The sequence below is a fragment of the Oncorhynchus mykiss genome, chromosome 16 (genome assembly GCF_057628025.1).
Source record: "Oncorhynchus mykiss isolate SJ-2025 chromosome 16, ASM5762802v1, whole genome shotgun sequence".
Classification (NCBI taxonomy): domain Eukaryota; kingdom Metazoa; phylum Chordata; class Actinopteri; order Salmoniformes; family Salmonidae; genus Oncorhynchus; species Oncorhynchus mykiss.
Genome location: NC_143037.1, coordinates 52212129 through 52356307, shown reverse-complemented (window position 1 = coordinate 52356307; position 144179 = coordinate 52212129). Strand labels below are relative to the sequence as shown.

The window sequence follows — 144179 nt, the reverse complement described above, 5'->3', positions numbered from 1 at the left end:
TATCAAATCATTTGTTTCCATCCAACCTGTATTTTATTTAGCCTTTACAATAGTTTCAGTACAGGTCAGAGGAACTGATGATATTATCCTGCATAATCATTTATTTTAACAATCACTCAGTCTATCTGACATACAGTAACCAGGTGAACACTGACCCAGGGTGACCAGTTAACTAGAGCATGGCAGGTGTTGAAGTGTCAGTGCATACATCAAATCTTAAAGAGGTGTTAGTGCTGCTGAGCCAGAGAAAGCTTGCTTTCCAAATCCCCCACCACCTCCTCTATGCTCTGTGAGTGGCACACTGACAGAGAAAGTGGTAGTGGTAGGAACTGTGGGTAATTGAATGACAGTACGGCTGGCTGGGTAAAAAGCAGAGTACAGACATCTGGGAAACGTTGCGCTGCTCTCTTGCCTGTTAGAGACTCAACTCAGCACTGTCGTACATGCCGTCATGTGTCCTCTCTTGACATTGATCAACCACTACTGCTGGTACTACCAACATTGATACAGCTGCTACAGTAATAAGTAGGATGGTGGTAATAATAATATAATTTTTTGTAATCTTCATACAGCATGACCACCACTGTCTAGTGAGAGTTCCAGAACCCTGGTGGCAACCCTGTGTGTTGCATGGCCAGAGGTCACTGTCAAACAGCCCAGGCTGACCGCTAGTGAGAGGTGGAGGATCTGTGTGAATGGAGATCTGGCCTGACATACTGGCCCTGATGTATGGTGGGCATGAGGTGGCTGGGCTGTGTGGACATGGTGTGGACAGTGTCAGGCCTGGCAGGTCAGAGCCAGAGATGGGCCTCATCAATTAGATCCTATTATAATTATAGGGCCAGGGGCAGTGGTGCCAGATCCCTCTGTTATGACATGTGTGCTGTAGCAGAGGGCACACTGAACACCGCTGTACAGATAGACATCGTTAATCTGACCCAGTGTGCACAGAAAACAGCAACAGAGAGGGAGAAACATTGTAGTAAAATATGCTGTGATAATCCCTTGCTCCATGGACTTTTCAGCCCAGCAATGTTGAGACTATTTCTGTTGTCTGGCAAACTAAGCCATCCTCAGTCTGTAATCCATAATTCAGTGGATGGGCTTTCTCGTTACGTTATGTTTGTTTCCATGAATGATGGCAGTCTGGAAGATTGGCCTGAGAGGAAAACTGAATCAGAGTGGTGAGAGTCACAACACAGGGCACAGCACACATCACTGAGGTACATTTGGCCTCAGAGTGCCTTTCCATGGGCTTTGCGTCATTATTGTTTTATCTTGGCCTGCTGAAAAGGGACATCTTTGAACTTCCAAAAAGGGTCTGCTTTAGTCTCCCAAAATTCCCCAAGGGGTAACATCTAGTCTACAGGACAATGAATATGGTTCCAAAAAGGCCACAATGTTCACTTAAATTGTCAGCATCCAGAAATATATTAGTTTTGACTAGGGAGTGGACCATGTAAGGGCTGGTGGGTAAGACTCTCGCGTGACTGGGGACCAGGTAAGGGCTGGTGGGTTAGACTCCCATGTGACTGGGGACCATGTAAGGGCTGGTGGGGACCATGTAAGGGCTGGTGGGTAAGACTCTCACATGACTGGGGACCAGGTAAGGGCTGGTGGGTTAGACTCCCATGTGACTGGGGACCATGTAAGGGCTGGTGGGTTAGACTCCCACGTGACTGGGGACCATGTAAGGGCTGGTGGGTAAGACTCTCACGTGACTGGGGACCATGTAAGGGCTGGTGGGTTAGACTCCCGCGTGACTGGGGACCATGTAAGGGCTGGTGGGTTAGACTCTCACGTGACTGGGGACCATGTAAGGGCTGGTGGGTTAGACTCTCACATGACTGGGGACCATGTAAGGGCTGGTGGGTTAGTCTCTCACGTGACTGGGGACCATGTAAGGGCTGGTGGGTTAGATTCCCGCGTGACTGGGGACCATGTAAGGGCTGGTGGGTTAGACCCTCATGTGACTGGTGTTGTGTCTTTGGCTATGCCGGATTAAGTGATATGACATGCTATTCTATAAAATTGTTTCTCTGTAATTAATATTACCTGATTGAGCTAATCATGTAAATGTAATTAACTAGAAAGTCGGGGCATGTAACGCTCTGGGTGCGAAGTCAGGCGCAGGAAGCAGAGAGTACAGGGAAGTGCTTTTAATTGCACACACGGCGAACATAAGCCACCCCACGAAACACAGGGTGCACACAAAACAAATGCCCCAAACACGGGGACTCAAACAGTCCGGAGAAAAGCCCACGGACGAAAACACGTCAACCTCAAAGGTGCACAGTAGCAACACAAAACAATCCCGCACAAAGAGCAGACGGGCCTACTGGCTAACATAGCCCGACTAATCAGCCTACACACAAAAAGGGTGAAACCAATAAACAGAAAGGGGAAAAGGGATCAGTAGCAGCTAGTAGGCCGGTGACGACCACCGCCGAGCGCCACCCAAACAGGAAGGGGAGCCACCTTCGATAGGAGTCACCACAAAATAATATTAATAGAGCAGTTATCTTCCAAATAAACTCTTAAAGACCTAGTAATATTTTGCATCAATAGCAGTCAATATTAATCGTGACCTTATTTCAGTCTCATATGAAAGTTGTAAATTCTTCACGAACCTTAGCTAACAAGTTGAATCAGCAATACAAAATTGGGTTTAATTATTGATTTACTAAATACCTAACTAATCACACAGAATTACATATACACAGAATGAATCATACTTTGATTACAAATTACGTCATAAAGGAAAAGTTCCCTAGCGGGAGGAACAGATATGACAGCTGGTTACACAAAGAAAAGGGGATGGGTTTGAGCGAAAGAGCGGGAAGACTGTGGAACAATGGGAGAAGCGATGTCTCTATCGTAAATACAGTGTCTTATGCATTCTAAATTACTACCCATTTGGAAAAGGAAAATGCAATAAATATTTGCTCTGGGCTGCGCTTCGGTAGGTTGGTGGTAGATGGAAGGCCGTGTTGCCCAATCGAGTCCTTTGAAGAATGTCTCTGGTGGTAAATTGGATACGTTGTAGTAATGTCGTTGTGTGGTAGACAGGATACTCTGTCTGTTCTTTCCTAGCCCACGTTTGCAGCTGCTGTTGTTAACTCAACGGCTAGGAGGTATCACTTCTGTAGTGAATAAGAGTTCAAAGTTCAAACCATTCGCAACTAAAGCTCACGCTGAGGTTGGCTTCGTTCTGTAGTTATTATCTGAACCATTCTGACATCGGACCGTCGTCCTCACATCCTCGGAACAGGAGGTTACATTTTCGTCATGGCTTTATATAGTGGAGCGAGAAGGGTGTGTTTGAAAAGTTGTATAACCCATGTCTCTTCACAGGGGCGGGCCACTGATTGAGCAGAGCCCTAACCTTATGAAAACCCAAATCTCTTATTTGGAAGCTAAAATTACATTTAGTCTTTTCAACAATAATTTTATATTCAAACATTTAAATTGAACAACAATTCCATGTGAATCCGATAACTACAATGTGCAGACTTTCCACTGTAGAGTTTATGTCATCCTATCATTGATGAGAATGTCTCAGATGCCAACAGAACTGACATCATATTCATTAAGTACCACCTCATATGTTCAATTGGTCGGGTTACCAGAATATAGTTCATTTCCCCCCACCTTCTGATGTTCCCAGAATCTCTATGTTAACCAAAGGATTTTCAAATGTCACATCAGTAGGGTAGAGAGAGGAAAAAGGGGGGAGAGGTATTTATGACTGTCATAAACCAACGTCATGACACTGGGGACCATGTAAGGGCTGGTGGGGTAGTCTCCCACATTTTTGTGGGACTCATAGCAAAGATGACCTGCCTTCTTGAATGTTGTGAGTAAACAAACAACCCACCTGCTGGAATAATGGATGCATCAGTAACTCAGGACCATCAGTGTGATCATGGTGAATTAACACTGCAGAAACCAGCCCCAACATCTACTGGGTTGATGCATAGATACGGTAGGCAGGGAGGGAGCTGTGTTTCTGGGTAATTGGAGCTTTGAGGTTGAGATGTGTGTCCTGCAGTGTGAGTCGAATGCTCACAGGAGTGGAAGTCCTCCCTCCACTGTCTGTCTGGCTGACTCTTATATAGTTCTACTGTTTGGCCTGCCCCATCTGTCGCTTTGATGCTCAACCTGTTCTGCTCGTAAGCACGGAATCAAATGTCACTTCCCTTTAGATTTCTATCAATCTTAGAACATCCCACTTCGAGAGTTTCTAAGAGAAACACTAGCATTATACGGTGCCTTCGTAAACTATTCAGACCCGTTGACTTTTTCCACATTTTGTTACAATACAGCTTTATTCTAGAATTGATTAAATAGATTTTTTCCACTCATCAATCTACACACAGTACCCCATAATGACAAAGGAAAAAAAGGTTTTTAGAAATGTATGATCTTTTTTGTTTTATGTAAAAAAATGAAATATCACATTTACATAAGTATTCAGACCCTTTACTTAGTACTTTGTTGAAGCATCTTTGGCAGCAATTACAGCATAGAGTCTTTTTTTTATATGACGCTACAAGCTTGGCACACCTGTATTTGGAGAGTTTCTCCCAATCTTCTCTGCAGATCCTCTCAGGCTCTGTCAGCTTGGATGGGGAGCGTTGCTGCACAGTTATTTTCAGGTCTCTCCAGAGATGTGAGATCGGGTTCAAGTCTGGTCTTAGGTGCCTTTAGGCAAACTCCAAGCGGGCTGTCATGTGCCTTTTACTGAGGAGTGGCTTCCGTCTGGCCACTCTACCATAAAGGCCTGATTGGTGGAGTGCTGCAGAGATGGTTGTCCTTCTGGAAGGTTCTCCTATCTCCACAGAGGAACTCTGGAACTCTCTCAGAGTGACCATCGGGTTCTTGGTCACCTTCCTGACCAAGGCCCTTCTCCACCCAATTGCTCAGTTTGGCCGGGAGGCCAGCTCTAGTTGGAGTGGTTTTGGTTTGGTGGTTCCAAACTTCTTCCATTTAAGAATGATGGAGGCCACTGTGTTCTTGGGGCCCTTCAATGCTGCAGAAATGTTGTGGTACCCTTCCCAAGATCTGTGCCTAGACACAAACCTGTCTCGGAGCTCTGCAGTCAATTCCTTCGACCTCATGGCTTGGTTTTTGCTCTGACATTCACTGTCAACTGTGGGACCTTACATAGAGAGGTATGTGCCTTTCCAAATAATGTCCAATCAATTGAATTTACCACAGGTAGACTCCAATCAAGTTGTAGAAACATCTCAAGGATGATCAATGTTAATATCAATATTATTATTTTTTTTTAAATCCATTTTAGAATAACGCTGTAACGTAACAAAATGTTGAAAAAGTCAAGGGGTCAGAAAACTTTCCGAAGGCACTGTATGAAACAAAAACAGCTTAGGTATCTCTCTCAAATAGGTTCAAATTACAGTGGTAATGTCTTGTTTGTGTGGTTATTTCATACACCATAATCATATTAATTGATGACTTGCCTTGATGTTACAGTATCTTTGACAAACCAGTCAAAATGAACTGTTCAAACTGAACAGATGTAAATAATGGTTTCATTGAGGGTGGGTGACCATATAAATGACACTGCAACATGGGGGTCCAGAGATGAGAGGAGATACGGTGAGGAGGAAAGTAGATGTGATTAGATGTAATCACGTACAATGAGGAATGTGGAGATTGCAGCAGCAGTTTCATGTGGGGAAAATGTTTTCTGTCAGCTTTTGCCACACTTCTACGTGTTTGTTTGCATGCTACTGATGCTAGTGAGAGAGACGTGTTAGGATGATCTGCATGAGTAGAAATAAAGAGGGCTGCAACACACATTAACACTGCTACACACACACACATTAACACTGCTACACACACACACACATTACCACTGCTACACACACACACACATACATTAACACTGCTACACACACACACACACATATTAACACTGCCACACACACACACTGCCACACACACACACACACACACACACACACACATACACACACACACACACACACACACACACACACATTAACACTGCTACACACACACACACACATTAACACTGCTACACACACACACACACATTAACACTGCTACACACACACACGCATTAACACTGCTACACACACACACGCATTAACACTGCCACACACACACAAACACACACACACACATTAACACTGCTACACGCACACACACATTAACACTGCCACACACACACACACACACACATTAACACTGCTACACACATTAACACTGCTACACACACACACATTAACACTGCTACACATACACACACACACACACACATTAACACTGCTACACACACACACACACATTAACACTGCTACACACACGCACACACATTAACACTGCTACACACAAACACATTAACACTGCTACACACACACACATTAACACTGCTACACACACACACACACACACTTTAACACTGCTACACACACACACACACACACACACTAACACTGCTACACACACACACACACATTAACACTGCTACACACACACAAACATTACCACTGCTACACACACACACACACACACACACACATACACACACACACACACACACACACATCAACACTGCTACACACACATCAACACTGCTACACACACACACACACACACACATTAACACTGCTACACACACACATTAACACTGCTACACACACACACACAAACATTACCACTGCTACACACACACACAACTGAATTGGTCCACCCACACAGACAGCGTGGTGAAGAAGGTGCAGCAGCTTCTCTTCAAGCTCAGGAGGCTGAAGAAATTCGGCTTGTCACCAAAAACACTCAAACTTTTACAGATGTACAATCAAGAGCATCCTGTCGGGCTGTATCACCATCTGGTACGGCAACTGCTCTGCCCACAACCGTAAGTCTCTCCAGAGGGTAGTGAGGTCTGCACAACGTATCACCGGGGGCAAACTACCTGCCCTCCAGGACACCTACACCACCCGATGTCACAGGAAGGCCATAAAGATCATCAAGGACAACAACCACCCGAGCCACTGCCTTTTCACCCCGCTATCATCCAGAAGGCAAGGTCAGTACAGGTGCATCAAAGCGGGGACAGAGAGACTGAAAAACAGCTTCTATCTCAAGACCATCAGACTGTTAAACAGCCACCACTAACATTGAGTGGCTGCTGCCAACATACTGACTCAACTCCAGCCACTTTAATAATGTAAAAATGTATGTAAAAAATGTATCACTAGCCACTTTAAACAATGCCACTTCATATGTTTACATACCCTACATTACTCATCTCATATGTATATACTGTACTCTATACCATCTACTGCATCTTGCCTATGCCATTCTGTACCATCACTCATTCATATATTTTTATGTACATATTCTTCATCCCTTTACACTTGTGTGTGTATAAGGTAGTTTTTGTGAAATTGTTAGGTTAGATTACTCGTACACACACACACATTAACACTGCTACACACACACACACACACACGTTAACACTGCTACACACACACGATAACACTGCTACACACACACACACACACACACACACACACACATTAACACTGCTACACACACACTGCTACACACACACTGCTACACACACACACATTAACACTGCTACACACACACACATACACACACACACAGCTACACACACACACACACACATTAACACTGCTACACACACATTAACACTGCCACACACACACACACACACACAAATTAACACTGCTACACACACACACACACACACACAGCTACACACACACACACACACACATTAACACTGCTACACACACATTAACACTGCCACACACACACACAAATTAACACTGCTACACACACACACACACACACACACACACACATTAACACTGCTACACACACTGCTACAGACACACACACACACTGCTACACACACAAAGACACACAGCTACACAAACACAGCTACACAGCTACACACACAAACACAGCTACACACACACAGACACTGCTACACACACACATACACACATTAACACTGCTACACACACACACACACTGCTACACACACACACACACTGCTACACACACTGCTACAGACACACACACACACACTGCTACACACACAAAGACACACAGCTACACAAACACACACACACACAAACACAGCTACACAGCTACACACACACACACAAACACAGCTACACACACAGACACTGCTACACACACACATACACACATTAACACTGCTACACACACACACACACTGCTACACACACACACTGCTACACACACACACTGCTACACACACACACTGCTACACACACACACACACACACACACACACACACACACACTGCTACTCACTCATACATTCTTTCTTTCTTCCTATCTCTCTCGTTCGCTTTCCCTCGCTGCCTTTCTTTCTAAGTCAATCGCAAAATGAAAGAAATTGCTGACTGAGAAAGGGACATAGTGAGAAAAGCTGATCTATCTAAATTAAAAGTAGTCTTGTGTATCGTCTGAATAATTCATGAAGCGGGTAAATTGTAGCTCTGCTTGTTGCTGCTTAGGCAGGAATACAGCTCTCTGCATTTTGTACTACAGACAGCTTCATTTCACTTGCTAAGTTGTTCACTCATAACTACTGAAATATAGGCCACTCATAAACACATCTTAGATTGGATTAAATGTGATGTTGTGGTTACGTGAGACATAGGCTAATGTAAGCTTTGCCAAAAATATCACAGAATTAGACAAGATGTACGCATTGTGTCATATTTTGTTGTTGTTGCAAATGCCAGAAAATGAAGACCAAGACTTCAATATACAAGCAAGCTAGGACAGGTTACATTAAAGACATTATGTTAATACATTTTAGACAGCTTCTCCACAAATGGCATATGTCATATTCTGTTAATAGACTCCTTGAAATGGGTCACTGAACTTATATCCTCTCATACATTGTAGATGTAAAGGTTACATATTACAGAGGCACTGTGTCAGAAATCACATGCTTAAAGCTAGCAAGAACCTCCCTCTTTTTACGCTGCCGCTACTCTCTGTTTATCATATATGCATAGTCATTTTAACCATACATTCATGTACATACTACCTCAATTGGGCAGACCAACCAGTGCTCCCGCACATTGGCTAACCGGGCTGTATGCATTGTGTCCCACCCACCACCCGCCAACCCCTCTTTTACGCTACTGCTACTCTCTGTTCATCATATATGCATAGTCACTTTAACCATATCTACATGTACATACTACCTCAATCAGCCCGACTAACCGGTGTCTGTAAGTAGCCTCGCTACGTTTATAGCCGCACTACTCTATATAGCCTGTCTTTATACTGTTGTTTTATTTCTTTACCTACCTGTTCACCTAATACCTTTTTTTGCACTATTGGTTAGAGCCTGTAAGTAAGCATTTCACTGTAAGGTCTACTACACCTGTTGTATTCAGTGCACGTGACAAATAAACTCTGATTTGATTTGCATAAGTAGTGAGTGGCAAGAGAGAGAGAAGGAGAGCAGAGAGATACACTTCTGCTCCTGACACAATGATGCATTTCCTTCACCTCTGAGTTACAATGTGAAAGACTGAGTGATGTGCCGCAGTTTGAATGTGGGGGCCGTATTTTTATCAGTCCTCCTGCTGAGCCTCATCCACTTCATGAGAGTCACGTCTTCACTTAGATAATGAATTATGGATCCCAGCCTGCCTAGTGATATTCAATATTAGATGAACTGCACATTCCCATTTGGTGACAGCACTTCTGCTGCCATGAGGGACAATCCTCTTCCTCTTCTCAACAGTAGCCCATGTACCCAGTGATACAGAGGAAAAGCTCATTACCATCTATATTCATGGTGGGGACGTGTGTAGCGCATGTGGGTGTGTAGCGCATGTGGGTGTGTGTGTGTGTGTGTGTGTGTGTGTGTGTGTGTGTGTGTGAGTACTTAATGTGCTGTTTAGTGTGCATTAATAAGTCAGCCACTCTGCAGCGTGCATGTCTGCCATTAGATTTATTGATGTGTGCATGAATATGTGTATTTTCTTAAGCGTGCGTGTGTGTATGAGCTGTATGTGTGTAACATGAATGCATGTCTGTGTGTCTGCATTCATGATGAATTGTTGATTTGGCTCCTCTGTGGACAGGCCTGTTAATACTGCATAGTATTTATAAATGGAGAGAGAAGGATTAAAGTCACTACAGTACATAACGCACTAGGCTGGCGTTCCTTCTGCCTGAATACACTTGAGTGGCGAGACTGATCTTTCCCCTGATCTCCCTGCGGTGTAAGAAAAGACACACACGCTACACACAAACAAGCGTAAAGTAGTCCACTTAAAACAGCATGGACCGACAGACCATCTCAAAGTTCAGTGGTGCGTTACATTAGACAAGTACAGACAAATGCATAGTGACGGTCCAATCTCTTTAAACCAATGACAGTCTGGGAAAAAGCTCATCCTGTCAGTAGAGGCTGGTTGCTCTTTAAAAGTGCCGTCTTAAATAAGCACGTCCCATTCAAAAAATGTAGAACTAAGAACAGATTGGTTCACCCCAGGCTTGACTCCCGTACGGACTCGAGAGAGGCGAAGCTCGAGAGCTATGCGTACTCTGAAACACAACCCAACCAAGCCGCACTGCTTCTTGACACAACTCACATCCAACCCCGAAGCCAGCCGCACCAATGTGTCGGAGGAAACACCATACACCTAGCGACCTGGTCAGCGTGCACTGCGCCCAGCCCGCCACAGGAGTCGCTAGTTTGTGATGAGACATGGCCCGGCCAAACCCAAACGACACTGGGCCAATTGTGCACCACCCCATGGGCCTCCTGGTCACGGCCGGCTGCAGGCAGAGCCTGGGCTCGAACCCAGAATCTCTGGTGGCACAGCCAGACTTAGACCACTGCGCCACCCGGGAGGCCCCAAGGCTAACTGTTTCAAACAGAAATTTGCATCCTGTCAAGTCCATGAAGAATAAGAACACCTCCTCCCAGCTGCCCACTGCACTGAGGATAGGAAACATTGTCACCACCGTTAAACGATCATAAATAAACAATCATTTCAAAAAGCATTTTTCTACGGCTGGCCATGCTTTCTACCTGGCTACCCCTACCCCGGCCAACATCAGCACCCCCTGCAGCAACTTGCCCAAGCCCCCCCTGCTTCTCCTCCAACCAAATCCAGATAGCTTATGTTTTGTAAGAGCTGCAAAATCTGGATCTCTACAAATCAACTGGGCTAGACAATCTGGACCTTCTCTTTCTAAAATTATCTGCCAAAATTGTTGCAACCCCTATTACTAGCCTATTTAACCTCTCTTTCGTATTGTCTGAGATCCCTAAAGATTGGAAAGCCGCCGCGGTCATCCCCCTCTTCAAAGGGGGTGACACTCTAGACCCAAACTGTTACAGACCTACTGTATATCCATCCTGCCCTGCCTTTCTAAAGTCTTTGAAAGCCAAGTTAACAAACAGATCACCGACCAGTTCGAATCCCACCGTACCTTCTCCACTATGCAATCTGTTTTCCGAGCTGGTCATGGGTGCACCTCAGCCACGCTCAAGGTCCTAAACAATATCATAACCGCCATTGATAAAAGACAGTACTGTGCAGCCGTCTTCATCGATCTGACCAAGGCTTTCGACTCTGTCAATCACTGCATTCTTATCGGCAGACTCAATAGCCTTGGCTTCTCAAATGACTGCCTCGCCTGGCTCACCAACTACATCTCAGATAGAGTTCAGTGTGTCAAATTGGAGGGCCTGTTGTCCAGACGTCTGGCAGTCTCTACGGGGGTGCCACAGGGTTCAATTCTCGGGCCGACTCCGTTCTCTTTATATATCAATGATGTTGCTCTTGCTGCTGGTGATTCTCTGATCCAACTCTACGCAAACGACACCATTCTGTATACATCTGGCCATTCTTTGGAACCTGTGCTAACAAACCTCCAAGCGAGCTTCAATGTCATACAACACTCCTTCTGAGGCCTCCAACTGCTCTTAAATGCTAGTAAAACTAAGTGCATGCTCTTCAACTGATTGCTGCCCGCACCCTCCTGTCCGACTAGCATCACTACTCTGGACGGTTCTGACTTAGAATATGTGGACAACTACAAATACCTAGGTGACTGGTTAAACTGTAAACTCTCCTTCCAGACTCAGAGCCAAACATACCTTCGTAAAACTGACTATCCTACTGAACCTTGACTTTGGCGATGTCTTTTTCAAAATAGCCTCCAACACTCAAACTCCAACACGCAAACTGGATGTAGTCTATCACAGTGCCATCCATTTTGTCACCAAAGCCCCATATACTACCCACCACTGCAACCTGCATGCTCTCGTTGGCTGGCCCTCACTACATATTCGTGGCCGAACCCACTGGCTCCAGGTCATCTATAAGTCTATGCTAGGTAAAGCCCCGCCTTACCTCAGCTCACTGGTCACCATAGCAACACCCACCCATAGCACGCACTCCAGCAGGTATATTTCACTGGTCATCCCCAAAGCCAACACTTCCTTTGGCAGCCTTTCATTCCAGTTGTCTGCTGCCGATGACTGGAACAAATTGCAAAAATTGCTGAAGCTGGAGTCTTATATCTACCTCTCTAATTGTAAGCATCAGCTGTCAGAGCAGTTTACCGATTACTGTACCTGTACACAGACAATCTGTAAATAGCACACCCAACTACCTCATTTCCATATTGTTATTTATCCTCTTGCTCTTTTGTACCCCAGTATATCTACTTACACATCATCATCTGCACATCTATCACTACAGTGTTAATGCTAAATTGTAATTATTTCGCCTCTATGGCCTATTTATTGCCTTACCTCCCTACTCTTCTACATTTGCACACACTGTACATAGATGTTTCTATTGTGTTATTGACTGTACGTTTGTTTATGTGTAACTTTGTGTTGTTTTTGTCGCACTGCTTTGCTTTATCTTGGCCAGGTTGCAGTTGTAAATGAGAACTTGTTCTCAACCGGCCTACTTGGTTGGTGAAATAAATAAAAAAAAATAAAAAAAAATCTAAACTCAGGCAAATCATAATTTTAGCTAATAATGGTATTTTTCATTTTGTAGTTGAAAATACCAATGGTACCTTCCATAAGCAGCATCATTTGCTTGCTGAACTGTAAAATGTTGCTCTGAAAATAAAATTGTCAAATCTTGAAGATGCGACTAAAAAATATTCATATCAGGTGATCAAAGCTACACAAAATAAGCTTCATAATTCGCTTAGTAAGACGGGAACTTTGAAAACTCCAGTTGTACAAATCAGAGAAACTAGGGAGAAACTAACCTAACGTAACAGGTGTAAAAGAAACGCCTGAAACTAGGTCTCCTACATACTAGTCTTGCCGAGAAGAAAATAAAATGTTGGGTGAGGTTCTCTTCTGCACTGTTCAAGTAATCCAGTAAATGTTGAGGAGTTGTGGCTTTTGGTTTCTCTCCCTAAAAAAACAGAAATAAATTATTCTAAATAACAAACAGGCTTTATTTACAAATTAGTGAGAATGTCTCACCCCATGTTCAAGAATGGCCTTTTACTTGCTGACTCTGTGTTAAATGAAAACTACATATCCAAAATATTGTTTTTTTTTAACAAAGCAATTATTATTACTATTATTATTATAGAATTATATAAAAGCCCCTTAGATATTCTCACAGATCAGATTTGCCCTAACGAAACATTTTGAATCCTCCAATCCTCTTATGCTCTTAGTACTGTAGCTTACTGTCACTTTGTACAGTGCCATATTTTCCGTTCCATCCTAATGGAAACCCTGAGGGTTTAGTTTTTCTTGGAATAGAAACACCATAATAATAATAATCAGACTAACTAAACTAAAGTTCTTTAAAGCAATCCCGTATACTATGGTCTTACAAAAAAGCTTTTAAATTCTCTAGTAATGCCAATATTGAAGACTATCAAATGCTTCTCAAAGATGCCCTTCTGGGGGTCAAACTAGCACTAACTCGCATTAATGGTAAGAATGGCAGACAATTAAATAACGTGCCATAGAATTCTGCAGCAGCCCTCAAGGTGTGCTGCAGTATGACACAACTTTTAAAGGAGGAACCACTAAGATGGAGTGTCGCTTTGTTAATATCAGAAAGTGGACGTCATGTCACAGGCTCTTTCCATTTCCCCAGAAAACCGGAGCATCCGGTTATTGGGGACTCGGCAGAGGCTAGGGAAAAAAACAAACCCTGGCTTAGAGAAGAATGTGCAGTCATCTAGAAGTGAATTATTGCACTGCTTTGCATTTAATAATTAAAAGGCCCAGTGCAGTCAAAGACGTGATAAAAATATATATTTCCACATTATGAGGTTGGAATAATACTGTGAAATTAGGAATATTATGACAATGCCCTTTCAGTGTTAGCGCTATTTGAAAAGTAAAACTGTCTGCCTGTTGTGGTGGAAGGGAATTAATAGACCAATAAAAAAGTGAGTTCAAAACCTCTTTGTCCATAGCAGCTAGTTTTCCTCTCCTGTTAGGTGTGTATATGGGAGGCGAAGTCAAGTGCAGGAGAGCGGATTATAGTAAACAGGCACAATTTAATACCGGTCAACAACTACAGCACATAAAACATACTAGTGCCAAAAACACGGTACATAACAAAAGTACAGCGCCTGACAAAAATCCACATAACAATAAACAATTACACACAAAAACATGGAGGGGACCATAGGACTTAATACAAGCAGGTTGATTATGGAATGAAAACCAGGTGTGTATGAAACAAGACAAAACAAATGGATATATGAGAAATGGAGTGGCGATGGCTAGAAAGCCGGGGACGTCGATCGCCGAACAAGGAGAGGAGCGGAAGTTGTGACACCTCCCCACTCAGACCACTCCCAGACAGGCCTAATAAAATTATTGCTTGAGAAAAGACTGGAGACATTTTCCTGTCATTAGTCATGATTTTGTGTGTCCAGTTGTTCACTTATTAAGTTAATAGCATAAAAATAACATAATAAAGACAAAACGTCCCTCTAGTTGCTTCAAGGGGTATGGCATGGCAAAGCTTGATGTCCCAGGACTGAAAGTGTGGGTTGATAGTTTTGTTATGATCTTACAGTCTCGTTGGGCCTGAAAGATTTGATCAATATTATCAAATTCCTCTTGCGTGCTGCTTGTGCTTGAAGGACAGTAATGTGTCCTACAGTCAGAGAAAGAGAAACTGCTGAACTCCTATGTGGATTTAGTAGTTAAGGAATCAGGGTATGTACTGCTAAATGCCAAATGAAGATTTTGAACAACCAGCTATAACTATATGCATATTCACTTTAAACGTGATGGGAGGTCCAGATTAAGCACACTGTCTTTCCGTACACACCGTCTGAAAGAAATTCCTGAGGCTGAAGAGACTATCTTTGAGACCTACTTTTACAGTATATCTAAGGACTTCATATCACTATGTAATGCTGTACAGGCTCACAGTATAGATTCGATCCAGTGACAAAGCATTGCATGGTCAGGCAAACAGTACTTTGCCGCAATGGATTTCCAAAGAACAGCCTTGCTGTCATACTGCAGCGGCAAGGACTGCTCAGCTCGTTATCTTGTGTCATGTGGCAGCAGCAGCATCTCTGAATCATTTGGCCCTAGGAGCTGAACAGAGAGGGTGAGACACATAGCCAGGCACCACTAAACGCAGACGACAGGGAGAGGGAGATGAAAATGTCCTTGTCCTTTGTGGATTGCGCAAGAAATGTCACTGGTGTCAATCATGTAATAATAGACGATGGGGTTGAAACCCTGCCAATGTAATAACCTTAGAAATGTAAGTGCATTTGTTTGTTTGTACTCTTGGTGTGTGTGCGCGTGGGCGCCATTCATTAAGTCTCCATTTGAATTCAACTGTAGCACGGCAGAAGCACTGTCATGTTCTCTCTTTTGGCTGATAGCTCCAGTGAAATACTCTCAAAATGTAGGTTTTTCCAAAAGTATGAATCAGACAGAGTCTTGATGCGTCAGTATAGGGAGAGAATCTCAGCAAACTCTCTTGGCATGGACTACAGAAGCAACTACGCAGCTTGTGTCCACACACAAGTCTACCGCTCCTGAAGATAATGCTGGGTGATCAAACTAAGTTATACAAATCAATCCACTGGTAAAAATGTAAATTCTTGCAACAGTTCAATGACTTTTCATCTTTCTCTCTCCTTGACGTAGTAGTCAGCCTGAGGCAGGGCTGAGTCACAGATTGTGGTGTGGCATAGAGATCTGGGAGTCTCTCTGTGTCAGACAGCAGCCAGAGAAACAGGAGCACATGACAGCAGACTCCAGACAGCTTAGGAACATCAAGGCTCTTCACACATCTAATGCAGCATTCACGTCTGGACACTAATGCAAGGCTTGAACTTACAGCAAACCATGTTACAGACAGACAGAATCAGGAAACAATGACTACAGCTGCTGAATGTCTGGCATGAATTCATAATCTCAAATAATATATGTACTAGCAGGCTATACAGTGAATCAGCAAATACCATTACTTCAAAGAACACAAACTTAGTTACAGTCTGGGTTATTAGAGGTCATCATGACGCATGAGGGTTAGAAATACAGCCATTAGTCAAATTATATTTGAATTATTAATAACAACAAAAAGTTTTAAGTGAGAATAGGCATTGGTCTCAAGCCGAAAAATAAAGGAAATTCACAAACACCACAATGCAAATTACACCCATGCTTTCCCAAGGTTTTCCAGACCTACTACAGTAGCTATGTTGGTATAGTACTTCAAAGTACACAACAGTATGTGGAGACCCCTTCAAATTAGTGGATTCGGCTATTTCAGCCACACCCATTGTTGACAGGTGTATAAAATCAAGCACACAGCCATGTAATCTCCATAAACAAACATTGTCAGTAGAATGATCTTACTGAAGAGCTCAGTCACTTTCAACGTGGCACCGTCATAGGATGCCACCTTTCCAACAAGTCAGTTCGTTATATTTCTGCCCTGCTAGAGCTGCCCCGGTCAACTGTAAGTGCCTTTATTGTGAAGTGGAAACATCTAGGAGCAACAACTGCTCAGCCGTGAAGTGGTAGGCAACACAAGCTCACAGAACGGGATCGCGGGGTGCTGAGAAATTGTCTGTTCTAACAATCACTACCGAATACCAAACTGCCTCTGGAAGCAACATCAACACAATAACTGTTCGTTGGGAGCTTCATGAAATTGGTTTCCATGACCGAGCAAGCCTGAGATCACCATGCATAATGCCAAGTGGTGGCTGGAATGGTATAAAACTCGCCACCATTGGACTCTGGGGCAGTGGAAACACATTCTCTGGAGTGATGAATCACGCTTCCCCATCTGTCAGTCCAACAGAGAAATCTGGGTTTGGTGGATGCCAGGAGAAGGCTACCTGCACCAATGCATAGTGCCAACTGTAAAGTTTGGTGGAGGAGGAATAATGGTCTGGGGCTATTTTTCATGGTTCGGGCTAGGCACCTTAGTTTCAGTGAAGGGAAATCGTAACGCTACAGCAAATAATGGCATTCCAAAGGATTCTGTGCTTCCAACTTTGTGGCAACAGTTTGGAGAAGGCCCCTTCCTGTTTCAGCATGACAATGCCCCCATGCACAAAGCAAGGTCCATACAGAAATGGTCTGCACAGAATACTGACCTCTATGAATTAACACATATGGAATCATGTATTAACCAAAAAAGTGTTAAACAGAGATTCTTCAAAGTAGCCAGCCTTTGCCTTGATGACAGCTTTGCACACTTTTGGCATTCTCTCAACCAGCTTCATGAGGTGTGCCTTGTTAAAAAGGTTAAATTCTGGAATATCTTTTCTTCTAAATGCGTTTGAGCCAATCAGTTGTAGGTATGGTATACAGAAGATAGCCCTATTTGGTAAAAGACCAAGTCCATATTATGGCAAGAACAGCTCAAATAAGCAAAGAGAAACGACAGTCCATCATTACTTAAAGACATGAAGGTCAGTCAAGTCGGAAAACTTTCTAGAACTTTGAACGTTTCTTCAAGTGCTGCAAAAACCATCAAGAGTTATGATGAAACTGGCTCTCATGAGAACCGGCACAGGAAAGGAAGACCCAGAGTTACCTCTGCTGCAGAGGATAAGTTCATTAGAGTTACCAGCCTCAGTAATTGCAGCTCAAGTAAATGCTTTACAGAGTTCAAGTAACAGACAAGTCAACATCAACTGTTCAGAGGAGACTGCGTGAATCAGGCCTTCATGGTTGAATTGCTGCAAAGAAACCACAACTAAAGGACACCAATAAGAAGAAGAGACTTGCTTGGGCCAAGAAACAAAAGCAATGGACATTAGACCGGTGGAAATCTGTCCTTTGGTCTGATGAGTCCAAATTTGAGATTTGTGGTTCCAACTGCCGTGTTGTTGTGAGACGCAGAGTAGGTGAACGGATTATTTCTGCATGTGTAGTTCCCACCGTGATGCTTTGCTGGTGACACTGTCAGTGATTTATTTAGAATTCAAGACACACTTAACCAGCATGGCTACCACAGCATTCTGCAGCGATACGCCATCCCATCTGGTTTGCACTTAGTGGGACTATCATTTGTTTTTCATCAAGTCAATGACCCAACACGCCTCTAGGCTGTGGAAAAGGCAATTTGACTAAGAAGGAGAGTAATGAGTGCTGTATCAGGTGACCTGGCCTCCACAATCCCCTGATCTCAAACAAATGTAGATGGTTTGTGATGAGTTGGACCGCAGAGGGATGGAAAAACAGCCAACAAGTGCTCAGCATATGTGGGAACTCCTTCAAGACTGTTGGAAAAGCATTCCAGGTGAAGCTGGTTGAGAGAATGCAAAGAGTGTGCAGGGCCGTCATCAAGACAAAGGGTGGGTAATTTGAAGAACCTGAAATATATTTTGATTTGCTTAACAATTTTTTGGTTACTACATGATTACGTAAGTCTTTCATAGGTTTGATGTCTTCACTATTATTCTATAATGTAGAAAATAGTAAAAAAATAAAGAAAAACCCTTGAATGAGTAGGTGTGTCCAAAATCTTGACTAGTACTGTATGCTTTGGGTTTTAGTCTTGCTGGGATACCCAGTTGCAACCAAGTGGGGCGGCAGGTAGCCTAGTGGTTAGAGTGTTGGGCCAGTAACTGAAAGGTTGCTAGATCAAATCCCTGAGCTGACAAGGTAAAAATCTGTTGTTCTGCCCCTGAACAAGGCAGTTAACCACCTGTTCCTAGGCTGTCATTGTAAATAAGAATGTGTTCTTAGCTGACTTGCCAAGTAAAAATAAAAAATAAAATGCTTGCAGAGGCAACCAGGTTTTTAGCTAAAATGTCATGGTAGAGTTAATTATGCCATTGACCTTAAAAAAGGCCCCGGGACCAGTGGAAGCGAAATAGCCACATACTATAACATCAAAGATCCACAACCATATTTTACAGTAGGCATGGGGTTGTTTTCTACTTATCACATTCTTCTTTCAACGCCCCACCCACCACTGGTATGTGTGGCCAAAGAGCTATATTTTCATGTCATCTGATCATAGCACCGCTTCCAAGTGCCTATGCCATTTAGCAAACTCCAGGAGTTTACATTTGTTGGATGACCTGAAAATAGAGCTTTTTGGTCAAGCCCACCAGTGGTGAGTTTGACGTTGAAAGAAGAATGTTTGGCCAGGTCAAGTTGGCTACATGGCTGACGAGAAGGAACCATGTCAGAGGTAGGGTGGCACCTGACCCTGTTTTAGTGTTTGGAGGGATGGTCTCTGGTTTCAGGGAGGCTGTCTGTACAGCTGTGCAGGACAGGTGGAATGTACACATGGATTGTGTATTACATTGTACTGTGTTGTTGTGTACTGTGTAATGTGATTGTGTTGAGGTTGGGGTGTTTTTAGTAGAGTACGGATGTCTAATTAAAGTAAGACAACAAGTCGAAGCCTCTCTCACCTCTCTGTTGTCTTGAAGATAATCATTCCACACCATACTGAGATCTTTTGGCATTAAAGTCAGAGTGGCGATGGGGGCCTTTGTGGAGCTATTTATGAGGTGTTAATGACAGGATGTCCACGGTGACCAATAACCTCCATTTTTTGTATCAATGTCTGTTGGTTTGAAAACCATTAAACTGAAGAGTCATATGATCAATATATGGTACACTCTATATCTTACAGTACAGTATATCTTACAGTAAGAACCACAATAAACAGCCAAGCTTGTACTATACACTCTACTGTATATCGTATATATCGCTCTGGATAACAGTTGTGGAAGTATACAGATGTAGAATCTTACTTTGAGCCAGTTTGCTACAGCAGGAAAATTCACATTTCCTGCAGCAACAGGAAATGTGAATTATTATGTGGATTATAATTAATGGGCATTTTTGTAGGGGTTGATACATTTTTCGTAAGGGGAAAATAAAGTCTGAAATTTCAAAGTGGAAATTACAAACTTCAAAAGTATTTTTACATCTGAAATACACTGCACATTTAAAATGTCCTGCATTGCAAATTAAAATCCTGCATCTGTAGAAATACAACAAGAGGTGCTTACCATGCCAGTCATTTTATCTGGTGAACAATCATTTCAAGAGCTGCGCAAGGATTTATCACCGACCCCTAACTGTTGTTACAACAAATATGGCAATTCAGAGCACAAATCTCATCACAAGGAAAGCTTGTTGTTTATCACATAGAGTAGTATCATAAGGAGCGTGGCCCTCATTATTGAATGCCTTTTCTGTGCAGTATAGGGATCCCATTAGTTCATTAGCCAAATCAATAAACTTATTATGCATTAGTGAATCTATTTAAATAGATAATGGACTCTGAGTGGACACAATGTACTTCCCTTGTTGCTTCACAGACGGGATGAACTCTCCTTATTACTACTGACTTTATTCATACTGATTTTATTATCACAGATTTGATAGAACACTGATCTCTATAGGACGTCAGAGATTCACATTTGTAGCCAGGGGCATTAAGGGTAATGATATCCTATGTTTTGTTAGGTGTTTGGATGAGATTTAGCTCAGGCAGATTACCATATTTGCTTTTATTTCCATCAGTAAAAAAAGGTATTTTGTGTGAAGCGCTAACAGGAAGATCATGACCTTTGACCCACATTAAATAGATATAACAGTAAAGGATGTCACATTTATTCCATGCCAATGCTAAACCCAAAGTCCTCCTACTATGCTGATAATTGGACTAAATGACTGTAGAGTCCTCTGGATCTGATAGTCTAAGGCAGATTCAGATTGAGCAGTAGCCTATTCAGAGCACTGTCCAATAGACAGCTGCTCAATAGACAGCTGGGATCTCTTTGTTCTCTCTGTGCTGCTTACAGCCTGGTGTTATGGTTCTAGGTCAATGGCTCGGCTCGAACTACTTCTCTTTTTTGGGCTCAAAGTATTTCTGGAAATGAAAATTCATTTGAGGCGGGGGGTAAAGGAAAGGAAGAGCGAGTAAGTCATGGAAGAGGGGAGATGCTGTGCTACAGTACAGATAGAGAGGAGAGAATGGGAAAAGAGAGGGGAGGAGAAGAGAGGAGATCTCCTCCCTGGAGAGCAAGCAATCTATTAATCAGAAAGCCATTTGTGATGCTGCATTAAACCCGAGTATGTCTAAAACTTGATAAATTATGATTACCAGGGAAAAAAATCGATGACGATCGCCTCACTATTAATGGTCACACTGCAGCAGGAGCATCCGTTGACATACAGGTCTGGCAAGATAGCCTCACCGGTAGGATACTAGGGCTAATTTAGGGCTAACCTAGCGTCAGATGATTCACTTACAATTGAAGTCTAAAGTTTTTCACAATTCCTGACACTTAATCCTAGTAAAAGTTCCCTGTTTTAGGTCAGTTAGGATCACCACTTTATTATAAGAATGTGAAATGTCAGAATAATAGTAGAGAGAATGACTTAGTTCAGCTTTTTTTTCTTTCATCACATTCCCAGTAGGTCAGAAGTTTACATACACTCAATTTGTATTTAGTAACATTGCCTTTAAAATGTTTAACTTGGGTCAAACGTTTCAGGTAACCTTCCCACAATAAGTTGGGTGAATTTTGGCCCATTCCTCCTGACAGAGCTGGTGTACCTGAGTCAGGTTTGTAGGCCTCCTTGCTCTCACACGCTTTTTCAGTTCTGCTCACACATTTTCTAGAGGATTGAGGTCAGGGCTTTGTGATGGCCACTCTAATACCTTGACTTTGTTGTCCTTAAGCCATTTTGCCACAACTTTGGAAGTATGCTTGGGGTCATTGTCCATTTGGAAGACCCATTTGCGAGCCAAGCTTTAACTGATGTCTTGAGATGTTGCTTCAATATATCCACATAATTTTCCACCCTTATGATGCCATCTATTTTATGAAATGCACCAGTCCCTACTGCAGCAAAGCACCCCCACTACATGATGCTGCCACCCCGTGCTTCACGGTTGGGATGGTGTTCTTCGGCTTGCAAGCCTCCCCCTTTTTCCTCCAAACCTAACGATGGTCATTACGGCCAAACAGATTTCTTTTTGTTTCATCAGACCAGAGGATATTTCTCCAAAAAGTACAATATTTGTCCCCATGTGCAGTTGCAAACCGTAGTCTGGCTTTTTTTATGGCGGTTTTAGAGCATTGACATCTTCCTTGCTGAGCAGCCTTTCAGGTTACAGTGGGGTAAAAAAGTATTTAGTCAGCCACCAATTGTGCAAGTTCTCCCACTTAAAAAGATGAGAGGCCTGTAATTTTCATCATAGGTACACTTCAACTATGACAGACAAAATGAGAAAAAAAATCCAGAAAATCACATTGTAGGATTTTTAATGAATTTATTTGCAAATTATGGTGGAAAATAAGTATTTGGTCAATAACAAAAGTGTATCTCAATACTTTGTTATATACCCTTTGTTGGCAATGACAGAGGTCAAACATTTTCTGTAACTTTTTAAGGTTTTCACACACTGTTGCTGGTATTTTGGCCCATTCCTCCATTCAGATCTTCTCTAGAGCAGTGATGTTTTGGGGCTGTTGCTGGGCAACAAGGACTTTCAACTCCTTCCAAAGATTTTCTATGGGTTTGAGATCTGGAGACTGGCTAGGCCACTCCAGGACCTTGAAATGCTTCTTACGAAGCCACTCCTTCGTTGCCCGGGCGGTGTGTTTGGGATAATTGTCATGCTGAAAGACCTAGCCACGTTTCATCTTCAATGACAATGCTGATGGAAGGAGGTTTTCACTCAAAATCTCACGATACATGTCCCCATTCATTCTTTCCTTTACACGGATCAGTCGTCCTGGTCCCTTTGCAGAAAAACAGCCCCAAAGCATGATGTTTCCACCCCCATGCTTCACAGTAGGTATGGTGTTCTTTGGATGCAACTCAGCATTCTTTGTCCTCCAAACACGACGAGTTGAGTTTTTACCAAATGTTATATTTTGGTTTCATCTGATCATATGACATTCTACCAATCTTCTTCTGGATCATCCAAATGTTCTCTAGCAAACTTCAGACGGGCCTGGACATGTACTGGCTTAAGCAGGGGGACACGTCTGGCACTGCAGGATTTGAGTCCCTGGTGGCGTAGTGTGTTACTGATGGTAGGCTTTGTTACTTTGGTCCCAGGTCTCTGCAGGTCATTCACTAGGTCCCCCCATGTGGTTCTGGGATTTTTGCTCACCGTTCTTGTGATCATTTTGACCCCACGGGGTGAGATCTTGCGTGGAGCCCCAGATCGAGGGAGATTATCAGTGGTCTTGTATGTCTTCCATTTCCTAATAATTGCTCCCACAGTTGATTTCTTCAAACCAAGCTGCTTACCTATTGCAGATTCAGTCTTCCCAGCCTGGTGCAGGTCTACAATTTTGTTTCTGGTGTCCTTTGACAGCTCTTTGGTCTTGGCCATAGTGGAGTTTGGAGTGTGACGGTTTGAGGTTGTGGACAGGTGTCTTTTATACTGATAACAAGTTCAAACAGGTGCCATTAATACAGGTAACGAGTGGAGGACAGAGGAGCCTCTTAAAGAAGAAGTTACAGGTCTGTGAGAGCCAGAAATCTTGCTTGTTTGTAGGTGACCAAATACTTATTTTCCACCATAATTTGCAAATAAATTCATAAAAAATCCTACAATGTGATTTTCTGGATTTTTCCCCCTCATTTTGTCTGTCATAGTTGAAGTGTACCTATGATGAAAATTACAGGCCTCTCTCATATTTTTACGTGGGAGAACTTGCACAATTGGTGGCTGACTAATACTTTTTTGCCTCACTGTATGTTGATATAGGCCTCATTTTACTGTGGATATAGATACTTTTGTACCCATTTCCTCCAGAATCTTCACACGGTCCTTTGCTGTTGTTCTGGGATTGATTTGCACTTTTCGCACCAAAGTACGTTTATCTCTAGGAGACAGAACACGTCTCCTTCCTGAGCGGTATGACGGCTGCATGGTCCCATGGTGTTTATACTTGTGTACTATTGTTTGTACAGATAAATGTGGTACCTTCAGGCTTTTGGAAATTGCTCCCAAGGATGAACCAGACTTGTGGAGGTCTACAATTGTTTTTCTGAGATCTTGGCTGATCTCTTTAGATTTTCCCATGATGTCAATCAAAGAGGCACTGAGTTTGAAGGTAGGCCTTGGAATACATCCACAGGTACACCTCCAATTGACACAAATTATGTCAATTAGCATATCAGAAGCTTCTAAAGCCATGACATAATTTTCTGGAATTTTCCAAGCTGTTTAAAGGCACAGTCAACTTAGTGTATGTAAACTTCTGACCCACTGGAATTGTGATAGTGAATTATAAGTGAAATAATCTGTCTGTTGGAAAAAATGACTTGTGTCATGCACAAAGTAGATGGCCTAACCGACTTGCCAAAACTATAGTTTGTTAACAAGAAATTTGTGGAGTGGTTGAAAAAGTAGTTTTAATGACTCCAACCTAAGTGTATGTAAACTTACGACTTCAACTGTACATTTAATCACCAGGGAGGGGAAAAAGTTCAAAGCAGCCTTTTTATAATTGTTTATTTGGCATGACGCTCCTGTCTGTCCGTTTTGTATGTCAGACACGACAATACTGTAACTGACATTAACAAGCAGCTAGTCCAATCATACATTATTGCATCATACAGGGAATATGTGAGTGGTTGATGAGTCAACCTGCCCTACATACAGTGCTCTAGAGAGAGACCTACATATTACATTACATGTAATTATACTACATGGATACTGTATGAGACCCAGCCCATGAGGTCAACATTATATTCGTCTGTCACCTCTCACTCTTAGCCCTGACACCCCCAAAAGGTCGAGGCAATGAGCTCCATGGCATTGACTGCCAACTCACTGGCAGCCATGTGCTTTCTCGCCTCTCACCACTTACATCTCCTGGGGATTAAAAGCATATGTCACTGTCAATTTACTGTATGTTCAGTTGCTGGTGGCATTCCCACATGAATAAGTCATCGTGTGTGTGCACACTGCTTAGTGTGTGTGTGTGTGTGTGTGTGTGTGTGTGTGTGTGAGTGAGAGAGAGATCAGGTGCCGCAGCACAACACCCAGAAGGTGGTCTTTAATTATGCATGGGGTGACAAAATTCCAGCTGATCTCTGTTTTGATTTTCGCTGCAGAGAGCGTTCTCACTGCCTGATGAAAGGGCTGTTTGAATTGAAAACATTTGTATGCATGAATTTACAGTTGAAGTCGGAAGTTTACATACACTTAGGTTGAAGTCATTAAAACTCGTTTTTCAACCACTCCACACATTTCTTGTTAACAAACTATAGTTTTGGCAAGTCGGTTAGGACATCTACTTTGTGCATGACACAAGTAATGTTTCCAATAATTGTTCACAGACAGATTATTTCACTTATAATTCACTGCATCACAATTCCAGTGGGTCAGAAGTTTACATACACTAAGTTGACTGTGCCTTTAAAAAGCTTGGAAAATTACAGAAAATCCACAGGTGCACCTCCAATTGACTCAAATGGTGTCAATTGGCTTTAGAAGCTTCTGATAGGTAATGACATCATTTGAGTCAATTGGAGGTGCACCTGTGGATGTATCTCAAGGCCTACCTTCAAACTCACTGCCTCTTTGCTTGACATCATGGGAAAATCAAAAGATATCAGCCAAGACCTCAGAAAAACAATTGTAGACCTCCACAAGTCTGGTTCATCCTTGGGAGCAATTTCCAAACGCCTGAAGGTACCACATTCATCTGTACAAACAATAGTACACAAGTATAAACACCATGGGACCACGCAGCCATCATACCGCTCAGGAAGGAAATGTGTTCTCTCCTAGAGATGAATGTACTTTGGTGTGAAAAGTGCAAATCAATCCCAGAACAACAGCAAAGGACTTTGTGAAGATGCTGGAGGAAACAGGTACAAAATTATCTAGATCCACAGTCAAACGAGTCCTATATCGACATAACCTGAAAGGCCGCTCAGCAAGGAAGAAACCACAGCGACGCGAAGCTTTGGAACCTTGTTAGTTTTTCAATCATTTTTTCTTCATGACATGGTCAAATAGCTCAAGCATAGATTGTTTGGCACACAGAAACTAGAGGCCATGAGTAACTTGATCCCCCAAAAATTGCAACCATTAGCCTATAGGTGGCGTTGTTATAAGTATTCTCACTTAACCTCTAAAAGTCTACGCTAACATATGGAACTGTTTTTAGATGGTCATACTTGTCACGCCCTGACTTTAGAGCCTTTTTATGTCTCCATTTTGGTCTGGTCAGGGTGTGATTTGGGTGGGCATTCTATGTTCTTTATTTCTTTGTTTCTGGCCGAGTGTGGTTCCCAATCAGAGGCAGCTGTCTATCATTGTCTCTGATTGGGGATCATACTTAGGCAGCCCTTTCCCTCCTTCTGTGTGGGATCTTGTTCTTTGTTTGTGTGCAGGTAGTTTGCACAATGAAGCTGTTCGGTCGTTGTATTCTTTATTGTTTTGTCTTTTCTAAAGTTTCACTTCGTTAAATAAATTATGCGGAACTCAAAGAACGCTGTGCCCTGGTCTCATCCTTCCAACGACACCCGTTACAATACTATGGATCAGTTAGCTATTTGATTTAGAATTGTAGGACCCTTTTAGGTATACAAAAATATATATATATATATATATATATACACAAATTTATATACACATAATTTATCTGATTAAATATTGAATTTGGCCTTTACTACTATAGCCCATAGAAACACATTGAATAAAACATTCATAAATGGCAAAAAAAGAGAAAAGAAAGAAAGAAAAATTAATCATAAGGAATAAGGTTTTGAAGTGTCTGTCCTATATCTAGGAGATGCACTATATATACACACAAAGGTATTTGGACACCCCTTCAAATGAGTGGATTTAGCTATTTCAGGCACACCCATTGCGGACAGGTGTATAAAATCCAGCACACAGTCACGCAATCTCCATAGACAAACATTAGCAGTAGAATGGCCTTATTGAAGAGCACAGTGACTTTCAAAGTGGCACAGTCATAGGATGCCACCTTTCCAACGAGTCAGTTAGTCAAATTTCTCCCCTGCCAGAGCTGCCCCGGTCAACTGTAAGTTATGTTATTGTGAAGTGGAAATTGTCTGTCCTCAGTTGCAACACTCACTACTGAGTTCCAAACTGCCTCCGGAAGCAACCTCAGCACAATAACTATTAGTTGGGAGAGCAGCCACACCATCAAGGCTAAGATCACCATGCGTATTGCCAAGCGCCGGCTGGAGTGGTGTTAAGCTCGCCGCAATTGGACTCTGGAGCAGTGGAAACGCATTCTCTGGAGTGATTAATCATGCTTCACCTTCTGGCAGTCCGACGGACTAATCTGGGTTTGGCGGATGCCAGGAGAATGCTACTTGCCCGAATGCATAGTGCCAACTGTAAAGTTTTGTGGAGGAGGAATAATGGTCTGGGGCTGTTTTTCATTGTTTGGGCTAGGTTCCTTAGTTCTAGTGAAGGGAAATCTTAACGCTACAGCATACAGTGACATTCTAGACGATTCTGAGCTTCCAACTTTGTGGCAACAGTTTGGAGAAGGTCCTTTCCTGTTTCAGCATGACAATGCCCCGTGCACAAAGCGAGGTCCATACACAAATGGTTGGTCGAGATCGGTGTGGAAGAACTTGACTGGCCTGCACAGAGCCCTGACCTCAACTCCATCAAATACCTTTGGGATGAATTGGAACGCCGTCTGCTAGCCAGGCCTAATCACCCAACATCAGTGCACGACCTCACTAATGCTCTTCTGGCTGAATGGGGTCCCGCAGCAATCTAGTGGAAAGGCTCCCCAGAAGAGTGGAGGCTGTTATAGCATATTAATGGCTATGATTTTGGAATGAGATGTTCGACGAGCAGGTGTCCACATACTTTTGGTCATGTAGTATATCAAATTTTATTGGTCACAAACACATGCTTAGCAGATGTTAATGCGAGTGTAGCAAAATGTTTGTGCTTCTAGTTCCGACCATGCAGTAATATCTAACAAGTAATCTAACAATTTCACAACAACTACCTTATACACAAGTTTAAAGGAATAGATAAGAATATGTACATGTAAATATATGAATGAGCGATGGCCGTGCGGCTTAGGCAAGATGCAGTAGATGGTCTAGAGTACAGTATATACATATGAGATGAGTAATGTAGGGTATGTAAACATTATATAAAGTGGCACTGTTTAAAGTGACATTTATTACATCCATTTTTTTATTATTAAAGTGGCTAGAGATTGAGTCAGTATGTTGGCAGCAGCCACTCAATGTTAGTGATGGCTGTTTAACAGTCTGATGGAGATAGAAGCTGTTTTTGTCTCAGTCTCTGTCCCAGCTTTGATGCACCTGTACTGACCTCACCTTCTGGATGATAGCAGGGTGAACAGGCAGTGGCTCAGGTGGTTGTTGTCCTTGATGATCTTTTTGGCCTTCCTGTGACATCGGATGGTGTAGGTGTCGTGGAGAGCAGGTAGTTTGCCCCCGGTGATGTGTTGTGGAGACCTCACTACTCTCTGGAGAGCCTTACGGTTGCGGGCGGAGCAGTTGCCGTACTAGGCGGTGATACAGCCCGACAGAATGCTCTCGATTGTGCATCTGTAAAAGTTTGAACGTTTTCAGTGACATGCCAAATTTCTTCAGCCTCCTGAGGCTCCGTTGCGCCTTCTTCACCACACTGTCTGTGTGGTTGGACCATTTCAGTTTGTCTGTGATGTGTACGCCGAGGAACTTAACTTTCCACCTTCTCCAATATTGAGATGGTCGCCTCGCGACTCCGACAACATATCCTGAAAGAGCCATGTTTCCATGAAACAGAGAATGTTACAATCTAGGCAACCCTTGCTCTAATTTCGTCAAGAGACTGGTGAGTAGTATACTCGGAAGCGGTGGGTGGTGTACACGCCTACAGAGCCTGACCAGGAGACCACACCGTCTGCCTCTTCTGCGGCGATGTTGTTTTGGGTTGGCTTCTGGGATTAGATCCACTGTCCTGGGTGGTGTTCCGAAAAAAGGATCCGCTTCGGGAAAGTCATATTCCTGGTCGTAATGTTGGTAAGTTGACGTTGCTCTTATATCCAATAGTTCTTCCCAGCTGTATGTAATAACACTTAAGATTTTCTGGGGTAACAAAGTAAGAAATAATACATAAAAAATAAATTAAATACTGCATGGTTTCCAAAGGACTCGAAGCGAGGCGACCATCTCCACTACTGTCCCTTCAATGTGGATAGGGGGGCGAACATTCTGTCAGCGCCATCTTAATCGATCTTACCTCATGAAGCTGGTTGAGAGAATGCCAAGAGTGTGCGAAACGGTCATCAAGGCAAAGTGTGGCTATTTTGTAAAATCTCAAATATATTTAGATTTTTTTCATACTTTTTTGGTTACTACATGACTCCATGTGTTATTTCATAGTTTTGATGTCTTCACTATGTAGAAAATAGTAAAAAAAAAATAAAGAAAAACCCTTGAATGAGTAGGTGTGTCCAAATGTTTGATGGCTACTGTATTTCTCCCCTTTCATGTTACTGGCTAGCTAGATCTTCAGTCAGCATGGGTGAAAAAGGGGGGGGGGGGGGTGGTTGGGTCGCTAAAACTGACATAGTTTTCATGTCAACACATCCATCAGTGCTGCTGTGAACCGCATCACAAGTGACATGCCAAACGGGAGATTTATAAAAAAATTACACGTGATGTTTCCATTCACAGTTTTTATGCGAGTAAAGTACATTTTATAAATGCCAACAGATAATTTAATCGTTCGACATGGTGGGATCTTTTTGTGCTGGTAAAATAAATTGTGCAAGAAATGGCAGTGGAAACGCTTATATGCAAATATGAATACAATAACCATTATATCGAAGTAAACTTGGAGTCACGGTGGGTGGAAACCATGCAATTTATTAGGCTACAGATTAAATAAATTCTGATGAACTTCACAGGGTGGTGAAAGTGCACTGTGATCTTGATGCTCCTTTCCAATAAATATTGAGGCTCTTATTCTGGTGACATGATGATCGATGCCGTTTGACAAATACAAATATTTTCACTCTTATCCATAACAATCTCATGTAGACCAGGAGTATTCAACACTTACCCTTCGAGGTCCAGAGCCTGCTGGTTTTCTGTTCCACCTGATCATTAATGGCACCCACCTGGTGTCCCTGATTAGAGGAGGAACAATGAAAAAATGCAGTGGAACTGGTTTCGAGGGTCCAAAGTTGAGTTTGAGGGATGTAAACTAAACCCGCACAGCCCATCTGCACTGTATCTGCGAGCTGTTGGCTAGAGTGCACTTGTCAAAATCAGAGTAGGCACATTTGCTATTCAATGCAACAGTTTGTGTGCATGACATTTTTATTTGGTACATGAAAACAAAAAACAGTGCATGTTGTGTGCACTACGTCATCACACACAATTGTGTGGAAATGCCCATATTTCTTCATGTAGATTCTAGAGTATTCACATGAAAATCTGTTACCAATTGGATGGAAACTTAGCTAGTGATGCAATTTCAATGTTGTTTGAGTTGCTTTGTGTTTCACCAAATTAGCTTGAGATGATTTTACTGCAACACTGCTCACTGCATCAAAGTTTCTTGACATAGGCATTTCAAAAGAGCTGTCAGTCAAGCCGAGCTCATGAATATAAGCTCCCTGCCTATTCAGCCTGTCTTTTCAAACTTCCTGGTAGTTAGCTATGAGAGAAAATGTACATTTCTTTATGCATTTCTATCCCCCAAAAATATTATGGGTGATATTTTAGTCACTCAAAAGGCTATTTTACTTCGGAATCAGAATAACTGTTCGGGACCTTTTAAAATTCTTCTTCTCATGAACCATAAATTAGATTGACTGAATATTTGGTATATAGACTCAATGAATTTGAGAATGATTATTTGCTGGATTCAAAGTTGGCCACGCTACACCACTAGATGGCATCATATCACTCCAGGGCTAGAAGAACTGAACTGATGGACATGGGACCATAACATTTGGTATGTAAACCTTATATGTATGTCCTTAAAGCTGTTTGCATATGAAGTCACTGCAACTGTAGATGGCTGCACCAGACCAGTTGGTGGCACCAGTAGCACAATAGGATACTAGAGCAATAATTATTGATCAAGCGGACTTTGTCTCATGCAAATTAATGCTAATTTAAATCTATGCCGATGACCAATATGAAAGTGAAAATACAGCAACAAAAAAAAATTCACAAATCTTAACATAAACAGTTAGTTTAATTGACGCTATAATTTGTATATTAACTCAATACATTAAGTAATAACGATTACAAAACCTGCTGCATTCGAAGATAATAAACCTACAGCACTAGACTGAAATTCACTTGCGTCATCTTTGTGGTATTGAGAGATAAACATGGTAATGCTTTCACTGATTCCACATAAAGGAAGATAGTTCCTACACGATAGAGTGCTTGCTTTGTTATCCAACTGATCTTGCATCCTTTGTCATCCTGTGAACCCCGTTCATTGCTGTTTTTTTTTTCAATTATATTTGAAATGTCTAACTGCCCCTAGCAGTGGTGTGCATGTCCCATCTTGAGATGGTTTGCTTGCTTGCTGATGAGCAAGGCTCAGTGCCTGTGCCTAAACATGAGGGGGATGGGTGCAGGGCCAACCGTGCATTTGAAAGCAATCACAAGCCTTACCTCATGGGAGAGAGAGAAGAGACAGTCAGAGAGAGAAGAGACAGTCAGAGAGAAGAGACAGTCAGAGAGAAAGAGAGGAGACAGAAGGGGTGGCAGGCTATAAAGCGCCCCATCAATCTGGTAAATGAGTGTCCTTTTCTAGCAGAGGGTACTCTGGGAAACGCTTCATGCTCCACATTCATCATCGACGGTTCTGTTGTACTCATCCGGTCTGTCCATCTCCTCTTCCCTTCACTTCGTTATCCCAGGATGGAGTTAGACATTTACTGTAGGTCCTTCTGTCAATTAGTCCCACTTTACTTATTCAAAGTGCTGGTTCACATTACACTTTGTGAATAATTATGTTTCTATATGAGGCTGAAAGATAGATCTTTTGCAGAACCAGTCAAATGTGGTTTTGAGGAAAACAATAATACAGTGTGCTGGTTTGGGATTTGAAAATCTTTGAAAAGGAAAAAACACGTTTATTTCTTGTGTGATAATGTCAAAGCGAAGTGAGCCTAGAGATGTATTTGTTGTGATAAAGTATTACGGCTTTGTTACACTAACACAATCACATTGTTATGAAGTGGTTGGGTTTGGATAACAATTGACATTGAATTTATTAAATGAATGTGCCTTGCTTCACCCTGTCAATCCGCACAATAGATGCTCAATGACAGGATAATGGATATGTGGATATTTGTTCACCATGGATGGGAGCTATCAGTCTCATGTCAGCAGGTGCCCCAAAACAATTTTTCTCATTAAACAGGAGATGGAAGAGTACTAACATTATGGCAGTTAGTACTGATTGACAACGCCTAACCCTTTAGGGACTTCAGTATAATAATATGTTAGCTTGGGTAAGAGGTGATCAGCGTGTATGATGGAATGCTGCAATGTTGAAGAGCTGATGTGACAGTTTACACTGTGACCTTTTCGAAGACATGTTTTGGGATGACTGGTCATGGTGAGCAATCACATGGTGTTCTTTGTCTAAAATAGATGGTACAGTGATAGTGCTTGCTCTTTGGGTGAGCGAGGGGGGGCAGAGAGAGATGCTCTACACATAGCTGTTGTACTAAAGTGTCCGGGTTTGAAAAGAACACTCGACACTGTAAAATCTTGAAAATATCTTACATTTCCTTTCGTAGAACCATGAGCAGTTATTTGTGGCCATTCAGAGTTGTGTTATTGATTATTGTGCCATAAAATGAAATCGTTTTTGACATCACTGTCTACCGTACAGAAGTCAATGTAATTTCCCCCTCATATATCAGCAGTCATGGCAGTTTCCTCGTTACATTTCACCAATTAGATACAGTAGGCTGAAAATATGGTGCTCTCTCTGCCCCAAAGGGCAATATGGCCATGTCAGATTGAGGAAAGGAAGTCAATTTTAAAGAAAATCCTTGAATGTGATACACATGTAGTTCACATCTACACTAATTCCTTCTTTCCCATTACCAGTATTCTTACTGTAGTCATTAGCAGCAGAAGAGATTCTGCTTTGTGATGTTGCCACAAGTCAGCTCTATGCTATAACAGACGCTACACTGCCACAGATGAAGCAGTTCCCTGCCAGTGTGTGTAGTCTACCTAGCTACTGTATAATGTCTCTGTAGCTTACCGTTGCAATCAGGATGGCAAGTCATATAAGCGTCTCTGCGACCGGCTTAACTTTGCGACGTGTGTAACTACAGTGTAATGTACAGCACCACGGGGACTGCCTCTCTTTCGCTCTCTCTCTCTCTCTGAGCTGTGTTCCTCGAAAGTCTGGCTGGCCAGACGGAAGGAGGACAAAGTACACGTTCCCCTCTGAGGTCACGTCAGAGTTCCTACAGTGTCTGTTGGAGAGAACAGAAGTTGTCATTAGCAGCCAGTAGCACCATAGTGACTCTTAGTTCCCCAAGTGACTAATGCGCTCTCAAGTGCAAGGGAGACCTCAGTAGGAGATAGATATCAACTTTATTATTCATTACATTTTGACAGAGCTGAACTATAATAGGGCTGTTTCAGGTCATTTAAAAGATTTGCTAAGTGTTTCAGATGCCTCAACATTAAACATCACACAGTATTGGTAGATTGAATCGTTGCTTGGCGTTTATTTACAGAGGGGTCTTGTGAAAAATGATGCAAATCCTCTACTGTACCCTAAGTGTGCTATGTTGGCAGACACATTGTGACTTTAATGGGGATAGAAGAGGAGTCAATCTGCTGTATTATTAGGGAATGCTTTGGTACAGTAGAACGAAGCATGTTCATTGTGTGTGTGGGAATTACTAGTGGTGAGGATTATGTTTGCAGGCAGGCTCTGCTCACTGCTGGTGCTGCATGTCTGCATGTCTCATCTTATATCTAATGAGAGTAAGAAGTTGTCATACTGTAGTCATAGCCACATGAAGTAGGGGTGCCAAAATTATTTATATTACTCCAGTCTGAACAGACAAATAAAAACATTCAATTTACTGCACCAGAGAGCATAATTTAGCCACAAAGGAACATTAGCTTCTAAAAAATGTCTGTGGATAAGTTATCACAAGAACGTACAGTCGTGAAATATAGAAGAGCTTGTTGCAAAAAGTACCAGTCAAACTTTTGAATGGTACTGCATGCATGCATGTATACACACACACACACACCTATTCCAGGGTTTTTCTTTATATTTACTATTTTCTACATTGTTGAATAATAGTGAAGACATCAAAACTATGAAATAACACATGGAATCATGTAGTTACCAAAAAAGTATTAAACAAATAAAAAAATATGTTATATTTGAGATTCTTCAAAGTAGCCACCCTTTACCTTGATGATTGCTTTGCACACTTTTGGCATTCTCTCAACCAGCTTCATAAGATATTCACCTGGAATGCATTTAAATTAACAGGTGTGCCTTGATAAAAGTCAATTTTTAAGTACATTAGAGTTATCAGCCTCAGAAATAAGCAATTAACTGCACCTCAGATTGCAACTCACATAGTTCAAGTAAGACACATCAACATCAACTGTTCAGAGGAGACTGTGTGAATCAGGCCTTCATGGTCGAATTGCTGCAAAGAAACCAATACTAAAGGACACTTAAAAGAAGAAGAGACTTGCTTGGGTCAAGAAACACGACCAATGGACGTTAGACCTGTGAAAATCTGTCCTTTGGTCTGATGAGTCCAAATATGAGATTTTTGGTTCTAACCGCTCTCTTTGTGAGATGCAGAGTAGGTGAACGGATGATCTCCGCATGCATGTTTCCCACCGTGAAGCATGGAGGAGGAGATGTGATGGTGTGGAGGTGCTTTGCTGGTGACACTGTCTGTGATTTATTGAGAATTCAAGGCACACTTAACCAGCATGGCTACCACAGCATTCTGCAGCGATACGCCATCCCATCTGGTTTGCGCTTAGTGTGACTATCATTTGTTTTTCAATAGGACAATTACCCAACACGCCTCTAGGCTGTGTAAGGGCTATTTGAACAAGAAGGAGAGTGATGGAGTGCTACATCAGATGACCTGGCCTCCACAATCACCCAACCTCACCCAATTGAGATGGTTTGAGATGAGTTGGACCGCAGGTGAAGTTGGTTGAGAGAATATCAAGTGTGTGCAAAGCTGTCAAAGGCAAAGGGTGGCTACTTTGAAGAATCTAAAATATATTTTGATTTGTTTAACTTTTTTAGTTACTACATGATTCCATGTGTCATTCCATAGTTTTGGTGTCTTCACTATTATTCCACAATGTAGAAAATAGTAAAAAAATTGTGAAAAACGCTTAAATGAGTAAGTGTGTCCAAACTTTTGACTGGTACTGTACACATGCACCAATTTAATTCCACTAAATGATGCAAATTAACCCATAGATCGCATTCCCGGTCAAATCTTTACATCGACCAATGAATAGGTTCAAAATAATTATTTCGTAATGGGATTTTTTTTCTTCTTCCAGACAATTGGCCGGTGCCAATTTTATTTATCAGTTTTATTTTTATTTGGCCAAAAGCCAGCTATTCGCGGCTAATGGAAACCCTGCACTGGACAAGTGATCAGGAAATGTTTTATTTATTGGACATTTGAGAATTTACCAGTTGGTGGTTACCATTCTGCATTGACCAAAACGAAAGCTTCAAATAGCTGCAAAAACATATTTTTTGTTTGTTATTGAAAATATATTTCACAGCAATTCAAATGATATAATGATTTCCTACACTATTCAGGGCTTGTTTTATCACAAACTGAAATTGAGCAAAGGGTAGAATTTTAGCATCCAGAAAATGTGTTATTTCCACTTGATAACACAGCCAAAGTCAGAATGTGTAGCACCTTTAAAAAATGTAATATAAAAGGAAGAGAAGCTTAGGCCTAGCCCCAGAGAGAGAGAGAGATACCGGTGGGAAGCTATGACACCAACATGCATTTATTTATCCTTGTCAGATGGGCTACTGCGTTTGCTATACAGATATAGGCGTACAGATCGAGGCTAATTTGTTAATTTTCGATCCAAATATAATTTATAAAGATAAGCATTGTATTGTTTGATTGTAGGAGTAACTCTGATAGGCCTGAAACATTCTACCTCACCTCAAGTTCAACTGTCGGAATCAGTTGGCGCACCGGTGCGTACTGTCTTCATATAATAGGCCTACAGTATAATAGACTAATAGCCAAACCATACCAAAGCTTCACAAACGTTTTTAAACTTTATTGAGGTAATATCAAAGTCAAGACATTGTTTATTATGTCACAGCAAACACAACATTACAGTTGGAACTTCATTGTAGCCGGGGATTTTAACAAGGCTAATCTGAAAACAAGACTCCCTAAATTGTATTAGCATAACAATTGCGCAACCAGGGCTGGTAAAACCTTGGATCATTGCTATTCTAACTTCCACGACGCATATAAGGCCCTCCCTGCCCTCCTTTTGGAAAAGCTGACCACGACTCCATTTTGTTGCTTCCAACCTACAGACAGAAGCTAAAACAAGAGGCTCCCGCGCTCAGGTCTGTTCAACGCTGGTCCGACGAATCTGATTCCAGCTTCAAGACTGCTTCGATCACGCGGACTGGGATATGTTCCACATTGCGTCCAACAACAACATTGACGAATACGCTGATTCGGTGAGTGAGTTCATTAGAAAGTGCATTGATGATGCCGTTCCCATAGCAACGATTAAAACATTCCCAAACAGAAACTGTGGATTGATGGCACCATTCGCTTGAAATTGAAAGCGCGAACCACTGCTTTTAACCAGGGAAAGGTGACCGGAAACATGACCGAATACAAACAGTGTAGCTATTCCCTCCGCAAGGCAATCAAACAAGCTAAGCATCAGTATAGAGACAAAGTAGAGTCACAATTCAATGGCTCAGACACAAGAGGTGGCAGGGTCTACAGTCAATCACAGATTACAAAAAGAAAACCAGCCCCGTCACGGACCAGGATGTCTTGCTCCCAGGCAGACTAAATAACTTTTTTGCCCGCTTTGAGGACAATACAGTGCTACTGACACGGCCAGCAACCAAAACCTGAGGACTCTCCTTCACTGCAGCTGACGTGAGGAAAACACTTGCAAGGCTGCAGGCCCAGACGGCATCCCCAGCCGCGTCCTAAGAGCATGCGCAGACCAGGGTCTCGACCCCGCCCTGTGAAACTGGGTACTGGACTTCCTGGCGGGCCACCCCCAGGTGGTGAGGGTAGGGAACAGCATCTCCACCCCGGTGATCCTCAACACTGGGGCCCCACAAGGGTGCGTTCTGAGCCCTCTCCTGTACTCCCTGTTCACCCATGACTGCGTGGCCATGCACGCCTCCAACTCAATCATCAAGTTTGCGGACGACACTACAGTGGCAGGCTTGATTGCCAACAACAAGGAGACGGCCTACAGGGAGGAGGTGAGGGCCCTCGGAGTGTGGTGTCTGGAAAATAACCTCACACTCAACGTCAACAAAACAAAGGAGATGATTGTGGACTTCAGGAAACAGCAGAAGGAGCACCCCCCTATCCACATCGACGGGACAGTAGTGGAGAGGGTAGTAAGTTTTAAACAAACTGAATTGGTCCACCCACACAGACAGCGTCGTGAAGAAGGCGCAGCAGCGCCTCTTCAACCTCAGGAGGCTGAAGAAATTTGGCTTGTCACCAAAAGCACTCACAAACTTCTACAGATGCACAATCGAGAGCATACTGTTGGGCTGTATCACCGCCTGGTACAGCAACTGCTCCGCCCACAACCTTAAGGCTCTCCAGAGGGTAGTGAGGTCTGCACAACGCATCACCGGGGGCAAACTACCTGCCTTCCAGGATACCTACACCACCCGATGTCACTGGAAGGCCATAAAGATCATCAAGGACAACAACCACCCGAGCCACTGCCTGTTGACCCCGCTATCATCCAGAAGGCGAGGTCAGTACAGGTGCATCAAAGCAGGGGCCGAGAGACTGAAAAACAGCTTCTATCTCAAGGTCATCAGACTGTTAAACAGCCACCACTAACATTGAGTGGCTGCTGCCAACACACTGACTCAACTCCAGCCACTTTAATAATGGGAATTGATGGAAATTGATCGAAAATATATCACTAGCCACTTTAAACAATGCTATTTAATATAATGTTTACATACCCTACATTACTCATCTCATATGTATATGTATATACTGTACCCTATATCATCTACTGCATCTTTATGTAATACATGTATCACTAGCCACTTTAACTATGCCACTGTTTACATACTCATCTCATATGTATATACTGTACTCGATACCATCTACTGCATCTTGCCTATGCCGTTCTGTACCATCACTCATTCATATATCTTTATGTACATGTTCTTTATCCCTTTACACTTGTGTGTATAAGGTAGTAGTTTTGGAATTGTTAGGTTAGATTACTCGTTGGTTATTACTGTATTGTCGAAACTAGAAGCACAAGTATTTCGCTACACTTGCATTAACATCTGCTAACATCTGCATACCATGTGTATGTGACAAATAAATTTGATTTAATTTGGCCAAAGAAAATAGCTCAACAGAATGAAACAAAACACAAATTGGTTTAAAGTAAACCTTCAAAAAAGTTTTGAACAGGCTATATTGCAGCTATTACCAAGAAAGTGCCTATCACAACCAGCAAAAGACAGCAATAGGCTAATTATGTTTATTTTACAACAGGCCTACCTACAGTATAACCTTACTAAATACAGAACACACAATTTAAACGACAGATCCAACTTAATTTAGCCAATGAAGATATCTTAACAGAATGAAACAAAACACGTTTTGCATCGGCTATTTTGCATAGGCTACTGGTTTAGGCCTACAGTAATAACAATTATATACAATAATAATAATATAATAAAACTAATTATTTTAAATAAGAACAAAATAATTAAGTTCCAAAATTGCATCCTACCCGAAATAGCGTGTTGCACAGTAGCCTGCAAGGATTTGTGCTGTCTTCTATCACGTAAATTACGTAGAATTGTCACGACTTCCGCCGAAGTCGGATCCTCTCCTTGTTCGGGCGGCGTTCGGCGGTCGACGTCACCGGCTTTCTAGCCATCGCCGATCCACCTTTCATTTTTCCATTTGTCTTGTCTTGTCTTCCTACACATCTGGTTTCAATTCCCTCAGTATTAGACCTGGTTATAACCCCCTGTTCCCCCCCATGTCTGTGTGTGGAATTGTTTGTTGTTTCGTGTATGTCCACGCTAGACTGGTTTGCGCTGGGTTATGTCAACCCATATTGTGTTTAGTGTTCTTAGTGCCGTGTGTTTTGTCCTCCGAAATAAAAGGCTCCTTTGTCTCCCCAACTTCTGCTCTCCTGCGCCTGACTCCCTTACAGCCAGTTACGCATACCTAACATGAATGCACGAAATGTGTTTATAAAAAGGCACAACAAAAAAATCTACACCTTGCTAGAAAATGTCCCCTATGTGTGAAAATCCTGAAAATGCGTCTGCTCAACTGTACGCATACAGCACCCACAACTCAAAACATCTTCACTCAGCTAAGACCGAAAACCATGGGACACCAGTTCTGTCATATATGCTGGGTTACAACAATCTCTGAACCCAGGCTCTGAAACCCAGCAAAGTGCTTTCAGTTACCAGTCCTTTTCACTGCATCATGTTCTGTATAGAAAGGCTTCTGGTGGCCTCTAAAGGCTATTCTCTTCCTTTCAGCCCAGCTGCTCTTTTCATCCCTGCCTGCTCCAGCTCCATCATTGATCTAAATCTCTGAGCTTTATTTACACTCAAGTCTGCTGTGAGCTCACACCACTCGTGTTTCACCAGCTGTGTACAATTTCTACTAACAGACTGTTAAATTCAGGTGTTGAAACATTCTGGCCCCCCTGCTTTGGTATACAGTGATGTGCCTGTGCACTTTGCCATGCAGCTTTTGTTTCATTGTCACTAAGCAGCAGCAAGTAATCTCTTCATTACAGACAGGAAATTAAATTGGTCAATTACAGACACTGTATGTGGTGCAATGTAATTTGGTATTATGTATCATGTTACAAATACTTTCGGTGTGTAATCTTCTCAGAGCGTCTTCAAGGTTCTGTCACAACAAGAGGCTTAGACTGAACACACAGACAGGCAAGACAACCACCACCCTGTTGATGCTGCCCCTCTGTCTGACCAGCTTCTACTGATGGACATTTCTGTCAGAGTGGACCCTGCCCCCTCCCTGCCTGGATACACATATGAGACTATAATCTATTTACAAAAGGGGGAAGCAAAATGCCTTATTCATTTAATCTGGTTTCTGACCTGTGTTCCTCTGGGATTTACAGAGGGCTCGTCAGGCTGCTACTGCTGCTACTGCTGCTACTGCTGGGAAATCACTTAATATGAGACCCTTGACAAAGAAAGCTCGGTTATTACGCTGTACAGAGCTCCCTCAGGATGGAAAGCCTTTAATTAGCAATAGCATAGAGGTGCTTATTGGTTGGACTTGGACCTAAGGGCTAATTATCCTATTTCAGTCTTCTAAGTAAATGGTGTGCCAATGGTCATATTCACCTTGCTAATGAGACAGAGGGATAGAATAGGGACAATGAACCAGGTTGATTGGGATTTGTGTTTGCGGTGCAGTGCGTGTGTGGTGGGCCATCTGATTACAGAACTGAAGGTCATTGCTTTCTTCCAACTTGGAGGAAGTCTAATCCAGAGAGAAGGGTCAGAATTGGACGAGATAAGACGGGAATAGCATCACAATCAAATGGACAAATTTAAAATCAGGTCAGCGAAGAAGTACCCTAAATTGTTTGGCAAAATGGGTTAGGGATGCAGAGGGATAGGGCATTGTTGTGTCAGGGCATGGTGACAGAGTTAGACAACAGCAGATGAAGTTGAACCCTGTTTAGCTCTCAAACCAAACCTTTTGTTAGAGAAAACATTTTTGCTTTGCCCTTTGCTTCCTCTGTGTACTGTTCTATGTCCTGCTTACTCCTTTTTCATCCTCCCTTTTCTTCTACTTCCAGAGGCAAATTAACCTTTTCTTCACTGTAAGCTCCAGCCCCAGGGACTCTTAAACTCCAAAGCTCTGACGGCATTTTAAATGGATGCTGGAGGAGGATTTGCCTTGCCAGCTACTAGCCAATAGCATTGAATAGCTCCCCTGGGCTCACAGGCCAGGCAGGCATCACCATAAGGCTATTGTTTCCGAGCTGAAGACAGTTAGCAGTGTTGCTTAACATGCCTCTCACACCACAGCAGCATATGACTCCATGGGTTAATGCTTGTGGCTTTTTCATTCAACAATGTGAGTCTCGTTTTGTCTTGAGACCATTACAGTGTCAAAAGTAATTTAGCCACAAAGTGGTGTTCCTTGTTCAAAGCTCTGGTTCTTTCAACACTCTTAGTCAATGTTGCCTTGTCTGCTCTGCTGTTGGTCCACGCCATGACAGATCAAATCTATCTGTTAGTACTGTAAACTTTGATCTCTGGTGATTGATTGATTGATACAATCTTTGTCCCTGCATGGCATTCATATCGTTGTAATATGAAGCCTCTGTACTCGGCCTGGCCTCAAGCCTTAAAGATTCCCATCTCGTTCTGGTCCTCTTTTCTTTTTTCCCCATAATTCATGTAATAGTACAGTATGTGCAAATGCAATCTCAAGATTGGATCTTTGTTGTCAGGCAATGTTCAGAAGCTGGAATGAGACATTACAGAATTAAAACAGTAATGAAAAAGAAGCCAGAACCAGTATACTTGAGGATTTTGCAAGTAAATTGCCAAGGGGGAATTTTCAGCCTTTCCCCTAATTATACTTCAGAGCCTGCAGTGCTAAATGAGGGAGAGGGGAGAGCTGCATGGGGATTGCTTTAATGGGCAAAGCGTTGATGAGCGTCCTATAAACACCAAATGTTACTCGCTCTGAATATTTCAACAGGGCTTAGCATTTTAGAACGTCTCCCAAGCTGTAACAATGAGAGCCGTTGGCCCTGGAGAGAGACGTGCGTGCCACCACACAGTCCCAACGGATCCTGTGCAGGCAACTCAAAGCCAGGGTTGAATGACTATAGTGCTTGCTATAACCCATACCATTAGTAGTTTGCACTGGCTGGCAATCTTTAAACCAGGCCTTCTGTCATTCTCTAACTGCCTCTCTATCTATCCATGATGCCCAATCAAAATGGGCCCTGAAACCTTTTAACACTCACTTTATACAATACATTAACTGCCATTGTCTTCATGGAACATCTGTACCATATGGTTAATGTTCTGATCTACCCGCCTTACAGGGGAAATCATTATATTTATAGAAGTTTCCATTAGGCTATGTTGTATGTACCATCTTAAATAAGCATGCTCCATTCAACAAATGTAGAACTAGGAATAGATATAGCCCTTGGTTCACTCCAGACCTGACTGCCCTTGACCAGCACAAAAACATCCAGTGGCGTTCTGCATTAGCATCGAATAGCCCCCGTGATATGCACTTTTTCAGGGAAGATAGGAACCAATATACACAGGCAGTTAGGAAAGCTAAGGCTAGCTTTTTCAAACAGAAATTTGCATCCTGTAGTACTAACTCAAAAAAGTTATCGGACACTGTAAAGTCCATGGAGAATAAGAGCACCTCCTCCCAGCTGCCCACTGCACTGAGGCTAGGAAACACTGTCACTACCAATAAATCCACAATAATTGAGAACTTCAATAAGCATTTTTCTACGGCTGGCCATGCTTTCCACCTGGCTACCCCTACCCCGGTCAACAGCCCTGCGCTCCCCACAGCAACTCGCCCAAACCTCCCCCATTTCTCCTTCACCCAAATCCAGATAGCTGATGTTCTGAAAGAGCTGCAAAATCTGGACCCCAACAAATCAGCCGGACTAGACAATCTGGACCTCAGCGGTCATCCCCCTATTCAAAGGGGGAGACACTCTAGACCCAAACTACTATAGACCTATATCTATTCTACCCTGCCTTTCTAAAGTATTTGAAAGCCAAGTTAACAAACAGATTACCGACCATTTTGAATCTCACCGTACCTTCTCCGCTATGCAATCCCCTCTCGCTGCTGGTGATTCTTTGATCCACCTCTACGCAGACGACACCATTCTGTATACCTCTGGCCCTACTTTGGACACTGTGTAAACTAACCTTCAGATGAGCTTCAATGCCGTACAACTCTCCTTTCGTGGCCTCCAACTGCAAGTAAAACGAAATGCATGCTCTTCAACCGATCGCTGCCCGCACCTGCCAGCCCATACAGCATCACTACTCTGGACGGTTCTGACTTAGAATATGTGGACAACTACAAATAACTAGCTGTCTGGTTAGACTGTAAACTCTCCTTCCAGACTCACATTAAAAATCTCCAATACAAAATTACATCTAGAATCGGCTTCCTATTTCGCAACAAAGCATCCTTCACTCATGCTGCCAAACATACCCTCGTAAAACTGACCATCCTACCGATCCTCGACTTCGGCGATGTCATTTACAAAATAGCTTCCAACACTCTACTCAACAAATTGGATGCAGTCTATCACAGTGCCATCCGTTTTGTTACCAATGCCCCATATACTACCTACCACTGCGTCCTGTATGCTCTCGTTGGCTGGCTTCATACTCGTCGCCAAACCCACTGGCTCGGGGTCATCTACAAGTCTCTGCTAGGTAAAGCCCCGCCTTATCTCAGCTCACTGGTCACCATAGCAGCACCCACCCGTAGCACGCGGTCCAGAAGGTATTTCTCACTGGTCACCCCCAAAGCCAATTATTCCTTTGGCCGCCTCTCCTTCCAGTTCTCTGCTGCCAATGACTGGAACGAACTGCAAAAATCTCTGAAGCTGGAGTCTCTTACCTCCCTCACTAGCTTTAAGCACCAGCTGTCAGAGCAGCTCACAGATCACTGCACCTGTACATAGCTCATCTGTAAATAGCCCATCCAAGCTACCTCATCCCCATACTGTATTTATTTATTTTTTTTGCTCCTTTGCACCCCAGTATCTCAACATGCACATTAATCTTCTGCATATCCTACCATTCCAGTGTTTAATTGCTATATTGTAATTAATTTGCCACCATAGCCTATTTATTGCCTTAACCTCTCTTATCCTACCTCATTTGCACATGCTGTATATAGATTTTACTACTGTATTATTGATTGTATGTTTTTTTATTCCATGTGTAACTCTGTGTTGTTGTGTGTGTCGAACTGCTTTGCTTTATCTTGGCCAGGTCGCAGTTGCAAATGAGAACTTGTTCTCAACTAGCCTACCTGGTTAAAAAAGGTGAAATAAAATTAAATAAATAAAGATAAATGTATGGGCAATAGAGTGCTTTGCTGGGTAAGGCAGGCATGCAGCATTAGGCTGTCATACAACGATGCTCTCACTACAATCACCTTGTCAGAGCCAGACTGCGTCAACTTTGTAACCCTTTTTATTTTCAATTAGTCACTTCAACCTGTACATAGCTCTCTCTCAGTGGTGGTTAAGATGTCGGTGAAACACAACACAATGCTTGTTTAGGACACAATGCTTCCTGAGGGTGGAAACGGGATGTTGTTATATAACTCAGTGTCGTTATGTGCCATTTCCATCACCAGCAGCAGCCAGCGACCCTCCCCACGGCCCATTCTGTGACACACAAACAAAAAGAGGCAGACCCTGTGGAATATAGTCTAATCTTGCTTGTTTATAACTTCAATCTCAGATTTGTCCTTTTCTAACCCTAATCATATATGAGCTAGAAATGGGGCTCTTGGATTAAGAACACATTGCTAATTGTTCGCCTCTTATTAGCCCTGTCATCCTCAGCCTTATCTGGGTCTCTGCCAGTCCCAGTGCATACAGCTGGGACTGGCTCTAACAAAAGGAGGCAGTTGTGACATAATGTTTTTACAGAAACAAGTGACTGGTAGCTAATTGCCTAACAATGGGACTAATGGCGTGTGTGCTCATATGTAAAGTGTCAATCCTGTGTGAATCGGGGTTTAGTTCATTTTGGAAGGATTATGGATTTTGAGGTGAAATGTGAATGTGTTAATATATTAATGTGTGAATGTGTTAATCCTTCCGATTTGCTTTCTTAGAGATCTAAACCTTGGCAAGAATCTTACAATCTATTACTGATTCACTTGACATTAACAACAATTAGACCCCACAATCACAATCCATTAGACCACACGTGACACAATTCCAAAGCATCTGGGTGATTTATATACAAACTTGAAGCCAAAGTCTGAGTGAGAGGGAGCGGACAAGAGTGAGAGAAGGAAAGAGAAAGGGAGGTGATTATTTTGGGAGTGTTTTCTAAAGCTGATGCCCAGCAGGCAGCTGTATATTCACCTCTGAACAAGGAGCTGTTGCTGGATCAATACCTCTGTCCTCACCAAAGGCTGAAAGGGAAGTGCACTGCCACTGAGCAAATTCATTAAAGGCCTGGTTAGTGGCACAGCACAGTGGGGTTTGGCTGGGTAGCCAGTCTCCACTGGCTGACAGGTTCAGGTCTGGAAAATGAAGTTCCCTTTAGACAAATATACTGCTTTGAAAGGATTTGTGTAGATTGAACTGTGTACTGTATGAATTTGAATAAAACTTGAGCAAGATTACATCTTCTCAATGATTAATAAGATAAAAATGCCATGATCCTTTTAGTCTGTCACGAGATGTAAGGACCCAATAAGAACTCCAAGGAGAGCAGTCTCCACACAGTCAAAACCAGTCCAATGGCCAGTTAGCAGTCTGCTAACCCTGAAGAGCTGGTTCTGTTGTTCAATGCCTACCTTTTATTAGCATCTCGCTAATAGGCCTAGTTAGTGTGCCTTTTTTTACAGAGGTAAACTAAGCAGGCTGCTCTGCTGCTGGAAGAATAAACCCACTCTGACTCTTTTGTACTTCTCAGATCAGACGCTTTATCAAAGAAGTCCTACGCTAAGTTTGTTCATTTTTCGCCAACCGGTTCCCGTTCTTTCATCTTATTTGCGCCTAATGAACTCAGTGTGATGCATATTAAAGCTCTTTAAGGCCACGCTGAGAGGCAGTCGGCAAAAAATGTGCTTCCAAACTAAGCCTTTACAGAATATATGTTGTGTGCTGCAAAGCTTGAATTGTGTAGTGATCAGGCTCAGATTGGGTTTTAAAAGACAGTGTTTGTGTGTGTGTGTGTGTGTGTGTGTGTGTGTGTGATGCGTCAATGCGTGTGTCAATGTGTGCTTGTGGCCTTCTCTTAAAATAATCTCCTCCATGCGCTGTCTGTCTATGATTAGTAACAGTCACACTGTTCTCAGCCTGCTGAAGGACTAAAGTCACTTGAAATCCAGTGGTCAGAGTTAGAATCTTTTGGACAAAGGAAATCATTTTAAATCTTGTGTGCCTCTGCCTTGTGATCATTAGACTCTAAAATTGCAATGTTGGAATCCATATCAATTCCTATGGACTACATTTCTACCAGATTATAATTGTTCATCAAAGAGTAAATAATAATAATGAAAATCCTGATCAGTAACAGGTTTCCTACCTTCTCATGTGTGCAACGTGATTCTGTCAGAGATGGTGGTGGGCAGACTATCAAAGGCCCCTCTGATTGAACTGTCACTTTGACCTGGTTCAATAATTATCGAGGACGGTGCGTCAATGTCCAACTTCAAACAGTGTTAGGCTATATGCAGGAATGTGAATAAAAAGAGATCTCTGTCTCTTTGATTTCATATGTCTCTGTCGATGACGTGGGAGCACACTGCACAGCAGTAATATCATGTCTGAACGCTTTCTACAGTACATCATATCAATTTGTTATGCCCTTGGCTTACACCACACACTAGTAGTTCACAAACCTGCTGAATTTCAGTCTCCAAAACAACCATAAATGAACCATTACACAATGCATCGACTCCGTGTTATACACCAAGAGAAAATATTACATTCTCAGGTGTATCCACTGATGCCGCATAGTACTACAGCATGTAGAAGCTTAGTTCAAACTCTTGTCATGACACCATAGAAGGTAGACATAAGCAGAAGTGTGATGTTCTCTCAGGGTAGAATGGTAAAAACAGTGGCTGACACTGGAGGTTCACTAACGAAAATAAATGTCAGCCAGGTGTAGGTTTAAGGCTGCTGATTAGGCTTGGTGCTGTCTCTGTGCTCTATTCATCATTGGAAACCGCACCAATGAATAGGGCTACATAGGGCTGTATACCGACTGAATAGTGATACTTCCCCTACCAATCATTTTCCTCCTCACACACAAGCAGATCACGTAGTACACTAACAAATATACATGTTTACATATGCACACACACACGCACACACACACACACACACACAGGTGAACAGCTTGCTGCTGAAATAGACCCAGCAGTCCTGTCACTCAGGGGAAGTGTTACATCTCTTTTACCGTTGCAGGCAGGCCACAGCTCCCATGACACTTTCACTAAGCCTGTGCTTCCCCACTGTGTGTGAGAACTGGTGATGGGCGTTTAAAGCAGCCTGAGCCCAGGGGGATCTTCCATCTACTTGATAATTATCTCTGTGCCTGTGGTCCAGGTTCCATACACAGCCAGCCTGACCCTGGGACGGAGATGCACGGGGCTGCAGCACTTCTCACCATCTTTCCATAGAGCCTAGAGTGCTGTGAAGCGTGCACATGCTTGTGTGGGTCTGCACAAGCATCCGTGTGTGTGTGCCTGTGCATCCGCGTGGCTAAGGCAGATGAATTACAGCAGCCTACAGTATATTGCTGTGAAGCCGGCTGTATTTGTCTCGGCGTTGTTCTGCTTCAGCCAATGAGACAGACTGAGATAAGTGAGAGCTCTCATACAGCAGAGGGGGGTATGAGGTTAGATAAAGGAAACAAACCCCAAACTAATGTTGTGGTAATTAAATTGAGCGGTACATGCTCAACTCCCAGGCAGGATTTCCAACTGTGCTGTCAGAGGGAGATGCTGAATGACCATGCAGTGAAGCTGTGTTCAATGACACAATTCCCACTGGGCACACACTGGTTGAATCAATGTTTCAACATCATTTCAATGAAATTACGCTGAACTAACTTGGAATAATCGTTGAATTGATGTCTGTGCCCAGTGGGTTCCTACTCCTCCACGCAGCAGCTTGCTTGATAAGCATTAATCTCACATAAATATGGTATTTTTATACTTTTTAATGTCATGTTTACAGATCGTGAAGAATGAACAGGTTATTCTGAGCTACTAGAAAAAAATGACACCAAAAGCTCAGGCTACAACTAGTTTTCCTGTGCCCACAAAACAGTTCCATCATCAATTTCCTCAGCATGATTTAGGCTTCCAGCTGCATGCGCGTGAGTCATTATGCCAGAGCCTTGTTTGCCAGGTAGATCTGTGACGTCAGAGGCATCAGGAAGAGAGAACCAATAAACAGACAGACTTGTCTAGACCGACTAGCCTAGCCAGCACTGACTGTTGCTGTGGAAACCGCTATCCGTATTGACAGACAATTCCATGGCAGGAGAATACGGCCATCATTCATCAGAGCTTTAGGATCCCCTGTCTCCTGTCTCAGAGAGGTGATGTCACAACAGCCAACCAGCAGAGAGAGAGGATCCATCAGCTCTGCTTTACACTAATCCCTGATTCCCTGAGCGCTCTACTATCACCTCTGTCTATGGTCAGGTTACGACAGCCAGGAGAGATGACTGAGGTCAGGATACAGAATATCACATCTGCTCCTCAGTTCGTCCCCATTTAAGACACTGTAATAGCTTTGAAGTACTTCAATGGGGTGACAACCTGTGTCTGCCTTACGTCGGTGTTTGTTCTATTCCCCATGTTAACCTCTGTGAGTCTCTGATTCTACTTGTAGTTCACCTTAAATTAGCATAAGGTGCTTGTGGCAGAAGAGGCCTATGCACCAAACCCAGTACATCTGGGTAGACAGCCTACATAGTGGAATACAGGGTTGCACTCTCTGCAGTAAAATGCACAGTTTATATTTGCATTGCTAAATAACCTTAATAAAATCATAAGTTAATAGCCTTTAAAGTTCAGTCAGACAGTCCTTTGGTGCTTTAATATGCAGTGACCTTTAAAAGACATACAAGATTAAGCACAGATGGTCAATTTACATTTCTCACTTCATTTAGTCATATAAAGAGAATCATGTAATTTTGATGAGCAGAGCATATACCAGTGTGTACTAAATAATTCTACACCCTGAGCTCAGTTGGGAAGCACTGATGCTTTCAAATCTCTGGCCTAGCCTGTATGCCATTGGTCTGTTCTGTAGCTCTCCCTGGTGGTTAGTTGGAAAACCGTGCGGACATGGTGATGTGGGTTACAGGAGACGATCAGTTATGGTGCCCTTCATCTGCTGGTAGAGGGCAACTCCTCTGTCTTTTGCAGTGCAGTTTGGTCTAGCTATATCAATAACATCGCTGTAGAAGTGCTGTGTGACACACAATGTATTTTTAGTTAGTGCTTCACAACAGTACTTAAAAGATCTTAGGACACATTGAAAATACTTGATGAGCTCCAGCTCTGTGTTCATTTGCTTACAGTGCCTTCAGAAAGTATTCACACTCCTAGACTTTTTCCACATTTAGTTGTTTTACAAGGTGGAATTAAGATGGATTTAACTGTTGTTTTTTTGTCAACGATCTACACAAAACTCTGTACTGTGAAAGTGGAAGAAATATTCTAACATTTGTAAAAAATATATTGAAAAATAAAGCACTAATATATCTTTATTAGATAAGTATTCATTCCCCTGAGTCAATACCAGTGGCGGTCGGTGCCAGATGAGGGAGGACAAGAAAATGTTTTAATAGCATGGCCTTATTTCCATTACAGGATATTGGATGACTGTCATTCATATTCCATTCACCCAGCTCAATGTAACGGTGATAGGTTTAGGCTACTTACTACATGATACTCAAATTTTCCCTATACCCAACATGAGGTTGCTGCAACCTAGCCTATGAATGAAAGTTTACAACGTAGGTGCACAGGTCGAGATACATTTCAGTAATCAAGGTGACAGACATTGACACGTTCAATACCACCTTGCACAATCTTGCCTGCATCTAGCTCATCTAGGGTGCAATCATTAGTCCAACAGTTGCAAAGGAGAGTTTCTGTTGGACAAATTCAGGCATGTTTGTTTTTCAACAGAATCAGCGGAACGAATACACCCCTATCACATGCAAACAGTTCACTTTCATAGCAGCCAGATCGTTGTATAATTCCTTCTTGCATCTACGTGCATCTTACCTTTTTCCCTTCGCTTGTGGACAGTGCACAACACATCAGCAGTCAGTGACCAGGCGAAATAACCTTTCCAAGCCAAACCTTCATATCATTACACACAGCCTACATCATTGTCACCATATTAGCTAACATAGCTAATAGAACTAACGCATTAGTAAACCCACTACAATCATGCAGTACAGTTAGCAAGCAGTTTAGCAGTTACGGTGGCAATAAATTAATCAAATGCTTACCTTGACTTGGAAGAGTTCCAGTGTTGAATAGCCATAGCCAGCTAGGTAACATAGCATCCCTCTCTGTTTGAGCCGGGTGTTTGAGTAATCTAAACTAGCTAGCTAGCTGCATTTGCTAGCTAAGTAAGTGAAACAAAATTTTTTTTAACGAAATATAGCTAGCACTCTCTCTCTCGAGCGCGTCTCCTTCATTTTTGAAGAAATTAATTTGTTCAAAACGGTTCAACTATTGTCTCTCTCTCTCTTTGAGTTAACTACACACCTCATTTTATGCACTGCAGTGCTAGCTAGCTGTAGCTTATGCTTTCAGTACTAGATTCATTTTCTTATCCTTTGATTGGGTGGACAACATATTAGTTCATGCTGCAATAGCTCTGATTGGTTGGAGGATGTTCTCCAGAACTTGCCATAATTACTATGTAAGTCTATGGAAGGGAGTGAGATCCACGAGTCAATGTGCCCAGAGGAAGATGTAAACAAGCTGCTGATGCTACTGTAGACCTTCATTGCAAAACAACGTGTTTTAATCAATTATTTGGTGACGTGAATATATTTAATACAGTTTTATCTAAAAATAGACACAATTAATGTTTCACTATTTTTATGAAATTCACCAAGGAGGATGGTCCTCGCCTGCCTCCTCTGGGGAGGAGTTAGAATCACCTTCGGCAGCGATTACAGCTGTGAGTATTGCCACACCTGGAGCTTTCCACACCTGGATTGTGCAACATTTGCCCATTATTCTTTTCAAAATTCTTAAAGCTCTGTCAAATTGGTTGTTGATCACTACTTGACAACCATTTTGTGGTTTTGCCATATATTTTAAAGCAGATTTAAGTCAAAATTGTAACTCGGCCACTCAGGAACATTCACTGTCTTCTTGGTAACACACTCCAGTGTAGATTTGGCCGTGTGTTATTGTTTGGTGAAAAGCAGACTGAACCAGTTTTTCTTACCTTATAGATAATTGTATTTTATGGAGGTACAGAGATGAGGTAGTCATTTAAAAATCATGTTAAACACTATTATTGCACACAGACTGAGTCCATGCAACATATGTGACTTGTTAAGCACAGTTCTACTCCTGAGGCTTGCCATACAAATGGGGTTGAATACTTATTGACTCAACACATTTCAACTTTTCATTTTCTATTAATTTGTAAAAAATAAAAATTCCACTTTGACATTATGGGGGTTTTGTGTGTAGGCCAGTGACAAAACATCTCAATTTAATCCATTTTAAAGAGAAGCAATAAAACTCTTATAAAACTCTTACGTTAACTATCGCCTCCTCTTTCTCATACTGTATATTCTAAAAGATATCATATTCTCTGTTCCAGGATGAGCCCTCCAGGGCTGTAGACGCGCCCCAGCTGGAGACATGTTCTAAGGGCAGCAGGAGACCTGCGCTGTGACAACTATGAAAGGGTTAGGAGCCAATCGCAGCCGTCACCTGTCGGACTCCTGTGAGCCATCGGGGGCCCCAAAGAAGCCCCTGTACCCCTTGACCTCTGACGCCCACGGCCCCTTCCTTCTGAGCCCCACCATGAACCACTACGGCACCCTGGACCCCCACCAACTCTACCAGGGCCCCAACCCCCAATCCCTGCCTTCGGAGTGCCTGCTGCCCCTCAACCAGATGTCCAACAGCAGCACCTTCCCCCGCCTCCACTTCACCTCCCAACAAGAGCAGGCTGACTACTCCCCGGACTACTCCCAGGGCTACATGGTCCCTGCCGGGGGTGGGCCTGTGGGCAGCCGGGCGGGCACCCTGTCCACCTCCATGTCCATGGGCCTGGGTCTTAGAGGGGCTCCCATGATCACCAGTGGATCAGTTACCATCTCCTCTGCAGCAGCAGCCAAGATGAACCGGCTGCCATCTAACCTGTTGGACCAGCTGGAGAAGCACCTACCTCTGCAAAGGGATGGCTTCAGTACCCTCCAGTTCCACCGGGGCAGGGTGGCCAAGCAGCGCAGCGAGAGTCCCGGACGCATCCGTCACATCATGCACTCTGTCCAGAAGCTCTTCAACAAGTCCCAGTCGCTGGAGGGCTCGGTGGTCAAGGGCATCATGAACAGCACTACAGGGGGAGGTGAGGAGGGGACCAGGCAGACCCGCAGGAGTAAGAGTAAAGACAGGGCTAAGACTGAGACGCTGAAGCAGCAACCTAGCAGGCAGAATGCACTGGGGCTCTGGCGCTCAGACAATGCCCTGGACAGTGACACAACCGCCAAACCTGGCACTATCGCCGTGGGCTACCGTAACCCACTTAGCATGATGACGCTGGGCAGGGCGGTGTCAGACAGCCAGGCTCCTCCCAGGCACCTCCCACAGGGCTACAACACCATATCTGCTCACACACTCAAGGCCTCCAAGAGCAGCAGCGACCTCAAGTACCTAGCCTGCCCGCAAGCGCTGGTAGGGACCAGGGGAGGGGAGCTGGTGGGAGGAGGAGGCAGGGAGAGCACCCTGGTGAAGAGAGGCTCCTGGTCCACACTGACCCTCAGCCAGGCCAGGCAGGTGCTCCAGAAGGGCTCAGCCACAGTCAACAGGAAGCTGCTCAAAACCAATTCGTGTCACCAGGACCTGACCTGTCAGTACCTCCAGGTAGGAGGCCCAGTGAGTATTATTCAGGCACTAGCATCCACTGCACCCCCTAATTCCCCTCACAGCTTTACTGTTCCCTGAAATGAGGAGATTTGTTTTCAAACCTAATTCATTTGAATCATTTTTTAACTACTGCAGCAGTATCTTCACATTTACAGTCTATAATCCCATTATTCAAATACTTTCATTTCAAATACACACACAGTACATTCACATGAAATGACCCATTCAAGGTCTCTCTCATTAAGCTAGTTAAAAGATTGTCTGATTTAGTGGAGTTGAAGGTTTGGTGACTCATTGTGGCCCAATGCTGTCTGTAGATTCCCCTGGGGGACTGGAGCGCTACGCTGGGGGGCCGGGGCCGGCCCGGGGGTCTGGAGATCCCCTGCCGGAGGATGCGTAGTGGCAGCTACGTCAAGGCCATGGGGGACGTGGACCAGGACAGCGAGGAGTCGGAGGGAAGCCCCAAACCCTCACCCAAAACAGCTGCCCGCCGCCAGAGCTACTTGAAGGCCACCCATCAGTCCCTGAGCGAGCAGCAGCCTCCACCACCACTGCAGAAGTGAGTGAAACAGCCTCAAGAGGAAATATGCATGTAGATGGGGGAGGGGCTTGTTTCTCAATATCAATCTATGTCATGACAGAACAGATAACATGGGATGTCCGAGGGAACTTATTATTTTATAGAGAAGTAGCTACAGACACCCTGCATGGAAACCTGCCTGCTCTAAAAGAGAGTTGAATATAGCAATGCAATTCAATTAAAGTGGCCACCACAAATGGACAGCAGGGGGCAGAATCCTGACACTGATGTGGAACAGTTTCTACACTATATGCAAGGTAAAACCTGCAGGCTGCAACAGACCCTTGTTCATTAGGAGTACATATCAGCTTAACATGTGCTTAGGGGATGTTCATTTATAGGAAAAGGAAATCACCTACCAGCAACAGGTAACCAAAAGTTTCCATTTGAGGTCAAAAAGGTGAAATGTTTTGTCATGTTCCCCACCACCCAAACCGGCAGGCCTCGCTGCTACGCTCTCATGCTGAAGGATAATGGGGTACTGTGGTCTCCGCTACAGAGTGCATGCTCAATGCAGCATTTGGCCAGGTCAGTGTCTTATGGAGGGGGGCAGCACGGCCCTCCATTCACACATGCCCACCGCTGCTGCCGCTTCTCTCTAACCACCCCAGTGCTTTGTGTCGTGCTCCTTCCCACACCCCATCTATTACCAAGTGCTACGAGTGGTGTGTTAGTATCCCAGCCACAGCCAATCCAGTCATGTCTCTCATTATAAACCACTGATTCCCCATACAAACCCCTTCCACCCTCACCCCGGCACACACATTCCCACTAACAGGTGCCTTCTTGACAGACAAGTCAGAACAGAGGAAACAATCTATCCGTCTCAGCAGATTCCATTAATGATTACAAAGCAAAAAAATAACTCAAATTTCCTCCCTTTTGTTTTGATGTTTACTGATGACTCAATGTTTCCTCTGTGCTGTCATTTTGATACCCAGCTACACCCCAATATCCTCTCATGTCACTGGTATTTAATCTCACAAAATCACAAGAGGTTTGGGGAAGGTTCAAGCATCCACTGAAAATGGATGCTCCAGCACCAGCGGTTCTCATCAACCCAAGACGTCACGTTTCCTCCCCAACCTTCATCCAAGTATTTTCCTTACTGTTGAATGGTAATTTCAGCAGCTAATTCTCCCCCCTTTCCCTGTAGCTGTCTCCCCTCCCTGAGAGAGCTCTCCACCAATCGGAGCCTGGACAACCTGGACTGCTTGGTGAGCCCAGGAGAGCCCCCGATGGCCATGCGGCACTGGGATGATGGCAAAGACTTCCACCAGAGCTACTCTACCCTGGGCAGGGGCATGATGAGCAGTGGGCAGGTATGTAAGTCCACTCTCTCTATTACTCAGGACACTCTTCATCAGGGTCTAAAACAGGCCTATCAGTTTGTGTGGGAATAATACCCCCATACAACAAATACAACAGAAGTGTGACAGATGTAGGTACTACTGAATGAAATGAATTATTCATGCCCTCAGTCAGTGCAAAGACCTTCAGTGTGGACAAGCCTCAAGCCTGAAACAACAACCAGAAATTAATAGGATGTTGACAGCATGGTCAGCTTGCGTGCTAAAATTATAGACCGTAAAGATGGTTTCAAGATGGTAATAATCATTCCAAAACCATGGTTAAAAGTATTGCAAGATTCTAATGGATCAAATAACAGATAAGCAGCAACCAAGGAAAAAGCTCTTATTTGTAAATATCATGAAATGGTGTGAAGTTTCATCATTTGATTTGAATGAAGTTTTAAAATGTATTTTGAATACTGAGCATCCCTGTTACATCTCCTTTCTTTCTTGGGGGATACAATGATGACCATGAGCCAACTCTGGCACCAGCATCCTCCTCACACTGCAATGAAAAGCAGGACGAACAAGCAGAGACTCCACCTGCTACCAACATCATTAAAACCTTGAACATCACAGCAGCCTGGTATAGAAGACTGGGCGTAATAGGCTATCATTGTTCCTCCTCCTCTACTCTGGCACTGTTTGAACAGTGAAACGAGCCCTTATCGCAGGGTGGACAGGTGAAGTTGACTCAGCTGGCCGGTCTCTCTACAATACTTACTTCCTGTCCATCCTATACAGTTGTATTATGATACATTTCTGCTGGTGAATCTGCTGTTGTGGAAAAGTGTCATGTTGTCAACACCAGAGCCTGTAAATGTGCTACACCAATAAACAAGTCCTGTAGATCAATAGAGTCGCTGAGCTGAGCAAAATCAGACACCACCACAACCACTACGACTATGATGTGGAGAGAGTGGACAGCTTGTAGTGGGAGGCTGTTGATGCCTCAGTCACAGTGATTGCATTAGCTCCAGGGATGAGGAAAGGGAAATCTGACACCACTGGCCTGTCATCACTGATTAAACATTCTATGTGGTATTTCACAGATAGAATCTGTGTACTCACTGTATTGTATCAGTGAACACAAAGCTCAAACAGAATATTGATATAATGAGATATCTTCAACATGGTTATTGAAGTAGCTTACTTTTAATCAATCCGTTACATTAAGTACAATTTGGACTGTGCATGATAACTCCTGTACCCATTTTCCTCAGTGCATGAGATTCTTTGGTAAATCTAACAGTCCTTTTGATTGGGCTCTTGTGAGCTGAGGGAAACAGGATCCTTCCCACACTCTCACCATACACCACTACCTTACTTACAGAAGCATGCCCTGCCACCCGAGACTTGCACTGCTTTCGCCTCACAGGCGGTGGCGGGCTAGCTGTCGCCTAAGTCCCCGCCCCCAACGTGTCAACCTGCACGTGTCCTTTCAGGTGTGTGGGCAGGGCTGCGGGCGCTCGCTGTACTGCGAGGGGGAGTCCCAGGCAGTGGAGGCTCTGAACCTGCCCACACCGACGTGCTTTCGCTCCCGCAGCCACAGCTACCTGCGGGCCATCCAGGCCGGCTGCTCCCAGGATGAGGACACCGCCTCAGTGGACTCTGATTCACCTCCACCCACCACCACCGGCTGCACCTACACCTCCAGCCCCAGTGAGTGTACTGTAATGCTTAGGATGGGGGGGGGGGGGGGGGGGGGGGGGGGGGCTGGGCGGGGGCTGGGCCCTGGGCTCAGGAAAGAGGTGGGCTGGGCCCTGGGCGTAGGAGGGGGATGGGCCCTGGGCTCAATTCATTAATAATTTAGTATCTGCAAGATAAGGACTATTATGTAAGAAGGGAAATTAATATGAAGGGTGTGAGGGACTGTACTTCTTCCATTGTAAAGTGTATGTACTCAGTGACGCATGCACTTGCACACAAACAGGGTGAGACAGATTTGGTCTCTGGCTGGTGGCTCTGAATGGCCTACCAGCACAGTGTGGAGGTAGAGGGGGGGGGGGGGGGGGGGTGCAGCAAGACTGAACTGGTGCCAACTAACTCATCCATACCCATTACACAACAGTGAGCAGGGGAGATATGATGTCTGGTGATCATGGTGGGTTTGATGACCTGGGTCACACACACATATAGTACACACTACACACGCACTCGCGCTGCTGCTGTCTTCCATGCATGAGCACAACATTTCTCCTCTCTAGCCATCCTTATCAAATGATCACTCCATATCAAGCCAATTCAAAGTTTTAGAGGAATTACTTACATGACATGAAGCAATTCATCCATTGCAGCTGTGGATGGTCTCAGATAGGGGTCTGTCGACTGCTGGAGCCTGTGAACATAAGAACAGATCAAAACATTATTTGATCCCTCAAAAACATGAAGCCCAAAGCACGACAATCATGTGTTGAGTATGAATAAAAACACATCAAGGTCTACTTTTCATTGCAATTGTTTCCTCCAAACAATTTCTGTTTACATTCCTGAATCTGATGTATTTCTGTGGCTCAGCTCAGGGCCTTTGATGTCTGTTACCACATCAAGGCCTATGAAAAGGGCACTCAGACAGAGCTTACAGGGGGTGAAAAGTTTATCAGGGTAGAGTCTGAACAGCATGGAAATCAATGTGCCATGTGAATGCAGTCTCTTTGCAGCACAACAGCGACGCTTGCCCAGATGAACTTTGCCTCAGGGCAGACTGTAGTGGGCTTAGAGCAGGGACAGTAAAGTCGGTCTAGCTAGGCCTGCTTTGTGCTCTCTTGCTGAATCATCTTGGGTATTTGAAACAGATGCTGAAGCAAGGCCTTTACAAGGGCAGGGCACCCCATAATTGACATGTTAGAGACTATTGCTGTTTCCATTACATTTTTTGGGTACAGACTTAGCTATAGCCCAATTTGAAAATTCAAAAGTGTCAATCTGAACATTTAGACCATAGTGTATAATTTGACTCATAGTTTTCAGCCAATCGAAGTAACATGTTCCATCAAACATACTGTATCTTGCACTCTTGACACATTTGTCTTTTCTTACAAGCACTGATTTGACTGATTTATTGAGGAAAGTTTTACTTGCAATGACTGTGTGAAATGTGGTTGTCTTACCTAAATTGAATGCAACACTGAGGCTGCATTCACACAGCCAGCCCAATTCTGATCTTTTTTCCACTAGTTGGTCATTTTGACCAGTCACATCTTTTTCACAGAGACGATTGGTCAAAAGACCAATTAGTGAAAAAAATGATCCGAATTGGTCTACCTGTCTATGGCTGCACAGGCAGACAAATTCTGATATTTTTACACAGGCAGCCAAAATATCTGATATGATTATTCAAAAGACCAATTAGTGGGGAAAAGATCAGAATTGCGCAGCCTAAATGCAGCCTGACTGCCCTGGATATTGCTGCATTCATAACCAAGTGTGAAGGTGGCAATTATCAGTTGTGAAGTTGTAAATATCAGTTGAATGCATGCATTCACATGCTTTGAACTCATTGAGAAACCCCGATTGGCCAATGGCCAACAATCTGCTTCAACCATAAACTAAAAGTACAGATATTCTGCCTGTAAACAAATTATAGTAATAAAAAAACATATTAATATATAGATTGTTTTTAATAAATAATGTTTTGTTACGTTTAACTGCTTAAAATGCTGTTGTTGAGGTCATTTCCTTAGTAGGTGACATCAGAGGTCAGCATGTGGGAGAAGTCAGAGCTCAGGGATTATAGATGAGTTGAGTTTTCCACTAGTAATTACCAGTTGCAAATACCATTTCCGTAAATAACAAGTGTAGACTAAGAGTGAAATGCTCACTTAGAGTTTTTTTCCCCCAACAAAGCAATGTCAAGGATAAAGATAAAACATAAACATACAAAAAAATAAACATAGAAATAGTGACACAAGGAATAAATACACAAGGAATAACGAATAACAATAAAGAGTAAAAAATAATATGGCTATATACTGGGAGTACTAGTAATTGAGGTAGCTGTCTACATATAGCAGGGCCGGGGTAAAGTGAGTAGGCAACATGATCGATAATAGTCAGTAGCAGCGTTTGTGTGTTTGGCGTCAGTATGCATGTGTGTATGGATGTATTGTGTACGTGTGTACGTGTGTTTGGGTGACTGTGAATGTGTGGGTAGAGTCCAGTGTGTGTGCATAGGGACTTTCAAGTCGATTTTTCCCAGTTATATGTGGTAAATATAACATCTTCCCAATTGGTTATGAATGCAGGGCAGTTTTTCATTCACCTAATGATGAGACAAGATGTGAAAATTCGTTTTTTTTTGTTTTTTTTGTTAAAGTATGATTGGGGTCCATGGGAGGGGGTCCATGGGCAAGAAAAGCTTACCTGTGCGAAAAAATGATAAAAATGTACATTTAGAGGCGGGAACCTACGCTACCAGGGCGGGGAAAAAACGTACCCACAAAAATAGACAGAGATATTATCTAATGGGCGTTTAGAAATCATCTGTCGTATACCAAAACGGTGGAAAAACGTGACGCACTTACTGAACCAATCCTGTTCGTCTACGCTAAGATTGATGACCATCGACATCCAATGGTGTTGTAGTGTGTTTGTCTTAAAAAGTGGACTCCAAGCCCCATCTTCAAGGGCGTGTCTTATTCGATTCCCTTCTTTAAGGAAAGTACGTTGTGAACAATCAAATGCTATGGTAGCGTATGCCTCTCTCACTATTAAAACAACTATGAATGAATGAACAGAAAATACGGATTTATTGACTCACCTTTATCAAAGTAAGAATCAGTATTTTATAACGTACTCCTGCATGCACAGAGTTTTGAACCGATTGGTATTAAACGTCGTTAGCTAGTTTTAAGCCTAGCTAGCTAACGTTACCTTGCTGGTTAACGTGGATGAATCGCCCTGATTCTGGTAACCACGTAGCTAGCCAGCTTGCTAGTAATGGTAGCTAGGCAGCTACATCGCACGAGTCGTACAGATGCTTGTTCCATTCCACTGCTAACGTAACTGGCAGTCATTTGTCACGCTAATACGTGAGATATTATTATTAATAGGTGACAGTTTGTGGCGAATATTGTCTAGCTAGCTAGCAGCAATGCATTTATTGTTCTTTAGCTCGTGTAGCTAGCCAATGTTAGCGATGCCTGCGAAAGCAACCGTATTGTTAACCAGCTAGCTGCCAGCACGCCATCGTGATAGAGCGGGTAACTAGCTAACGTTAGCTATCAACGCTGACAACCACTGGTTGAATTATCAAATTAGCAAACCAGTTAACTAGTTTCCTATTTTGGTGAGTTTGAAGTGAGACTAGTAAAATTCAATGACTAGTTCCATGTCATACATTTTCCCACCATGACATTGACCATATGATCCAGCTAACGTTAGATCCCGTTGCTAGATCATCCAGCCCAGTTAGGTAAAAAGCTTGTTTGACATTCTTGTGTTATTGTGTATTCTGCTTAGTCTTAGTTGCACATTAAAAGGTGTGCGTGTGGTAAGTTAGGTAGTAAGGCCTTGACCTCGTTGTCAAATGCTTTAATGCATTCATTTGTTTGGTTTTACTGCTATGATCAAAGAGCAAATGGCTAGCTGACGATTTGTGAACTAAACAGAAATTAAGCAAGTATGGATTGCTGACTATACTTTACTATTTCAAAACATTCTGTTATGAATTTATGACTCCGGTCAACTGATGTTCGTAGGAGTTTATCTTGCTTAGAAGTCAGTTGAAGGCCAGTAACTATTTCAGTAGCAATCCCCTGTCGCTTGCCTTTTTATTGCCTTATAGCCAAAGGCCTTTAATAGTCTGATTAGAGAGTACTGCATATACAATCAATAATTGAGCAGCTTCTGGCACCGTGCTCACTGAAGTGCTTTGCAGTTAGACAGCTGGGCCTTTTCAGAGGGGATTTGATCAGTGCTCTGTGTACCAGGGACCAGCGTAGAATCCTTGACTCAAAGTTTTAGCCTGAAAGTTGTTGTAGGGCTGGGATCAGATGGCCATTCCTTCATTGGCTTCAGATAACACGAATACACAGACATTGAGTTGCATGCTCTGGCTAAACAGCCACACGGACTACAGACATACTCATTGGTGAGTCAGTGGGTGGTGTGAGGAGTCACTTTTGTTGCCTGAAATATGGTACATTTCAGATCAACCCAATGGGTAGAGTAGTAAAATTACTCATTGGTGGGTTGTGCTAGAGAAATGACTCAAAGTAGCACAATGATGCAATCCCGGCCAGGGAGTCTGCAAGCCTCTCCTATTAGGTTTGTCTGAATCCCTGTCCAATTGAAGTGACCAATCTGTCAGAATTGGGTCACAGGGAGGATTTCCTGCATCCATGGTGTCATAATTCAATCTCAAAGGCTCAGTCTGAGGAAGTGGGACGGTGTACTGCTTGTGTAGCTGGTCACTACACACACTGCTCTAAAAAGAGGGTCGCCCAATCCTACGTCCCTGTCCAGCTTGTCTGCCGTTTTCTCTCATCAGCCCTTTCCGTCCCCTCTGGGTTTGGGCAACCAGCCTAGTTCTCCAGCAGACAGCCAGTCTGCATGTCCCCCTGCCACTATAATGCCGTTAATCTGGGGCTAATCCAACCTCCGGCCGTGCCTTGTGCAGATTGGGAACACTCACAGGAGCACCAATTAAAGGTTTCCCAGGCAGCACTAGTCCAACACACAGTGGGGGCATGGATGTTTAGTGTTGCAGACAGGAAGGAATGCAGGAATCAGCTCTGGAGTCACCAGACCACCAAGGTCCCATCCAATGGGTTGCAATGGCAGACATGTTGTAGAATGTTCAGAGAGAACATACATGCTGCTTTTTCTATCTGCAGCGTTTAGAACTGTGTTCCCTCAAGGTTAGGAAAACAACTAAATCATCACTGTCTCCATCTCTCCCAGCTGAGGCTAGTTTGAGTAATTAACACACATCTCAATTGGCAGGATGAGGAGTTCACAAAAATAAGCCCAACAGTAATTAAACCGTCAAAATCCCACAGCAATCTCCAGACACTTGACACCCTAAAAGAGCAGAGAACTAGGGCTGTCCCCGACAATAATTATTGGTTGACTAGGAGTCAGTCGTCCTTAGTTCTTTCGACTAATATATTGGTATAAATGTTCAATGTGTATTTTTCCATATATAGACAAGCTATGCGTCCCACCTCGCCAACAGCCAGTGAAAGTGCAGGGCGCCAAATTTTAAAACAGAAATCTCATAATTAAAATTCCTCAACCATAGAAGTATTTTACACCATTTTAAAGATACACTTCTCGTTAATCCAACCATAGTGTCCGATTTCAAAAAGGCTTTTCGGCGAAAGCAGAACATATCATTATGTTAGGTCAGCAACTAGTCACACAAAGCATTCAGCCATTTTCCAACCAAAGAGAGGTGTCACAAAAAGCAGAAATATAGATAAATTAATCACTAACCTTTGACGATCTTCATCAGATGACACTCCCAGGACTCAATGTTACACAATACATGTAGGTTTTGTTCGATCAAGTTCATATTTATATCCAAAAACCTCAGTACATTGGCGCCATGTTCAGAAATGCCTCCAAAACATCCGGAGAAATTGCAGAGAGCCACATCAAATAACAGAAATAACTCATCATAAACTTTGATGTAAGATACATGTTTTACATAGAATTAAAGATAAACTTGTTCTTAATGCAACCACTGTGTCAGATAGCGTATTCATTACAGAGGAAAAAGAAGGCGCGGCGTGACCGCGCAGTAAACAACTGATTGGCCACAGCCAAGTCCACTTGTTGAAACAGCTCTTATTCGATCCCCTTCCACAATAGAGCCTCAAACAACTTTCTTACGACTGTTGACATCTGCTGGAAGCCTTGAAGTGCAATCTGGCCCCATAGACACAGCATATTGGATAGGCAATCACTTAAATGAAATACACACAGGCATCATTCAAACTGTTTTAGAAACTTGAGTGTTTTCTATCCAATACTACTAATAATATGCAAATATTAGCATCTGGGACATAGTAGTAGGCAGTTTACTCTGGGCACCTTATTCATCTAAGCTACTCAATACTGCTGCCCTGTCACCAAGAAGTTAAGCACACTGTTTGATGGAATAATTAAGACACAAATGGTTAGAGGCAGTCGGATTGCAATTGATTTGATTGTGCCAGACTGGCTTAGACTTATTGCGCGGTGTTTAAAAAAATGACAGTGACACTGACTTGCACCCGTTGTCTCTCTCCTCCCTGCTGCAGCGACCACCACAGAACATGTTTATCACGCTGTCCGTGTTGCTGAAGCTGCAATATAATTACAGCCATTTCTGACCAAAAAAGTTTTATCAAAATCCCTAATTTGTTTAGGAAAAACATTCCCTATTCCCTCAACCCTTGCTCTCTTTACGTATGCATCGCATGCACGTGACCAATAGGGCCTGCCCTATAGCATATCATAATCACGTCAATAAATTGGCTATAACAAACTCTGAACACAATAACAGCTAAATGGATGCATAGGACATGGTAAACTCGAAATGGGAATGTTTACTGGTTGCTCAGGAGGTAAAGGGGATGTCAGATGTGTGGAATAAATTTGACTAGTTGCGGAAAATCCTGGAGATCGAGAAAAAGGTAAAGGAGCAAGCGCTGCATGTACATTATGTCTGCCAAGCAGGTGCTGTTAGATTACAATAGCAAAATATGACTGTTTGGAATAATGTAAACAACACTAAATAAGTGTACCAGAGAGTGTTGTAATGTTTTATTACGCCTTTATTACAGCAAAGACTAAAAACAGTCACAGTCATTGGTGAATGCAATTTCCAAAATTGAATGGTTTTATTGTTTTTGCTAATTATTCAAGATACGCTTTATTTTAAAACTAAAATGCTTGATTGCGTTCCAAATCATGAATGACTCCTATACTGTGTGGTGACATGAATAAATGATTGACTGACACAGTAGCCTTTATAAGTATTGAAATATAATTATGGTTAGTTATGGTATTAAGAGTAAACAGCATGCGCTCTTAGGCCTACAGCTCAATGGTGGTTATACAAGGCTGCTATACGAAGCCTTCTACTGATAAAGACATTACTTATTATTATGATGATAATGAGATCAAGAAAAAGAGGGGTTATGATTTTTCGGACAATTTGGAACAGTGTAAACAACAGTAAATTAATAATATATAATACGAGATACCTAATTAAGTTGGTTTCCTCTCACTTTTCTTAGACAAGTCAAGGGCTGTTTTCTCGTCTCATTCTGCTGCTGCCTCCGCCGCATTGTTCTCAACACCATTATGCTGACTAACTTTGCTATTATGCACATAGCAACATGGTCTAGGGAAAGGCGCCAATTCAACACCGCACTGATGTGTTTCAGAACTGCGGATAGCGACCACTATCCAATGAGGAAGAAAGTGCATTTTTAGTAATGTTGCACCATTGTTCTTACATTATAGAATTTCAGTAGCACGTCTCAGAGTGATGGACTGTGCCATCTCCACGGCCTCCACAATGGATTAGTCCACTCAGACAGGCGTGAATCAGACGGTTGTCTTATGGTGTCTTGCTACTGCTCGACTAAAGAAATCTTGGTCGACCAAAAGCCTATCGACTAAACAATCGATCGGTCGACTAAATGGGGTCAGCCCTACAGAGAACAGAACGGATTTTAAATCTACGATGAGTACAGAGGGCGAAATGACTGGGTCATGTCAGTGTCATTTATCTGGTCTTATTTTAACTGTCTGCCGGTCCGTTACTGGATATCAGATACGTCTCTCACACGTGCTGGTAGAGATAGTATTTCCTGGAGCCTTAACTGCAGTGCTTTTAACAAGCAATCCAATTTCGGTTAACTAAAATCACCAACTTGTGATGATCACCAACATGTTGACAGTGCTGTTATGGATGTTAAGTGCTTTCCGAGCAGGAGAAACCCCATGAGCCCCACAGAGAAACAGCCTTTTGCCTACTCTCCTAACACCTTTCCCTTTGATCAGTGCATGATAGACCGCTCCCCATCAGATCAAATTCCAGTTCTGTAATCAACTCATGCCTTGTGTATGAGCATACAGTAGCTTGGGCAAGACAGGTTTAGCCTTGAATGCAAAGTAAAGGTGTGATTCGCCGACGCATTCGCTACTCATGTTATCAGATATCCAAGTGCTCTGTGTTTTTGGAGGTGAACAGGGTACATGTTTTTCCCTACTAGTATCAGATACTTAGGGCTGGCATTATCTGTGGAACCAGTGGTTGAGTAGTAGCTTAACTGGTTGGCACTGCCCCCACAGGAGCAGAGGTTCAAGGCAGCTTAGTTTATCTACCCCATAATCACCTCTGGGCGGACAGCCCATGATCATGGAGTAGAAGAGGGCAGGGCAAGTGTTGTACAAATCACAGCAGGACTGGCCAGAGAGCATTTCTGTCATCAGTAATATGTTGTACTACAGCTTTAGTGAGTGCTTATTTCTGTCATTATTGTTACTGATGTCATAGGAAGAAAGTAATATTCCATTTGTTTGAGGGTGTAGGCTCTCTGTCAGTCTGGGCATTGTACTGTGTATGGTCCACACTAGCCTCATAGACATGGGTATCAAGAGGCTTGTGGTACTTAGAACGTGACAACACGGAACACGTTCCATTAATTCACCCGTTTAGTCTTGTGGGTCTATGCTAGGCATTTGAGGAATGTGTCTCGTTCTCAGGGAGTAAATGTCCCTTTGTCCTCGACTGGCGCTGGGCCCAGAGCCGAGGCTGTTGCTGCTATTACAGCAATGTGTCAGACAGCGTTTCTCTCTGTGGCCACTGGATTCCACAGCCCTGTTTGTGTGCATTGGTGACATTTTAATGAGGGATTAAATGGAGCAGGCTGGCGTTTGTTGATGACAGATCTCATGTCTACACTACCCTGTTGATTTAAACAAAGGATATTGAAGGAAGTTTGGTCACACCAACATTAGCCTAGGCGTTTCCCTTTGTAACAGTGAATCGACTGTGAAACAGGACTAGGCAAACCCATTTAATTACCCTGCCCTTGTTTAATAATTGTTTTAACCTTTATTTAACTAAGCAAGTCAGTTCAGAACAAATTCAGGCCAAACCCTAATCCGGACAACGCTGGGCCAATTGTGCGCCTCCCAATCACGACTGGTTGTGATACAGCCTGGAATCGAACCCGGGTCTGTAGTGATGCCTCTAGCACTGAGATGCAGTGCCTTAGACCAGTGTACCACTCGGGAGCCCTTGTAGTAGTCAAGTATGTAGGTTATTCCCTACCGTTACCGGTAATAGTGCTACCAACTTTGTTTTCATTCAGCCTGTGACTGTGTATGTGTGGGAGTAGACTTGGAGCCCATATGACTTGGTGAATGTGGTAACTGGACTAGAGGTCAACCGATTATGATTTTTCAACACCGATAGCGATTTATTGCCGGACCAAAAAAAAAGCCGATAACGATTAATCATCTTTTTTTCTTTCTTTTTTATACAGTTGAAGTCGGAAGTTTACATACACTTAGGTTGGAGTCATTAACTTGTTTTTCAACCACTCCACACATTTCTTGTTAACAAACTGTAGTTTTTGCAAGTTGGTTAGGACATATACTTTGACAATGACCCCAAGCATACTTCCAAAGTTGTGGCAAAATGGCTTAACCTTTCTGATCTCCCCATCCCGGATCCGGGTTCGTGAATACAGACTCAAGCTCATTACCATAACGCAACGTTAACTATTCATGAAAATCGCAAATGAAATGAAATAAATATGCTAGCTCTCAAGCTTAGCCTTTTGTTAACAACACTGTCATCTCAGATTTTCAAAATATGCTTCTCAACCATTGCAAAACAAGCATTTGTGTAACAGTATTGATGGCTAACGTAGCATTTAGCATTAGCATTCAGCTGGCAACATTTACACAAAAAAACAGAAAAGCATTCAAAAAAATAATTTACCTTTGAAGAACTTCAGATGTTTTCAATGAGGAGACTCTCAGATAGCAAATGTTCAGTTTTTCCTGAAAGATTATTTGTTTAGGACAAATCGCTCCGTTTTCTGCGTCACGTTTAGCTATGAAAAAAACCCTGTATCCAGGATTGTGTAAATCTATCAGCAAGCTCATTAGCATAACACAACGTTAACTATTTATGAAAATCGCAAATGAAATGAAATAAATATGCCATCTCTCAAGCTTTAGCCTTTTGTAAACAACACTGTCATCTCAGATTTTCAAAATATGCTTCTCAACCATAGGAAAACAATAATTTGTGTAAAAGTAGCTAGCTAGAGTTAGCATTTCGCGTTAGCATTTAGCGTTAGCATTAGCGTTAGCATCCAGCACGCAACATTAACAAAAACATAAAAGCCTTCAAATAAAATCATTTACCTTTGAAGAACTTCTGATGTTTTCAATGAGGATACTCTCAGTTAGATAGCAGATGCTCAGTTTTTCCAAAAAGATTCCTTGTGTATTAGAAATAGCTCCGTTTTATACATCACATTTGGCTACCAAAAAAAATCCATAAATTCAGTCCTCAAAACGCAAACTTTTTTCCAAATTAACTCCATAATATCGACTGAAAACATGGCAAACGTTGTTTAGAATCAATCATCAAGGTGTTTTTCACATATCTCTTCATTGATACATCGTTATTGGACACATGCTTTCTCCCCTGAATCAAATGGTAAAGTAGAAGCAGCTGGCAATTGCGCACCGAATTCGACGCAGGACACCAGGCGGACACTTGGAAAATGTAGTCTCTTATGGTCAATCTTCCAATGATATGCCTACAAATACGTCACAATGCTGCTAAGACCTTGGGCGAACGACAGAAAGTGTAGGCTCATTCGTTGCGCAATCACAGCCATATAAGGAGACAATGGAAAACAGAGCTTCAGAAATTCTGCTAATTCCTGGGTGATGCATCATCTTGGTTTCACCTGTAGAATGAGTTCTGGGGCACTTACAGACAAAATCTTTGCAGATTCTGAAACTTCAGAGTGTTTTCTTTCCAAAACTGTCAAGAATATGCATAGTCGAGCATCTTTTCGTGACAAAAATATCGCGCTTAAAACGGGAACGTTTTTTATCCAAAAATGAAATAGCGCCCCTAGAGCTCTAACAGGTTAAAGACAACAAGGTCAAGGTATTGAAGTGGCCATCACAAAGTCCTGACATCAATCCTATAGAAAATTTGTGGGCAGAACTGAAAAGGCGTGTGAGCAAGGAGACCTACAAACCTGACTCGGGTACACCAGCTCTGTCAGGAGGAATGGGACAAAATTCACACAATTTATCGTGGGAAGCTTGTTAAAGGCTACCCGACGCGTTTGACCCAAGTTAAACAATTTAAAGGCAATGCTACCAAATACTAATTGAGTGTATGTAAACTTCTGACCCACTGGGAATGTGATGAAATAAATAAAATCTGAATTAAATAGTTCTCTCTACTATTATTCTGACATTTCACGTTCTTAAAATAAAGTGGTGATCCTAACTGACCTAAGACAGGGAGTTTTTACTCTGATTAAATGTCAGGAATTGTGAAACTAAGTTTAAATGTAGTTGGCCACGGTGTATGTAAACTTCTGACTTCAAATGTATATTGTAATAATGACAATTAACACAATACTGAATGAACAATGAACACTTTTAACTTAATATAATACATAAATCTATTTAGTCTCAAATAAAGAATGAAATATGCTCAATTTGGTTTAAATAATGCAAAACAGTGTTGGAGAAAAAAGTTAAAGTGCAATATGTGCCATGTTAAAAAGCTAACGTTTAATTTCCTTGCTCAGAACATATGAAAGCTGGTGGTTCAATATTCCCAGTTAAGATGTTTTAGTTTGTAGTTATTTTAGGAATTATGACACGTCAGAGTGTTTTCTATACAAATATACTAATCATATGCATATATTAGCAACTGGGACTGAGTAGCAGGCAGTTTACTCTGGGCACCTTATTCATCCAACTACTCAATACTGCCCCCAGCCATAAGAAGTTAATATTGCCTGCCAACATGAATTTCTTAACTAAATATGCAGGTTTAAAAATATATACTACTGTGTATTGATTTTAAGAAAGGCATTGATGTTTATGGTTAGGTACATTTGTGCAAAGATTGTGCTTTTTTTCAGCAATGTGCTTTTGTTAAATCATCACCCGTTTGGCGAAGTTGACGTAGGCTGTGATTCGATGATAAATTAACAGCCACCGCATTGATTATATGCAATGCAGGACAAGCTAGTTAACCTAGTAATATCATAAACCATGTGTAGTTAACTAGTGATTATGTGAAGATTGATTGTTTTTTTTTACAAGATAAGTTTAATGCTAGCTAGCAACTTACCTTGGCTCCTTGCTGCACTCGCGTAACAGGTGGTCAGCCTGCCACGCAGTTTCCTCGTGGATTGCGATGTAATCGGCCATAATCGCTGTCCAAAAACTTGAAATCGGCCCTATTTAATCGGCCTTGCCGATTAATCAGATCCCACTCAAACAGGTGTTTAAATAGCTAGCCACCTGTTGGTGAACATTTTATTATGATTTTTTAACAGCATGATAATTACACAGGTGCACCTTTTGCTGGGGACAACAAAAGGCCACTCTAAAATGTGCAGGTTTGTCACACAACACAATGCCAGAGATGTCTCAGGTCTTTGAGGGAGTGTGCAATTGGCAAGCTGACTGTAGGAATACCAACCAGCACTGTTTCCAGATAATCAAATGTTCAATTCAGTACTAAAAGCCACCTCCAATGTCATTTTAGAGAATTTGGCCATTTGTCCAACTGGCCTCACAACAGCAGACCACGTGTAACCATGTCATCCCAGGACCTCCACATCCGGCTTCTTCACCTGTGGGATCGTCAGAAGGGGGAGGGCGGGGTGCTGAGAAGTATTTGTCTGTAATAAAGGCCTTTTGTGGGGAAAAACTAATTTAGATTGGCTGGGCCTGGCTCCCCAGTGGGTGGGCCTATGCCCTCAAAGGCTCATCTATGGCTGCGCTCCTGCACAGTAATGTGAAATACATATATTTAGGGCCAACTGAATTTATTTAAATTGACTGATTTTTCAGTAAAATCTTAGAAATTGTTACATGTTGCGTTCTACTTTTTGTTCAGTGTAGTAAAATACAGTATACCGCCCAGCCCTAAATGCTCATTGTTCATATGTATTTAATTTCAAAAAACATTTTGATAAAAAATATGGTTTACATGTAAGCCAACCCTGTCTGTTTTGTTGCTAAACAACCACCCCGTCTATACTCCCATGAGAATTAACATGATTTGGTAACAAGGCAGGTAAGGGACTCCCATAGGTATAGACTGACGTCAATGGAACTGAAACCGCAGGATGACAGGAAACATGGAGGTGTGTGTGTTAGGCATAGGAAAATATGTTTAGGAAAATTGGGAATGTTTTTTTAGTGTTTTTTTATAACTTTTGAGCGTGCTGCTCTTTTTGCAGTGATTTGATTTCAGCGACAATCCTCTACTCAGGACGCCTTTCTTTTACAGCTCCATTTAGCTGGTGTGGTGGCTCAGTTGGCGCTACTGGAACTTCCTGTTTTGTCTTGGTTCAGGTTTCACAGAATGGTCCTTCTGTCCCTTCTCTTCCCAGCACTGCCGACGTGTGTAAACAGCTCCTGTAAGAAGGCTCCCCCGCCGGTCCCTCCGCGCACTACCTCCAAGCCCTACATCTCTGTGACCGTGCAGAGCAGCACTGAGTCGGCCCAGGACACATACCTGGACCAACAGGACCACCGTGGCGAGGCCAACAGCCAATCAGGACGCAGCAGCAACTCTTCCGACAGCCTCTGCAGCCTGCGTACAGGCAGCCTGGCCAAGGGCTCAAAGCCCCCAGCCCCCGTCGCTGCCCCTGTCCCTGCCCCGAGGGACTCCCACCCACCACCCTCCTCCACCACCACCCCGTCTTTGCCCCAGGTCCAGCCCCAGAATGACACCCTAAACCCAGGCCCCAGCCTCACCCCAGACCAGTCCCTGACCCTACCAGAGCCTGTTCCCACCAAAAGGAAGCTCTCGTCTATCGGCATCCAGGTGAGCCCAGGAATCAATTTTCTAAATTGGCAAGACCGGGGTGTTCGGTTTGAATGTCTGACTTACATGTAATGTGCTGCTACACAGAGGATGTGTAGAATGACTCATTCATTGTAGTGGTTGACTTGTAGGTGGATTGCGTTCAGCCAATCCAGAGAGAGGATCAACCGCCTCCCTCGACCAAGTTCCAGTCTATTGGAGTGCAGGTGGAGAACGGCAGGCCGTAAGTCAAAACCTTATCAACACAAGATTGTTGCTGTTTAGCTATTATCTCAATCTGCTGTTCAGAGCCACTTGTGTGTGTTAATTTTCTCACGTGCTCTCTCTCGCACGTCTTGCCGTTTCTGCGTTTACTGGAAAGGCAAAGAGACGGGCAATGTGCTTTCAGCTCCTCTCATTTTTATTTAGTTTATTTAACTAGGCAAGTCAGTTAAGAACAAATTCATATTTACAATGACAACCCACTGTTCCCCGGTAGGCCAGGGGCAGAACAACAGATTTTTACCTTGTCAGCTCGGGGATTCGATCCAGCAACCTTCGGTTACTGGCCCAACGCTCTAACCACTAGGCTACCTGTTGCCCCTCATGTCCTATACCTGTCAGTCAAACTCCCCTTCATAATGATGGCTTACTGTGTATGCCTGTCATTGGGAGAGGAAGTCTGACCTAGGTATTGGCTTCATAACTGTCCTTTGTCTATTTATTTGGGATACAGAGTAGAGGAACAGCAGAGGAACAGCCTGTTAAATTGTGTGCGTGTGTGACTGAGACCTAGATTCAATGACATCAAGCATTAACAGGCGATAGCCGGCACCCGCATGGCTGATGTTTTGGCGTTGTCGGAGGTGTAACTGCATTGGAGCTGTCAAATTGACGAGCAGCTGCTCTTGTGATCATTGTCACGAAGCCACGCCCAGTAAGAAGTTCAGAAGCAGAAAGTGTAGGCTACATAGAAATATAGTTCCACCTCAGACACCAGCAAAACAACCACTATGCCAATGTCGGCTAGTGCGGATCTAGTAGAATCAAGCCCTCAGTGGTCCTGTATTCTCTGAAACACCGTGCGGTCGGAGGTGCCGCAGTGATGTGTTGGTCGTCAGTCCCCAAGGTGGACCTTTTCTACATCCACAGTAAATGATCTCCGACCTGCACCAATACTAATCCGTGTGTGTCCGTCCAGACTCAGCCGGGCCAGCAGCATGGCCTCCAGACAGGAGACAGAGACAGAGCATCAAGACTCTGAACAAGATGTCCCTACCTCAGAAAACAACAGTACAGTCCACTGCAACAGCCAGCCACTAGACCCCGACCCCACTGCTTCCAACGGTAAGGAGTACGCAGTGGTGCGGCAGCCCCCTAAACATCCCCCTTTCCCGGCTAGAGCATCCGCCTCCCTCCCAGAGAGCCTGGACCCGACCTTGGATCCCTCCTTCCTGCCTCCTCCAGACCCCAGCTTGGTGGGTGGAAACGGCAGTGCCCAGGGAGATGCAGCTGCACCCAGCACCTGCCTCCGGGACGGCAACTGGTTTCTCAAACTTCTACAGGCTGAGACGGCACGCATGGAAGGCTGGTGTCAACAGATGGAGCAGGAGACCAAAGACAAGGACATCTCAGAGGAGGGTACGAAACACACAGTACACCATACTCTTAACTAGCTAAAGGTATAAGACACATACTATACTCACTCTGATAGGAATACATGGGCTTTCAGAGTAAGAGACAGTCAATCATACACACTGTATACAGTAGACCAAATCAGTTCAATAGTAGTATTTGACTAAACAAAATTAGAGAATTTATCAGTTCTCTAACATGGATTTGGCATTGAAAATATGTCCTCCTCGTTTCTGAAACCCTAAGACAACAGACAGTCCTTATCAGCTCCTGTCTGCTGTTAGCGATTGGAGATGCCAGGGCAGGGCATGCTAATGGTTAGCAGCTAACGCTGCTCATTATCTAGTGGATCGGAGCTTCCCTTCAGTCTTCTAGAGCTACTGTAGACATGAATTGAATCTCTTTGATCTTCCTATGATCTGTCTCAGGCAGGCAGATAATATTCCTCCACCTGTATTGCGGGTATTTAATGATTGTGTAATGAACACGATTGACTCCCACATCAGATTGTTCATCAGCTATTTTCTCACTGGACCTGTACTGTATAGTCGTGGCCAAAAGTTTTGAGAATGACGCATATTAATTTTCACAAAGTCTGCTGCCTCAGTGTCTTTAGATTTTTTTTTGTCAGATGTTACTATGGAATACTGACGTATAATTACAAGCATTTCATAAGTGTCAAAGGCTTTTATTGACAATTACATTAAGTTGATGCAGAGTCAATATTTGCAGTGTTGACCCTTCTTTTTCAAGATCTCTGCAATCCGCCCTGGAATGCTGTCAATTAACTTCTGGGCCACATCCTGACTTATGGCAACCCATTCTTGCATAATCAATGCTTGGAGTTTGTCAGAATTTGTGGGTTTTTGTTTGTCCACACGCCTCTTGAGGATTGACCACAAGTTCTTAATGTCTGGGGAGTTTCCTGACCATGTACCAAAAATATTTATGTTTTGTTCCCTGAGCCACTTAGTTATCACTTTTGCCTCATGGCAAGGTGCTCCATCATGCTGGAAAAGGCATTGTTCGTCACCAAACTGTTCCTGGATGGTTGGGAGAAGTTGCTCTCGGAGGATGTGTTGGTACCATTCTTTATTCATGGCTGTGTTCTTAGGAAACATTGTGAGTGAGCCCACTCCCTTGGCTGAGAAGCAACCCCACACATGAATGGTCTCAGGACGCTTTACTGTTGGCATGACACAGGACTGATGGTAGCGCTCACCTTGTCTTCTCCGGACAAGCTTTTTTCCGGATGCCCCAAACAATAGGAGAGGGGATTCATCAGAGAATTACTTTACCCCAGTCCTCAGCAGTCCAATCCCTGTACCTTTTGCAGAATATCATTCTGTCCCTGATGTTTTTCCTGGAGAGAAGTGGCTTCTTTGCTGCCCTTCTTGACACCAGGCTATACTCCAAAAGTCTTCTCACTGTGCGTGCAGCTGCGCTCACACCTGCCTGCTGCCGTTCCTGAGCAAGCTCTGTACTGGTGGTGCCCTGAATCAATTTTAGGAGGCGGTCCAGGCGCTTGCTGGACTTTCTTGGGCGTCCTAAAGCATTCTTCACAACAATTGAACCGCTCTCCTTGAAGTTCTTGATGATCCGATAAATGGTTGATTTCGGTGCTATCCTACTGGCAGCAATATCCGTGCCTTTTTGTGCAAAGCAATGATGACAGCACGTGTTTCCTTGCAGGCAACCATGATTGACAGAGGAAGAACAATGATTCCAAGCACCACCCTCCTTTTCAAGCTTCCAGTTTGTTGTTTTAACTCAATCAGCTTAACAGAGTGATCTCCAGCCTTGTCCTCGTCAACACTCACACCTATGTTAACGAGAGAATCACTGACATGATGTCAGCTGGTCCTTTTGTGGCAGGGCTGAAATGCAGTGGAAATGTTTTTTGGGGATTCAGTTCATTTGCATGGCAAACAGGGACTTTGCAACATTCTGGAGTATATGCAAATTACCATCATACAAACTGAGGCAGCAGACTTTGTGAAAATTAATATTTGTGTCATTCTCAAAACTTTTGGCCACGACTGTATAGACTTACTTTATTATGCAAATGTTAAGAATGAAGTTTAACAGTGTATAAGGTCCTTTAAAAAAGGATAATGTCACCAGCAATGTAAATTCCACACTGAATTGAAAACGGTAGCTGAGGACCAGTATTCATGTCAAATGAAGGTCACATAACCATACCATTTTCCTTATCCTCATAAACTAGATGAATTCACTAAATATTGGTGTCTGTGCCCATTTGAATAATGTTTAACTACCTGCATGTTGTTGAGGTTGTGATTGCTGACTGGCTGTTATCTGTGTAGTGATGGGCACGGTCCGCAGTGCAGTGGGCAGTGCCCAACTCCTCATAGCCCAGAAGTTCCAGCAGTTCAGAGGACTCTGTGACGAGAACCTTGTGAGTGGCACTAACCCTTTCAAAATCCCTGTTAATCTGGTATATTTCAATACGCTGTTTTGAGTCTCGGCATGCAGAGGTTGAGTTTAATAGCTCCCTCTGGCAATGAGGCAACACACCCATCTCTGTAACAAATTACTCATTGGTGCTAAATCTTCCAGAAAGTGAATAATGTTATAATTCATTTTATATGATTTATTTAAGTGTCATACACCTACTGGTGCCGAGCCCACATGTGCTTGCAAGACACTACTAAACAACATACCATTTTCCTTGTACTCAAAATATATATTTTTACAAATGATAAGCACATACAATAATTATGGAAAGTACAGGTACCATCTAGCCACACTACACCAGCTGTACATTTATCCTGTTATGTAATGTCACTGTGTCTAGACAAGCCAATCAGCCCTTCACATTTTAAACCTGTGCTGTTCTTCTTCCTGTCGGTTAGAATGTGAATGCCAACCCTCAGCCCACAGCTCAGGACCTGGCAGGGTTCTGGGACCTCCTGCAGCTCTCTGTAGAGGACATCAGTGTCAAGTTTGATGAGCTCTGGCAACTCAAGGCCAACAACTGGCAGCTGCCGGAGAAGGTATTGGAATCACACAACATATCACCTCAATAGATCCTGTTTACATCCTAACAGATATTCTTAATGGGTTTGCTTTGCAACATCTCTTCATCCTAATCTCTCTCTCGTCGTCAGGAAGAGAAGAAGCCTGCACCCCCCGTTGTGCCAAAGAAGACATCCAAGCCCAAGCTGAGCCCTGGGAAGGACCGGAGCATAGATTCGGTGGTGGACAAGCAGCGGCAGGAGGCCAGGAAACGCCTGATGGCGGCCAAACGTGCGGCGTCCGTACGACAGAACTCTGCCACGGAAAGCTCAGACAGCATTGAGATCTACGTCCCCGAGGCCCAGACACGCCTCTGAGAACGGACCACCATTGGCACCCTGCTCCCCCCACATTAAGGAACAGCCACATACACACACACACTAGTGAACACACACACACCTTGCTCCCCATGAAGGAACAGCCTCAAACACAGTAGAGAAACACCCAGAGGCGCAGAGGTTGGTCCCCTAATTGCAGCGCAGCGTCCGATAGGACGAGAGCACAGGACCGCAAAAAATGCAGAACAATGCAAAACTTTTTCCTTCCTGGCTGCCATGGAGACAGAGACCTGAACAGACATTTAGTACTATTGTTATTAATATTATATTAAATATTGTTTTCTCCTAAAATATATCAAGAAGAATCTTGGATAAAAGGACATTCTTGTTCCTTGTGAGCTTAAGAATCTTGGTATCCCAGAAGTTTACTCTCTTCTCACCCCCTCACTGCTTCTGAGTCTGCGAGCTGGGCTGGGCTCTCTCGTTTACGAGCTACGGACCACCACACTCAGGATACACACAGGTGTACTCACTCACGGTCCACACACACAGTCTTCCTCTTCTCACTTTGTATTAGGCTGCCACTGCATTGGTTGTGGACGGTAAGCTTTACTGTGTATGGAATCAAATCTATATGAGATGATGGGGTTGTCGTGTACAGAGTTAGAACACAGTCAGAAGACCAGAGGAAGACCGTAGCATTAGATCTATCTCACACTCTGGCTATTAGTAGGATGGGTCTTTTTTTAAATGTTCTTTACCAGATTGTTTGTTAGACAAGGTCCAGTGTTCAGTACTAAGTTATTTTTTTATAGAACAGGTACATGTACTGTCATGATGATATTTGCACATGATGCAATCATTAACTCTCACTCATAAACACACACTGTGCTGTCTGTCAGCGTCTGTGCAGACTCATGTTTTGTCTTGTATGCCCTTTTAGGGAAGAAGAGAGATTACTATGGCCAGTTGATGTGTGCTACAGTAGGAATGTAAAATGCAACGAAAATAACTTGATGACTGCACCTTCCACTCCAACTGTTTACCCCAGATCAAGTCAGCACCCTTCTGTTTCCCTGTTTATTCTGGCTACTTTTTTGGTGCAGGGGACCATGTGTATCTCTATTTATTACATTCCCAGTTTCACACTCAACCTCCTTTACAGGGACTCCCAAGCAGCATTGCTTCAATTTGAATCAGAAAGGGGAATTGACTATAAGCTCCCTGTCTTCCCTGATTACAAAGACTGATTTATTTTCACCTGCATAAGCCAGAGCTCTGCAAATGGTCTCGGGAGACAACTAGTATAAGTAAAATTGGACATTTGAGATGGCAACGTAAAAATGATTCTGATGTCCAGTCAAAAAAAAACAACCCCTAGCTTCTAAACGTTCCGTTTTTTTTTTCACATCTGAAGCGATAGGTAATAGCCAAACGATATGTAATGAGTGTACCTAGTCATGCAATTCACGATACTGCTTCCTCCAGTCTAATTCTTAGACTAGGGGTTGTTTTCTGACTGGGCTGAGTTTTCTCAGGGTGAGCACTCAGTCACTTAACACACCAACAGTCAAACCAACAGCACTTTGGTCATCATACCCCATTAATAACCACCACTTGATTGGTCAAAGCCTTAACTCAAACTGTCTGAAATGAATAATGATCCAAAAGAATGAATACATACCATACATTATAAATAAATGTATTTGCGTAAGTATCACCCATCTGTGCATTCAAAAGGTCCGAATCAAAGTATTGGTGTCTGGTCAAGTACTATTCCTGTTTTGTTGACGTGTTTCAGACTATGCTCCAGCTGAATTATTGTAGTCATATTAGTGTCTGGCAGCTTGACCTTTCATTCCTTTATACAGAAAAATGCACATTGAGGAGATTCAGGGACTAGGGTACATTATTTTTAAGCATTTTATTTTGTATGAGACATTTCATGTGACCTGTTTTGAATTTGTTTGACCTGTGCTACAATGGTTATTGGTATTTTTCTGGGTTTGGAGAGTTGATGGTGCTGCACAGGATTGACCATTGTACTGAGATGGTGTGGAATTAAATGCCTTTTCAAGAGAAACATTTCACCATCACTGAAACAGGCTTATTCCCACTATCGCAGGACTATAACATGCATGTAAATGAGCTTTCAGCTTTGCATTTCTCGTAACATGAAAGTTAATTTTCGCAAATGAATCTTAACGTTCCACTCATTCTCTGAATTCCAAATCAAGCCCCTAGCCAAGGCACTTCTGTAGATCTGAAACTATAGGACAGGTTGTAGGCCGTCATTGTAAATAAGAATTTGTTCTTAGCTGACTTGCCTAGTTAAATAAAGCACTATGGTGCAAGAAATTCCACCCAGTCTAACCGAAGCAAATAACCTCTGATCAAAGGTAATGTGACGTTATGCATACACCTATGTGAGGGATTGATTTGGAATTTAGAAATGGATCATCTGCAATTTCAGGATCTCAGTACTACTTGTCCCCTTGAAGAGCTGGCTCTCCCCCCTAAATGGTCAACACCTTTGTCACATGGCTGCTCCCAATGTGCTGATCTGATCCACAGTCAGTTTTGTATTTTTATCTCATAATGTCAAAAAATAGAGAGAATTAGAAGAACTGGGAAAGCAGCTGATGCAGTACCAGGACGTTAATTATTTTGTTTATTTGTAATACATCAACTACAGACATGTACATTTCATTGTCCAAAGAAATCATTAAACATCCCTTTGTTACAGTACATTTCCTTGTCACCATCATTATACTGTTCTATTATACTAATTTCTATATGTAATATTAGCTCAGATGCTAATATTACAGATGATCGCTGTCGTCAACAATAATTAGCTATATGTTATACCCTAAACGCATGAACCATATCTCTTTGAATGGCCATCCTCATAGCTCAGAGTCATGCAAAGATCCTATTGAGATCATAGTACCAATCACAAGCTGTTTTCTGTCGGGATTGAGATGGCTATATTATGTCTCGTGTCATTCAGGGTTGGTGAATTGGTCTTAGTCAATTGCAAAGATCCTTTTAACACATTTCACTATATTGACTGAAGATATAAGTGGAAGGGAAATCAGACTAAGATTTAATTTTATCATCACAGTGAAATGTGTTAAAGACAGATCTTTGCAATGCACTGGCACAGCATAGGCTCCAGAATTTAGATCTTGTTTCTAGATTAGATTCCTTCAGAATCAGGAGCCTGGAAGGATCGAACCCTTTAGTCCCACACTACTTCAAGAGAACATGGCCTGATTAGGGATCGTCAGGCAGTTTGTATACTACTTGAGATATAAAGGGCTATAAAGGACACAGGAAGGGCCAACCCCTGATGGCATATATCCTGTTGAGAATGGACGATGCAAAACTCTTCAGTCATCTGGCTTGGATTGTTAGAACTGATGATCTTGATTGTATCCTTAACGTCAATAACATTTTCCCTTGAATCTCTTTCAGGGTAATGATGGGACAGTAACAAAATCCCCTACTATACCATCTATTCTACATAGATTAACTTTTCTATGGACAGATGCACTTTATAATCTCATTTACCTGACTGTAGCTATACCTCCTTAGACTTGTCACTGGTGATTACACTATTCCCATTAACCAACTCCTCTTTGAGAGATGCAAATAGTGAAACATACATAAATAAATTAGACAAAGAGGACCATTTAGATACTACTGGTCATTATTTACAAATCAAGCACATTCTATTCTATTGATAAGGGGTTGTTCATATGGTATACTAGTTAGACACTGTGAGGTTTGTTTCTTTTGAAAGAATAAAGAATTGTGATTACTATTAAAATATGTGGATATTTATTTTCAGTGTGTAAATGCAGAGTAGCAAAATGTATCATAGAGCACCCCCTACTGGCATCTAGATGGTAGGCCTATTGACCTCAGAAAAACAAACCAATACTGCGTTCAAGTCATGTCGGAAATTCAGGACCTCCAAGATAAAGTGAGAATATCAATTGCATTCTCCTTGCCACCTTCTCAAAACCCATTGGATGCGAAAGCCAGAGGTATCTCCCTGCTGACCTTCTCCGATAGGTGTTGAGAAGGAGACAAGGAGAGAGGACGCGAGCAGTGTGCTAATTGAGATCCTCCCAAAATGAACGTAAGTTATTTGGTAGAGCTTCCTATTGGTTGATTCTGATACGGATTCACATACTCGTGGGAAATAGGAAACTGGGGAGTGGTAAGTCCCACATGATTGTGTTCAAGTACTTTTGAAGTAGGAACAATTCTTCAACCAATAAACCTGAAGAATATGGTCGGAATAGCTACATTATCCATATTGTTAAGGTTGTAATTATTAAAAAACTATTTGTTGAAAAGGCAAAAGGTCAGTGGTGAAATGACAACTCGGGTAACAACATTTTCTTTGAGTTTGTCACTTGTAATTCTAACTTGGAGGGTCAATCAAATTAAATTTGATTACATTTTTTAAGTTAAACTGGGGGCTTCCGATAACTCAGATAGCACTTGAAGGTGGCATCATCTTTCTACAACAAGTAAGTAAGTAGAACATTTTCCAACATGACGTTAGCGCACAACACCAATTTTAGATATACGAATAAATGAATGTGTGACATAAAACAGGGCGTTAAGCCTAATTTCTAAATAGAGACCATATAACTCTCTCTCCCTCCATTATTGTGATGCTCTCTCTCACACAGAACACATGTACACATTCACACACACAGCTAGCATGACAACGTTGACATGACAATATTTTCTAAAGTTATTGTGATCATATCATATCTCACACTTATTGTCATTAACTAAATAGATATCAAAATGTTAGCAAGATAGCTACAACTAACGGCTACAACAGGTAAAAATTAGGATTAGCCAGAGAGCTAACATTAGCTATCTTAAATTAGCCAGCTAAGTTTGCTAACGTTAGCTAGCAAGCAAATCTTTTCTTGAAGTTCTTCTCCCCAACAAACACCGTTTTACTTACAAAAGTAAAACAAGAATGCAAGGGAACAGGGACCACCACTAAAACGGGAGTTGTTTTCCAGCTGTGTTGGTTCGTAGCCTACTGGGCACTCTGTCCCAACTGCCATATGGAATGTTGATCGATGTGCTTCAGCAAGCAGGCTGCCTGCCGGTAGAGACATATTGCTACGCATGAAGCACAGATTCAAATCAAAGTTTTAGCTGTAACTGATGCCTACCTCCTTATTTAGGTACTGAAATTAAAATACAATTACGGCATGCATTATGTTAATTGCTTTAAAGTGGCAATCAGCAGTAGAAACAATAACAAAGCGGTCGCCCCAACCACCAATTCGGTAAAAAGATGAGGAATGGGGCTGGAGAAATGTAACCTCTTTCAAATTCATAGACAGAGCTATGAATTAAATATTTACAGTTTTACCCATGTTTTGAGGCTATATAGTGTTTGTTTACATTTTATGTTTATGAACATTAGAGTAAAACAAGCTTATATTTCGGGTTCTTATGTGGAAAGACAGTTGAACTAATTTCATGAGGCATTTATAAGTTATATTTTTCAAGAATCAATGGGTACATATTCATTTATAAGTCCAAAAATGGATGTAGCAACTGCTGATTGCCACTTTAAGGGAAAATATAATTTTGTACAAATTATTGATGGAAATAAAACCGATGAAAAATAGGGTTTTGTAAATCCTGGTGGATTGTAGTAGGATAAATATGCAGGAGATTTGACATATGTGTTATTTGCTCAATTGTGAAAACAAAATGAGTTAGTCATAAAAGAACACCAAAACATCATTCAGTGCAACATAAAAACAATCTGCAGCACAATAAACAGTGCAATTAACTAACACAAAAGATTACCATTACAAGCCAACACACACAGCAAGCTACCGGATACCATTAATTAAACAACCATTATTTCACTGTACTGCAGTTTTACTGCATTTAACTGCAGTGAATTGTTGTAAGGGTATCCTGTATTATTGTGCATGTTTATCTAGCCTAGAAAAAAATGTTATGGAAGTGAATGTGCACTTTTAAATTGGATGGACCACAATTACGAAAAACACTGCCTTTGGTAAACGCAAAAGCATTTATAGCATCAGAGATTCTCTAAATTAGGGACCATCTATGACAGCTATATGACCACAGAGACTGTCACAAATTAGAGCTTTTAATGCCCTAGCAAATTTGATGACGTGGAGGTGAAATACAGGGCCATCAGAAAGTATTCACCCCCCTTGACTTTTTCCACATTTTGTTGTGTGACAGCCTGAATATAAAATTGATGAAATTTAGATTGTGTCTCTGGTCTACACATACAGTTGAAGTCAGAAGTTTACATACACCTTAGCCAAATACATTTAAACTCAGTTTTCACAATTCCTGACATTTAATCCTAGTAAAAATGTGCTGTCTTAGGTCAGTTAGGATCACCACTTTATTTTAAGAATGTGAAATGTCAGAGTAATAGTAGAGAGTGATTTATTTAAGCTTTTATTTCTTTCATCACATTTCCAGTGGGTCAGAAGTTGAACAAGCTATTAATAGTGGTTGCAACAATTTTGGCAGATCATTTTAGAAAGAGAGGGTCCAGATTGTCTAGCCTGGCTGATTTGTAGGGGTCCAGATTTTGCAGCTCTTTCAGAACATCAGCTATCTGGATTTGGGTGAAAGGGAAATGGTTGAGGCTTGGGCGATTTGCTGTGGGGGGTGCAGGGCTGTTTACCGGGGTAGGGGTAGCCAGATGGAAAGCATCGCCAGCCGTAGAAAAATGCTTATTGAAATTCTCAATTATAGTGGATTTATCGGTGGTGACAGTGTTTCCTAGCCTCAGTGCTTTCCTAACTGCCTGTGAATATTGGTTTCTAACTTCCCTGAAAAATTGCATATCACGGGGGCTATTTGATGCTAATGCAGAACGCCACAGGATGTTTTTTTGCTGTTCAGGGGCAGTCAGGTCTGAACCAAGGGCTGTATCTGTTCCTGGTTTTAAATATTTTGAATGTGGTGTGCTTATTTAAGATTGTGAGGAAGGGGGCCTCCCGGGTTGCACAGTGGTCTAAGGCACTGCATCGCAGTGCTAGCTGTGCAACCAGAGATTCTAGGTTCGAGCCCAGACTCTGTCTCAGCCAGCCTTGACCGGGAAGCACATGGGGCAGCGCACAATTGGCTCAGCGTTGTCCGGGTTAGGGAGGGTTTTGCCGGCAGGGATATCCTTGTCTCATCGCGCACTAGCAACTCCTGTGGCAGGCCGGGCGCAGTGCATGCTGACCAGGTCGCTAGGTGTTTCCTCCGACACATTGGTGCGGCTGGCTTCCGGGTTGGATGTGCATTGTGTCAAGAAGCAATGCGGCTTGGTTGGGTTGTGTTTCGGAGGACGCATGACTCTCAACCTTCGCCTCTCCCGAGTCCATACGGGAGTTGCAGTGATGAGACAAGAAAGTAACTACTACATTTTTTTTTTAAATAAATAAACATTTAAAAAAGTAACCACTGACGGGATGAGGTCAATATCCTTCCAGGATACCCGGGCCAGTTCGATTAGAAAGGCCTGCTCGCTGAAGTGTTTTAGGGAGCGTTTGACAGTTTGATGTGAGTAGGATGTGAGTACATTGGAGGTAAACCAAGGTATTAAGTAATGATGAGAGAGATATTGTCTCTAGAGACATTTAGACATGATGTCACCGCATATGTAGGAGGTGGAACTAAATGGTAGGTTAAGGCATATTGAGCAGGGCTAGAGGCTCTACAGTGAAATAAGACAAATAATCACTAACCAGGACAACTAATGGACAAGGCATATTAGGGAGAGGCATGCGTAGCCGAGTGATCATAGGCATTTGTTTCAAGTACAGAGGAAATTCAGGGAGGACGGCAGGATGGGACAAAGGAGAGGAGGCTCTTCTTACAAATTAAGGGTGGGACACAGCCGATTGAATAATACTTTCATGTTATAGGAAAGCATCCAATAGGAAAGTGTGATTATTGCCAGGAAACAGAAACAGCGGAGTGTGTATTGATTGATACAGTGTGGGCAGTAAGAGAGGAAAAGAGAGGCTGAGATTTTGTATGAGGGAGAAGGGGATACGGGAAATTAGTTTAAAGAGTATATCGACTAGAAGGTCATTAGATACATTCTCACAATTTTTTTAAGAGAAACGGGGCTCACAGGTAGGATTTAGTTTGTCCTTCTTTGGCCCACACTCCAGTACAGTAGGTGGGGGTAATGCGGATGCCAACCGCAGACAAACCCCACCGAAGAAGATTACCAGCAAAGATGTTTATAACTAAACTAAGATGGACCACAGACTGTCTTTTCCAATGGGAACATATGAGTCATAGTGGGCAGAACAAGCAAAGAGGTGGGCAGAGCCAAGCACGAGCTAGTGATATTATATTAGCCCGTTCTAGCATATATCTGCATATTTCCGCTAGAGAACGTCTACTCTGTGAAGTGCGTGTGTGCAATAACTCAATTCGCCTTTGCACTTCCTCTAAACAACGCGCTTTTTTTTACAACTTTGGCAAAGAGTAATGTCTACAAAACCTAGTTCACTCTGTTCATAACAGATTGTAGTTTTGGGAACAGAAAACTGAATTGAGATCAAATGTTCCATCGATGAGAACTTGCAGAATTTCGGTCAAAATCCATCTTCTCCCACTGCTGGCCACTGAGCTTCCTCTTACTACCAATGTCAGGCGGTTGCTTCACATTTATTTAGATGTTTTGTTATTATTATTTTTTTTTTTCATACTTCACATTCATACATCCGATGAAATATCTGTCTCATTGTTCTATCTGTGTTACCGGTGTCCATCGTTAGTCAGTGCGCAGGTTGATTTCCTTCCCGCAGTGTCCGGGGGGAGGAGCCAAACAATAGAATACCTCGGAGCTCGACAGCAGACAGATGAAATAGCTACTGTACTGAGTGGTTACTAAGTGACTCACCAAAGCGATACATTGTGTCTGTCGACTCACTTGTTGTCATTTTGGTAAGTGCTTCTGTAAACTATCCGTCGTGCTGAGGATAATCTGTTTTTGTTGCATAGTATGATGTTGCAGTAAAAATCATGCTAAAGTTGTAGCTGAACCGGGTTTATGTCTTCACGTTGTTTTAGATAGAACAAGCATGTTCATAGAACAATATGAACGTGTGAAAAAATAAACCAACCGGTCACTTTCTTCAGATGTAAAGGGGATGTATTATGCTTAGCTAGCTAGACATATTTTGCACTGTAACAATAGCTAGGCGTATTTATTGGCTAACTAGATAAACTAATTGTGAAAAATATTATACTATATACTAAATATTTACTCAGCTAGCTTGCTATGGTTATTTGAAAGTAAACAATTTAAGCAATCTGGGAAGATGGACTAAACAACTATGTTATCTGCAGAATCCTCTGCAGAGATGACCTCACTTAGCTAGTGTCCTGACCTCTCAGTCCCAGAGAGAGTCCCCAGCCAGGCTACCTGCCGTGAAAGGACCAGTCATTGGACAGTATAGTGACAGTGTGCTGTGTCTACTAGCATCATGGCTGCCAGCCAGCAGAAAGGCACTGCAGTTCTGGAAAGTTCAGCAGAGGGAAAGAGAACGGAACTCAGGGCTAATGAAGTACTGAAGAAATGCTGTAAGTACTTGTGTCTTGTCTGCTAGCCTCATATACTCCTGTATATTCTGGTCCCTTTCCTCTATTAACCCAATTAGGTTAGATGTCAACCTGATCTTTGAGTATTCATTGCAAGCTGTTGCATAACCAATGTTCCTCGCGACAATAGGCAATTACATTGATTAAATGAAATTGAATTTGGCAATGCAGAATCTAACATTTAGAAATTTAGATATTAACACAAAATGCCCCTTTTTGTAAGTAATCAGCCCTATTTTTTTGCCTCGCTGGCAAACTTTGCTTTCCTCATGCAAAGTGAAACTAGGCATATTTTGTCTCCCTACCTGCATACAGCATGTGAAAGGTGCTCTGATAGTTTACTATAGGCATAGCGCCTTTTTCACACTTCAGTTCAAACTAGATTAGATGTGATGTGTGCAGTCATCAGTGCATGCTTTTTTGCGATCACCCCCAGTTAAATAAGTCTATCATTAAAGGCACAGTACAGTCAACTAGATTTTGGTGTGTCTTATATATATTTCCACACTGAGGTTACTGTGAAATTATGATAATGCCCTTTTAGTGTAAGAGCTGTTTGAAAAGACCACCTAAAATCTCTGCCTGTTTTGGTGGGATGGAGTTTCGACCTTCCATGGTGACATCACCATGTGGGAAAACGTGTTAAATACCAATAAGAAAGAGTTCCAAACTCTCTGCCAATAACGTAATTTTCAGTGTTCCCACTCAGATCACACAGACAGTCCTAGTAAAATTCATGCTTGAGAGATCGCCCTTTTTCAAAGACGCCCTTTTTGTTTATTTTTGACAATCACAGTAAGGTACTTAACTGTTACCAAGAAATTATTGAATTTTGAGATAAAAGTAGCTGCATTGGACCTTTAACGAGCCAGTCCAGTCCACTCTGAGGAATCTGTAATCGGGAACTGGAGATGGTTCCAAGATATCCCAAACACACTCATATCTCAAACTCACATTCACACACACAAATCTTTTGCGGGTGGCTGCTTGGTAACCACTGAATTTTTAAGCCACAGGGCTGGTTTAAGGAATGTGTAGCATGTACATGTAATGCCTGGTCTTGTTAAGAATAGCAAGGGTTTGTGTGCAAAGGACTGAGGATGGGTGTTGGTGAATCTTCTATCTGCAGTAACAGACTAAAGAAGAGAGAGCGACAATAACAATAACCTTCAGAACACCAGACTTCATTTTACATTTCTGGGCATGGACTTAACAGTGTCTGTGGCCAGTCAGTAGCTAAGCAGCTGCTGTTTGAAAAACATGAACCACCATTAGTGAGGAGATCTGGATGAAAAAATAAACCCAAAGGAATAATTGACATGTTATTATATTGGCCTTTTTTACAAACAATTATAAAATATAATGGAGTTACTGTGTCATGGTAAAATACTTAGCCTACGTTCTATTGACATTTCAAAGTAAGTTGTTTGGTTGTGATTGATGTTTCTCTGTGTGAACAGCATGGGCCTCTTACATGACCAACTCCCCCACTGTGATTGTGATGATTGGTCTTCCTGCCAGAGGGAAAACCTACATGTCCAAGAAGCTAACCCGCTACCTCAACTGGATAGGAGTGCCAACCAAGGGTTAGTTTAGAGGTCTTACTGTATGTACTATACTGTATTTCCATTAACAAAACTTACAGACCCACACTGCCGGAAGATAAACATTGAAGCCACACTTTCCTCATTATTCATGTTATTGTATTCACTCTATACGATGTGTAAATTCATTCCTTTGTGCAGACTAGCAATCATAGGGATCTTTTTGTATTGATATATTTACAATATAGAGCATTATGTAATTGAACTGCGATGCTGCAGAACCCATGACTTCCTTCCACAGTTCAGTAAGCTGTCACATGACATTCTACTGATTACAAGAACATGTTGTGCATTTCATCACCTGTATTGTGTTGCAGTATTCAACCTGGGGGTCTACAGGCGAGAGGCTGTGAAAGCCTACAAGTCCTATGACTTCTTCAGACACGACAACGAGGAGGCCATGGAAATCAGGAAGTGAGTGCTCCCTTCATAGTATTTTTGGACCTGTAGGAGAAGAATGAGTTTGTTTTGATGAGTTATACAGTATTACAGTAGCTCTTTTATTTCTAGACTATGCCCTCCATGTTTTCCCAAGCAGGTGTTATCTGTATTGAAAACCTTGCTGAGGTTTATAAGGCCTCCTACTGGATTTAGACAAATCATGTCATTTGTTTTTTAGTGAGCAACTCAATGGTAGTGAGTCACCTGGCCGCCCGCCCACCATTTTCCTTTTTCTCGGTTTAATGCTAGCTGCTAGACCAACAGGTATAATACTTGTTATAAGCATTATATAAACCCTATAATCTATTATTATAAGGCTTGTAATATATTGTGTATTTCTATGCTATAATTCTTCAACAGATTGAACATACATATTACTAAGACATAATGGGGTCGTCATACATGGTCGTACAATGCATTATAGCAACATAATGCATTATGTCTGTCAGATTTAAGTGAGTTGTCACTGATTTTTCATTTCAATTGTTATTGATTTGGGTCACTGTGTCCCTACAGGCAGTGTGCTCTGGTGGCTCTGCAGGATGTCAAAGCGTATCTGGCTGAAGAGGGGGGTCAAATCGCTGTGAGTTTCTACTCTCTGCTCTCTCTGCTGTTTTGAGTAATTGGAGACAAAATAGTGATATCAAATTGGAAAGACACGCTTCATTTTAGCTATCAGTGAGACGTGATTATGTCTTTCAGGTCTTTGATGCCACAAACACCACCCGAGAGAGGAGAGAATTACTCCTTAGTTTTGCAAAGGAACATGCTTACAAGGTCAGTGTTATTATTTGTTTCTATACCTAACAATGGTTAGGTTTAGAAACTATTCTTAATTATTGGTGTTAAAATGGTTTGGTAAAGTATGTCTTCAAAGATTGGTCTCTTTCGCAGGTGTTTTTTGTGGAGTCATTGTGTGACGACCCTGATGTCATTGCTGCTAATATTATGGTGAATTAACTTACATGTTTAAAAACTTAATTACATTATGAGTTTTACTTCTCATTAAAACATTCTATGATTATCTTCTTAAGGATTTCCACACTTTAAGTCTTGTGCACCTCCCTCTCCTCCCCAGGATGTGAAGGTGTCCAGCCCAGACTACCCAGAAAGAGACAGAGAGAGTGTGATGGAGGACTTCCTGAAGAGAATAGAATGTTATAAAGTCATGTACCAACCATTAGACCCAGATGAACACGACAAGTAAGACATCCTCTATTTTAAATGGTTAATGCTGCATTATGTACATTTTTGTATTTGTTTTAATGTTCAAAAGCTCTGAGTCGCTAGTGGTCCCAATGTGCTTCAACCGTAGCAATACTGCGCCTCCAGCCTGCCTGAAAACCACTGTATTCGATACCATTATTACGGAGAATAAAACAAATTATGCTACCCTCTGCCTATTAGCTTCTTAGCTTATTCAAGCTGGTCTCAAAATACATCACTGCCTCTTTAAGACAAAAAAAAAGTTATATGTGAACATGTAGCTCTCACTTTGATATCAAAACAAGTGCATCTAATCATGACTGCTGATGCTGTAAAAACAGTCCAGTTCGAAGTGAACGGCACAGATCCGTATATGGCAATGGGTATATTTGCATATAGGCCTACTGCAGCTCTGATTGGTTATGGCGCACTGGTCTGTGTAGAGTTTGTGCCTGAGTAGTGCCTGTCAATGCAATTGAATCCTACTCCGATGCATTCTGCCTACACTAAAATCTCTTGTATTATTAGTTTTGCATAGTTCGTTTTGTTTTGGTATGTTGCATTGAAAGTGGTTAATATTGTATTGATTCAATCACAATTCCCACAGTAAAGGGAAACGTTGATAGTGTTAACTAATGGGTAAAACTCTAGAAAGTTGAGTGAAGTTCAATCTGGTGCTTTTCTGTGCCTTCTGATATTTCTTCTGCGCGGCAGTCCCGGGGAGCTGCACGCCCGCATTCAGTTTAGAGTTAACATTGTCGCGATAACTATTCAGTGAGAATAAGCCCTTAGTCTAGTGCTGTAGGTTGGTTATCTTTGAATGCAGCAGGTAATCATTCTTAAGGTCATTACTTAATGTATTGACTTTATATAACAACTCTGGGGTCAATTTGACTAATGGTTAGCGTTAGTGTATTGGTATATTGTGGTCATCTTTGAATTCTGGTACTTTGTTGTTTAAATATGTTTGTGTAAATTATTTAATCTCAGTTGGTACACTCCACATTAGTTTTCCAAAATACTTCAATACACTCTCACAGCTGTAATATGCTGTAAGCTGTAAGACTGCGCAAGCAGCAGAACTTCTGGTTTCAAATTTTCATAAATAAAATATTGATAGAGGAATTAAATTCCTATATGTTTATTACCCAATTCAATTAATACACTAAGCCCATTTCTCAGGATTTGTAAGAAACTTATTTGCATAAAATGGGCGGAGACCAGCCTCAATCAAGCAATAGCGTTTATTCTCGAGAGTACTGAACATGATACATGATACAACCGGTTATAAACTGACGTATAAAATGACGTCATTAGGTTTCAAACTGTCCCGTCCCTCCTCCACTCCGGTACGATGGCAGTATAGTTCTCAAGCCTTCCTACATCCTCCTCCACCATGCAGATAATTTATGACTAGGCCAAGGCCTCCCTGTGTAGATAAGCATTCTAGCCAGTCTGACGATAAGTTCATTTGTTTCTACCAAGGAACAGACAGTCATTGTTCTAATTCTTGATTATAATTACACACATTATATTCAGTACTAGGATTAAAATAAAATTCATACATCTATACAGTAACATAATAGTATTCTGATTAGTCAGTCCTGATTGAAATGTATACATAATTAGTCAATATTGATAAAAAAAAATCCCTTAACAAATATCCAGTTTTCACTAGTTCAGACCACATAATAGGGCACCAATATGTGATTATACAGATATACTGATCAGGATATTTCACATGGTTCATCTGCATAATTTAAACCTAACATTCATTTGCATGAGACAAAGTTCACTTGATCAGTAGATATGTTCTATTATCCTATGGTGCCAATGACATCGATTGTGCCACCAACTTGTCTGGTGCAGCCATCAGGGTTAAAGGGATTTTATATTCACACAGCTTCTAAGGACATATTCATAAGGTTTACATACCAAATTTCATGGCCCCATGTCCATCGGTTCAGTTCTTCTAGTCCTGGAGTGATGTGGTACCATCTAGTGCTGTAGCGTGGCCAACATTGAATGCAGCATCTAATCATTCTCAAATTCATTGGAGGCTAATTCATTGAGTCTATACAGTGTACCAAAACTGGAGTGAATCTGAATTATAGTTCATGACAAGGAGATAAAAAATTAGCATATGTGCTAACGTGCACCTATAGGTACAGTGCGGCCATATTTGAATGCAGCAACAATTTTTTTAGTCTAAATACAAAATCTGGAGAAAATCTGACATGGTTCATCAGGAGCATATGATTTTGAGCATTAACGTTACATATGCAAATAATTAGTTTCCTTGTTTTTTTTAGTAATATCAAATTTAGTGTGGATCATCTTAGGGGTGGTCAAAGATAGTGTTGACTAATTTTAAATTGATAGGCCACTGTAGAGTGGATTTACAGCAGTTAAAATAGACTAAATCTGATTGGTCAAAAGATGGTTGAGTTATTGACAAATCTCAGCTTTTCTCAATATTTTTTTGTGATTATTTAAGCATTAGTGTTACATAGTCAAAAAAGTGAATTGTTAATAGTTTCCTTATTTTTTTATCAATGCCAAACTTGACATGGTTAATCATTGTAATGTCTTTCATGATCCTATCTAAGTTGAAAGGCCATTGTGGGGTAGTTACAGTGGGGTAAAAAAAAGTATTTAGTCAGCCACCAATTGTGCAAGTTCTCCCACTTAAAAAGATGAGAGGCCTGTAATTTTCATCATAGGTACACTTCAACTATGACAGACAAAATGAGAAAAAAAATCCAGAAAATCACATTGTAGGATTTTTAATGAATTTATTTGCAAATTATGGTGGAAAATAAGTATTTGGTCACCTACAAACAAGCAAGATTTCTTGCTCTCACAGACCTGTAACTTCTTCTTTAAGAGGCTCCTCTGTCCTCCACTCGTTACCTGTATTAATGGCACCTGTTTGAACTTGTTATCAGTATAAAAGACACCTGTTCATAACCTCAAACAGTCACACTCCAAATTCCACTATGGCCAAGACCAAAGAGCTGTCAAAGGACACCAGAAACAAAATTGTAGACCTGCACCAGGCTGGGAAGACTGAATCTGCAATAGGTGTACCTATGATGAAAATTAAAGGCCTCTTTAAGTGGGAGAACTTGCACAATTGGTGGCTGACTAAATACTTTTTTGCCCCACTGTACATAGGAATTAAATAGGCACATAAACTGTCCCTATTGTCAGACTTGGTGGCTCCCAGGAAGTGTGAAAACGTACAGTACATGTCAAACGAATGTCAAAGCTGTCATCAAGGCAAAGGGCGGCTACTTTGAAGAATCTCAAATAAATATAAAATACATTTTTTTGTTTAACAGTTTTTTGGTTACTACATGATTCCATATGTGTTATTTCATCGTTTTGATGTCTTCACTATTATTCTACAGTGTAGAAAACAGTCAAATTAAAGAAAAACCCTTGAATGAGTAGGTGTGTCCAAACTTTTGACTGGTACTGTACATAGTACTCAGAAGTCTTTACCAAGTTAGCTATCTTCAGATTGCCTGGTCAAATATTTGATCGCTGAGACATTCATGTTAGTTATAACATTTTTACAATGTACCCATAACTGCAGGAAGTAGGGGTGTTGAAGGTGCTGCAACACCCCGTGATAAATCACCCATAAAAAATAATTAATATATTTTAAAAGTCATTTTTGGGAAATGTTGTTTTTCTACCAAATTAATGCGCTAGGCCTTTATGACTCATATGAACTGAGAAAAATACTTGTCAACAGAGCAGGGAGAAATCGGACTATACTCTGTATGGAGAGGATGTCATTCTAGCGACTACCGATGAGAGCGGGGTTTCTATGGAATTGTGTTGAACTCTTGACTTTTTTTTTTTCATTCTTGCCAGAGGGGTCTCCAAAAACAGCAGTACATAAAAAGTTCCACAATGTAGCTTTAATTGATACCATTTGTATTTACAAACCTTCATCAAGAGTTCCATAGTTTGTCCAGTAGTTGGAGACAACACACAAGATTGACAAAGTTATTTTTTCAGATTATAGCCTGCTTTGTCACCATGTTGACTCCTCATCATAACATCATTGGTCTGATTTCTAATTCTAAATCTCCTGACAGAAAAACGTTTTTTGGTTCGTTGGTCATTATTCCTAATTCACCATAGTATTATTAGATGTAGTCCCTCATATGATAAGCCTTATAAAACAACACACTGATTTTACACTGTTTATCTTCAAGAAATGTACAAATTACAATCTTATTTCAAGCCTGAGCTCTCCTAAAACCTGGGCCTCCAAGTCATATCAGCAAATTCCTCTGGACATTGTCCCAGTTAGAGAAGAGGAACAGTTGCTTCCCCTCTTACTGACCCAGCCAGGGCCTTGCGAAAGCTTTTGTTTTCAACAGTTCGGGCCATTTAATACCTACAGAAAGCAGGTGCTGAATAGCTATTAAAAGTGTTATTTTATTATTAGAAGTTCTTGTCAATTTCTTAGATTTCTCAAAACTATTGTACTGAGAATTAATTTAGCTAATGAGTAGATCTTCATGATGTTCATTATTAGCGTCTTTAGCAATGAGTCTGTATAGGATCAAGACACTATCAGGTCACTGATAAATTCCATCTTGACCTCCATTCTAACCTCTGACCCCTAGGGACCTGTCCTTCATCCAGGTCATCAACGTGGGCCGGAGCTTCCTGGTAAACAAGGTGCAGGACTACATCCAGAGCAAGATCGTGTACTACCTGATGAACATCCACGTGCACTCTCACTCTATCTACCTGTGTCGGCACGGAGAGAGCGAACACAACGTGGAGGGACGCATCGGGGGCGATGGAATGCTGTCTGTTCAAGGGAAAAAGGTATACCTCGACTTCTCCTTTAGTAAAGTACAGAAACTACTGCGCCGCTTCATGCTATGTTGCTCTGTGTTCTATATATATATTAATCTTGCACACACAATCACTGTATGACACCATCTTTCTTACATTCTGTATACAAATAAACCTACTATGCCTATTCTAATCCTCTTAGTTTGCTGGAGCGCTGAAGGGTTTTGTGGAGCAGCATGGTCTGACAGACCTCAAGGTGTGGACCAGCCAGCTGGGACGGACTATCCAGACTGCTGAAGAGCTCGGGGTGCCCTACGAGCAGTGGAAGATACTCAACGAGATCGATGCCGTTAGTACCACAGCACCATGGTTCAATAGTGACCCACAGACAACATGGTAGGGGTTAAATTTAATAATGATTGTCTATAAAAAAAAACGTATTTATGATTCTCAGGGTGTGTGTGAGGAGATGACCTATGAGATGATTGAGGAAACCTTCCCTGCGGAGTTTGCCTTAAGAGATCAGGACAAGTACCACTACCGCTACCCAGGAGGAGAGGTACAGTTACTCCTTATCTCTCTACAGAGATCTGTCCCATTCATCTGAAGAACTGAGCTCAGTTTGTCCCTCTCCTCTCTCCGTAGTCCTACCAGGACCTGGTGCAGAGGTTAGAGCCGGTCATCATGGAGCTGGAAAGACAAGGCAACGTGCTGGTTATCTGTCACCAGGCTGTCATGCGCTGCCTGCTCGCTTACTTCCTGGATAAGAGTGCTGGTACAAACACACAAACTCACTTAGTGCCTTTGGAAAGTATTCAGCCCCTTGACTTTTTCCACATTTTGTTACATTACAGCCTTATTCTAAAATTGGTTAAATAAGAACTTTTCCTCAGCAATCTATACACAATACCCCATAATAATGTTGCTAATTTATTAAAATTTAAAAACAGAAATACCTTACTTACGTATTCAGACCCTTTGCTATGAGACTCGAAATTGAGCTCAGATGCATCCTGTTTCCATTGATCATCCTTGATATTTCTACAACTTGATTTGAGTCCACCTGTGGTAAATTCAATTGATTGGACATGATTTGGAAAGGCACACACCTGTCTATTTAAGGTCCCACAGTTGAAAGTTGGAAAGGCCTTGGTCAGGGAGGTGACCAAGAACCCGATGGTCACTCTGACAGAGCTCTAGAGTTCCTTTGTGGAGATGGGAGAACCTTCCAGAAGGACGACCATCTCTGCAGCACTCTACCAATCAGGCCTTTATGGTAGAGTGGCCAGAGGGAAGCCACTCTTCAGTAAAAGGTACATGACAGCCCGCTTGGAGTTTGCCAAAAGGCACCAAAAGACTATCAGACCATGAGAAACAAGATTCTCTGGTCTGATGAAACCAAGATTAACATTTTTGGCCTGAATACCAAGCGTCACGTCTGGAGGACACCTGGCACATCGTGGTGGCAGCATCATGCTGTGGGGACTGCAAGACTAGTCAGGATCGAGAGAAAGATGAATGGAGCAAAGTACAGAGAGATCCTTGATGAAAACCTGCTCAGGACATTAGACTGGGGCGAAGGTTCACCTTCCAACAGAACAACGACCCTACGTACACAGCCAAGACAACGCAGAAGTGGCTTCAGGACAAGTCTGAATGTTCTTGAGTGGCCCAGCCAGAGCCAGGACTTGAAACCGATCGAACATCTCTGGAGAGACCTGAAAACAGCTGTACAACGATACTCCCCATCCAACCTGACAGAGCTTGAGGGGATCTGCAGAGAAGAATGGGAGAAACTCCCCAAATACTGATGTGTCAAGCTTGTAGCGTCATACCCAAATAGACTCACGGCTGTAATCGCTGCCAAAGGTGATTCAACAAAGTAAAGTACTGAGTAAAGGGTCTGAATACTTATGTAAATGTGATATTTCTTTCTAAAAATGTCTAGATGTGTAGATTCATGAGGGAGAAAAACAATTTAATCCATTTTAGAATAAGGCTGTAACGTAACAAATTGTGGAAAAAGTCAAGGGGTCTGAATACTTTCTCTGTATACAGACAAGCACATTCACAGATACACACAGCACCTCGTTAGGAAACTAAATTAGTTTAGGCAGGATACAAGCACACAAACACACACATCTTGACCTCTGTTTTGAGTGAAAAATATGCCTTTGCTCATGTTCATCCTGGATGAAGGACAGAAATAGATGTTGAGGTTAAAAAGAATGTCACATGGCCCTCTTAAGGTCTGCCAATTCAGTTGCGAAAATAGTTTGTGCCTTAAGGGGCATTTTAAAGGCTAGTAAAGCCACCCACACTGTGACTGTGCAGTGGGCACCTCTGACTGTCACTGCCAGATGTCAGGAAAGAGAAGTGATGAAGTCTATTGACTAATTATATTGGCTAATCTAAATATAATCCCTAAAAATATATGTATGTATTGTTAACTCTATCACGTGTCATTAACGGCATGAGGTTGAGTCCTTTTGAGATGCCATGTTGATCTCACATGCAATGTTCTAAATAAAGTCATTGTGTCTTTGTTTCTGTTGACACAGATGACCTGCCCTACTTGAAGTGTCCCCTCCACACAGTTCTAAAGCTCACCCCTGTGGCTTACGGTAGGATATCTCATCCAAGACTACCCTGTGTCAGTCTCAGACACATCTTTCTCTCTCATTCCTCTCTCTCAGGTTAACAGTGACTGTTATTTTTTTCTCGGCCAGGTTGTAAAGTGGACATGTTTGACCTCAAAGTGGAGGCTGTGAACACTCACCGGGACAGGCCATTAGTGAGTTGTTATCCTTGACAAATCTCTGTTCAATCTACTGTTCTACTTAATTTCATTGGTTCGTATACTGTATCCCTCTTTTAACAGGTGTGGCCAGTTCTGACCACTGATCCAACAACTTTCTCCCAAGAGTCAGATGGATGATTAACTACAATAAATAGTCGAGTAATAACAAACTGGCTGATCAGGGAAGTTGCAGTTTGAAGAGTTCTAGGTAGTAGTGAGTCAATCCTCAGAATATGCAGTTATATAAAATAGTGTGAGAAATTGCAACAACGAAAAACAGACCAGCTGAGTCATAACAAACTGGCTGATCTGGGAAGTTGTAGTTTAAAGAGTTCTAGATAGTAGTGAGACAATCCTCAGAATATGCAGTTATCTACAAAATAGTGTGAGAGAAATTGCACACACAGAAAGACCAGAGTACAGTTTCCACCCTCAACCATACAAAGGGCCTATTTTATGTAATTTCTCCTAATTTGGAGATCTGCTTATACAGTACAGTATGTAGTTCTGGAATCAACAGGCCACACTGTCTCAGTGCTGTCCCCGGTACAGTGTGTTTACCAGATGTTCCATGTGGTGTGGGCGTTACACTCAAAAACATGACCAGTGGCCACACTGCCTTTTACTGAGCGTAGCCCTGCTAGCATGTCTGGGAAAGGAACCGCAACACCTCTTCAATATTCTGTTGTTTGTTTCAGCTGTAATGTTTTCACAAGATGTGTAGCATGCAAGACACGCGCGCACACACAGTGAAACTTCTGATGCTCCATCCTCTCTCACCAGGATAAAGTCCGTAATGACGTTGTTCCCACCACATTCCTCCGGAGGAACAGTTTCACCCCGCTGTCCAGTCACGACCAGGTGAAGCGACCGCGCCTCTACAGCGCCGGCAACCCACCTCAATCTCGACGGCCCCTGGCCCCCTTTATACCCAGCATGCAGTCCTTCGAGGACCCTGAGGGAGCAGAGTTGACACGAAGCCAAGTTAGTTGTCTTTCTGCATGAATGATGTCTCTCTTCACGTGTTTTTATGATGTTACTGATGTCCTTAAACTACAGTAAACTTATTTTAAAAACTAGGGATGCACTATATATCGATGAGCATATCAGAATTGGACTATATTAGTTAAAAATGCCAACATTGGCATCAGCCCGATGTCTAGTTTAACGCCGATGTGCAAAACCGATGTCAAAGCTGACGTGCATACCTACATAAACGTAGGTAGATGACGTGCATACCTATATAAACGTAGGTAGATGACGTCCATACCTATATAACGTAGGTAGATGACGTACATACCTATATAAACGTAGGTAGATGACGTCCATACCTATATAAACGTAGGTAGATGACGTCTATACCTATATAACGTAGGTAGATGACGTCCATACCTATATAAACGTAGGTAGATGACGTACATACCTATATAACGTAGGTAGATGATGTCCATACCTATATAACGTAGGTAGATGACGTGCATACCTATATAAACGTAGGTAGATGACGTGCATACCTATATAAACGTAGGTAGATGACGTCCATACCTATATAAACGTAGGTAGATGACGTCCATACCTATATAAACGTAGGTAGATGACGTGCATACCTATATAAACGTAGGTAGATGACGTGCATACCTATATAACGTAGGTAGATGACGTGCATACCTATATAAACCGTAGGTAGATGACGTACATACCTATATAAACGTAGGTAGATGACGTGCATACCTATATAACGTAGGTAGATGACGTACATACCTATATAAACGTAGGTAGATGACGTCCATACCTATATAAACGTAGGTAGATGACGTACATACCTATATAACGTAGGTAGATGACGTGCATACCTATATAACGTAGGTAGATGACGTACCATACCTATATAAACGTAGGTAGATGACGTGCATACCTATATAAACGTAGGTAGATGACGTCCATACCTATATAAACGTAGGTAGATGACGTACCATACCTATGTAAACGTAGGTAGATGACGTACCATACCTATATAAACGTAGGTAGATGACGTGCATACCTATATAACGTCGGTAGATGACGTACCATACCTATATAACGTAGGTAGATGACGTGCATACCTATATAACGTCGGTAGATGACGTACCATACCTATATAACGTCGGTAGATGACGTACCATACCTATATAACGTAGGTAGATGACGTGCATACCTATACAACGTCGGTAGATGACGTAATGACACCACGACAAATACAGCGCTACACAGAACAAAAGCAGAAAAATACTAAGCCAACAACTAAACAAGTTCAAGTTGAGCAGTAATTTGAAAGAGTAAGAACATTTCAGAGAGACAACTCAAAAGGTGAAATCCATTAACACCAAGATAATGGAATTCATTATGCTACTTGCTATGGGCGTCACGACCAACATTTGGACCAGCGATGTCAGCCCTTTGAGCATGCTGAGTCTGACAGCACAGTGGGTCGACGAGGATTTTGTACTGATGAAAGCCATATTGCATGCTCAAGAATGTGCTGGTTCTCATACCGCTGGTGCCATTTCAATGGCATTTGAGAACATGTTTTGAAACTTGGAAACATGAACACACTCCTAGCGCTATTCGAACAACTGACTGGAGAAATAAGCCAATCAACTGTGTCTGCAGCAGACGTGATACCCTCTGTCATGGCATTGAAACGCCTACTCAACAAAACTGCCAACATAGACCGTGGGGTTAAACAAGCAATTCGGTGGTATACTATCGGAGCCTCTTTACTGCGTCGCCACCATGCTCGATGCTAGGTACAAGGACCGCTACTTCGATGCAGACAATAAACAGGGTTTATGTGAAATGTTACATACACAGCTGGACAAGATGGAAATGGACAGTGACTGCGCACCGAGGAAGAGAGGCCACGGATAGACAGAACAGAAACACTGCTTGACATGTATGATGAAATCCTAGTTGAGAATGAAACGACTGAACAAATGAACAACGAAACAGCACAGCAAGTAAGTGAAAGAAATAGGTTTTGATTATGTTTTACTGGTAATGGGGACATACGTAAATGCCAACAAAATAACTTTTTGGTCAATGTGGTGTGTGTGTGTAACCTTTTATTTAACTAGGTAAGTTAGATAAGAACGAATTCTTATTTACAATGACAGCCAAACCCACACGATGCTGGGCCAACTGTGAGCCGCCCTATGGGACTCCCAATCGCGGCCGGATGTGATACGACCTGGATTCGAACCAGTGCCTTAGACCGCTGCATTTTAGAATGCTTAAAAGGACGCAACATTTTTTAAATATTGGTTATCGGCATCAGTGTCGTGCATCCCTAAAAAAAACAGCAAGTTGTGTCTTGTGATTGACCTTACCCTTCTCTTTCTGAGCTCAAGTGTAGCAGAGACCAGTCAAAACAAATTGTATGATGACGCCGCCCAGCCTTGGCACAGCTTAGCATGTGAGATAACACTGTCTCTCCCTCCTTCTGCCTCCTAAAGGAGTCTCTCAACTGCTTCAGCCCAGGGGACTCAGAAGATGCTGTTCGCAGTTGAAGAGGACAGAGACTGGGGTCTCCACTCCCCAACATCCTCTCTGCCATCAGACCTGGGTTCAAATACTATTTTAAATGTTTGTACATAGCTTGAATGTTTGCTTTAGCCTGCCAGGAGTGCCAGATGGGCAGTGTTTGCACTTTGGGGGCTTTTCTATTGATTTCATTTCAACATGCAAGCACAGCGGAAGTATTTGACATGATTTCAAATAGTATTTCAACACAGGTGCCCTCTGTATGTACCTACTGTACCGCTCAGGCCTGCTACATACCATGCCAGCCTTACCAGTTTGATTGTCAAGCAGTGGTTCAAGCACAACACCTCAGCCACAAATGGTCACAGCGTGTGGTTGTTGTAGTGGCCAGAATTTGTTCTACAGCTGTTTAGTTTCTGTTGACATCTGTTAGATAGATATTGTGGTTGTGTGAGGGTGAAGAGCGAGATGATTTGAGAAAAACATGGCCTTGCTTGCACACACACTTATCAACATTCAAAGTTGAATTTACTCTAAACAGAACTTTGGGATGTTTAAATAGAGGATATCTTTGAGGAAATTTGTCTTAGTGTAAAATAAATTGTATAAATCTACTAAGTCCCTTATGGAAGGGGTTGCCACATGGTAACACTGAACATTTTATAAAAAACAAAGCACTTACTAGAAACACTGTCTTATCCTTTGTCTATAATGTATAATTACTTAAGCTCTTATGAATAATATATGTACCTCTTAAATTGGATAGTTGAATATCATCGTTTTTGAACAGCCTTGTGACCAACTGTTATTCCTCCGTTAGGCTGAAAGACCACCATACAGGATTTAACATTTCAGCTCAGGGATTCATGTTATTGGTTAGTCACATGTTACTGTCACAGGTTACATTTCTGTGTGTGTATAGTTCACATTTTACTCTGCAATCCGCTTACATATTTATCGTCATGTTATGAAATACCAATTTATTTGCATTATAGATGCATCCATTACACGTCTTCAGCTAAAATGGCAACTACTACTGTAGTTCCAGTTAATGCCAGCATTTATTCTTACATTTGTTAAAAGGACATTGTGTTTTTACTTTTCCTAACGTTATCTGCATGATTTTGAATTCTGGAAAAGCACAGCATAAGGAAAGAAACTGTAGGTACGTTCATACTTAAACTTCACTGATCTTGCCCAGCTATGTGTATCTTATTGTTAATTACTGCTATAATTATATATGTTAAATGTGATGCTGCTCTAAAGTGCCTCTGTGACTGTGTTTAGTAGCATTACTTTTGTGGCTCTTGCAAGGCTATGTTATTATATAAATAGGCAGAAAACCGTAGCCTGTAAGACTACAGTATACTGATCTGTATACTAGCACTATGCTGTAAAATGATTTAAATCACTGGAATATTAGTCTTATGAGTGTAAACGGTTCAATAAATGAATGTATCTGTCAGAATGTCTTGCTCATGGCAGTTAGACTTGACTTTGTCCTCTGGTACACAGTGTGGGCATGGGCAGATTTAGTGAGCTCCATTGGGTGGTACCTATCTGTTTTGATGTTTACAGCAATTCTTCCTGCCTTATCTAAAGCCAGGGCAAGCCTCTGGCAGAACCCTGGATATAGGGCAAGATTCTGAGGGATGCTTCCTGGGAATAATAACCTACGGTGCATTTGGAAAGTATTCAGACCCCTTTTTTATGCTTTGTCATTAAGGTGTATTGTGTGTGGATTGATGAGTAAAAAAAAAAAAATCTAGTCAATTTTAGAATAAGGCTGTAATTGAACCATTTGGAAAAAGGGAAGGGGTCTGAATACTTTCCTAATGCACTGTATGTCCAATAAATCACTCAACCTTCTTATATTAAACCTAGGTTATGACCTGTGACACATCTAGGACTAATATAAGTAGCATCTGTCAAAGACGTAAAGGACAGGTGGCGGGGATTGGGACCTTTTAACTGATTGCAACCATAAACTTTTTTTCCGGACTGGCCTGTCATAGGGGAAATGGGGTGGGTATGACACCTACTGTTTACCGTCTGCCCTGGCCTGTTTCCCCCTGTTTGGTACAGATATCCCCACCTCTCCCGAGCTTTTGCTCGCCTCCAGCACACACACACTGTTGGCGAGAGTGACTGAACTTACAATGGCTAGCCCCAAGTCGGTATATTTTTCGCTTGTGCTTTATGCTATTTGCCTCATGACTCCTGCGTTCTTTGTTCCTACACTCGGGACTCTGACTCTATTGGTTACACGGACTCTTGGCCTCCCATCCTATTCTAACCACCTCTTGTTGGCTGATGAAATTGCTGTACAATATGATATTGTTGCCATTTAATGCACATTCAAATGTTATAAATCAACACTGCAGAGCTCCCCATGTCCTATGCCGTGCCCTGATTGTTTTACTGCTGATTATATATGGAAATGTGCATGTAATGTACAATCTGGCCCATCAACTGTTGCTAGCCCCAGTTCTGTTTTGTGCTCTGACATTTGCTTCACTGATTTCTGCTCTTGTAAAAGCCTGGGTTTTCTGCACGTTAACAATAGAAGCGTATTACCTAAAATGGATCAATTGAAAGAGTGGGTTCACAGCTCCAATCCAGATGTGTTGGTCATTACTGAGACGTGGTTAAGAAAGTGTTTTGAACACTGATAACATATCTGGTTATAATCTTTTTCGGCAAGACCAATCTTCCAAAGGTGGTGGAGTGGCAATCTTTACCAAGGAACACCTTCAATGCTCGGTTGTCTCCACCAAGTCTGTCCCAAAACAATTTGATTTGCTGGTTTTATGCATTAAACTTTCAAATAACTCATTGTTGACTGTTGCTGGGTGTTATCGGCCACCATCAGCACCGGCCTGTATCCTACATGCCCGAAGCTCTCTCCTGGCCCCTTACACCAAGTCTGAATTTGTCTTGCTAGGTGAGCTAAACTGGGACATGATTAAATCACCTGACCAAGTCCTAAAGCAATGAGTCTCCCTAAATCTTTCTCAGATTATTACCAATCCTACAAGATATGACTCCAAACACCTAGAAAATGTTACTCTCCTTGATGTTATCCGTACAAATAATCCTCATATAGGTAACAGTCTGGTGTTTTCTGTGTTTGATCTAAGTGATCAGTGTTTTAGAACATGTGTTCGTAATGGCTGCTCAGTGAAACGACCTGTCTTGATTTGTCATATACGCTTGCTAAAAAAACTTTAATGAGCAAGCCCTCCTTCATGACCTGGCCTCTATAAATCGGTATATAGTCATGGCCAAAAGTTTTGAGAATGACACAAATATTCATTTTCACAAAGTCTGCTGCCTCAGTTTGTATGATGGCAATTTGCATATACTCCAGAATGTTATGAAGAGTGATCAGATAAATTGCAATTAATTGCTAAGTCCCTATTTGCCATGCAAATGAACTGAATCCCCCCAAAAACATTTCCACTGAATTTCAGCCCTGCCACAAAAGGACCAGCTGACATCATGTCAGTGATTCTCTCATTAACGCGGGTGTGAGTGTTGACGAGGACAAGGCTGGAGATCACTCTGAAATGCTGATTGAGTTCGAATAACAGACTGGAAGCTTCAAAAGGAGGGTGGTGCTTGGAATCATTGTTCTTCCTCTGTCAACCATGGCTACCTGCAAGGAAACACATGCCGTCATCATTGCTTATCACAAAAAGGGCATCACAGGCAAGGAAAAGCTTGTCCGGAGAAGACAAGGTGAGCGCTACCATCAGTCCTGTGTCATGCCAACAGTAAAGCATCCTGAGACAATTCATGTGTGGGGTTGCTTCTCAGTCAAGGGAGTGGGCTCACTCACAATGTTGCCTAAGAACACAGCCATGAATAAAGAATGGTACCAACAAATCCTGCGAGAGCAACTTCTCCCAACCATCCAGGAACAGTTTGGTGATGAACAATGCCTTTTTCAGCATGATGGAGCACCTTGCCATAAGGCAAAAGCGATAACTAAGTGGCTCGGGGAACAAAACATTGATATTTTTGGTTCATGGCCAGGAAACTCCCCAGACCTTAATCCTATTGAGAACTTGTGGTCAATCCTCAAGAGGCGAGTGGACAAACAAAAACCCACAAATTCTGACAAACTCCAAGCATTGATTGTGCAAGAATAGGCTGCCATCAGTCAGGATGTGGCCCAGAGGTTAATTGACAGTATGCCAGGGCGGATTGCAGAGGTCTTGACTCTATTGACTCTGCATCAACTTAATGTAATTGTCAATAAAAGCCTTTGACACTTATGAAATGCTTGTAATTATACTTCAGTATTCCATAGTAACATCTGACAAAAATATCTAAAGACACTGAAGCAGCAAACTTTGTGGAAATAAATATTTGTGTCATTCTCAAAACTTTTGGGTACGACTGTAGAATCAGCTTGGTCCCCTCTGTCGAAGATGATATTTTGATTTTGATATTTTCATTGGTATCGTTAACAAATACGCACCCATAAAGAAAATGAGATCTGGCAGAGTTACTCCACTTCAATAATTCCATTTGGTAAATTGCTTGGCACACGCATACTCAGGCTGACACTCTCATTCAGGCAAATTAGAAATAAGTGTACTCAGGCTATCTGGAAGGCTTAAGTTACTTTAAGGAGCAGTTCTCTCTCTGTGGGTCTAACCCCAAGAAGTTCTGGAAAATGTTTAAAGACCTGGAGAATAAACCCTCCTCACAGCTGCCCATGTTCCTTAATGTTGATGATGTGGATCCTTTATTTAAAGGGGTAGATAAAGCTGATCCTAACTGTTATAGGCCTATTTATATTTTGCCCTGTTTATCAAAAGTGTTGGAAAAACAATTCAATGATCAACTGACTGGCTTTCTTGACGTCTATAGTATTCTCTCGGGTATGCAATCTGGTTTCTGCTCAGGTTATGGATGTGTCACTGCAACCTTAAAGGTCCTCAATGATGTCATCATTGCTCTTGATTCCAAGCAATGTTGTGTTGCTATTTTTATTGACTTGGCCAAAGCTTTTGATACGGTAGACCATTCCATTCTTGTGGGCCGTCTAAGGAGTATTGGTGTCTCTGAGGGGTCTTTGGCCTGGTTTGCTAACTACCTCAAAGAGTGCAGTGTATAAAGTAGGGCTGGGCGATATGGCAAATAAATTATCACGATATCTATATATTTTTTTCATTTGGTAACGATAATTATCACGATATTAATCCAATAATGTTTAAAAGGTGCATATCTGCTTCAAACTCAAGAATGCCTTAACAAACTGTGGTTAGGGCGTTGGGCCAGTAACCGAAAGGTTGCTAGATTGAATCCCCGAGCTGACAAGGTAAAACTCTGTCGTTCTACCCCTGGACAAGGCAGTTAACCCACTGTTCCCCGATAGGCAGTCATTGTAAATAAGAAGTAAAACTGACTTGCCTAGTTAAATAAAGGTTACATTTTTTTATTTAATATGTGAGCTACACACAATTATACTTGAATGAAAATTGTTTGCCGCCAGGGAGCACGTACCTGGGGGTCAATTAACTTGATAAGCCTCTTGAAACCTTCCTTTTCGACTGTGCTAATTGGTCCTTAGCAATGCATAATAGCATTTGTGATTGTCTTTTTGATGTTTGCTTGTAGGGCGCTGTCAGTGTTGTAAACGCTGTCAGTGTTGACTGCTTCGGGCAAACATCACTAGATTGGCTGGTGCTTGAGGGGTGTTAATCAATACTGTGGCGCAAACTCAAACTTCCTGCATGTTCCAAAGAGTGATTTTGCTTCAGATGTTGAAAAAGGTTTGTGGTATTACCAGACTTCGTAGCCAGCTGTCTACGGCACAATTTGCACCAAACATTGCTCTGCTCTTTGTCGGACTTCAAAAAGCCAAACCACTTCCAAATTACTGAAACAGTTCAACCCTTTTTATCAATAATTTCTTTGTTGGAAGCTGCTCCTTCTCCATAGCTATCACTGCCACTGTTTTAGTGTCTACTCCTTCACTTGAGTTGCTAAGTGGTTTTTAGTGGGCGTATACCTCTCCACGTGCATATTGTCACTTCTCCGCACGTTCCTGCTGCGTCACAGAGGTGAAATGGACTGCTGTACCTAACTATTCTATATCGACATTATCAAAAATGAATCTAAACGTTTTTATATCGTTATTGAGGAAAGTAATTACCTCTAATTATTGATTTAGCCCTAGTATAAAGTCAGAACATCTGTTATCTCAGCCACTGCCTGTCACTAAGGGAGTACCCCAAGGCTTGATCCTAGGCCCCACACTCTTCTCAACAACATGGCTCAAGCAGTAGGAAGCTCTCTCATCCATTTATATGCAGATGATAGTCTTATAGTCAACTGAACCCTCCCCGGATTTAGTGTTAAACGCTCAAACACAAAGCTTTCTTAGTGTCCAATAAGCGTTCTCTGCCCTTTACCTTGTTCTGAACACCTCCAAAACAAAGATAATGTGGTTTGGTAAGAAGAATGCCCCTCTCCCCACCGGTGTGATTACTACCTATGAAGGTTTAGAGCTTGAGGTAGTCGCCTCATACAAGTACGTGGGAGTATGGCTAAATGGTACACTGTCCTTCTCTCAGCACATATCACAGCTGCAGGCTAAGGTTAAATCTATGTTTTGTCTATTGTAATCGCTCCTCTTTCACCCCAGCTGCCAAACTAACCCTGATTCAGATGACCATCCTACCCATGCTAGACTATGGAGATGTAATTTATGGATTGGCAGGTAAGGGTGCTCTTGAGTGGCTAGATGTGCTTAACCGTTTGGCCATCAGACTTTCCACCAATGCTCCTTGTAGGACACATCACTGCACTCTATACTACTCTGTAGTATACTGGTTGATGCTTATTTATAAAACCCTCTTAGATCTCAATCTGAGATACCTACTGCAGCCCTCATCCTCCACCTGTTCTGCCAGTCACATTCTGTTAAAGGTCCCAAAAGCACACACATCCCTGGGTCGATGTTCTTTTCAGTTCGCTGCAGCTAGTGACTGGAACGAGCTGTAGAAAACACTCAAATCTCTTCATTCGATGACTCAATCAGGAAACACTTTTACTGACAGTTGTGGCTGCTTCGAGTGATGTATTGTCTCTACCTTCTTGCCCTTTGCACTGTTTTCTGTGCCCAATAATGTTTTTACCATGTTGTGCTGCTGCCATGTTGTTTTGCTACCATGTTGTCATGTTGTGTTGCTACCATGCTATGTTGTCTTAGGTCTCTCTTTATGTAGCGTTTTGGTCTCTCTCTTGTTTTGATGTGTATTTTGTCCTATATTTGTTTTTTAATCTCTAATCCCAGCCCCCGCCCCCGCAGGAGGCATTTTGCCTTTTGGTAGGCCGTCATTGTAAATAAGAATTTGCTCTTTACTGACATGCCTATTTAAATAAAGGTTAAATAAATAAATATAGATATATTTTAAGTGCCCTTGTACAGTAAACAAAGTAATTCTTATAAATATTTAATTGGTTCAGCCAGCTAGGGGTTTCTAACAATGCTTTGATATAATGTATTACTGATTCTCATTTGAATAGGTACAGCCAGTGAAGAGAGAACCACTAAAGGCTGACATTAAAGTAGCTGTTTTGTGGTGCACTGTAACATAGTTGTCATGCTATACCCACCCCTTTCACACCCTTGTTGTTGTTTGTGTATCAGTGTAGGAATCTTCCACAAGACTGTAAAATACTTAATTGTACAGGAGCTACCCTTTATCTAAAGTCCTAAACCAACAACACTTTAAGGTGTGGAGAAGGTGTTGTGCAATGTCATGAGTCGCATAGAAACTTGTATTACTCTATGTGTAATTGAGGAAAATTCTGATTCTCATTTTTGAATAGTGAAAGTACAAAATGTTGTGTTTTCTTAATAGTGATAGTGTAGTTAGTAGATGGACACTGAAATTGTGAGTTAAATACTGATCAAATGCTGATACGGGCATGGCTCCATGAGAGGGCTACAGAAGGCTTAGCCCCCTCAGTTCAAACTTTAGCCCCCTCAGTTTTAGTTGTATGTCCCTATATAAAAATAGCAAAAAAGTTAAAATAACTGAGTGACAGGTTGGTGCAAAACAAATCTGTATCTCCCCTGCGCACAATGGACAGGGCGTGCTGCTGTGTTTTTAAGGGGGCTATGGAAAGTCACTGGGCAGTTAGGTATGAGTCGTATGACTCCTTTGGGTTTCCATAAAAAGTGGGAAAAATCACTTCTCATCTCTGTGGTAGGCTACGTGAATAACATGAGCTGTAATATATTTGATTTTGAATTGTAAGGGCAGGGTCAAGTTTACAGTTGAAGCTGTTTCATTCTTAGCTATCTACAGTTGAAGTTGGAGGTTTACATACACCTTAGCCAAATATATTTAAACTCAGTTTTTCACAATTCCTGACATTTAATCCTAGTTAAAATTACCTGTCTTAGGTCAGTTAGGATCACCACTTTATTTTAAGAATGTGAAAATAATAGTTGAGAGAATTACTTATTTCAGCTTTTATTTATTTCATCACATTCCCAGTGGATCAGAAGTTTACATACACTCAATTCGTATTTGGTAGCATTTCCTTTAAATTGTTTAACTTGGTACAAACGTTTTGGGTTGCCTTCCACAAGCTTCCGGCAATACGTTGGGTGAATTTTGGCCCATTCCTCCTGACAGAGCTGGTGTAACTGAGTCAGGTTTGTAGGCCTCCTTGCTCGCACACACTTTTTCAGTTCTGCCCACAAATCTTCTCTATGATTGAGGTCAGGGCTTTGTGATGGCCACTCCAATACCTTGACTTTGTTGTCCTTAAAGCCATTTTGCCACAACTTTGGAAGTATGCTTGGGGTCATTGTCCATTTGAAAGACCCATTTGCAACCAAGTTTTAACTTCCTGACTGATGTCTTAAGATGTTGCTTCAATATATCCACATAATTTTCCTTCCTCGTGATGCCATCTATTTTGTGAAGTGCGCCAGTCTCTTCTGCAGCACCTCCACAACACGATGCTGTCCCCCACGTGCTTCACAGTTGGATGGTGTTCTTCGGCTTGCAAGTCTCCCCCTTTTTCCTCCAAACATAATGATGGTCATTATGGCCAAACAGTTCTATTTTTGTTTCATTAGACATTTCCCCCAAAAGTATGATCTTTGTCCCCCCCCATGTGCAGTTGCAAACCGTAGTCTGGCTTTTTTATGGCGGTTTTGGAGCAATGGCTTCCTTGCTGAGCAGCCTTTCAGGTTACGTCGATATAGGACTTGTTTTACTGTGGATATAGATACTTTTGTACCTGTTTCCTCCAGCATCTTCACAAGGTCTTTTGCTGTTTTTCTGGGATTGATTTACACTTTTCTCACCAGAGTATGTTCATCTCTAGGAGACAGAACGCGTCTCCTTCCTGAGCGGTATGACGGCTGCGTGGTCCCATGGTGTTTATACTTGCATACTATTGTTTGTACAGATGGACGTGGTACCTTCAGGCATTTGGAATTTGCTCCCACGGATGAACCAGACTTGTGGAGGTCCACAACTTGGCTGATTTCTTTTGATTTTCTCATGATGTCAATCTAGAGGCACTGAGTTTGAAGGTAGGCCTTGAAATACATCCATGGGTACACCTCCAATGGATTCAAATGACGTCAATTAGCCTATCAGAAGCTTCTAAAGCCATTACATCCTTTTCTGGAATTGTCCAAGCTGTTTAAAGGCACAGTCAACTTAGTGTATGTAAATGTCTGGCCCACTGGAATTGTGATACAGTGAATTATAAATTAAATAATCTGTCTGTAAACAATTGTTGGAAAAAATTACTTGCATCATGCACAAGGTAAATTACCTAACTGACTTGCCAATACTATAGTTTGTTAGCAAGTCATTTGTGGAGTGGTTGAAAAAGGAGTTTTAATGACTCCAACCTAAGTGTATGTAAACTTCCGACTTCATCTGTAGCTGTAAAAAGCATTAGTGTTATTAGCCTTGGCATATTATCTGGTTCGAGCTAGCTAAATAGGCTAAGATTGGCTTCGCCAAAGTGCCCAAACAAAGGAGAGCGATGAGCAGCAGGAGCATTAAACCACTGAGGCTGTCGCCAAGACAACAGCGATGATGCTGCTAAACTCGAGCAAGCTTGGTGTTCAGAGCCCCACCCTTCCACAAGCGCAGCCAGGATAATGGCTCCACAGCCGCCTCCACCTTCGACTGTTCCTGATGATCTTGGAACAGAAGACCCAGCCCAGTTTAATCTAGATTCCTACCCTAAAATTGTTTTATTTAATAGCAACTGGTTCATAGGAAGAGAGTGGCTGGAATACTTGGTTACTGCAGATGCTGTTATGGGGTTGTAAAACATACAACCCACTCAGAACAGACGTAAATTCTATGTCTAGTTTTGATTTACATTTGAATTCAATGTGAAGTAAACAAATTTTAAAAAAAGAATATCCACCATGTCATTTGAGTTAGGTAAAACGTTGGGTGAAAAAAAAATACAAAATGTCTTTCACGTTGATTACTTTTTGCAAATCCAATTAGTTTTCCACATTGATTCAACATCATCAAGTATATTTTGGTGGTTGAAATGACTTGGTAACAATGTTGATTCAACCATTTTTTTGACCAGTGGTGAAGAAAGTTCACACTTGTCATGGTTGAGTAAAAGTAAAGATACCTTCAAATAAAATTACTCAAGTGAAAGTGAGTCACCCAGTAAAATACAACTTGAGTTAAAGTCTAAAAGTATTTAGTTTTCAAAATACTTGACTATCAAAAGTTAATGTAATTGCTAAAATATACTTAAGTATCAAAAGTAAAAGTATAAGTAATTTCAAATTCCTTATATTAAGCAAACCAGACAGCACCATTTTTTTACGGATAGCCAGGGGCACACTTCCACACTTAAGACATAATTTACAAACGAAGCATTTGTGTTTAGTGAGTCCACCAGATCTCTTGATAACTGAATTGCACCCTTTTCCTGTCCTGCTAATCGTTCAAAATGTAAATGAGTACTTTTTGTTTGTCAGGGAAAATGTATGGAGTAAAACTACATTATTTTCTTTAGAAATGTAGTGGAGTAAACGTAAAAGTTGTCAAATATAAATAGTAATGTGTATATATACCACAAAAAAATACTTAAGTAGCACTTTAAAATATTTTTACTTTATACCACTGTTTTTTGCCCCGTGGGAAACTTTGACCCACTCCTATGTTGGAGTGTTTCTTGAACCACTTATCTATCATACATGGTTCCAAATTAGGAGTGAGTCTAAATATTACCAATGGAAAAACTCAGATTACTTGACGTAAATAAATCTGAATAGCCTAGCTACGTAGGCCTACAAAGCTACTCGTCATTTTACGTTACCTCCCCTCCAACTACAAAATATAACCCAGTCGACATACTATTTCATTAAACTCAATAACGTTTAAACGGGTGAGCGTACAGATCCGAATGCACATGAAACGATGAATCTGGTGTATAATGTCGTGTTCTTCTTATCACTTGCCCTACATGCCTCAGGTAAGATTGTTGTTTTCATAAAATTAACATTGCACTGTCCACTTTAACACTGACAATGTCATTTGTAGCACGTTTACATATTTATCGGATATTTGTGATTTGAATTGCCACTGTTGCTGATGTGGCTCATTTGTTTCTAAACAGCTCAAGTTCCATCGAAATGTGGTGCGCCGCCGTCCTATCCACACACGCAAATCGAGGACATGAAAAAGGGTATATTTGGCCATGTACAAAAAGTCCTCTACAGATGCGCCGAGGGCTACACTCAGAACAGTGGCATTCGCTCTATCAAGTGTCAAGCTGGAAAATGGACACAGTTAACCATGACGTGTGAAAGTAAGTAAATGCCTTTAGATAAGTATATATTGTTGTTGTGCATAACACTGGTTCAATGAATATCATACCATCATATCATTATGGTTATAACTGTCTCTGGGATGAGGTTGTTGTGGCAAGTAAATGTCATTTGACGCTTACATTTACTGGGGCCCTCTGGTGGTTGCAAAGAGAACATTTGGGAATAACATTTCTATTCAGTTCAGTCCTTGAGGACTGCAGTGTGCCTGTTTTAGCGCTGTTTGGCACAAACAGTTCCCTGTGGTTATTTATGTTGAGTTTGGCACAGAATCTTACCCTGGATTCATTCCCTGACTGCCCTGCTGTTTTCTAATGTGTCCCATCCTCTCTTCAGAGAAGAACTGTGGATCTGCTGGGGAGTTATTCAATGGATACTTTCACTATATGGGGGCTTTTTTCGGGGACAAAGCAAATGCAGTGTGCAATGAGGGGTAAGTGTCTTGAATGTAATGAAATAGGCCTATAGCCTGGGCCTTTTCTTAATCTCTGTGATATTTGCACAGGTTTACACTGAAGGGGATGGAATACAGAATATGTAAGGACTCTGGCTGGAGTGGAGAGATTCCCACGTGTGAAGGTATGCACCATTCAATGATCAATCGTAAAGTAAAATGCAGCAATCAGGTCCGTTCCTTTCTAAGTAGGACATATAACATGCATCCTAATCAATTTAGTAGGTTCTGCTGTATGAAATACCAGACTGGCATGCCCTGTACTTGTCTAGTTGATTGTTGGCATGACACACCAAGATCCTGTTGTTGAGACTTGACCATGTTGGCCTTGGACATTCAGTCCGTAATTGTCCCATTGTTACAAAAGCATTAGAATATCATGTAAACAAATGTTCCTTTATTACCCATGCTGTGGTAGCCTAATGGCCTAGCTAATGTCCTGTAAGGATGATTCCTCGCCAGACTAGAACAAAAAAAAAAGCCCATGATTTTTTTTCATTTTTTTTCTTCACAAAAGTGAATCCACTGAAGGTTCCTTTGGAGGAACGATTGTTGACATATTTGCCATTTGTATCTTAAAGCATAATTGACAAATAATCAATTGAAGTTGGACTATTTGTGACATTTTGGCCTAACCCATGTCTCATTTAAAGGGGAAATCTGCTGCTGCATACATTTTTTTGACTTACAAATTAATTATATATACCCAGTGATTCTTATAGAATATAACTTATAAATGCCGCATAGGCTTAGTTCAACTCTTAGTGCCCCATCAGAACCCAAAATATAAGCTTGTTTTACTCCAATGTTTGTAAACAAAGTAAATGTAAACAAACACTATGTAGCCTTATTACATGGTTAAAACTATATATCTTGGATGGTCAGTCCATGCATCCATAGCACTGTCCATGAATTTGAGAGTGCTTCCATTTCTCCAGCCCCACCCTTCAGCTTTTTACCAAAACAGGGGCGGGAAAACCGCTTTGTTATTGCTTCAACTGCTTATTGCCGCTTTAAGACTCCACAATGTTTTATCTGTAGGTGCTACAAAGCAAACAATGGTGTCATATGAATATCTTAATATTGTTGAACATAATATACTCTATGGGCATATTGAAGTTTAAAGTGGGATCTCTGCTACTTATGTTATGATCAAGGGGCCAGGGCTCTTGTCTAGAAGCACGGTTTCGACTGCTCCTACAGTTTTGCTTCGGTACCGCAGTTTAACTGACACCTGGCCCAGAAAGAGAGTTTCTATAGACGGCCACATAGAGAAGTCAGATTTGAAAATTCCTTATAAGACACTTTAGTCATCACCTTTGTGCACAAAAAAATCAATTTAATTATTCAAATAATTTTCACTAAAGCAGAATTTTTTTAATATATTATTTGCATCACTCATAGATGTAGATATTAACATTTTATATTCATCCAACGTCTGCTATGTTTCTGGATGATGTGATGATGTCGCCTGTGCTCACTAAGTGCTGGTGCGCATGTGATGTTGGTCTGTATAAACCAGATGTAACTCGGAAATAGACAGTTCATGAATTGGAACTTGAGTAGATTTCCTTGAAAAAACAGTCGGAACATCAGTTCTTATTATACCTCAGTGGTTATGATCCAATTTGTAAGCATTACCAACATTGTGAAATTGGATACTAAATGGTTGCCCTCTGCTGGTAATTTACAGGATTTGCAGTGATGCAAGTAAAACGAGGGCTTCAATTGGTTACATTGCCTAATATACCAATTTCTCTCTATAAAATGGACCTTAACTTTCAAACTAGCAGAGATCCCACTCTGAAACTTTGATAAGCCTGTAGAGTATATTATGTTCAACAATATGAAACAAATGTAGCCAAATCAAAAATGGTATATCTTCAATATGTATGTTTATATTTAAAAAACAAATGAATGCATGGAAATTATTATTGAAATGAAGTTACTACTCATATTACAGAGCGAACAGTAAAGTTTCTTATGACATCAATTTCTAGCATTTACAGATGGAACATTTGTGAGTTTTTGGCCTTACCCAGACCTCCTTTAAGATTCCATAATGTTTCAACTTCAAGGATTTATTTATCAATTATGCTTTAAGATAAAAATGTGGAATATATGTCAACAATCCTTACTCCAAAGGACCTGATTTGTTGTTTGTTTTGTTATGGATGACATTTTGTGAAAATCGCCCAAATCACAGGCACCCATAATGTTGTTGTGCTGTTTACCAAAGCATGAGGTCGTTGTCTCGATGGAGGCATCTGTTTTTCCTCTTAATCTCCAAGACGAGGCACAAATTTTGTTTGTCATTATAGATACAAGAATGAATTAAACAAAACCACAATAGCATTTTAAATGTCATCATTCTAGAGGGAGGTGAACCACAAGTGGTTCCAGCAGAAGTGACCTGCCCTGCTCCTTCAGTGGCCAACAGTGTGAAGCTCAGTGAGACTGTCTCAGTGTACAGGGTCAGAGACTCAGTGACCTTGGTCTGCTCCGAGGGCTTCCTCCTGACTGGAGCCCAGCAGCTCACCTGTGGACCAGACGGCCAGTGGCAGCCCGAGCTCCCACTTTGTCTGCCCTCTGTCGGAGGTGAGGTCCATCCTGGTTTGAATAACACATTGACTCAGTAGGGGTGCCCAACATCACTTAAGGGTGCCCAAAGTTGAAATCTTTTCACTTTTTTGGGGTGTCTGGCCCATATTCATTGCTTTGGAGCCTTGATTTGTTATGGCGGTGCCTAGCTCCTGTAATTCCAACTCCCACTCTTTGGAGACATTGCTGTGTCTGTTCTGTTGTTTTTGAAACTCTAATTATCATTCTTCAGTGATGATTTGTTAGGAGTGCTCTGTAATGATAGGGCATGGCCATCTGCCACAGAGAGACACCAAACTTCTATGAGCTATTTTCTGCTTCTTTTTTTCTAGAGATCACTTGCAATGCCCCCAATGCAAAGGGGAAGAGGTTGATCAATGGGTTGAAGCAAGTTTATAGATCTGGAGATTCTTTGTCCTTTTCCTGCAAGGACCTTTATTATTTGGATGGATCGAACACTGTCACATGTGGGGTTGACGGAAAATGGACTCCTTCTCTTGCACAGTGCATACGTAAGTATCCTGACATGATTAAGACAACTGCTATACAGACTCTGTGTCAAATGTGTTGTAGTTTTGTTTTAACCTGCTTCTGCTTCTTTTTTTTTTTACTCATGTAGAGATTAAGTGCCCTATATTAAACATAACAAATGGTAGGCCATCCATCAAGCAAAGAAGATTTGGATCAGATGTAACCATTTCCTGCTTTAAAGGAAACCTGCTAAAAGGTGCTGCCCGCATAAAATGTTCAAGATCTGGGGAATGGAAGGAAAAGATTCCACAATGTGTGCCAGGTAAAGGATCTCTTGTTTTCAAAGGATTGAATGTACTGTAAGCCTAGTCTCAATGTTGTGCTTTTTACCAAAGTACGAGGTCATTTTTCCTCTTATCTCCAAGATGAGGCACACTTTTTTTTATGTCATTATAGATGCAAGAATGAATTAAACAAAACCACAATAGCATTTTAAATGTCATCATTCTAGAGGGAGGTGAACCACAAGTGGTTCCAGCAGAAGTGACCTGCCCTGCTCCTTCAGTGGCCAACAGTGTGAAGCTGAGTGAGACTGTCTCAGTGTACAGGGTCAGAGACTCAGTGACCTTGGTCTGCTCCGAGGGCTTCCTCCTGACTGGAGCCCAGCAGCTCACCTGTGGACCAGACGGCCAGTGGCAGCCCAAGCTCCCACTTTGTCTGCCCTTTAATGATATAATTAAAAGCCCCAAGCCTGATGGTAAACACAAACACCAGCCAAGATCTGTTACTTTGAGCATTGCAATATATAATACATGTTATGATGCATTGGTTTTATAACAGATGTGATTTCTATCTATCTCCCTTTCCTGTAGGCAGATGTGGAGTGCCACCGTACCTCTCCAACGCACACCTTTCTGACTGCTGTAGAGCACAGGTAGATTTTGGTCCTGGTCACCGGGTCAGGTACAGTTGTGCCTTGGGATACATGAGAGTAAGAGGCACTTACTATAGTACCTGCGTCAGTGGGAGGTGGACACCAGTAACTCTGAGATGTGAACGTAAGTAACCATATGAAATTATGTGCCTGAATAGATGAAAGTACAGTACCAATCAAAAGTTTGGACACACCTACCTATTCAAGTTTTTTATTTTTATTTTTTTACTATTTTCTACATTGTAGAATAATAATGAAGACATCAAAACTATGAAATAACACACATGGAATCATGTAGTAACCAAAAAAAGTATTAAACAAATCAAAATATATTTTATATTTGAGGTTCTTCAAAGGAGCAAACCCTTTGCATTGGTGACGGATTTGCACACTCTTGGCATTCTCTCAACCAGCTTCATGTGGTAGTCATCTGGAATGCATTTCAATTAACAGTTAATTTGTGGAATTGATTTCCTTCTTAATGCGTTTGAGCCAATCAGTTGTTGTGACAAGGTAGGGGTGGTTTACAGAAGATAGACCTTTTTGCTAAAATACCAAGTCCATATTATGGCAAGAACAGCTCAAATAAGCAAAGAGAAATGACAGTCCATCATGACTTTACAGTCAATACGGAACATTTCAAGAACTTTGAAAGTTTCTTCAAGTGCAGTTGTAAAAACCATCAAGCGCTATGATGAAACTGGCTCTCATGAGGACCGCCACAGGAAAGGAAGACCCAGAGTTACCTCTGCTGCAGAAGATAAGTTCATTTGAGTTACCAGCCCAAATAAATGCTTCACAGAATTCAAGTAACTGACACATCTCAACATCAACTGTTCAGAGGAGACTGCGTGAATCTGGCCTTCATTTTCGAGTTACTGCAAAGAAACCACTACTAAAGAACACCAATAAGAAGAAGAGACTTGCTTGGGCCAAGAAACATGAGTAATGGACATTAGACCGGTGGAAATCTGTCCTTTGGTCTGATGAGTCCAACTGCAAGATTTTTGTTTCCAACCGCTGTGTCTTTGTGAGACGCAGAGTAGGTGATCGGATGATCTCCGCATGTGGGGTTCCCACCGTGAAGCATGGAGATGGTGTGGGGGGGCTTAGCTGGTGACAGTCAGTGATTTTATTTAGAATTCAAGGCACACTTAACCAACATGGCTCCCACAGCATTCTGCAGCGATACGCCATCCCATCTGGTTTGGGCTTAGTGGGACTGTCATTTGTTTTTCAACAGGACAGTGACGCAACACATCCAGGCTGTGTAAGGGCTATTTGACCAGGAAGCAGAGTGACGGAGTGCTGCATCAGATGACCTGGCCTCCACAATCACCCGACCTCAACCCAATTGATATGGTTTGGGATGATTTGGACCGCAGAGTGAAGGAAAAGCAGCCAACGAGTGCTCAGAATATGTGGGAACTCATTCAAGACTGTTGAAAAAGCATACCGGTGAAGCTGTTTGAGAGAATGCCAAGAGTGTGCAAAGCTGTCATTAAGGCAAAGGGTGGCTACTAATATATTTAGATTTGTTTCACACTTTTTTGGTTACTACATGATTACATATGTGCTATTTCATAGTTTTGATGTCTTCACTATTATTCTACAATGTAGATTTTTTTTTTTTTATTTTTTTTTTTTACTTGAATGGGTAGGTGTGTCCAAACTTTAGACAGGTACTGTATATGTACAGTTAGTTACTCTACATATACCTTTCATATACTCTGACACATCATTAATACTTCTTCCTCCTATGTACTACAGTATATAAAGAACATTATTCTCTTGTTTAAGCATTAGGTGGCAGCAGAGCCATAGGTGGTCTAGAATATATCACTCTGTGGTAGTTAATGTTTGTCTGTTTTGTGGCTTCTGAAAAATGTAATTTAATGACATTTTCTTGTCCAAAGGCAAATCATGTGGCTCAGCTGGAGAGATGTCTTTTGGTCATTTCGTCTATACCGGTGCACAGTTTGGAGATACAGCCACAGGGGTTTGTAATGAGGGGTACGTTCTATTCTGCTAGTATGTCTTTTTGCTCTTAAGGCTTCTCTCATAATTGTTGCAGTGTACAAATAAAATTATGCGTTGTCATATTAAATCACTTTTTGTACCCATTATTACACCAGGTATCAGCTGGTTGGACAGAATGTAAGAAATTGCATGAATGATGGCTGGGATGGGCGTGTTCCTGTATGTGAAGGTGTCACATTTATTTTTTAGATGGTCTACTGCACCACACAGTTTTACACCTGGGTCATAGTTCAATTGCTTTTGGTAACTTTGCTTTAGTTTAGAACATCCCTGAACTTCAGTTCTGTCACCCATAATCTTCAAAAAAAGGTCATGTACATTGTACATTGTGTTTGTGACTTTCAGCGGTGCAGTGTGCTAAACTTCCTGAGGTGGTAAATGGAGAGATAAATGGCCATTTGGAACCACCTTACGTTTACAGCACTGTGATTGGCTATCGGTGTCGCGTAGGAAAACTGATTGGAACGAGTGAGCTCTACTGTACCAAAGATGGGACATGGAGTGCGCCACCTCCAGAGTGCAAAGGTGCCATTTTCTGTTCAACTCTATAGCTTCTATAGCTGCACTATTTTTGCTATGTTTTTTTCCCTTTAGCAAACTAGGAACATACCTTAAGTGTTGAGAACTTGGCCCTGAGAGTAATATTAAGGAACCAACCCCTTTAAAACCAATAAAGTAAAAGCTTATGTTGACTCTTTCATTTCTGTTCACATATATTAAATGTCCCTATCCCAAAGTACAATATGCCCAAATGACAAGAGGAATTAGAATGCCACTTGAGTTTGGGGACTCTGTGACATTTGTCTGCTTTAGGGGCATGGTGATGAATGGACCAGGCACCGTCACATGCAGCCTGGATGGGACATGGACTCCTGCCCTTCCCACATGTCAATGTGAGTAATTCTGAAGGGTCTATTTACTGACAATATAACCCTTTGTAGGCTGATACATAACTAAAGTGCATTGTATAAAATGTTCCCTTTTTTTATTTTTTTACAGATCGGCGGTACTGAAGGTCTAATACCATTGATCATTATACTGAATGTCTTCAACTCAACCATTTTACCATAACTTTTACCATAATAATCAAACTCAATGCATTTTATTATAATACATTAATATCCTAATGACTGTTGTCTTTAAATACCCCTTCTGTCTTCTGGAATCATGTTATTGTGAGTTTTACAGCACTTTTGGTACATATACCCCTATTTTAGGGGACCAAAAGTATTGGGGAAATATTCACTTGTGTATTAAAGTACTCAAAGTTAATTATTTGGTCCCATATTCATAGCACACAATGACTGCATCAAACATGTGACTCTACAAATGTGTTAGCAAATGCATCTGTTTGCTTTGTTTGTTTCCGATTATTTTGTTTACAATAAAAATGTTAAATTCTGCGTTGTCATTTTGGAGTCACTTTTATTGTAAGAATAGAATATGTTTCTAAACACTTCTACAGATGCAAAAATATCAGTGTCATAGTGTTCTGCGTAGCTTAGTTGGTAGAGCATGGCGGTTGCAATGCCAGGGCTGTGGGTTCAATTCCTGCAACCGGTATGGAAACTTTTTTTATTTTTAATTAAAATGTATTCACCCACCACTGTAAATCGCTCTGGATAAGAACGTGTACTAAATGACAAAAAAAATTATCATACCAAATACAGTGGGGCAAAAAAGTATTTAGTCAGCCACCAATTGTGCAAGTTCTCCCACTTAAAAAGATGAGGCCTGTAATTTTCATCATAGGTACACTTCAACTATGACAGACAAAATGAGAGAAAAAAATCCAGAAAATCACTTTGTAGGATTTTTAATGAATTTATTTGCAAATTATGGTGGAAAATAAGTATTTGGTCACCTACAAACAAGCAAGATTTCTGGCTCTCACAGACCTGTAACTTCTTTAAGAGGCTCCTCTGTCCTCCACTCGTTACCTGTATTAATGGCACCTGTTTGAACTTGTTATCAGTATAAAAGGCACCTGTCCACAACCTCAAACAGTCACACTCCAAACTCCACTATGGCCAAGACCAAAGAGCTGTCAAAGGACACCAGAACCAAAATTGTAGACCTGCACCAGGCTGGGAAGACTGAATCTGCAATAGGTAAGCAGCTTGGTTTGAAGAAATCAACTGTGGGAGCAATTATTAGGAAATGGAAGACATACAAGACCACTGATAATCTACCTCGATCTGGGGCTCCACGCAAGATCTCATCCCGTGGGGTCAAAATGATCACAAGAACGGTGAGCAAAAATTCCATAACCACACGGGGGGACCTAGTGAATGACCTGCAGAGAGCTGGGACCAAAGTAACAAAGCCTACCATCAGTAACACACTACGCCGCCAGGGACCCAAATCCTGCAGTGCCAGACGTGTCCCCCTGCTTAAGCCAGTACATGTCCAGGCCCATCTGAAGTTTGCTAGAGAGCATTTGGATGATCCAGAAGAAGATTGGGAGAATGTCATATGATCAGATGAAACCAAAATATAACTTTTTGGTAATAACTCAACTCGTCGTGTTTGGAGGACAAAGAATGCTGAGTTGCATCCAAAGAACACCATACCTACTGTGAAGCATGGGGTGGAAACATCATGCTTTGGGGCTGTTTTTCTGCAAAGGGACCAGGACGACTGATCCGTGTAAAGGAAAGAATTAATGGGGCCATGTATCGTGAGATTTTGAGTGAAAACCTCCTTCCATCAGCAAGGGCAGTGAAGATGAAACGTGGCTGGGTCTTTCAGCATGACAATGATACCAAACACAACGCCTGGGCAACAAAGGAGTGGCTTCGTAAGAAGCATTTCAAGGTCCTGGAGTGACCTAGCCAGTCTCCAGATCTCAACCCCATAGAAAATCTTTGGAGGGAGTTGAAAGTCCGTGTTGCCCAGCAACAGCCCCAAATCATCACTGCTCTAGAGGAGATCTGCATGGAGGAATGGGCCAAAATACCCGCAACAGTGTGTGAAAACCTTGTGAATACTTACAGAAAACGTTTGACCTCTGTCATTGCCAACAAAGGGTATATAACAAAGTATTGAGATAAACTTTTGTTATTGACCAAATACTTATTTTCCACCATAATTTGCAAATAAATTCATTAAAAATGCTACAATGTGATTTTCTGGATTTGTTTTTCTCATTTTGTCTGTCATAGTTGAAGTGTACCTATGATGAAAATTACAGGCCTCTCTCATCTTTTTAAGTGGGAGAACTTGCACAATTGATGGCTGACTAAATACTTTTTTGCCCCACTGTATCTGCATGCACATACCACCTCAATCAGCCCGACTAATCGGTGCCTGTATATAGCCTCATGACTGTTATAGCCTTGCTACTGTAAATAGCCTCGCTACTGTTATATTCCATTGTCTTTTTACTTTTGTTTTTATTCCTTTACTTACCTATTGTTCACCTTTTTTGCACTGTTGGTGTAAGTAAGCATTTCACTGTAAGGTACCTCTTATATTCGGCGCACGTGACAAATAATCTTTGATTTGATTTGATGCCATTGATTATCATTGACATGTTTCTACAACTTGATTGGAGTCCACCTGTGGTAAATTCAATTGATTGTAAATTATTTGTAAAGGCACACACCTGTCTATATAAGGTCCCACAGATGACAGCGCATGTCAGAGCAAAACCCAAGCCATGAGGTTGAAGGAATTGGCCGTAGAGCTCCGAAATAGGATTGTGGCGGGGCAGAGCTCTGGGGAAGAGTACCAAAACATTTCTGCAGCTTTGAAGGTCCCCAAGAACACAGTGGCCTCCATTATCATTAAATGGAAGAAGTTTGGAACCCCCAAGACTCTTCCTAGAGCTGGCCGCCCGGCCAAACTAAGCAATTGGTGGAGAAAGGCCTTGGTCAGGGAGGTGAACAAGAACCCGATGGTCACTCTGAGAGAACTCCAGAGTTCCTCTGTGGAGATGGGAGATCCTTCCAGAAGGATAACCATCTTTGCAGCACTCCACCAATCAGGCTTTTATGGTGGAATGGCCAGACAGAAGCCATTCCTCAGTTAAAGGCACATGACAGCCCGCTTGGAGTTTGCCAAAATGTACCTAAAGGACCCAAATACCATGAGGAACAAGATTCTTTGGTCTGATGAAACCAAGATGGAACTATTTGGCCTGAATGCCAAGCATCACGTCTGGAGGAAACCTGGCACCATTCCTACAGTGAAGCATGGTGGTGGCAGCATCATGCTGTGGGGATGTTTTTCAGCGGTAGGGACTGGGAGACTAGTCAGTGTCGAGGGAAAGATGAACGGAGAAAAGTACAGAGCGATCCTTGATGAAAACCTGCTCCAGAGCACACAGGACCTCACACTGGGGCGAAGGTTCACCTTCCAACAGGACAATGACCCTAAGCACACAGCCAAGACAATGCATGAGTGGCTTCGTGACAAGTCTCCGAATGTCCTGGAGTGGCCCAGCCAGAGCCCAGACTTGAACCCGATCGAACATCTCTGAAGAGACCTGAAAATAGCTTTGCAGCGACGCTCCCCATCCAACCTGACAGAGCTTGAGAGAATCTGCAGAGTATAATGGGAAAAACTTCCCAAATACAGGTGTGCAAAGCTTGTAGCGTCACACCCAAGAAGACTCAAGGCTGTAATAGTAGCCAAAGGTACTTCAACAAAGCACTGAGTAAAGGGTATCAATACTTATGGAAAATGTCAAGGCGTCTGAATACTTTCCGAATGCACTGTGTGTAAGATGAGCCTTGACTAGAGTACACTATATACTGTACATATGAAGTGGGTAAAACAGTATGTAAACTTTTTTTTTTACTTTGTGGAGTGATGGGTAACGATGCCTCGTGGGTGTCAATTGTTGATGTGTGGCGAGGGTCCCTGGTTCGAGCCCAGGTAGGGGAGTGGAGAGGGAAAGAAGCAAAACTGTTACATATGTCCATAGGGCAGCAATCTCTAAGGTGAAGGGTATCGTACCGGCTAGTAACTATGACTAATTTCAGGGCAGAGTACTGGGTGGAGGCCAGCTGTTGGTGACTATTTAACAGTCTGATTGCCTTGGGATAGAAGTTATTTTTCAGTCTCTCAGTCCCAGCTTTGATGCTCAGTGGTGGAAAAATACCTCAATAGAAAATTTATAGAAAATGACTCAAGTAAAAGTGCAAGTCACCAAGCAGAATACTACTTGAGTAAAATTCTAAAAGTATTCGGATTGAAATATAGGTATCAAAAGGCAATGTTATTGCTAAAATATAGAACAAGTATTTGATACACTGCCGATTTTGCAGGTTTTCCTACTTACAAAGCATGTAGAGGTCTGTAATTTCTATCATAGGTACACTTCAACTATGAGAGGCGGAATCTAAAAAATCCAGAAAATCACATTGTATGATTTTTAAGTAAATAATTAGCATTTTATTGCATTACATAAGTATTTGATCACCTACCAACCAGTAAGAATTCCGGCTCTCACAGATCTGTTAGTTTTACTTTAAGAAACCCTCCTGTTCTCCACTCATTACCTGTATTAACTGCACCTGTTTGAACTCATTACCTGTATAAAAGACACATGTCCACACACTCAATCAAACAGACTCCAACCTCACATCAGGGATAAAATTGCAGACCTGCACACGGCTGGGATGGGCTACAGGACAATAGTTAAGCAGCTTGGTGAGAAGGCAACAACTGTTGGCGCAATTATTAGAAAATGGAAGAAGTTCAAGACGACGATCAATCACCCTCGGTCTGGGGCTCCATGCAAGATCTCACCTCGTGGGGCATCAATTATCATGAGAAAGGTGAGGGATCAGCGCAGAACTACACGGCAGGACCTGGTCAATGACCTGAAGAGAACTGGGACCACAGTCTCAAAGACAACCATTAGTAACACACTACGCCATCATGGATTAAAATCCTGCAGCGCACGCAAGGTCCCCCTGCTCAAGCCAGCGCATGTCCAAGCCCGTCTGAAGTTTGCCAATGACCATCTGGATGATCCAGAGGAGGAATGGGAGAAGGTCATGTGGTCTGATGAGACAAAAATAGAGCTTTTTGGTCAAGACTCCACTCGCCATGTTTGGAAGAAGAAGGATGAGTACAACCCCAAGAACACCATCCCATCTGTGAAGCAGGGAGGTGGAAACATCATTCTTTGGGATGCTTTTCTGCAACGGTGACAGGACGACTGCACCGTATTGAGGGGAGGATGGATGGGGCATGTATCGCGAGATCTTGGTCAACAACCTCCTTCCCTCAGTAAGAGCATTGAAGATGGGTCGTGGCTGGGTCTTCCAGCATGACAACGATCCGAAACACACAGCCAGGGCAACTAAGGAGTGGCTTCATAAGAAGCATCTAAAGGTCTTGGAGTGGCCTAGCCAGTCTCCAGACCTGAACCCAATAGAAAATCTTTGGAGGGAGCTGAAAGTCCGGATTACCCAGCGACAGCCCCGAAACCTGAAGGATCTGGAGAAGGACTGTATGGAGGAGTGGGCCAAAATCCCTGCTGCAGTGTTTGCAAACCTGGTCAAGAACTACAGGAAATGTATGATCTCTGTAATTGCAAACAAAGGTTTCTGTACCAAATATTAAGTTCTGCTTTTCTGATGTATCAAATACTTATGTCATGCAATAAAATGCAAATTAATTACTTAAAAATCATACAATGTGATTTTCTGAATTTTTCAGACCTCTACATGCTTTGTAAGTAGGAAAACCTGCTAAATCGTCAGTGTTTCAAATACTTGTTCTCCCCACTGTACATAATTTCCCATTCCTTATATTAATCAAACCAGATGGCACGATTTTCTAATTTTTATTTTATTTACGGCTAGCCAGGGGCTGGCCCACTCCAACACTCTGACTTAATTTACAAACAAAGCATTTGTGTTTAGTGAGTCCGCCAGATCAGAGGCAGTAGGCATGAGCAAGGATGTTCTCTTGATAAGTTCGTGAATTAGACTATTTTCCTGTCCTGCTAAGCATTCAAAATGTAACGACTACTTTGGGTGTCAGGGAAAATGTATGAAGTACATTGTTTAACTTGGGTCAAATGCTTCAGGTAGATTGATGTCTCTAGATGTTCAATATATCCACATTATTTTCCCCTCTTCATGATGCCATTCATTTTGTGAAGTGCACCAGTCCCTCCTGCAGCAAAGCACCCCCACAACATGATGCTGCACCCCCATGCTTCACGATTGGGATGGTGTTCTTCTGCTTGCAAGCCTCCCCCTTTTTCCTCCAAACTGTGTGGGTGGACCATTTCAGGCTGTCAGTGATGTGCACACTGAAGAACTTGAAGCTTTTCACCCTCTCCACTGAGACCCATTTATGTTTTTATTTATTTTACTAGACAAGTAAGTTCAGAACAAATTCTTATTTACAATTAAGGCCTACCCCGGCCAAACCCTAACCCGGACAACACTTGGCCAATTGTGTGCCGCCCTATTCGACTCCCAATCACGGCCGGTTGAGATTCAGCTTGGAATCGAACCAGGGTCTGTAGTGACACCTCTAGCACTGAGATGCAGTGCCTTAGACCGCTGCGCCACTCGGGAGCTGAAGGGGGATGGGGGCATGCTCTGTCTGCTGTCTCCTGAAGTCCACGTTCAGCTCTTTTGTTTTGTTGATGTTTCTGAAGAGGTTATTTTCGGCGGAGTTGTTGCTAATAAATCAAATCATATTGTATTGGTCATATACAAGTGATAAGCAGATGTTATTGCGGGTGTAGAAAAATGCTTGTGCTTCTAGCTCTGACAGTGCAGTAATATCTAACAAGTAATATCTCACAAATTACACAACATATACCCAATACCCACAAAAGTAGGAATGAATTAAGACTTTATACATATGGACGAGCGATGTCAGTGCGGAACAGACTATGATACAGTAGAATAGTATAGAAAACAGTATATACAGTTGAAGTCGGAAGTTTACATACACCTCAGCCAAATACATTTAAACTCATTTTTTTCACAATTCCTGACATTTAATCCTAGTAAAAAATTCCCTGTCTTAGGTCAGTTAGGATCACCACTTTATTTTAAGAATGTGAAATGTCAGAATAATAGTAGAGAGAATGATTTATTTCAGCTTTAATTTCTTTCATCACATTTCCAGTGGGTCAGAAGTTTACATACACTCAATTAGTATTTGGTAGCACTGCCTTTAAATTATTTACCTTGGGTTTGCCCTCGGTAATGCGTTGAGCAGACCGCACCACCCTCTGCAGAGCCTTGCGGTTGCGGGCGGTGCAGTTGCCATACCAGGCAATGATACAGCTCGACAGAATGCTTTCAATTGTGCATCTGTAAAAATTTGTGAGGGTTTTAGGTGACAAGACAAATGTCTTTATCCTCCTGAGGTTGAAGAAGCTCTTTTGCACCTTCTTCATCACACTGTCTGTGTTTGTGGTCCATTTCAGTTTGTCAGTGATGTGTACGCCAAGGAACTTGAAGCTTTCCACCTTCTCCACTGTGGTCCCGTCGATGTAGATAAGGGGGTGCACCCTCTCGTGTTTCGTGAAATCCACGATCATCTCCTTTGTTTTGTTGACGTTGAGTGAGAGGTTGTTTTCTAGGCACCACACTCCCAGAGCCCTCACCTCCTCCCTGTAGGCTGTCTCGTCATCGTTGGTAATCAAGCCTACTATTGTTGTGTCGTCTGCAAACTTGATGATTGAGTTAGAGGCGTGCTTGGCCACACAGTAATAGGTGAACAGGGAGTACAGGAGGGGGCTGAGCATGCACCCTTGTGGGGCCCCAGTGTTGAGGATGAGCGGAGTGGAGGTGATGTTTCCTACCTTCACCACCTGGGGGCGGCCAGTCAGGAAGTCCAGGACCCAGTTGTACAGGGTGGGGTTCAGACCCAGGGCCTCAAGCTTAATGATGAGCTTGGAAGGTACTATGGTGTTGAATGCTGAGCTATAGTCAATACACAGAATTCTTACATAGGTATTCCTCTTGTCCAGATGGGATAGGGCAGTGTGCAAAGTGAAACCTATTGCATTGTCTGTGGATCTATCGGGGCGGTAAGCAAATTGAAGCTGGTCAATTTGGCCTACCACTGTTGTGTTGTCAGCAAACTCAATGATTTAGTTGGAGACATGCGTGGCCACGCAGTCATGGGTGAACAGGGAGTACAGGAGGGGGGCGATTACGTCATTTGTTGATCTGTTAAGGTAATATGCAAATTGTAGTGGGTCTAGGGTGTCGGGTAAGAGGGAGGTGATATGATCCTTAACTAGCCTCTCAAAGCACTTCATGATTATAAGGGAGGGCTATGGGGTGATAGTCATTTAGTTAAGTTACCTTCACTTTCCTGTGTACACGAACAATGGTGGACATCTTGAAGCAAGTGGGGACAACAGACTGGGATAGGGAAGATAACTTAACTAAATGAATAAGTCCCTGAAAACTCCAGCAAGCTGGTTTGCACCGGTTTCTGTCAAGGACTGCAATACGGCTGGGTTTTTCACGCTGAACAGTTTCCCATGTGTATCAAGAATGGTTCACCACCTAAAGGACATCCAGCCAACTTGACACAACTGTGGGAATGCTTTCAACACCTTGTAGAGTCCATGCCCTGATGAATTTAGGCTGTTCTGAGGGGAAAAAGGGGGGTGGGTGCTACTTAATATTAGGAAAGTGTTCTTAATATTTTGTACACTCAGTGTATAAATTCATAAGGTATCATTGTTTATCGTTTGTTTGACATGTTTTCTAAATGGCTACTGCGATTGAGAGAGCCAATGAGAAGAGCACTGACATTTGTCAGATGCAACATTTTGGAACGTTCAGATAGAAATATACTATCAATGTAGAATATACGTCTCTGACATGTAGAAGGAATCACGTCGGCTCTATTTGTGGTATTTCTATCTGCAACATTCAAGAACTTTTAGCAGTGAACATGACCATAAACAAGTGGTCAACCTTCAGAGCTTGTGTGAGCACAATGTTGCCACTAGAGGGCAGTCCAGGGTTGTGCTGGATAGATGTGTAGTTAGGCAGGTGTCTTCGTGAGCTGATGCAGACTTGTCTCTCCTCACAGCTGCTGTGTATGCAGACAGGCAGAGTGAGAGACTACAGAGCGGTGTAATAATTGCAGTCATGATTGAGGCTGTAACCCATTGTTCTACTTTTTGATTATTATTTGTGTACTTGGTCAACATTTTTGCGAGAATGTTAGGAGCTAGTAACACAATAATTTTACTGCACTCGCTATATCTGCTGAACTGTGTACACGTCCAGTAAACTTTGATTTGAGTTATATTATTATGCATCATGTGATGATGGAAGACAACATACTGTTTACAGACCACTTTCATTGGATTGCTGGTGTTGTCCTTACTTTGATGTGCAGTCTGGTTAGGACCATTGGAATAAAGTGTTAGCAAGGCCTCCAAAGGTTTCCACTACAGCGTGTGATCCACTATGATCTTTTAAGTGTGGAAGATGATGATTCATTCAGCCACAGCCTACCACTCGCTTAACAACTGTTGCATTTAGCGGGACCATGTCTATGTTCCTTCAGACTTACAGTGGCAAGAAAAATGATGTGAACCCTTTGGAAATACCTGGATTTCTGCATAAAGTGGTCATAAAATTGGGTCTGATATTCATCTAAGTCACAACAATAGACAGTCTGCTTAAACTAATGAAACACAAACAATTATACGTCTTCATGTCTTTATTGAACACATCGTGTAAACATTCACAGTGCAGGGTGGGAAAAGTATGTGAACCCTTGAATGTAATAACTGGTTAACCCTCCTTTGGCAGCAATAACCTCAACCAAATATTTTCTGTAGTTGCGGATGAGACCTGCACAGTGGTCAGGAGGAATTTTGGACCATTCCTCTTTACAAAACTGTTTCAGTTCAGCAATATTCTTGGGACGTCTGGTGTGAACTGCTCTTTTGAGGTCATGTCACAGCATCTCAATCGGGTTGAGGTCAGGACTCTGACTGGGCCACTCCAGAAGGCGTATTTTCTTCTGTTGAAGCCATTCTGTTGATTTACTTCTGTGTTTTGGGTCGTTGTCCTGTTGCATCACCCAACTTCTGTTGAGCTTCAATTGGAGGACAGACAGCCTAACATTCTACTGCAAAATGTCTTGATAAACTTGAGAATTCATTTTTCCCCTCGATGATAGCAAGCTGTCCAGGCCCTGAGGCAACAAAGCAGCCCCAAACACGATGCTCCATCCACAATACTTTACAGTTGGGATGAGGTTGATGTTGGTGTGCTGTGCCTTTTTTTCTCCACACAGTGTTGAGTTCCTTCCAAACAACTCAACTGTAGTTTCATCTGTCCACAGAATATTTTGCCAGTAGCGCTGTGGAGCATCCAGGTGCACTTTTGCAAACTTCAGACGTGCAGCAATGTTTTTTTTGGGACAGCAGTTGCTTCTTCCTTGGTGTCCTCCCATGAACACTATTCTTGTTTAGTATCCTAGAGTTGTCAACAGAGATGTTAGCGTGTTCCAGAGATTTTTGGAAGTCTTTAGCTGACACTATGATTCTTCTTAACCTCATTGAGCATTCTGCACTGTGCTCTTGCGGTCATCTTTGCAGTACGGCCACACCTAGGGAGAGTAGCAAAGTGCTGAACTTTCTCCAATTATAGACAATTTGTCTTACCGTGGACTGATGAACACCCTTTCCAGCTTTATGCAAGTCAACAATTCTTAATCTTAGGTCTTCTGAGATCTCTTTTATTCGAGACATGGTTCACATCAAGCAATGCTTCTTGTGAATAGCAAACTCAAATTATGTGAGTTTTTTTTATAGGGCAAGGCAGCACTAACCAACATCTCCAATCTTGTCTCATTGATTGGACTCCAGGTTAGTTGACTCCTGACTCCAATTAGCTTTTGGAGAAGTCATTAGCCTAGGGGTTCACATACTTTTTCCAACCTACACTGTGAATGTTTAAATTATGTATTCAATATAGACAAGAAAAATACAATACTTTGTGTGTTATTAGTTTAAGCACACTGTGTTTGTCTATTGTTGTGACTTAGATGAAAATCAGATCACATTTGATGACCAATTTTATGCAGAAATCCAGGTAATTCCAAAGGGCTCACATACTTTTTCTTGCCACTGTATGTTTCCTCAGCCCTATGTTCCCTCAACCTATGTTTACATTTCCCTATGATCCCTGGGCCCTATGTTCCCTCAACCTATGTTTACATTTCCCTATGATCCCTGGGCCCTATGTTCCCTCAACCTATGTTTACATTGCCCTATGATCCCTGGGCCCTATGTTCCCTCAACCTATGTTTACATTGCCCTGTGATCCCTGGGCCCTATGTTCCCTCAACCTATGTTTACATTGCCCTATGATCCCTGGGCCCTATGTTCCCTCAACCTATGTTTACATTTCCCTATGATCCCTGGGCCCTATATTCCCTCAACCTATGTTTACATTTCCCTATGATCCCTGGGCCCTATGTTCCCTCAACCTATGTTTACATTGCCCTATGATCCCTGGGCCCTATGTTCCCTCAAGCTATGTTTACATTTCCCTATGATCCCTGGGCCCTATGTTCCCTCAACCTATGTTTACATTGCCCTATGATCCCTGGGCCCTATGTTCCCTCAAGCTATGTTTACATTTCCCTATGTTCCCTTGGCCCTATGTTCCCTCAGCCCTATGTTTCCTCAGCCCAATAATCCCTCAGCCCTATGTTCCCTCAACCAATGTTGCCTCAGCCCTATGTGCACTCTGCCTTATGTTCCATTAACCTTATATTTTTTACACCTTTGATGTTGGTTGGTTTTGGTAAGTTGATCCACTGTTGCATGATGGAACAGAGACGAGCAGAATTTCTGTTACATGTTTTTGAAATACGTATTTCAATTACTTTTGAGAATTTTTTCATTTGTATGTCACTAGCCTGAACTCAAATGCAATGTATTTTGTAATAACGCAATTTAAAAATGCAAAATACTTTTCTATACTGTTTTTTATTAGTGGCCCCCTATCACCCCAATTTTATTGCATGGTGTCAGAAGTGTGATGGCAATATGGTGTGATAAAAGTGTCTGCTAAATTACGAAAATATTATGTGAAAATTAACTCTTTCAAAGCATACTGGGTATTATTTGAATATTCTCTGTCCACAAAAAAAGGACACATTTGATTACAATACAAATTATTTGGACAATAAGCAGTTGTGCCAATTTTGACTGAAATGTATTAAGTTGATACTGAGGGAACATAGGGCCCAGGGAACATAGTGCCCAGGGAACATAGGGCCCAGGGAACATAGGGCCCAGGGAACAAAGGTCCCAGGGAACATAAGGTGGAACCCCGTTTAGCTGCCTGTTGTCATCTGTATTACTTTTAGGCAGGGAGCCCAAACAGACTTCTAAACAAACTGATAGGCTTTACCGTCATCCTCTTTCATATCTTTCATAACCCCCTGTAAGATGTTCATAATGACCTAATTGCTTCGTTTCAGACAGGATTATGCTGCATATGGTGTGGATTTAATGAGGATTTATTTTTGTAGTTTCTATTGTTGCCAAGGAATGACGTGATGTGAGCACCTTCATCCAAAAACAAAAACTACAGGAGGAGAAACGGTCTGCAACGCTGCTCTCTCATAGGAAAGAATGCTCCTAGTTAGTGTCAGACTTATATTTATATAATATCATTAGAATTCTCAGTTCGCGAGAGGGAAACAATTACGTTTTAACAGCTTTCTCTTTGGCGATAACACAGAGCAATAAATGAGCAATGAATGAATGACTAATGCAGACTAATGCAATTTCCATTTTGTGTTTTATGTATTTCATATTCCATACCGTTCATCATGAGCCATTAAGTCATTCATTTTGTACAAAATGTTGGTAATTTGTAACTCACTAATAAGAGGAATTGCCTCCAGTTAACAGTATGAATTTTGAACTGTTGAATTGTGTTTTCTTCCCCTTGTATCAAATTGAACCTTCTTCCACTGGAGGTTTGAAATGAAGTATTTTGCTTGGGCCCTGGCAACAGTGCAGCGAGGCAGGCTGGATAACAATAACCAATTTGTTTTGCCCTGAAAAGTGTAACCTTGGCTGACCCAGGGTGACCCAGAGGGTTCAGAGTGGCGTGGTCGTTTTGATCTCTTTCAGAGGAAATCATTTCTTTTCTCCAGAGTAAAAGAAAAAGGGTTAGGACTGGTCCTGGCCTGTGGCACTTAGTCTGAATGTTTTGTAAACTATTACTCAACAAAGCATCAACTGTGCAGTCATCTTTGATCTAGTCTGTTTGCTTGTCAAGGTAAATTTATAGGAATCAGACATAGATTTATTTTCACGTAACATTTCTTAAAAGGATCGAACATGTGTCTAGTCTACAAGTTCTATGTTAATCTATCACAAGTATCCTTTTCTACTTTGTGAAAATACAAACCTCCAGATTTATGATGCTCCTCTAGACCTTGTCAGATGCTGACTGGGATAAAGGCATAAACCATGTTCGGCTACACATTGAGGTCATGGTCTTCTATGTCGGTTGCTGTCTTGGGCGGTCAGTCGTCCTTTGACTATATCTGTGTGGGAGGTTGCCAGATCTCATCTTCTGACTCTACCTGTGCGGGAGGTTGCCAGATCTCATCTTCTGACTGTACCTGTGTGGGAGGTTGCCAGGTCTGTCTCAGGCTGGATCTTAGATGATCATAGGGGGATTAGTGCAGATACGCTGTACATTAAAGCCACTGCTGAGTGTGCAGCTACCCAGCCCAGTTAACTCATTCAAACAGGTCACCATCTGAACATGTGGGAGGCATCTCCATTATCCTACCTGCCTAGTCATCTACAGACTTGTGATTGTATGTGCGCAGACAGATAATAGTTAAGGACAACCGTAAAAGTTGATGACATAATGGCATGATATGACGATAATGGCTTTAGTAATGTGAGCACTCATACATTTAAGAAGGATTTAGCAGGATTAGGCATATCCTTTGGTTTTCTTGTCTGCAGTTACCTGTCCCTTATTGCGCATGCACACACACAGACACACACACACACACGTCAATCCTGATGCACATCTTATCCACCCCTCCCCTCCACTCTCATCTACATGATAAGACTCACACACTATCTACTCTGCACTGGAAAACCAGAACCTCATCAACCATAGCCTTAGAGCACAGTAATTCCATTCACTCATGTTAACGTTCCAACTCATCTAACCCTCTAACCCAAATCAAATCTCATTTTATTTGTCACATACACATGGTTAGCAGATGTTCATGCGAGTGTAGCGAAATGCTTGTGCTTCTAGTTCCGACAATGCAGTAATAACCAACGAGTAATCTAACCTAACAATTTCACAACAACTACCTTATATACACAAGTGTAAAGGGATAAAGAATATGTACAGAATGATGGTACAGAACGGCATAGGCAAGATGCAGTAGCTGGTATAGAGTACAGTATATACATATGAGATGAGTAATGTAGTGTTTGTAAACATATAAAAGTGGCATTGTTTAAAGTGGCTAGTGATACATGTATTACATAAAGATGGCAAGATGCAGTAGATAATATAGAGTACAGTATATACATATGAGATGAGTAATGTAGGGTATGTAAACATTATATTAAGTGGCAACCCTCATCTAACACACATCTCTGAGAAAACAACAGGAGTGTGTTTTATTTCAGCGAGTCTCATAATGATCCTTAGATTAGAACCTTTCACATTCATGCATGCATAGTAATACTGTATCCTTGCCTATCTGCTGACCAACCAGAGAAGGTCGGTCTCTCTCTCTTTCTCTCTCTCTCTCTCTCTCTCTCGTGGTGCTAGCGCCTGGGGCTGTGGTCAGGTGAATTCCTGGGGCCAGCCCACAATGTTCTCCGGGTTGCCAGTGCTGAAATGTGGTGTAAAACTCCCCCATCTGATCCCCTGTGGAGTTGGCATGGTCAATGCCCAGAGACCCTGCTGGGCCTGTGGTGGTGACTGAAACCTAGCCGGTGTTGCCTGGAGGGGAAAAGAGGGGGAATGAGCTGGGCACCAACTCGGTCCTGTGTGGCTCAAGCACTTGCAACATCAGGTTTGTGGGTTCGTTTTCCACTGGGGCCACCCACACGAAATGGATGTTGCTTTGGATACATGTAAAATGGTGTGGTAGAGTCCCATTGCCGAAGTATATGATGCCATTTGGTTGCATAGTGGGGCTGTGTGCTTATCTAATAGGAGAAGCCTGTATTGCAGCCTGCAGCTGTATTTTCTCACTCTCTTTCTTTACCCTTTCCTTTTCCTCCGGATTCACAGTTTAACTGAAGTCCTTTCATGACGACTAGGGTCATAAATTAAACATTACCTGGGCTTCCCCTATGTGTCTGTTCAAGTAAAAATAGCCCCGTTTGTGTGTAGAGTGATGCCCATGCACACCGCTAGGCCCTTAATGAAGTAAGTGTTACTGCCGTACCCATTTGAAAAACTATGCTGATGCTTATGCATCACTTACAGCTCCCAGGCTCCCCTGACACGGTGGCCTGACTTTCTCTGGCTCCCCAGTGACTCTCAGTTCGTCTGGTTGTATAAGGGCTCACAATTACCTGGAGATTTGGGTTTGGGACATTTCCATATTTCTTCTGAAGGATGTTATTATAATTACACAGGCCAGGCTGACAGACTTCACAGTTTGGATATAAATGGTCATTACTATGAATCCTTTCAAATGATGTCTGTTACAAGCCAGGAGGGATGTCTTTTAAAGGGCACTTTTATACTTTGTCTGATTATTCCTGGTTATAAATACAACTCTAGAGAAACCATTAAGATTCATGAAATTAAGGTTCACGACAGAAGAGTCGTGCCCATGGTGATTCTTAATTCTAAATGAGATGAAATTCCAACACATCCTCATATGTAAGAAAAAGTGTATGATCAGGCTTCATTTTACCACCCAAATGTTAATAAGGAGCATTAGACATTCCCAGAAAGTGGCTTCCTCCCTGCAAGGTAAATACACTTCATAGATTAAACCTGGGTAAACCTCTGTTTGTCTGTACCTTTGAACTCTTGAAGGTTTCAATTCTATCAGCCACAGAGATACCCATCTTTACGGATGAGCTTTTATCAGATTGCCTTCTAAATGTTCATCATCATCTGACTTAGCCTGTGGTAGAATGATTTGGAGATAACAATTCAATCTTAATGCGAGACCATAATTGCACTTTTGATTGAAAAGAAATAACACAGAGGAGCTATGGAACATAATTATAGAGCATTATCTGTCTCAAAACATACATCTAAACATAAATGCATCAGCACAGTAGATTCAATCCTAGAGGAAAGAGAATATAAGACGCATTTCTTCTGTCTGATACTGATGCCGTGCTGAATCTAATCCCCATGTTCCAAAAGCCGAGGTGTGAAAAAGTGGCTCAGTTTTTAGGCTTTTGTTCCAGGTAACGTGGGAAGGAAGAAACAGATTGATGGTGCTTTGATTCAAGCACATTTCAAGTCTCATTCCCAGTAGGCCCTCACTGCTAATGGTGTATAAAGCACATGATCAGTGATACAGTGTTCTGGAGGAGAGTGGAAAAGCAAACTGTCTTCCTTACCCTCTTTCAAGTTGAAAAGCAGCCCTGGTATAATGAAAGAACAGGAACATGCTGATTCTTGTTTGTGTTTCCTTTTGTTCAGCTTTTATTGATTCTTGAAAAGAGAAAAGGAGGAAGTAGAGGCTGTAACACAAATACATATTAAATATGGGACAATATCCTCTGGAGGAGGAAAACAATAGAGTCCTGCTGTGAATTGAAAGTAAATGTATCGTTTGAGGGATGTTACAGGCAGGTGACGTGAAGTTCAGACTCCTTGGAGATATCCCTTGCTGTCTCTCAGAAGATGTGAAAACCCTTTTGTGAGCTGTGGCCAGGGCAATTCAGATTTTTTCTGTGTCTATTCCTTGTGTACTTCGGCTGTCCCCATAGGAGAACCCTTTTCGGTTCCAGGTAGAACCCTTTTTGATCCAGGTAGAACTCTTTTGGGTTCCATGCAGAAGTCTCCGGGGAAAATGTTCTACATGGAACCCAATAGGGTTCAACTTGGAACTAAAATAATAGGAACTAAAATGGTTCTTTAAAGGGTTCTCCTATGAGGACAGCCGAAGAACCCTTTAGGGTTCCAGATAGCACGTTTTTTTCTAAGATTGTACAGATGGGTATAGCAATAGGCACAGTCGTGAAGACAAATTGGACAGGGTACAAACTCGTTTCAAAAAGGAGTATGTATAGGCTTTAATATGTAGATCAGAAATGTCATGATAATAGAGATAATGTTACACCAGACCTGTGGGGGCACAAAGATATGGGGAAGATGTGACAAATAAACTGAATTTTCTAAAGGCTGTTGCTCAATAGGTGTTTGCAAAGCAGTGCGCTGTGATTGCTCTCTGGATCTCTTAGAATGTGATTGGCTCATGGCTTTTTCTTTGGAGTTTGTGTTGGATTGACAGCCTACAACAACTCCATTGATCTATTAGATATCATCAAATCAAATTCTGATGACTGCTGGAGAAAATAATAGTTCCGAATAATTGACTCGGCAAAAAGGATGATACTTTAGTAGACCTATGAGAGCCAATCATGGAAGACGGTGCAAGCGCAGTGGCTACAAGTCGCTATAACGACCCTACGATTTATTGTACAGTGGCTACAACCTGTGCAATGTGAATGGGGTGCTACAGTATCAACTGCACTCCTTTATTTGTAAATCACTGTATCTGTCTCTTGGACGTTTAGAGTATTTTTCCCTCGCGCAACGCTCATTTCCCTTGTCAATGAATGAGAAAACTGGTCTACTTGATGGTGGTGGTGTGGCGCGCAGTCCATTGTTTGCACATGGTCCCCGAGTCTGACCTCTCAACCGCGGAAGCCGTCTCCATGGCAACCCCGACTACGGTCCAACCAGCAGCTGATTGTAAATTCCTGCAGAATAAGAAATCCTTGCAAGTAGTTGGAGAAAGAGAGAGAGCGCGTGAGGGAGTGCAGGAGCAATGCGCGGATCGTAATCTCTCCTCCCCCTTCTCCTCTCCGCTCCGCTCCATCTCTCTCAACCCTCTCTCTCCCTCTCTCTTATATTGAAATTGGCCAGGGTAGAACATGATCACAGAACACCGCTTCAGTATTGCTGCACATTGTCGGGCATTTCGCAAAACCCGATCACTTGAAACAGAATAAGCAGACATAAAGGAAAGGACTTCAGAGTCCCACATTATATTTTTAAAGGTGGACCAACACTTTAAAAAAAAGACCGTCCGATTGCGCGTGTTGCGCGTTGCAATCTAGCTAGGTGTTTAATAACTACAACAGTCTAACTACAGTATCAAGTAGCTATGCATATGCACGTTATAATGCGCGCGAGCATTGGATTAGTCGGTTTCTGTCTGGTCGCCTTTGTCCAACAGCCAGCTCGCGCTTCAGGAAGCAAATCCACTCAAGGTACGTTTTCCCATCAAAATACCTTTATTCCTTCAAGCTTTATTTTTTTCTGGAGCGTAGTAGCCTAACCCTAGCCTATGCTATGGTGATTTAGTGCAGATATCACTACCTCAATTTGCAGTGCATGGTGAATATGTATGCTTATACCTGACCAATTTCTAATTAAGTTACACATGAGATAGCCGTTAAAGATTACACACACACCAATAACTTCAACATAAAATAAATAAGTATGGCTCATTAATCCTACTCAAAATGATATAAAGGTTATAATTTAAAAGAAGAGGCACACTGGTGAAGAACATTTAGAACTATTTTAGTAGGCTAATGCAAAAAAAAAAAAAAGTGTATTCTAAGTTCTACCAAGGAAATTCCACTCTGTTTAAATATTGTTTTTGCACTGGCATTTGTCAATGCTGTTCAGAGATATAAAGTATTCTGGGAATTTCACCAACTACAGTACTCAATTATTCTCACATTGCATGCCCAGACTATATTTGTCTCTCCACAATGGTTAAGCTACTGCTGCACTTTTCTGAGACTTTGGCACAACATTGTCAAATGAACCTGTTTTATAGGTCTGATTTAAAACTGTTAATAAATGTCTAAATCCCCCTGACACTCCCATTCTCTAACCATGAAGAATAACTGGGGACACTTCAAACCGCAACAACAACAACAGTGTGAACAGAACAGGTTTGTTGTGAACTTCATGAGCAGAGTAGTGGTTCATGAAAGAAAGAGCATCATGAGGTATTTGACACTACTGTGTAACACTCACAGGGAGCGACAGGGCTCTTCGCAAAGCCTCCACTGAGCTAGGCTACAGTACTGCACCCGGTTTGGTTCCATGGACTTGCCTTCTCTTCCTGATTTATCACACACCGTGCCTGAGGAGTTTAAGGTGATACAACTCTGAATCCGCATCGAGTGTTCAGACTCCAAATATGACGATGGTTATCAGGATTAGGGCATTGAAAAGCCAATGAAAATGCATGCGTGATGCATGTCATTGGACAGCGTTTTACTTGCAGTAATAAAAGTCATCCGTTCATACAATAAAAGGCCTGGAATATGTTGCTGCCTGGGTGCCGTTTTCTTATCCATGTACTCCTTCCCCTATTCTGCCTGTTTCTCTCTTGAAAAAATAACAATAATAAGGACAATAAGTTTATGTCAATCTGTAGCAACATTTTGTTACGTACATCCTTATTATAAAATGGATTAAATACAACATTTTCCTCTTCAATCTACACACAATACCCCATAATGACGAAGCAAAAACAGGTTTAGATCTTTTTTAAAATGTATTACAAATAAAAACTGAAATACCTTATTTACATTAGTATTCAGACCCTTTGCTATGAGACTCGAAATTGAGCTCAGGTGCATCCTGTTCCCATTGATCATCCTTGAGTGTGTTTCTAAAACTTGATTGGAGTCGACCTGTGTGAAATTCAATTGATTGGACATGATTTGAAAAGGCACACACCTGTCTATATAAGGTCCCACAGTTGACAGTGCATGTCAGAGCAAAAACCAAGCCATGAGGTTGAAGGAATTGTCCATAGAGCTCCAAGACCGGATTGTGTCAAGGCACAGGTCTGGGGAAGTGCATCAAAAAAAATGCTGCAGCATTGAATGTCCCCAAGAACACAGTGGCCTCCATCATTTTAAAAGTTTGGAACCACTCTTCCAAGAGCTGGCCTCCCGACCAAACTGAGCAATCGGGGGAGGTGGTCCTTGGTCAGGGAGGTGACCAAGAACCCAATAGTCACATAGCTCCAGAGTTCCTCTGTGGAGATAGGACAACCTTCCAGAAGGACAACCATCTCTGCAGCACTCGATAAATCAGGTCTTTATGGTAAAGTGGCCATAAGAAAGCCATTCCTCAGTAAAAGGCACATAACAGTCTGCTTGGAGTTTGCCAAAAGGCACGAAAAGGACTCTCAGACCATGAGAAACAAGATTCTCTGGTCTGATGAAACCAAGATTGAACTATTTGTTCTGAATGAAAAGTGTCACGTCTGGAGGAAACCTGGCACCATCCCTACGGTGAAGCATGGTGGTGGCAGCAACATGCTGTGGGGATGTTTTTCAGTGGTAGGGACTGGATGAATAGTCAGGATCGAAGGAAAGATGAACGGAGCAAAGTACAGAGAGATCCTTGATGAAAACCTGCTCCAGAGCGCTCAGGACCTGAAGGTTCACCTTCCAAAAGGACAATGACACTAAGCACACAGCCAAGACAACGCATGAGAGGCTTCGGGACAAGCCAGAGCCCAGACTTGAACCCGATCGAACATCTCTGGAGAGACCTGAAAATAGCTGTGCAGCGACACTCCCCATCCAACCTGACAGAGCTTGAGAGGATCTGCAGAGAAGAATTGGAGAAACTCCCCAAATACAAGTGTGCCAAGCTTGTACCATCATACCCAAGAAGACTTGAGGCTGTAATTGTTGTCAAAGGTGCTTCAACAAAGTACTTAGTAAAGGGTCTGAATACTTATGTAAATATGATATTTCACTTTTTTAAATATTTGTAATACATTTGCAAACATTTCTAAAAACCTGTTTTTGTTTTGTCATGATGGGGTATTGTATGTAGATTGATGAGGGGAAAAAACAATTGAATCCATTTTTAGAATAAAGCTGTAACGTAACAAAATGTGTAAAAGTCAAGGGGTCTGAATACTTTCCAAATGCACTGTATATATGCAAGAGACAGAGCACAGCACAGTGTGTGTGGGCAAGCCTCAGCAGCTTTGATTGTTTTTGGTGATGTTTCACACACGGAGAGACACAAAAAGATAGGCAAGGAGTGAAGGAGGAGGGGGGAGGGGGAGTGACTATTTTGCATCCTGGGTGGTCTGCCCCCACTTGTGGGAAAGCCCAATATTTACATTTTGCAATTAGAACGACTTTTTCCTCACTTAATTTTCCACAACATCGATTACACACTCCCTTATTTTGTGGAATGTTACCAGAACAGTGTTGTCACTAAGTAATGGCATGCACCTGTTTGTAGCCTAGGTGACAAGCAGCACCACCATCATAGCCTTGCATTGGTTCTAGAAATGTGTGTCTGTCAGTCTACTATTGATAAGATATGGCACACCACAGTCTAAACTTTTTGACATGAGAAGTCTGAAGCGCAGGTCGAAATGTGTTAGTATAGTATGTGCCAAACTAAGCATGGCCTTATAGTGATCATGTGTTGTTCATGTTCATGGACATATCTTTTTGATGGACCCTGGTTGTTGAGAGTAATATTTAATGCAGTGGATTGAAAAATAAAAAGCAGTAATGAGAATGGACCCTGTGAAACAGAAATCTTAAAACTGGGAAGATAGTCTAAGAATAATGTGCAGTTAGTAATATTTTAATATTATGGCTTTTTATATTTAGACATTTGAGAGAGAGAGAGAGAGAGAGAGAGAGAGAGAGAGAGAGAGAGAGAGAGAGAGATGCTGATAAAAAATAAGCACAATTTGTCAGCTTAATATTTATTTAACACAGATGTTGGCGACAAGCCTCTATGTCCTTCATCAATGTCAGCTTAATTACAGGTCTGCCTTCAGGCCAGGCCATCAATCGTTATCTCATCTAAAAAGAGAAATGGAACAAAGGAGTGATGCGGAGGATGTGGTGAAGAAGAGGTAGAAAAAGAGGGAGATGAAGAAGGGAAATTGGATAGATTAGAGGGGCAGGCTGAGAGCGAGGGAGAGAGAGAGAGAAAAAAGGGAAAGAGTGAAGGGCCTTGGACGACAAGGCTAATCACTGAGACTTTGAGCTGAGCTCAAGTCGAAGGCTCCTGGCTAGCTAATACAGTGCCAAGGCAACTGTTGGTGAGGTTCTAACATGCTGTGGTGCGGTGCAGAGCGGGGACTTTGTTGGTTGTAACCTCTGCTGGTGTTACCTGGGGGTCTCTCTGGCAGACAGGGGCAGCAGCCCTCAGCCGTGAGCCCTGGGTCTGGCCACAATGTGGGAACCAACCAGCCCTATCCTGGAGGGAACGACTCAGCAAAATGAGGCCCGAGGGAGGGAGGCCTACCTAGAAGTGGTGTGTCTTCCACAAAGAAGGGGATGGAAGGAAGGCCGGAGGGCCCCCCCCCCATTTTATTTTTCTCGCTCCTCTTCTTTGTTTGCTTTGTCTTCTTTTTCTTTCCTTTATACTTAATGAAGTAGCCATGTCTTGTTCCACCGTCTGTCATAGGCTATGTCTGTGTGTCTTAAAGGCATCCACAAACTCTTGTAAATGGGGATCCTATTCCTCACTTTGTTGTCCTCTGGTTTCAAATATTTAAACCTGTCCATTCGTCATACATTCGCTGTTGTGGAAGATCGAGATGTTGATAGGTTTGCTTTGCTTTTTGTCAGCAAAGGTTGCAGGCATTTACCTGTAAAAGTCAAAGCTGTACAATTAATGAAGATGTCAAATACCGACATCTCTTGTGATCTATTAGTAATGGTTCCTGGTAACCACATATGAAGCCACATGAAAAGATCTGCAAACATATTTTCTACCTGCTCATCTTTCTGAGCTTAGACCACCCTAAGAACACCACAACAGAAGAATGCAGCTCTTGTGGAGACAGCATTCTGTTCTCTGTGAATGTGATCATCGTGGACCCTGGCCAGTCCTTTCTCACCACTTCCCAATCGTATTGTGACAACACTTCAACACACTTTTCTCATCACATTCACTCTGTTAGGGGCTGTTTCTGTGCTTCATGCATTGCTCTAGACAGCAGTGGTATTTGTTGTGCTATTACATTATTGTTGTCTACTCACAGGGTGGATATGTGCCTTAAATCATACTGATGCAAAAGTTCCTTTTTGTTTGCCAACTCAGGGGTTTTGGCATATGGATTTGACACACAGAACACTTTGTCTTTATTATTTACTCAATATAGCTCCAGGTCACATGGTTGAATTGAGGTTGAATAGATGTTCTCTTGAGATACTGTCCTTTTCTTCTTGTTAATCTATACATCACCGTGCCCGTGGAAGTCTGTCAGGGTCATTGATCTTCATGAGTGTAGAGCAGACAAACAATTAAGCCGTGCTTTCCCACCCAGAGAATGGATACTCCGATACGACCTGCCTGAGAAGTGGTGCCCCAATACCCCTGTACATGTTGTTACAGAGCAGTTGTGTGAAAGGAGGGAGATCATAATCTTTGCAGTGCAAGTTGAGTAGTTGAAACCATTGATGACAGTTCCGTCCAAAACAACAATACTTAATGAATAGTGAAAATAGCTTTGATCTTTAAGGTGGTGAGGTTAAGACAAGCATAGACCTGATACTAGTTTAGTTTTCATTTTGATATACTGTATTTACCCACTAAGTGTATTTACAGGAAATGTGCTTTCCCCACTTGACTGCCTTACAGTATAGTGCCTGGTGTATAGTAATGAGAACGTTTTCAGTATTCAGGAGTATAGATTGGCCTATTTATTCTTAATGAATAAGTGAAGAGGTATGCATGCAACTAATTGAACACAATCTTATATTGAGTAATTCCATATGAAACCAGGAAAGATTGTTGACATATATTTAACAGCTGTATCTAAAAGCATAATTGAGAAATAATTTGGCCTTACCCAGCACTCCTGAGTCCTAAATGTTTCAAATGTATGTGCTACAAAGCTAAAATTGG

General features: G+C 42.0%; 4 protein-coding genes across 12 annotated transcripts in view; all 4 read left to right on the top strand.

The window, feature by feature from the left end:
- The first annotated feature begins 52464 nt into the window (after positions 1–52464).
- Positions 52465–79398, top strand: LOC110491086 (disks large-associated protein 4). The gene is made up of 11 exons (XM_090203228.1): positions 52465–53724; positions 54045–54286; positions 54749–54835; positions 55464–55629; positions 57105–57321; positions 71283–71719; positions 71851–71942; positions 72900–73339; positions 75661–75752; positions 76210–76350; positions 76465–79398. The coding sequence occupies exons 1-11, from the start codon at positions 52537–52539 to the stop codon at positions 76687–76689; spliced, it is 3327 nt and encodes a 1108-aa protein (XP_090059354.1). The 5' UTR covers positions 52465–52536; the 3' UTR covers positions 76690–79398.
- Positions 79399–83803: 4405 nt separating this feature from the next.
- Positions 83804–102166, top strand: pfkfb2a (6-phosphofructo-2-kinase/fructose-2,6-biphosphatase 2a). Of its 5 annotated transcripts, none has more exons than XR_016487347.1 (17): positions 83804–85647; positions 86053–86286; positions 87765–87890; positions 88226–88322; positions 88866–88932; positions 89052–89126; positions 89244–89300; positions 89428–89552; positions 94205–94412; positions 94585–94731; positions 94837–94941; positions 95028–95157; positions 96944–97006; positions 97112–97176; positions 97966–98166; positions 100033–100178; positions 100674–102166. XR_016487347.1 is itself a non-coding variant. In XM_021566290.3 (16 exons), the coding sequence occupies exons 2-16, from the start codon at positions 86190–86192 to the stop codon at positions 100725–100727; spliced, it is 1617 nt and encodes a 538-aa protein (XP_021421965.1). In that variant the 5' UTR covers positions 83804–85647; positions 86053–86189; the 3' UTR covers positions 100728–102166. The 5 variants fall into 5 exon arrangements, 2 of the variants coding, with proteins under 2 accessions (XP_021421965.1, XP_021421966.1); XR_016487348.1 differs by having other exon boundaries at positions 85507–85647; positions 86186–86286; XR_016487349.1 differs by lacking the exon at positions 100033–100178 and having other exon boundaries at positions 97264–98166.
- A 9837-nt stretch (positions 102167–112003) lies between these two features.
- Positions 112004–120468, top strand: si:ch73-217n20.1 (complement receptor type 2). Of its 2 annotated transcripts, none has more exons than XR_002468974.3 (14): positions 112004–112209; positions 112354–112545; positions 112901–112997; positions 113070–113143; positions 115395–115616; positions 115952–116131; positions 116239–116412; positions 116602–116847; positions 116963–117148; positions 118941–119037; positions 119160–119233; positions 119410–119589; positions 119878–119957; positions 120064–120468. XR_002468974.3 is itself a non-coding variant. In XM_021566288.3 (14 exons), exons 1-14 carry the CDS (start codon positions 112155–112157, stop codon positions 120075–120077), a joined length of 1971 nt encoding a protein of 656 aa, XP_021421963.1. In that variant the 5' UTR covers positions 112009–112154; the 3' UTR covers positions 120078–120468. The 2 variants fall into 2 exon arrangements, 1 of the variants encoding a protein (XP_021421963.1); XM_021566288.3 differs by having other exon boundaries at positions 112009–112209; positions 119778–119957.
- A 17540-nt stretch (positions 120469–138008) lies between these two features.
- The window catches only part of LOC110492195 (signal peptide, CUB and EGF-like domain-containing protein 3), a 104414-nt gene continuing 98243 nt past the window's right edge, over positions 138009–144179 (top strand). For all 4 annotated transcript variants that reach the window (XM_036947151.2, XM_036947150.2, XM_036947149.2 and 1 more), the window contains exon 1: positions 138009–138517. In XM_036947151.2, the coding sequence (XP_036803046.1) occupies positions 138412–138517 (106 nt within the window). In that variant the 5' untranslated portion in view covers positions 138009–138411. The remainder of the gene's footprint in view (positions 138518–144179) is intronic.

What these genes read in the sequence shown, in the direction of transcription:
- LOC110491086 (XM_090203228.1), top strand. Translation starts at nt 52,537, where the DNA reads ATGAAAGGGTTAGGAGCCAATCGCAGCCGTCACCTGTCGGACTCCTGT. An exon ending in TCTCGTCTATCGGCATCCAG is followed by an intron (nt 71,720 to 71,850) that starts GTGAGCCCAGGA and finishes GTTGACTTGTAG; the next exon opens with GTGGATTGCGTTCAGCCAAT. An exon ending in ACTGGCAGCTGCCGGAGAAG is followed by an intron (nt 76,351 to 76,464) that starts GTATTGGAATCA and finishes TCTCGTCGTCAG; the next exon opens with GAAGAGAAGAAGCCTGCACC.
- pfkfb2a (XM_021566290.3), top strand. Translation starts at nt 86,190, where the DNA reads ATGGCTGCCAGCCAGCAGAAAGGCACTGCAGTTCTGGAAAGTTCAGCA. An exon ending in TGAAGTACTGAAGAAATGCT is followed by an intron (nt 86,287 to 87,764) that starts GTAAGTACTTGT and finishes CTGTGTGAACAG; the next exon opens with CATGGGCCTCTTACATGACC. An exon ending in CTCACCGGGACAGGCCATTA is followed by an intron (nt 97,177 to 97,965) that starts GTGAGTTGTTAT and finishes CTCTCTCACCAG; the next exon opens with GATAAAGTCCGTAATGACGT.
- si:ch73-217n20.1 (XM_021566288.3), top strand. Translation starts at nt 112,155, where the DNA reads ATGAATCTGGTGTATAATGTCGTGTTCTTCTTATCACTTGCCCTACAT. An exon ending in GATTCCACAATGTGTGCCAG is followed by an intron (nt 116,413 to 116,601) that starts GTAAAGGATCTC and finishes TCATCATTCTAG; the next exon opens with AGGGAGGTGAACCACAAGTG. An exon ending in GCCACCTCCAGAGTGCAAAG is followed by an intron (nt 119,590 to 119,777) that starts GTGCCATTTTCT and finishes TTCTGTTCACAT; the next exon opens with ATATTAAATGTCCCTATCCC.